This window comes from Heteronotia binoei, chromosome 11 (genome assembly GCF_032191835.1).
Source record: "Heteronotia binoei isolate CCM8104 ecotype False Entrance Well chromosome 11, APGP_CSIRO_Hbin_v1, whole genome shotgun sequence".
In the NCBI taxonomy this organism is placed as follows: Eukaryota; Metazoa; Chordata; class Lepidosauria; order Squamata; family Gekkonidae; genus Heteronotia; species Heteronotia binoei.
Window position 1 is genome coordinate 48,913,906 of NC_083233.1, and position 141,929 is coordinate 49,055,834.

The 141,929-nt window shown below is 45.1% G+C and overlaps 8 protein-coding genes across 10 annotated transcripts in view; 3 read left to right on the top strand and 5 right to left on the bottom strand.

The window, feature by feature from the left end:
* Positions 1 to 6,163, bottom strand: part of LOC132579272 (mitochondrial fission factor-like) — an 11,482-nt gene extending 5,319 nt beyond the window's left edge. The window contains exons 1-3 of one of the 2 annotated variants that reach the window (XM_060249527.1): positions 6,102 to 6,163; positions 2,134 to 2,333; positions 1,065 to 1,231 (exon numbers count right to left, since the gene is read on the bottom strand). In XM_060249527.1, coding sequence (XP_060105510.1) covers positions 1,065 to 1,231; positions 2,134 to 2,323 — 357 coding nt within the window. In that variant the 5' untranslated portion in view covers positions 2,324 to 2,333; positions 6,102 to 6,163. The remainder of the gene's footprint in view (positions 1 to 1,064; positions 1,232 to 2,133; positions 2,334 to 6,101) is intronic. The other variant, XM_060249528.1, reaches the window with a different exon arrangement.
* Positions 6,164 to 17,237: 11,074 nt separating this feature from the next.
* On the bottom strand, positions 17,238 to 25,914 carry PRRG3 (proline rich and Gla domain 3). The gene is made up of 4 exons (XM_060249902.1): positions 25,771 to 25,914; positions 21,848 to 21,892; positions 19,586 to 19,746; positions 17,238 to 17,967 (listed from the first exon to the last, which is right to left on the bottom strand). Exons 2-4 carry the CDS (start codon positions 21,852 to 21,854, stop codon positions 17,434 to 17,436), a joined length of 702 nt encoding a protein of 233 aa, XP_060105885.1. The 5' UTR covers positions 21,855 to 21,892; positions 25,771 to 25,914; the 3' UTR covers positions 17,238 to 17,433.
* A 6,741-nt stretch (positions 25,915 to 32,655) lies between these two features.
* On the bottom strand, positions 32,656 to 36,380 carry RIPPLY1 (ripply transcriptional repressor 1). The gene is made up of 4 exons (XM_060249137.1): positions 36,232 to 36,380; positions 35,090 to 35,252; positions 33,516 to 33,577; positions 32,656 to 33,063 (listed from the first exon to the last, which is right to left on the bottom strand). Exons 1-4 carry the CDS (start codon positions 36,378 to 36,380, stop codon positions 32,856 to 32,858), a joined length of 582 nt encoding a protein of 193 aa, XP_060105120.1. The 3' UTR covers positions 32,656 to 32,855.
* Positions 36,381 to 51,873: 15,493 nt separating this feature from the next.
* CLDN2 (claudin 2) lies at positions 51,874 to 53,513 on the top strand. Its single transcript, XM_060249641.1, has one exon. It carries the CDS (start codon positions 52,079 to 52,081, stop codon positions 52,769 to 52,771), a length of 693 nt encoding a protein of 230 aa, XP_060105624.1. The 5' UTR covers positions 51,874 to 52,078; the 3' UTR covers positions 52,772 to 53,513.
* A 14,124-nt stretch (positions 53,514 to 67,637) lies between these two features.
* Positions 67,638 to 109,261, bottom strand: RBM41 (RNA binding motif protein 41). Its single transcript, XM_060250016.1, has 8 exons — positions 108,898 to 109,261; positions 74,571 to 74,737; positions 73,904 to 74,023; positions 73,499 to 73,691; positions 71,909 to 72,113; positions 69,875 to 70,191; positions 68,565 to 68,712; positions 67,638 to 68,345 (listed from the first exon to the last, which is right to left on the bottom strand). Exons 2-8 carry the CDS (start codon positions 74,576 to 74,578, stop codon positions 68,194 to 68,196), a joined length of 1,143 nt encoding a protein of 380 aa, XP_060105999.1. The 5' UTR covers positions 74,579 to 74,737; positions 108,898 to 109,261; the 3' UTR covers positions 67,638 to 68,193.
* Positions 80,316 to 104,382, top strand: MMP11 (matrix metallopeptidase 11). Its single transcript, XM_060249139.1, has 9 exons — positions 80,316 to 80,400; positions 81,464 to 81,966; positions 94,618 to 94,850; positions 98,454 to 98,597; positions 99,426 to 99,559; positions 100,088 to 100,335; positions 100,890 to 101,103; positions 103,321 to 103,578; positions 104,160 to 104,382. The coding sequence occupies exons 1-9, from the start codon at positions 80,316 to 80,318 to the stop codon at positions 104,291 to 104,293; spliced, it is 1,953 nt and encodes a 650-aa protein (XP_060105122.1). The 3' UTR covers positions 104,294 to 104,382.
* Positions 109,262 to 109,275: 14 nt separating the features above from the next.
* On the top strand, positions 109,276 to 121,559 carry SMARCB1 (SWI/SNF related, matrix associated, actin dependent regulator of chromatin, subfamily b, member 1). Its single transcript, XM_060250015.1, has 10 exons — positions 109,276 to 109,453; positions 111,158 to 111,269; positions 114,666 to 114,695; positions 116,102 to 116,231; positions 117,063 to 117,200; positions 118,128 to 118,255; positions 118,663 to 118,829; positions 119,725 to 119,915; positions 120,161 to 120,292; positions 121,247 to 121,559. The coding sequence occupies exons 1-10, from the start codon at positions 109,361 to 109,363 to the stop codon at positions 121,284 to 121,286; spliced, it is 1,161 nt and encodes a 386-aa protein (XP_060105998.1). The 5' UTR covers positions 109,276 to 109,360; the 3' UTR covers positions 121,287 to 121,559.
* A 2,607-nt stretch (positions 121,560 to 124,166) lies between these two features.
* DERL3 (derlin 3) lies at positions 124,167 to 131,262 on the bottom strand. 2 transcript variants are annotated; one of them, XM_060250018.1, is made up of 7 exons: positions 130,923 to 131,262; positions 130,632 to 130,697; positions 130,249 to 130,322; positions 127,985 to 128,078; positions 126,851 to 127,046; positions 125,704 to 125,794; positions 124,167 to 125,300 (listed from the first exon to the last, which is right to left on the bottom strand). In XM_060250018.1, the coding sequence occupies exons 1-7, from the start codon at positions 131,013 to 131,015 to the stop codon at positions 125,168 to 125,170; spliced, it is 747 nt and encodes a 248-aa protein (XP_060106001.1). In that variant the 5' UTR covers positions 131,016 to 131,262; the 3' UTR covers positions 124,167 to 125,167. The 2 variants fall into 2 exon arrangements, with proteins under 2 accessions (XP_060106001.1, XP_060106002.1); XM_060250019.1 differs by having other exon boundaries at positions 124,167 to 125,296; positions 125,700 to 125,794; positions 130,923 to 131,198.
* Between the last annotated feature and the right edge of the window lie 10,667 nt (positions 131,263 to 141,929).

The window sequence follows — 141,929 nt, forward strand, 5'->3', positions numbered from 1 at the left end:
AATCTCCAACAGCCTCTGCTGTGAGTTCAAGAAACCCTGCAGGCCTTTCTCCAGGAAGATGCGAAGGAGCGTTTGGCTGCAGCACAAGCCTCAAGCAGTGATTTCAAACACACCCAGCGGCACCAGGTCAAGGAGATAGGACACCAAACACAGCAAGGGATGTTTTCCCCCACAATCAGGCCAACCCAGTCCATTCCCATTATGCAGGGCTTTTTTTGTAGAAAAAGCCCAGCAGGAACTCATTTACATACTAGGCCACACCCCTTGACACCAAGCCAGATGGAACTGCGTTCCTGTGCATTCCTGCTCAAAAAAAGCCTTGCCGTTATGTATGGAAGGGAGATTGTGGTTTTTGGACTTAATTAGAGCTAACAAAAGATGCCAAAATTGTGATCTCACTCTCTAGACTGACATTTCCCCAAACCTGCTCTGCTGCAATTAAATCCCAGGGATGGTCTTAGCCAATGGGCAACAGGAGCAGCTGCCCCAGGAACCATGTTTAGGGGAACCCCAACCGCCTACACCCCACCAATGTTCCCTCTAAGCTGTGGAGTCTTGTGAGCAAAAATCCTACTTCATGAGCTACTGGCATTAAAGTTGTGAGCTACTGAATAAATTAGTTTGCTCTGGGGTCATTTTTCCTGAGCTAAGACAAAAGTGTGTGAGCCGGAGGCTAACAAAACCATAAGCCAGCTCACACTAACTCAGCTTAGAAGGAACACTGCACTCCACAGTGCCACGTACACCAGCCACTTGTACCAATCACTTGTACACCAGCTCACTCTAACAGACACCCACCCTATCCCAGGCCCTAACAGTCAGCTTCCAGTGACAGCTCCCACCTGCCTCATATAGGGCAAGAGACACCCCTTACGTGTGGGGGGGTGGCAGTAATTCTGGGAATCATCTGGACTTTTGCCCAGGGCCCCAGAATGAATAAGTCCACCTCTGAAATTCCCCTTTTTCTTGTGCTTCTCTCCAGAGCCCAGGAGAACAGCTGGTCTCCCCCCCCCTTCTATTTTTAACGGTCAACCACCTCCCAAGTCTGCCCTGTACAGAGTTACCAGTCGTTTGCGTTTCTGAGATCCTGGTCTGGAAACGAGGCTCAGAATGGGATGCTCCTCATGAATGGTGGTTGGGCCTGAAGGCTCCAGAAGAGGGTCAGCCACAGCCAGGCAATGTTGCCGTATCTGGTTCACCAAGGCAGGCCTGAAAGGTATGTCCCTGGTTTCTACGGGGAGGAGAGAAAGGAAAGAGTTGAGAAAGGGTCTCCATCAGCCCCACAAGAAAACACTTGTTACTGGAGGGAAGAAAGAGACAGGGAGAGATCCAAGTAACCTTGCCCACATCTCTGGACACATACTGAATATAATGTCTCTGTAGGCATCTAAGTGGACTTTAAAGGTTGATGCAGACATATATACACAGCTAAGATTCGAGGACAGGTCTGGAGGGGTGAGGGCAATGTAGAGAATGCCCCATCTTGGGTCTGCAGATTAGACCTCACCATCTTTTGCAGGGCCATCCTAATTGACTTGGAAGGATGCAATGTTGCTGAAGACTGCACAGTTAGTCAGCTCAGGGATTCTATCCATCCCAGACCACCGTTTTCTCACATTGCCCCCTCACTCTGCAAAGGACAAAAGCCTGTAGCTCACAAATGCAGTATCACCAAATACATGTGGATTAACCAGCACCAGACATCTGGCGGCAGAAGCTTTGCCCCACAGAGCATGGCCAGCAGCAGCCCACCCTTAACACTTTATTTCAAAAGTGCTGGGACCAGGAAGTGGCTCCCTCAGCCCCTGCATCTCCAGGTCACATCAACAATAAATCAAGAGGTTGTGCATATTACACTGTGACCCTCCTCCATCAAATCCACCTGGCATGCAAGGTTTGCAGCTTCTAGACACTAGATGTGCTGACTGCACGCTTCCTCCCCACAACACAGGAAGACAAGGCTGCATCAATCAAGTGGGTCATCTTTGTCTCTCAGCCATCATGCCCCAGGTGCTTTGGCCTTCATTCCTCACTGTTCAGTGACCAAGCCAACAAATACACAAACCAGGATGCCACATGAACAACACATCTCATCCATTCACTCAATGACCCAAAGAAGGCACACTGCTTTACCTGCTGGCAGAAGCCTATCAGGGACGTACATCTGGAAAGGTGAAGGAAAGTCCTCTGAGGGAGCTCTCTTTGGATATTTTAAGCTGGACTCATCCGCCGCTTTCAGCCGGTTGGGAACTCGCATCCTCTTGTTGATGGTTTCTGTAAAGTCCAAATCAGCCCTATTGGGCACACCCCAAATAGGCCACATTCTCTTCTTCCTTGGGGTGGTAAATATGAAACATGCACTTCTTTGTTCTGATTCAAACAATTAAAAGACAAAGACATGGTTTATCTCTTCAAATGCAGTGGATTCTCTTTTCCTGTATGCGTGTGGGGGGAACATTCTGCATTTCTGATTTTCATAGCCTTTCCCTTAAACAAAAGGTCATGTGCTACCTGCAATTCAGAACCTACATTAAAGGACATAAGAGAATGTTCCGGGGTTTCTGCCCAAGATTTGGACATCATGGTCACACACCTGGTGATGAGGAGGCATTAATTTGACCCATGTGCTCTTCTCACTGGCACAGACTCTGATGAGCTGCAGCCTCAGGGGCAGCTGGGGTGGGTGGTTCTTACAAGTGACAGAGATGGCAGGGATGGGTGCATCAACACTGGTCCCGCATTGCCATCCAGGAGCCATCCACAGGGCAGATTTCAACCTTAAGATCTCCAACTAGTTTTAAAACATCTTAGTTATGCGTTGCTTTTAAGTAACCCACAGCCTGAAATAAATAAAACAAATCAAACAAGAACTGAGACCCAGAAATCTGAGGCTGTGTGTGGAGCTGGCAGCAAAAGCTCTTTAGCAAAACCTCTGCTTGGGCTGTCAGGTTGGTTCTCTCTCTCTTTTTTTTAAAGCCTTGTTCTTTTTATAGGTGCATCGAGAAGGATGGAACATCAGACTGCTGAGGGAGCTCCTGGGCATTTTCCATCAGGGGGAATAAAAGGGAAGATGAAAGTGAAAATTCAGGTCGGAAGCAGCCTTCGCCTCCTCGATCGCACAAAAGCTGCCATCGGCTCTGGAGTTCCTCCTGTCTTTCTGCATCCCACGGAGTCTCTCCATGTCCCCATTAGACTGCAGTAGGCATCTGCCCCATCACCTGCAGCCTGCTCTGTTAAGAAGCTGTTTTAAATCTATAAGTTCCTGCAAATCACCTGCTCAGTATCCCTCTCTGCATACCCAAATATGGTTCGGGGCTTCTAGAGTTAAGGGGACAGTAAAAATTGATCTTGGAGATCACACTGCAAGCATTACGAGGGGGCTGCGTGTGAGGGGGCTGAGCTCGACAGCAATGAGCTCAGCTCCTGAGTCTGTCCTTCCAGGGTGCCCTTGAGCCAAGGCCCATGTCCAGCATGGGGTGGGGGAATAAGAGAGCCCCCTGGAAGAAGTGGAAGGAGAAATACATCAAATAATGTCTGATGATAACAGCGCAAAAGAAATCACAGAAGAACCAAAAGTCCCTGGCGCCCTCTGGTGGATCTATGGGGAAACTTGTTTCTTCTAAAGGGCTCAGACTCCGCTTCCACCCACGCAGACCCTTGGGTGCAGGGATTCCCCTGCAAGGCAGCTCTGCTTTGTATTGTAAACCTGAGAAGCAAGCTTCTTGCCTTCCAGGAGACCAAGGGAGAGTGAGCGGCTTAGCCACCAGCCTCCGAATCACTGGGTAGGCTCAGAGACTCACACCTTTGACGAACATTGAAGTGCAGAAGCCGCAGAATAGCAGAGCAGGTTTTAAACAGCCTCATCTTTTTTCACCATCCCGCTGGAGCTTAGTCGCACTGCGAGACAGCAGCCAGTTTTAAACAAGCTAATACATACTAGCAGGCAAGGGTGCTTTCCTTCTACCAAAAACAACGCAACTCAAGATAAACAACACGGTTTTGCTAAAAGTCATTCGTGCTCCCAAACCAGGACTGGTTCTGCTTTGTACGTGGCACTGTAGGGATCAGTGCTGAACGTCAGGTTTTGACGCAGACAAGGCAGGACGGGAAACAACACAGGCTGGAAATACAAAGTGCAGTGCTAGCCTAACCCAGTTTGTTTTCTAAGCTGCAGACGCCCCTGCTTTTGTGGTGTGGTTGATCATCCAGTGATGTAAAATTCAGAACAGAACTGGGTTTTTGCAGGCATGGTCAAGAGAGCCGCACCCTAACAACTTCTTCTGTAGCCTGAGTGCCCAACAGCCTCCTCTACCACAGCCAGCAAAGGGCTTTCAGGGGCTAGCATAGAAACTCTCCCCACCCCACAAGGTTACAACCCATTGAACATGTGAGACAGGCAAAGAACACATGTGGAGCATGGAAAGCAATTTCTCCAGTGCCCAGAAGTTTAAATCTTCCCCCATCATGAGGATCACTGGCCCTTGCTGCTCCTTCAGCAGCTGTATGGTACCTGCAGTTCTAACCCTTGTAACATCCTCTCTCTGTACCCAGCAGTGCATTGTCCTGAGCCCTCTTTAGGTGCATGGTGGTAGAGTACCTGTTCTGCCTGCAGGAAATCTCGGGTTTAATCCCTGGACTCTCCCATAGAACAGACTTGGTAGCTGATGTGCAAGACCTCGCTGCTGTCAGTAAGAGCAGGCAGTACTGACCTGAATAGACCAATGGTCTGCCTCTGTAGAAGGCAGCTTCGTGTTTGCAGGTGAAGCTGACAATCAGATCCAGACTGAACCACGAGACCTCAGCTAATGGACCTGATTGCTTGGCATCAAATTATAAACCCAAAGCAACCGCCCTGTGCGTGTGTGTGTCGTGGAACTCATAACTCATTCTAGAAACTTCTAATCAGTCAAGTTCTCAAAGAAAAATCCTGGTGTGTATTCATCTGCCATAGACTTCACAAAGTGGGACTTTCCCACTCCTCCCTGAAATGTTGTTCCTGGGGGGTCAGGAAACCAGGGGACCTGCAGCAGGAAGCAAGGATTGTTGGAGACTGCATGTCTCTTTGCCACAAATATAAATTCCATTCCACTGGAAGAACAGTGCAGTCGGATGCCAGGGCATTAGCAGACACTTGACACAGTACAGCACTGATTGCACTGGCTTCCAAGCTGTTTCCAGGCCTGCTTGCAAAGTACCCGAAGGGCTGCCTTCACCCAACCTGCTCAGGTCTGACCCCAGGAACCTTCCCTTTCAGAGGTGTGGCAGGGGCTGGGAGCCCTGGGGGGGGGGGCCCCTGCTCAGCTGCTGCCCTTAACTAGGGAACTCCCTTCCCCGCTACCGACAGAGCAGCAGGGGTCTCCATCAATTAAAAAAAACCTGCTCTGTTCCAAAAAGGCACTGGAAGATTCTTGCTCTGCTTTGCCTGCAGTTCTAATGGTGAGAGGAACTAACTAAAGGGGAAGCCTCCTGGCCCGCTTTGCTGGCTACAGAATACCGAACCACAGTTGATTCTTTGGACTGACTACCTTAGCTCTTTATGGGAAGGAATCACAGCAGCAACGGGCTCACTTGACACAGAAGGCGGCAGAACTGGGGAAGCATGAGGGTTGGGTTGCCAACAAACCGGGAGGGGGGAGTCCTGTCTGTTTAACAAAAGCTTCATGTGATGTTATTTACTTCCGTGCCATAAAAAAACACTTCAACAAGTTAACACTCTAATAAAGAGCCAGGCCGTTCTTCTCCAAGCCTGTTGGGAGTGGGATCCTGACTGGGGAGTCTGGACCGTTGCCGGGGGCAACAAATAAAGCCTTTGCCTTCGACGCACTATTGGAACAGACCCACATGCTCTTTCTTTCTTGCCCAGCCAGGGTGGGATGGGCGGCTGAGCGGGGGACGCCGCCGAGCTGCAAAGAGGCATTCCTGCCCTTGAGCAACAGGCGGACTAACCAGTTCCCGGGACTGCCCCGCAATTGTGCGCGACCTTCTCTGAACCAGATGCGCCGCTCCGGACTCGCACCCAGAAACTGACTAATCCGCCTCTGCCCTGCAGCCCCTCCCGCGCGCTCGCTCTCCCCCACTTTCTCGACGGGACTTTTACGCACCTGCAGCTCCGTCAACAGCTCGCCGCCCCTTTCATCAGCCGCCCGTGACGTCAGTCGCTGCCGGGCTGAGGTCCGTGATTGGCTGGAGGCTGCGGCGGCCACCCCGCCCCCGCCCCGGGCTCTGGTCCGCCTGTGCGCGGCGCTGCAGGGAGGGAGAGCAAAGGCTGGAAATAGCTCTGGGATGCAGAAGGGCGGGCAGGGTTACAGCGGCCTGGGACACCGCCAGCTGGCCCGAGAAGCGCCGTCGACTTGACTTGCAGTCCAGGGCGAGAGGCCGAGAAACAGCCAGAGTGCCAGGGGCCAAAAGGCCCTACGTACCAGTTTTGGAAATAAATGGGTCTGCTTTAATACTGAAATGTCACCGAGAGCCTACCAGCCCCTGGCAAATATTCCCCTCAGCCCCCGCCCAGGCGCTCTCTTGTTCTGTACCCTGACCAAGTTGTAGCGGGGCTCTGCCAACCAAACGCAATGGTCTCAGGCCTCCTATCCCTTGTCCCAGCCTCTTTCATGCAGACAAGTAAGGCTGTGCCAGTTCCTTGCTTCAACTCTTTAATCGTTTAAATAAGTAAGTTCAAAATTATTCAGTCAGCTGCATGGTTGTTTCTGTGGACTTCAATGGGAAATACAGTTTTTTGGATGCAGTTTCCCCACCCAACACTGTGTTGGCAACACACAGTTAAGACAAAACTTTTAGGGGGTGTACACTGTGCCCCTTATCCGAGGAATACTCTGCAAAACTGGAAAGCAGGAGAATATGGCTCCATTTTAGAGACAATTAAAATTCTTCCTTCTGGAGTGGGTCAGGAGATTGAGGTGTGGATGAGTTAGTTTTCCTCCTTTTCAGGGTCTATATTTAAACATAAATGAAGCATGCCCACAACAGATGAACTGGAGCCTAAGATGCCCACATCTCTTACATCTTGAGAGCCAATTTGGTGTAGTGGTTAAGTGTGCCAACTCTAATCTGGAGAACCAGTTTGATTCCCCACCTCCTCCACATGCAGCTGCTGGGTGACCTTGGGTCAGTCACTCACAGTTCTCTCAGAACTCTCTCAGCCCCACTACCTCGCAAGCAGTGTTTCCTCTAAGCTGAGTTAGTTGCCCTGGTAGATGACCTTCAATGGCAGGTGTTGGTTGCCCTGGTAGATGACCTTCAACAGCTTCTGGACCAGGGCGACTCAGCGGTGCTGATGTTGTTGGACCTGTCGGCAGCGTTCGACACAGTCAACCATCAGCTACTGACCTGCCACCTCGCCAACGCGGGGATTCAGGGGTTGGCCTTACAATGGCTTTCCTCTTTCCTTGAAGGTCGGGAACAAAGGGTTGCGATTGGGGGTGAACTGTCCCGGAGACACACGCTTGATTGCAGAGTGCCTCAGCGAGTAGTTCTCTCCCCAATGTTATTTAACATCTATATGCGCCCCCTTGCCCAGATTGCTTGAAGGTATGGGCTGGGTTGTCACCAGTACGCTGATGACACCCAGCTCTATCTGCTTATGGAGGGACGGACGGCCTGCGTCCCAGAAAATTTGGACCAGGCGTTACAGGCCGTGGCTAGGTGGCTCGGGCTGAGGCTGAATCCGGCGAAGACAGAGGTCCTTTGCTTGGGTCGTCGTGGTCCAGGAGGGGAATCCCCCTGCCAGTTTTTGACGGTGCGCCGCTGACAGCAGTGCACAAGGTCAAGAGTTTGGGGGTACTATTGGAGCCTTGCTTAACGATGAAGGCTCAGATAGCAGCCACTGCTAAGTCCGCATTTTTTCATCTTAGGCGGGCGAGGCAGTTGGCTCCTTTCCTGGAGCATGACGACCTAGCAATGGTGATCCATGCAATGGTCACCTCGAGGTTGGACTACTGTAATGCCCTCTACATGGGGCTGCCCTTGTGCCAAACCCGGAAGTTGCAGTTAGTGCAGAATGCCGCCGCCCGGTTGTTATTGGGGTTCCCAAGATGGGAGCACATTCGGCCAGGGCTCCGGACTCTGCACTGGCTGCCAATAATATACCGAGTTCGGTACAAGGTGCTGGTTATTACCTTTAAAGCCCTATATGGCCTAGGACCTGCCTACCTTAGGGACCGTCTCTCCCCACATGTTCCCCAGAGAGTACTGAGATCGGGATCTCAAAATCTGCTTGTTATCCCTGGGCCAAAGGAGGCCCGCCTGCAATCCACCAGGGACAGGGCCTTCTCTGTAACGGCTCCTTTCTGGTGGAACCAACTGCCGGAAGAAGTGAGGGCCCTGCAAGACCTTGGCCAGTTCAACAGGGCCTGTAAAACAGCCCTCTTCTGGCTGGCTTATAATTAACTGGCATTGGAAGCTGAGTGTAGTTTGATAGACCGCCGTTATATGTTTTATTATTTTACTGTTTTAACTGTGTAAGATGTTTTAAATTCAAAAATTATGTTAGATTTTTATGTGTTGTGAGCTGCCCTGAGCCACTTCTGTGGGAAGGGCAGGATATAAATTTAAATAAACTTGAGTTAGCATGAGCTAGCTCACAGATTTTTAGCCTCCAGCTCACACATTTTTGTCTTAGCTCTGGAGGGATGACCCAAAAACACAATAATTTATGCAGTAGCTCACAACTTTAATGCCAGTAGCTCACAAAGAAGAATTTTTGATCACAAGACTGCAGCTTAGAGGGAACATTGCTCACAAGGTGTCTGCTTTGGGGAAAGGAAGGGAAGGAGCTTGTAAACTGCTCTGAGACTCTAAGTGAAAGGCAGGATATAAATCCAGTCTCCTTCTCCTCTTCTTCTTCGCCTTCAGCATGTCCTCTCTGCTGATTTTCAGTACCGGTGACTGGTTGGAAGCAAAATGCTAAAAGATCTCCAGAATAAGAAGAAGGATAAGGCCAAGTTTATTTCCTTCGGTCTGTGAAGTTTCTTTACACATGAAAGAGACTTTGCCTCTCTTCTGGGCCCCAAGACAGCTTCTGGGGAAGGTATAGGTGAACTGCCATTGCATGCTTTAATGCTTTCACATGAACTTAAAGTGAGGTTGAAACTGAGATCTGCATAATGTGATCCCATCATGCAGGGGCAGACTCAGGACTGTTTACAGGGATTTCTTTTTGTGGGGTGGGGGAGCTGCCCTGGAGACTCCCAACATGTCTGAATGAGTGTAGTCAGCACCTTTCCCCTTCTCCTCTGTGGACATTCTGCCATGCCTGACCTATCTCATGGGATGCACTGTGGGGCATGCCTCTTTCCCTATCTCCCCCTATCCCACCACCTACTTTCCAGACAAGATAAGTGACATGTGCCCCCCCCAATCTAAAAATTCACATTAGAACACAAATTGCCTTTTCCCAGCCACATCCCAAAGCACTTTGTCCGCTGAAACATGAAATTAGACAAAATCTGCAGAGAAAGACTGCTGGGAGGGAAAGGCCAGAGACAAAAGGGTTAAGCATCCTCATGGATGCTTTTGTTGTCTTCAAAAGTTGGGAGACCTGCAGGTGTCCCCTCTGTGACTCTGCATCCCATCTATATTAGCCCTAGGATATAATCTCATGGGACCCAATCCATTTAAGACTCACAGTGACCCTAAAGTGTCAAGAAACTCCAGTGGGTCCAAAATGTAGCAGCCAAGCTAATGGTCAGGGAACCAGGAGTCAGACCAACCCTATGCTGAAAGATATCCACTAGCTGCCCATCTGTTTCCAGAAAGAATTCAAATCTTGGGAATGGGGACTTGAAGAATTGCCTCCTACTCTGTCATCCAGCCTGCTAATCAAGAAGTAATTCCCAATCCCTGCTCTCTGTGCTTCTGCTACAGAACTGAGTCTGGTGGTGACCAAAGCCAGGGCTTTTTTGTGGTGGGTAGCCACACTGAGTCAAGGGAGCCTCCACATTCAGTCCTTTAAACCCTGATTCTAAGAGGCAGCATCAGGGGATGGCCTCTGTGCCCTCTTTTTCAGCCTTTCAGGGAAACTGGTTGGCCGCGGTATAGAACAGGATGCTGAGACTACATGGACCACTGTTCTGACCCAGCAGGGCTCTCCTTATGTAATGCCCTCTCCCTTGAGACTCACCATGTTCCTACATTATGGTCTTTTAGGCATCAGGCCAAAACATTTCTAGACTTTTAAGTAAGAGTTTCATTTGTAGAGCCCATTGGAAGATCTATGAGGTGGCAGTGTCAGCAGCAAAGAAATTTATTTCTTGGCAGCTATTGCATTAGTTAGTTCATGACCATCCCATTAGTTTAAGGTAGCTTGACATCTGCTGACTTCTAAATGTGAGCTTTTGTTGTCTCAGGAGCAGACAATTAATTAGCTTTGCAACGTTTTTTGCTGATAAAATAACACGAATATACTTTGATCTGAATGTTGGCTGTAATATAAGTGAGGCAGAAGAAATGCCTCACACATCATCTGTTCTGTTTATGGACCAGTTTCATCAAGTTCCCATGATAGATGTTGACAGGATCCTGGGATCCCTGAAGGCCATGATGTGCCCTGGATCCTTGCCCATCCTGGCTGCTAAAATCATGTGAAAACTACGTAAATGAGCCCTTGATGTCTATCATAAATCAGTCACTAACCCATGCCACCTTCCTTTGGCAGTTATCAATTCACTACTTTAAAATAAAAACACTCCTGTAGAAAACAGATGTGGTCCATTATCAACCAGTCTCTAATCTGCACTTCCTGGGCAAAATGATTGAGAGAGCTCTGGCAGATCAACTCCAGGTCTTCTTGGATAATTCATCTGCACTGGACCCTTTTCAGTCTCGTTTCAGACCAGGCTATGCGACAGCAATGGCTCTGGTGGCTTTAGTTGATGACCTCCGTTTGCATGTAGATAAAGGCCATGTTTCTTTGCTACTCCTACTGGATTTATCTGCAGCCTATGATATGCTAGATCATCCCATCCTGAGGTGTTTGGTGGCAGGAGATATCAGAGGATGTGCCTTGGACTGGTTTAAATCACTGCTCACAGATTGGACTCAAAGGGTATCTGTTATCTTCAGAGTGGGAGCTGTCCTGTAGGGGTTGACAGGGTGTAATTTCACACACACACAGCATGTTATTCAATCTCTATGTAAAGCCCTTTGGAGAAATTATTCATAGCTTTGCAATGGATGTCATCAATATACCCATGATGACAATATGCTGATGATGATGGAAGAAGGGCTTTATAACCAAAGATGAATAATAGAATCATCAAGTTGGAAGGGACATCCAGGGTCATCTAATCCAATCCCCTGCTCTCTCTCTCGGCTTGGCTTCGCAAACGAAGATTTAAGAAGGGTGCAATAGTCCACGTTTGCTGCAGGCTCGCTGGTGGCTGACAAGACCAATGCGGGACAGGCAGGTCCGGCCACAGCGGCTGCAGGGAAAAGTCTGATTTAGGGTTGGTCCTGTAGCAGTGCGATTCTTCCTCAATCTCCTTTTGTCCTCAAGACCAGCTATGCGTGCGTTCTCAAAGGAAGAGACAGCCTGGTGGATGGTGTGCCCCCATGCTTCGCGATCTGAGGCTAGGTCAGACCACTGGTGATGGTTGATGTGACAGGTGCTAAGGGATTTCTTCAAGGAGTCCTTGTACCTCTTCTTTGGTGCCCCTCTATTTCGATGGCCGGTGGAGAGTTCGCCATACAGGGCAATCTTGGGAAGGTGGTGGTTTTCCATCCTAGAAATATGACCTGCCCAGCGCAGCTGCGTCTTCAACAGCAGTGCCTCGATGCTGGTAACCTCCGCCCGCTTGAGGACTTCAGTGTTCGTCACAAAGTCACTCCAGTGGATGTTGAGGATGGTGCGAAGGCAGCGCTGATGAAAGCGCTCAAGGAGTCGCAGGTGATGACGGTATAAAACCCACAATTCGGAGCCATAGATGAGGGTTGTCATCACAACCGCTTTGTAAACATTGATCTTTGTGCCTTTTTTCAGATGCTTGTTGCTCCACAATGCAGAAAAATCACAAGTACCTCCCTCAGCCCTCCTTCTTATGACCCGCCTAAGTTCACAGAACCAGCACTAATGCCAAATGGTCATCTACCCTCTGTTTAAAAAACTCCAAAGGAGAGCCCACCACCTCCCAAGGAAGCCTGTTCCACTGAGGAACCACTCTGTCAGAAAGCTCTTCCTAATGTTTAGCCAAAAACTCTTTTGATGTAATTTCAACCTGTTGGTTCTGGCCCGACCTTCTAGGCAACAGAAAACAACTCCACACCATCCTTTGTATGACAGACCTTCAAGTACTTGATGATGATCATATCATCTCAGCCATCTCCTCTCCAGGCTAAATATACTCAGCTCCTTCAACCTTTCCTCAGAGGACTTGGTCTCTTCTTGATCCAAAGCACTCCCCTGTGGCTTTTTAACTTGAATACATCTCAGGATATTTGACTGCCTCTGGACAGCCATTTTCTTCAGGAGAACTGATCTCTGCAATTGTAATTCAAGGAGATCTTCAGGCTTCACCTGGAGGCTGGCAACCTATTGATCACAGAAGGGCTCGCTTGAGAACCAGTGTAGTCCAGTGACAAGAATGCTTTCAAAAGAGATCTCTCTAGTTCAATTCATTGCTCAGCTATGGAGCTCAGAATGTCACTCTGGGCCTGTCCCCCTCTCTCAGTCTAGCCTAAAATGGGAAAGAGAACAGTAGAGTAGACACCACTCAAAGGCAGGGTAAAATCAAAATGCAATGGATACTCCTCAGCTGAGAACTCAAGAGGATTAAAGCCACTACACTGAATGAGTCTGCAAGTGTTTTTTGTTTTGTTTTTTAATAAATTTCTTTTCACAGAAACAGACTGGGGTTTACAGAGTATCAACTGCAGGGTTTGTTACCATGAAAGCTGAAGAGGATGGCCATTCCTCCAGCAAGATTCTCCGGCATGTCATTTACAGTCCTGGCAGCAAAGACTCTGAGGGAGAGAGGGAGCCACACAGACCAACAACAGGGCAGGCTCAGAGCATTGCGGGCCCAGAAGCCTGGATATGAGAAAGGCCACAAACCAGCAGCTCACTGTCATATTTCACAGTGGATGGGGTGAGTGTGGGAGATCTGATGTGGACAAACACGGGGAGTTTTATGTCTGAATGTCCTGGAGGGAATTCTATTTTCCAACTGCCTGACTTCAAGGAACGCTTTAGGGAAAGGTTAAGCATCCAACATTACAACACAACAGCAGTTGTAGGGAGCGCTGCTGCACCTCTTCATCTCAGGAACGGATTCACACCATCGCATGTTGAAAGTCAGCCCACAAGGCTATCTGCATGGAGGTCAACCCTGCAGAAATGCCAGGCCCACCTCACAAGGAGCTGCTGCCATAAATTCAGGATTCTCAGGAGGAGCTGTGGCTAAAATGTTCCAGGCAGAGCTCACCAAAAACTGTGCCTGCAAAGTTGCATGACCCGCAATCTATTTGGATGCGGTTTTTCACGTTTTTATTGAAAAGCCCTGTCAAGTCACCACTTGTGCTCAAAGCTAGGAAGCTTCCAGATCAAACCTCATAGGGTTGCCAGGTTCCCCCTGGCTGCCAGCAGGGGGGGGGGGCGGGATGATCACTAACTCCAGGTTGAGAAGTTCCTGGAAATTTCGTAGTGAGGCCTGGGGAGGATAGGGACCTCTGTGGGGTACAGTGCTATAGAGTCCACCCACCAAAGCATCCATTTTCTCCAGTGGAACTGATTTCTGAAGTTGAGCTGTAATTCCGGGGGATCTCCAGGTCCCACCTGGAGACTGGCATCCCTATCCACCTGCATTATTACTATGATAACAACAGGGCCTCTTTTACAAGGCCACTGTGAGGTTTAACACAGCCAAAGTCTTTAAACTCCTGAAATGTCCAAGATCACTATCATCATCCTGGGTAAGTTGCCTTGAAGGCCTGAAATGGGTCAAAAGGTGATTAGAAATTTAATTATAGAACACGCATGCACCTGTAAAGCCAAGCCACCAGCAGCATCACTTCCACATTTAGCCTGCATGTCATCTGCCATCCATGCCTGAGGAATGGACCATGAAAAAGCGAGCTGCATCACCAAAATGGCTTGCTGGTTTTCTATCATGTTTTGGAAGCAGCTTTTGCTGAGACAGTGAATAAATACTTTTTAGTTCTTCCTGATTTTACAAACCAAAAAAAGAGGGGAGCTAGAGCTTTCTTTGGTTAGTGTTTATGCTGCTGTTCGCAGCATAAAAGCTTAACGGAAGCAAGGGGGAAAGGAGGCATCAGAGAGCCCAAAATATGCTGGGGGAGAGTCAGGCAAGGCTCTGATGCACTCTAAGTTGTAAACAGCGTGAGGGGTGACTAGAAGCCAGTCTTCCTCTCTGGCTTCCACAGACCCTGAGCAGTTGACATCCCCCCTCTCAGGCTAATGGAAGGACCTTCCCCAACAAGATCCTGTTAGCAGTCTTGCCAGTCCATGTACGGTATTGACAAGAACACTTGAGGTGATGCTTGCAGGGGCTTCCTCGCATTCACAAGTTTTTTTGCACTCTCATCCAGCTTTGGGGAAATCCTCACCTAGGGTGGGAAGGAAAAGGAGAGGTTGGCTCTTGGTGGTCTTTTATTTCTTGCTCTGTTCCAATTTATATTCTGCCTCCCCTAAGTCTGCGCTATAGGGCAGGGTGGGAATCCTCCCAACCACAAGTCTGTTTAAAAGTTTGATTTCCATTTGCTGTTGTTTGTGTCAATTCCATGACACAACATTGGCTTTATGCAAATAAATAAATAAATAAATCCATTTCTTGTTACACAATGCACACTTTGCTTTAAACATCTACAAAAGGGGGGTGAAGCAACATATGTGGTAAACACACCACTGGCAATACCTGCCTAAGTTTTAGCACCATTGAGAAGGAAGTGTGTTGGGAGGGGGACACTGAGCACACCTTGAGCCTGAGCCAACCATGCCACATTGCAGAAGGAGACAAGCTCCATTTGTCTATGGCATGAAAGGAAGCATCATATAAGAGGGACCGGAGGCATTACCCCCCTGCCTAGTCCGCTGCTAGGGGACTGTGCCATAGATCCTTACACTTCTGGGCAGCTGCTGTGGAGGCTTTCCTTCACTACCGTACTTTCCCCCTCTTCTGTGTGCCCAGGATCAATCTTTTTCAAGGAGTTACGCACACAGAGGACGTGAGTACCACAGCAGAGGAAAGCCTTCACAGCAGCCAGAGAGAAGCACAAGGGAGATGATGTCATAGGATCCAAAACCATATCTTATTCTGGATTGGTCACTACCTTTTCAGAAAGGTATAGACAAATGTGGGGGGGGGGGGACTGCTAAGAAAGAAACAAGGATGATGGAGTGTACAGTGAATAACAGACAAGGCTGAGCTGAAAGAGCCAATCAGACATGATCTCATACCTGGCTTCTGCTGGCATTCAGATCAGAACTGCAGCATCCAAGTAGAAAGAGATATAGCCCCCCCTGACCTGCATTATTTCTTAGACTTGAAATAACTAGTGGGACCACTTTTAGACTCTCTGGGGGAACTTATAGGTAGTCATCCATATGCTTCCCCAGTAGGTAAACAGCAGCTCCCCAGGCCCCAGGTGCTATTTCCAGCTGAGGAAAGAGCACCAAAAAAAAGGCTAAAGCCCTCTCTTTCAACAGTCCCATCCAAACTGGGCCTGCACACACTTTGGAAAATGAGCCCCACACATAGAACTCTGAGAACATGTCTGTTGACAAGGCCTGTGTAAGTGAGCTCCAGTGGCCAATGCCAAATATCCAAAAGGAGATACGGAACACAGCAAAAGCTAGTGAAGGGAGGCTCAGCTAAAAAGATTTACACTGAAAAAGATTCACTAAAGCAGGTGGCTTCATCCTTTCTTTCTAGTCAGATTAAGGGGAGACTGGATAAAGACCACTCAGGTTTTGCAGGCTGTGGCAAAGTGGAAGAGCCTCTGCTTTGCATGCAGAAGGTCCCAGGTTCAACCCCCAGAATCTCCAGTTAAAAGAACCAAGCAAGAGGTAATGTGAAAAACCTCTACCTGAGACTCTGGAGAGCTGCTGCTAGTCTGAGTAAACAATGCTAATCTTAATGGACCAGTGGGTCTGATTCAGTATAAGGCAGCTTCACATGAGCCTCCCTTTCCCACTATGATCCCTTCCCCTGGGTATATGCAGCACCAGCAGGAAGGACTGGCAGGGGGATTGTTACAAGTGTCCAGTTCCACACATCCTCAAAACATGGAGCAAAAACTCCAGAAGAGCACAGAGGGAGGAACAGACAACACCCCTGCTGAACTTCCAGCAAGGCTCCAAGTTTCCACAAGAACAGGAGGAAGGAAGAAGACATGCATTACGAAGCAACAACAGAGTGGGGAGGAACAGACTTTGGTTCACTCGAGCCAAAAACAAGATGGCTGGTCTCATCCAGCAGCTTGAAAGAGACACACACAGGAAGCCTCCCCCCCACCCCACAGTTTCACAGAACAATTGCTCAGGGACATCAAGACAGTGGTGACCATCAACACAAAGAATATGAGACACACTAATAGGAGCTTCACTTTGGGCTACTCCAACAAGACCCAAAGTTTCTTCTGCCTGCTGGGGCTCAAGACAAGAAAATGCTGGAGTGGTGGGAAGTAAGAGAGGGAGGGGTGGCGAGAGGCAGCCTGCTCCAGCTCTTTTCCCTCCCCAAACCAACTCCCTTTGTTGTGCAAAGCTGTGCTTGGTGGAAGAGGAAATGATACACATGACCACACATCCAGCACATATAAGAAGTGGTCAAACACATCCCGGAACAAGCACGCTTTGGCAGTGAGCGAGTGAAGAAGCAAAGTGCAGCCCAACCGGCTCTCCTCCCAGGACACAAAAAAGGCCCAATCAGAAGCTTAATGAGGCCCAAATGCCCAGACTCTCAAGAGCCATACCCCTCCCAACAGGTGTGCACTCAGCAGGCCCAGGTGAGCTCCGGCAAGAGCAGTGAAGCAGGTACAAATGCAGAGGAATGTCACACTTCTTGCTGGAGACCCTACACAGTGGGGAAAAAAACCCAAGACTGGTACACAGCCAGCCACCTCCTCTTACAGCATGTGAGGGAGCAGGAACACTGCTACCCTCAGCAACCACAGACAGTGACATCCCTAAACCACCCCCCAGGGCAAGCATGTTGTATTCACTCAGGAAGTCCTTCCACATTGGAGCACCAGGAGTGTCAATACCACCTTCGATAACTGCATACCCAGGAGACTAGAGAAGCTGAGCTCACTGGAACTTTGACCATTTCTGCAGCACCCCCTGCTGGAGAAAGGAAGGGCATTCATGGAATCTGCTATCACCGGAGTTTTTGGTGAATGTGAAGGATAAGGCTTCTCCGTGATGGCATCTTCTGGTCAAACATAAATCTGGAGTGCAGCACCAGCCTACTATTTCCCTGGGCCAGGAATGGCAGCCACAATCTCCTCATACTTGGGTGGTGGGTCACTGTAGGACAAGCTGGTCTCCTCACCACTGCTGTTCTCAGGATGCCCGGTCACTTCCTCGTATGAAGGCGGTGGGGTGGCGCTTGACAATCTCATCAGGGCAGAAGCAGAAGGCTCAGGGGGATGAAGGGTGCTCTCCGGATGGCTGGTAGACCCAAGGCCCCATCGGCCATTGCCAGCCCCTCTGCTGCCTGGGTCCCGCTGGCAATGGGCCTCACTTTGGCTGTGCGAAGCCTCTCGGTACACCATCACCCTGGGGAGGCTACGGCCCCCTCGGCTGGCCAAGTAGCGGTTCTGGGCATAAGAAGGACGGTGGCGCGTGGCTTTTTGGAGCTGGCACCTCCATATGATGAACAGGGCAATGACTATAAGCAGAGCAACACCCAATAGGGGCACTACAACGTACATGGCATCTGAGCGGCCCGTGCCTTCTGTGGGATCCTTGACAGAGTAGGCGTAACCTTTCCAGAACTCCATCTGCATGGGGAAATAAAACAAATCCCTGATCAGCAAAAACCATTCTGGCAACTTCCTGGGTATAGGGCAAAGTCAGTGGCCACTTTCAAGAGTAGTGTGAGAACAGAAGCTAAGGGTTCCTTCCTAGCCAGCAACAAGTAACCAGACAGGGAAGCAGTTGTCACTGTTTTATGATGTCAGCCACCTGAAGTTCAGGCCTGCAGCAGCACCTCAACCTCTTCTTCTTACATACACTACCTCAGCCAACCTGGGACACTGAAAGATGGCACAAAGATGAGAGAATTAAATAATCATAATAAACGAAGTCTTTATCCTCACAACCACATTGTTCACAAGGGTGGAATTTGTTCTCTGTGCTGCTTTTGTTTCCTGAATAAAGCCCCTGGGATGACCACAACCACTCAAGTATGCCACAGAACTGGAAATCAGCCTTGCATCTACCAAAGCCCAGACTGAGACCACCAAGTGCACCTCTCTTGCTCACCTGAGAATGTGACACAGGGAGAGCCATTTTGTTGTTGTTATTTTGCTTAAAGGCATGGAGTGGCTACGATTCCGACTAGAGCAATATTATCAGGTAAAGCAGCACAACTCTTTCTCTCATGATTACCATTTTCCTGATCCTATGCAGAGTTACATCTGTGTGATATAATGATCAGAGTGTCAGACTATGATGTAAGAGACTCCACTTTGAATCCCCACTCTGCCATGGAGGCTCAGCATAACATAAGAACATAAGAGAAGCCATGCTGGATCAGGCCAATGGCCCATCCAGTCCAAATAGATAACACACTTTCAGCCTAACCTACAGGACTGCTCAAACTGCCTGTTCAAATTGCTGGCTTAAGCTGCCATGAAACTATTGGGTCATAGTCTTGACAACTTAGGAACCAGCTGATCAGACCATACTCATGAAATATCTGAGCAGACCCAGGGTAATCATGATGCCATCTTAATGATGTTTTACTGGTTTTAATTGATGTAATCTTAGATCTTTAGCTATGGTTTAATGTACTTATATGTAGTTTGTTGTATTAATTTTTATGTTGTAGCCCACCCTGAGCCCACCTCAGTGGGAAGGGCAGGATAGAAACTGGATGATGATGATGAAAAAGAAGAAGAAGAAGAAATAAAGGAAAGAGAAACAATGGAAGGGTGAGGATTCAATGTAAGCCACTTTGGGTTGCTACTGTGAAGAAAGGAAATAAATTAATCCTAAACACATGGCCATAAATGGATGTATCTCAGCTTAGAATGACCATGCATTACCACCTGAAGATGTTATTCACCAAACAGCATAAAAAATACACTTGTGTGATGTCTTTTCTCCCCATTGCAATAGCAAAAGCAGCAGAAGGATGGATTTAGATCAGAGAAAAACTGGAGGCCCCTGCCACTGTTTCATGTAAAAAAATACCACCAGAAGATCAGATCACACATCTTCAGAATGAGAAAGAGAGGCTGAGAAAGAATGTAAGGAAACAGTAATTTCTGTGAATAGAAGGGGAGAAGCTGAGCACAAGCCGCATGGCAAGGAGGGAAGTGACACCTTTCTAACTATCCACTGCAATCCACCACCCCACAGCTCAGCCCTTTTCCTCTCTCTGTAGCCACATACCGTCTTCTCCTTGTTTTCAAACACCTCCTTGACCTCCTCATAGCTGCAGATCTCCTCGACACACTCCCGTTCAATGGTGCCCTGCCGGAATTCCTCCAAGAAGCCATTGGCTCGAGGGAAGCGCTTGAGAACAGAGTGGGCATTCTGGGCTGCCAGAAAGGCTGCAATGCACAAATGAGAAGATGCAAACAGAAGCCCCCTGCTCCTCAGCACAGAGACATGGGCCACCAAGCCAGGCATGAGTCAAGTTTGGCCCAGAGACAGCCAACTGAACCACTGAAGTCCTACATATCCACCTGTCCCAGATGTTCCCAGCTCAAGCTCAGTTTCTTTCTCTCTCTGCACTGTTCTCAGCTGGGGTTGCCAGGTCCCCTCTGCAACTAGGGGGAGACTTACCTTGATGGAGGTGCCTTCATCAACAATGCAATAATGTCACCAACAATGTACTGATATCACTCCCTATACGCCCCATGGTATTTTTCATTCTACTATGAAATTTTGCCCAAGGTACCCACCCCCCATGATGTGCTGACATCACTTCTGGGCACACAGGGAGTTATGTCAGTGCATTGGGATACTATCAACGTATTTCCCAATTCCCCACCATTTCTCCCTCTGCTGGCCAGTTAAGTGGTGGCGAGAAGCACTCGCTAGCAGTGAGGGATCCCCTGCCACAGCGGAGGCTTATTAAGCCTATTCCCAGCTATTACACTAGGAGACCAATCCTAAACAGGTCACTCAGGTGTACTAAATGGGGCTTTCTTCCAGGGAAGTGTTCATAGGGTCACGAGGTAGACTACAATTTGGACAAGGAGGTCCCACCCTGAATAAACTTTTCCTGGTTTTGATAATACAGAACAAAATGCACTCTTATTGTTGTTGCACAGTATGACTGGTTTATTATATCAAATAATCGGTATCAGGGGTCTCCAATAGGTAGCTTGCAAGCACCCTGCAGCTCGCGATCACCTGAAGAAAATCTTGTTTAGCCCCTAGAAGACCCAAGAAAATTATCACGGGACTCTCGAGAGAGAGAATTCCCTTGTGAGACGCAAAGATGTAAGAAGGCTATGTTGCAGAGTTTTATTCCATTTGTGAAGAAAATATTATTTTAAAAACAGGCACATGGAAACTAAGTGATTCAAGGCAAAACATTAAGCACTAAACCACAAGGCTGTATTGAGATGATTGTTCTCTCTAATAATAAATCTCTGACAGGTAATCAGCCATCTGACTGAAAAATGGTCAAAAGTTTATGAAAATACCTTGTGAAAACCTTGTATCCCAGTCAAAAATTACTCAAATGTTATCTCTTGTATGATTTTTACTTAATATCAGTCTAATCTCTATAGAAATAATTAAATAAAAAGAATCAGAATCATACAAAAAAGTTTGTATATGTCAATGAAATTAGAAATTAAAAAACGTACATGTTATCCCTCCATATCCTCTCTACCTTAAATTGAAAAGACAAAATATAATTTCTAAGATTCTTACCAAAGCATTCTCAGAAAAGATAAAATAATCTCACCGCAAACCAAACCTGAGTGATTCAAGAGTATTAGGGTGTGGCTCCCTTATACAGGCCCAGTTAAATGAACCTCACATGACTTTATTAAATCATCTAATTCATTTTCTCCCAAGGCATGATGTATGTCATCTCTGAGTGCAGAATGACACTTTCCCAAGTTTTTTTTTTTTTTCAAATTGTGTTCTGCTCATTCTAAATTTATTCTGGGCACGGAGCCATTTATTCACAAACTATCTTTCTCAAGGTTGGGACAATGAGAACAATGAGCAACACATGCAGATTTAATAACTAAAAATCAAATTCTCAGGCCTACTGTGTTCAAGTCTCTATACCATTAAGGTCAAAATCCATAAGAGCTCAATCAACAGACCTGCCATGTCTCTCTGTACAAAGAGAACTAGAACCAGCCCAGCTTTAATTAGGGGGAGCAAATTTAATATTTATATTAAATTTCTACATCTTATATGTTTTAGTAGCTTGAGGTGTTTTTCATTACCCAGAAGTAGCTCTCACTTTAAATAATTTAGCAGCTCCTGTTCTATATCATTACACACATGTGTTGTATTTAGTTGGCCAATGGAGGACTTGTACATTTTTAATTTTCCAGCATTCTGTCTTGCAGGAACCACTGTCTCAAAAACCCAATCAACCTTACTGTCCTATCCACTGACCCTTCATACCAGGAAGAGGAGAAAGCATAACCCAGTCTCTAAGAGCAGAGGATCACTTACTTGCCATGTTGAATCTTCATTCAGTTACTTGAATGTCTCGGCCATCTGTTGGGAAGAGATCAGATCAGTCACAAGAACCTGAACTGCCAAGCCCAATTACTACCCCCCCCCCCATTCCAGGAAGCATCTCAGAGTCAGGACTCCTGCAGCTACACATCTGCCAGCTCAGCTCCCTGCCCTCCTCAAGAAAATCAAGGCAATATCTAAGAAAATCCCAGAAGTCACTTCCAGTGACAATCCATCCCAATGGTACTGATTATTCATCTTGACCGTTTGGAAAGTTGGGTTGAAACAAAATTAAATTCAACAGAGACAAATTCAAAGTTCTTCAGTTAAGCAAAAAGAACACATATTTACAGGATGGTGGATACCTGGCTTGGCACTAATTCATGAACAAAGGATCACAAAGCAAAGCATATGGCAGTATGGTGGTGCTGCTATAAAGCAGATTACTGCAATTTTATTAATAGGAACATAGTAGCCAAACCATGGCAAAAGAACAGTTTCCCTCTACAACACATTGGGCAGAATTTGGCTGGGGCAACTGTGTCCAGTTCTGGGTGCTTCACTAGAGAAAATGGAACAGGTTCAGAAGACAGCAGTCTGGGGTCAGGGGGGAAAGTAGTATAAGGAAAGGTTGAAGGATCTGGATGTATTTAGCCTGGAGAAGAGAAGATGGAGAGGAGTTATAATCATGTTCTTCAAATATCTGAAGGGCTTTCATGGGGGAAATTTCTTGTTCTCCGCTGCTCCAGAGGCCAAGAATAGTTCCAACGGACTTCAGTTATAGGAAGATAGACTTTTGTTGAATGTCAGGAAAAACTTCCATACAGACCAGTTGAACGATGGAATCTGTTAGCTGAGGGTGAAGCTATTCCTCACCAACAGCAAACAGAGGATGGACAGCCATCTGTCAGAAATGTTGTAGATATTTCCTGCATGGAGCCAGGGGGGTTGGACTAGATGGCCTATGATCCCTTCCAACTAAGAACATAAGAGAAGCCATGTTGGATCAGGCCAATGGCCCATCCAGTCCAACACTCTGTGTCACACAGTGGCCAATATATGTGTGCGTGTGTGTGTGTGTGTATATATATATATATATATATATATATATATATATATATATATATGTACACACACACATACATACATTCATAAACACAACTCTAGATTTCAGTGCCTAACTTAGAAGGTTTTGTATTTGAGATGGCCAAAGAACTATGAGAACAGCCATGAATCTAATACAGCAACCAATTCCATGCAGTGACACACCAGATGTTGTTACGCACCCCCCTACACACACACACATTCTGGGATTCAAGGTTACTGTCCCTGAATATGAAGGTTCAATCCAATCATCATGACTAATAACCATTGGTGGGTCTGTTCTCTATATATTTGTATCATCCCCTGTTAAAACCAACTAAAGTAGTGGCCATATCCTCATTTCACAGCAGTGAATTCTACAAGCCAACCAGAGAAAAAATTCTCTCTATCCACTTTTCACCCTGGGCATAATTGTATATGTTTCTGTTACATCTCACCATTAGTCATTGTCAGACTTGTTCACCTAGCAACTTCTTGTCTATTCAGAAATACTGGTTCAGGCTGAGGCCTTGTAAAACTCATGGGAACTTTTCTCTCTGAGAACCTGAGGTTAAGCTACTGTGGTTTCAAGGGAAGGAAGGTGAGAGGCTGACACAGGTGCCAGTCAGACCATTAAGCCTATGGTTTCCAGGCTGATGAATCTAAGAGGGAGTATGACCTACATATTCCATCTCATACCCATGGTTGGGGAAAGTGCTTGCTTGACTAGGCCCTATGCAGTTGCAGAGTATATGGACTCATTAAGGCAGCTTACCTGATTGGTTTGGTCACCTGGTTAGCAACTGATCGGTCAAGGTACATCATTTGCTATACGTCTGATTGGTCAACTAAAATAAACTTGATCGGTCAACTAGTTTTGCCCTGTGACTGGATTACATCTAACCTTGGGATACCTCTAGATTCTGGGTGGGCCAGAGCCCATACTTTGGACTTGGAAACTCAGTCTTGCCAGGTAACAGCTGAATTTAGAACCAATGCTTGTAAATGTGTTATGTTAGATATTTAGCTTTATTATTTTACCCTCACTGTTCACTGCTCAAATATTGTATATTCCTGCACATTTTTTTAGTAAACCAATTTAATTATATTTTGTGGTGTTCTTAGGTTTTGGGGTTTCAATCTGAATCCATATTGGCTACCAGAATAACATTTTAAAAAAACAACAACTCAGCTTGTCCTCCCTGAAGGGCTAGCCTTTTGCTCTTAGACCCAAGAAGCTAGAGACTCAGTTGCTTGGTCTCTGGCAGGTGGGTTAGTTAAAGGGGCTGGTGATACCCCGAGATTCTGAGTCTTCACACCTCAGCATTTTGTGGTTTTGTCTTTGACCAAACTGTCACTTTTTATAAATCTTTAACCATTATCTATTCTCTAAACTAGAAAGCCCTCCGAACTCCTTAGTGTTTTCTAATAGGAAAGGTGCTCCACCCCCTTTGTCATTTTGGTTGCCTTTTTCTGCACCTTTTCTACCACTGCAATATCGGTTTTGAGATAAAGCAACCAGAACCATGCTCAGAATTGTAAATTCAACCACACTATAAATCTTTATATCATCATCACAATACTGACCACCTTGTTTTCAATCTGTTTCTTAATAAGCCCTAGCACAAAATTTGCTCTTTTCCCTCCTGCCACACACTGAGTCAACAATTTAGGACAAAAAATATGAATGTCATCCTTAATCTTCCACATACATTTCCATTCAAATACACACAAATCTCTCAAAACTACCCTTTAAACTTCAGCAAGCTTTATGTTCCAAGGCATATATTGCTCTGTGTCCCCATTGGTTATATATAGAGAAGTTCTGCCTTTCAGTTTTGCCTAAGTCAATGGCAGAGGCAATTACCCAAAATGTGAAACCTCCAGCTTTTTCAGGCAGCCAAATCAGCACACAGAGGAGGAATGTCTCAGCATGACCGTAAACATGAGTAATATTTCATGCTGTGAACAAAAAAAGGCAACTGACACCCACAAGTGATAGCAACGAAGGATGGAGCGGATTATTGCCAGAGGTACCCTTCACCCAAGACTGTAGATATAACAAGGAAGTACTGATGTCACTAGCATAACCAGGGAGCTCCCAGGCACACAGGCTTTTGCATTCAGAGAGTGGGAAGCAGCACATCACAAAGCAGCCTTCTGAAAGACTGGTGTGAAGGGAGAACCTCGCGGATGTCAATGGGTTAATTCTCAAGGCTTCACAGGGCAAACAAGCTCCAGGAGTCCAACCCCAAATGCCTTCTCCTCCCCCGTGTTAAAGGAGCGTTTTCCTCTATAAATATACCATCCCCATCACTAGAGAGGTTGCCATGGCAACCGCGAGGAGGCGTGAGGGATGCAGCGATGGGGATGCTGCTGACGTCACGAGCTCCACATGCAGGAATGTGGTACCCAGCGGCCGCGGCAGGGCGGGCGGATGGACGGGCGAGCGAGAGATGGAGAGAGCGAGCAAGCAGGCAGGCGGGCGGGAAGCCTTCCTACGAGTCTGGAGCCGGAAAAAGCCCTTCCTTCGTCGCGTGGGATTCCCCACCCGGCTGGCAGCCGGGGTTCCCACACATCCTATCGCATTCGAGCAAGTTTTAGGAGCCTCCAAGCAACGATCGCGGAAGGAAGATTACAAACCCGGGGAGGGATATGCTTTCCCGCTTCCCAGCCGTTGCCTGGGGACAGGGGAGGCCGGGTTCAGAGCCATCCTTTGCTCTGCAGGAAGGCACGTCCCGTCCAGTTTCTTCCAATACTAGTAACACCGCTTCGGTTACCCTGATGGCACAAGCACGTACGCTCGTTCCACCCCTCCCTCCGATGCCCCTCACCCTGGCTTCAGGTTTCCCATCCGCCGTCCACGTCCTCCGTCTCGGAGCTGGCCGCGTGAATCCCTCCTGGTCTGGCTGGATCGGTCAGGATCCGATCCGATCTTTTTCTCGCCTGCCCAGCCCTGTCCAGCCTACCTAGAGCAGTAGCAGCAGCCACCGTCTGCCTAGGGGGGCGGGGCAGAGCCGTGCGTTCTGACCAATCACACCCGCTGAGGGAGGGGGTATAAATCAAGGCGTTCTACCTAAATCCATAACTACCGTAAGAAAACCGCGTCCACCAACTTGAGCTTTCATTCCCTACCCAATCACAACGCTTAATAAGTACTAGAGGTGGGCCTTACGATTGTCCTGCCCAATCGAGTAACGGCAAAGGGGGCGCCTGGCTTTGTGGGGACTGTAGTCTGAAGCTGGCTTCAGCGTGAGTAGCAGGGGATCCTGAGGTGTGGGTAAGGTGCTATATAGGGGCCTAGGAGTGCAGTGCCCTTTAAGGCTTGGGCGGCTACCCTGAAATCAAACGGAGGAGTGCATCCGCGAGTGGTCCCGGGCTTTACTAAAAGTCCTGCACACCCTTGCCTAAATTATCTGCTGCAAATGCCAAGGCGAGAGGAGTGGCGGAGGCAGCCCGCCCTTGCCAACTTCCGTGCACGCAGCAGCTCCCGGCGGGGGGCCACTGGACGTGTTACGCGGAGCAAGTAAAACTCTTTCGTCGGGCGCGCGGGGGGGGGGGAGGGATGGGTTCAGCTGGACAGAGCGCCGCAGAGGGTGAGCGTTTCTGTCGCCTTCCTTCCCCGCGGCTGGTCTAAGGAAGGGAAAGCCGAAGCCCTTCGTAAGAGACAAGGACTGTGGACAAGGAGGGGCTGTCTGTCTGGCAAGCGAAGAGGCGTGTAGTGCTGCGTTGGCATCTGACTGCTTGCTGGAGAACAGATTCCCAAAGGGAGCGGTGGCCGTTTAGTTATATATTTATATTGCCCAGGAGCACTTAGTGGATGTTGAAACTTGTTTTGCACTCAAACTTGTCAGCCAATGAAGGCTGCAAAGCATCCTATATTCTGTCGGAAGGTAGACCCCTCAAATAATGAAGATGGGGCTTCCCTTGCCCCCATCCCCACCCCCACCCCATACCAATGCATTTTTACACTTAGGAGATTGCCTCATACTGAGTCAGCCCATTGGTCTGTCAAAGTCAATATTATCTATTCTGGCCAGCAGCAAGCAGAGGGTTTTTAACAAATATCCTTTTAGCTAGATGTCCTGGAACTTGGACCTGGGGCTTATGAAGTCATGCATCTGACAAGTGAGCTCTGACTCACAGAAGCTTATGCCACAATAAGCAAGTTAGCCTTCATGGTCCATTTGCAATTTAGCCAGATGTGGGGAACTCCAAAGAGTATTTTGGCTGGTTCTAGTTTTTTTAAAAAAATTACACAATACAGTCTCTGGGTCCAGTAGTGCTAGAGGGAGGGAGTTGAAGGAGGGAAATTATGGTCTTTTGTATACGATGGAACAGTGTGATCTTGCAAGAGGGATTAAGTTTAGAAAGGGTTTAAAAAATTTTTTAAAGGTTTTACTACCGTTGCTGTAAATCTCTTGTCCAACATAACTGTGTCCCCTGTTGTTCCCCACAGGCCAACACACCAGCGCAGCCAACAGTCTGATAATGCACCACTTCACTTATTAAATGAAGAGGTGCCATTCATAAAAACTATGTGTAGGATACGGAAAGGGGATAGAATACTTTTGTCTCCTCCTAGAACTTGGGCTCATGCAGTGAAACTGGTTGGCAGGATATTCAAGACAGATGGGGGTAGGGACACATTTGCCTAATTTACATAATTGATTTATGGAATTCACTGCTGCAAAATGTGATGGCCATGGGACTAGAAAACTGAAAGATGGATCTAGTATTAGTGGTTAGCCCTGGTAACTAAGTCTAAGTGGAACCTCCAGGTCTAGTGGCAGTATGCTGCTGAACATCCGTTGCTGGAGGCACTGATGGAGGAAGACTGGCCTTCATTCCCTACTGCCAGTTTCCCAGAAGTACTTGGAAAACAGGAGGCTGGGCAAAGTAGATCTTTAGACATTCAATAGAGCTCTCAATCCTTTTATTAGCTCATTTGACCAAAGGTCTTAAGCCAGAATTTCAACAATTAGCATAAATATTTAGCAAATATACAGCACTAGTTGTCATAGGACTGTAAAGTATCAAAATCAGAAACAACATTCCACCAACACAGCTCTTAATTTTTGACCAGATAGGTACGTGTATATGGTTTGATGACTGGGGAGTGAGTTAGAAACATACACAATGCCCAATATGCAATGGTTCTCAAATGAACAAAATATTTACCTTCTGGTCTGCCCCTTAATCTTCAGGTTCTGCTTTACTAGCAGGCATTTGTCTTTAGTTGGCACTCCTTCAAAATTACCAGGCCACACCTTGTGATTCTTGGGATGCTGGAGACCAGGCTATTCTAACACCTGCACATTGAAAAGCAGAGGCTAGGAGAGCCCTCCAACAAATACTTGGGGAGTTTTAAGCTTTTGTGTATCGGATCCCACTTTATCAGATGCATGCAGTGGATCCTCAAGAGGTAGATATTTATAAATGAGGTTGTGAAGAAAAGAATGTATAAACACCAGGATCAAATGGTTGTGACACTTGGGAAGAACAAGCGGAAATATAATTACATGAAACACATGTAATGAGGGGGGAGTACAGACAATGTCCATCAGCAGCTGCTTACCAATAACTATGGCCCCCCTAATAGAGACACAAACCTTGTGGCCAAACCCAGATGCCAACTCTGTTCCCATATCCACTCAAGCAATATTATTACTGGACCTAATATCATCAGCAATACCATTCTGGGCTCTATACATGATCATCCAGTTTGGTGTAGTGGTTAAGTGTGCCGGTTTGGTGTAGTGGTTAAGTGTGCGGACTCTTATCTGGGAGAACCGGGTTTGATTCCCCACTCCTCCACTTGCACCTGCTAGCATGGCCTTGGGTCAGCCATAGCTCTGGCAGAGGTTGTCCTTGAAAGGTCAGCTGCTGTGAGAGCCCTCTCAGCCCCACCCACCTCACAGGGTGACTGTTGTGGGGGAGGAAGGTAAAGGAGATTGTGAGCCGCTCTGAGACTCTTCAGAGTGGAGGGCGGGATATAAATCCAATATCTTCTTCTTCTCCTATCCCCCCAATGTGATCTATGCCATCATTTGTCAGCAGTGCCCTTCTGCTCTTGACATAGAAGAATAAATTGGCATGCAATTTGCATTCAAAATGGTAACATTCAGAAACTGGTAGAGGAACATTTCAGTCTCCCAGGAACACACTGATCTGAAAGTCACTTGTCTGCAACAAAAGAACTTCAAAGGATGGGATTTCCAGTGTGAAATTGCTGAATTCAGCAAGAAACTTGACACCTTCTCTCCAAGACAAGGATGTGGGATTCCTCAGTCATCAAAGATGTTAACAAGCTTAGCACAACTAATGAAACAGGGCTGTCATCAATTATCACTGTGGTGAATGGTCTCTGTACTTTCCTTCATTGCATTTTGCATTTTACTTGGTTACATCTCACCAGGTGCTTCCTGTTGTGTGGTCTCATTTGGAATACTGTGCACACAGTTCTGGTCACCATATCTCAAAAAGGACATTGCAGAGCTGGGAAAAGTACATAAGGGCAATCAAAATGATTAAGTAGTTGGAGCACCTTCCCCATGAGGAAAGACTGAAGAGTCTGGAACTTTACAGTTTAGAAATGTGACAACTAGGGGCGACATGAAAGAGGTTTACAAAATTATGGATGGGGTAGAGAGTGTTGACAAGGAGACATTTTTCTGTTTCAAAATACTAGAACTCAAGGGCACCCAATGAAGCTGGTGGGCTGTAGATTCAGGATGGTCAAAAGGAAATACTTCTTTATGCAGCAAATGATTAAAACGTGGGATTCACTGCCATAGGAATTTGCTGCCCATAGTGATGGCCAAAGGCAGACAGGGCCAGCCCTGTCACTAGGCAAACTAGGAGATTGCCTAGGGTGCTGGCCTGGGGTGCCAAATTGGGCACCCCTGCATATGACTCAGTGATGTTATCAGTGCAGGGGGGGCAACAGAAGTTCGTCCTGCCTAGGATGCCAGACAGTCTATGGCTGGTTCTGCAGGCAGAGATGGTTTTAAAAGGGTATTAGATTCATGGAGGATAGGTCTATAAATGGGTAATGGTCATGGGCACCTCCATGTTCAGAGGCAGTAAACCTCTGAATACCAGTGTCAGGAGTCAACATCAGGGGAAGGCATTGTCCTGTTGTTGGCCCTTCAGAGGAACTGGTTGGCAACTGTATGAAACAGGAAGCTGGAGTTGATGAGACACTGGTCTGATCCAGCAGGGCTCTTCCTATGGCCTTCTGAACTGCTACAAAGAGCTCCCCCCCCACCATAACCTCATATATAAATGTTTGCTTAATGATGACCCACAACATGCATCTGACAAAGTAAGCTTTAAGGTGAAAAAAAATAATCTGCCAAGAGTCCTCTTATGTTTTGGTGCAACAAACTAATATGGTTATTTTGCTGGAATGGCATGTGTGAGTGAAGCGCTGCCATCCTTTATCTTCCCACCAGGCCACCTCTTTCCCTGCCTCTCCTTTACCACTCCTTCAGAGCTAAAAGAAGGACAAGAGGAAATTTGAGCTTTGTCTCTAATTTCTCTCAGATCCAGACTCGGAACTTCAAGAGAGCTTTTTGAAACAAAAGCATCTTTGCAGTGCATTCCTATATATGTTTACTCAGAAGTAAGTCCTGCTGTATTCCATAGGGCTTATTCCAGAGAAAATGAGCAGCTAAGTCTTCCTATTGTCATTCTCTCACACTAGGTGAAGCCTTGGAAGACATCCATTCTGCATAAAGACTGGGCTGGTGCTGGTATTGGAACTGAAATGGCCTCCTGCCGCTGTCTCTGTGGAGTAGCAGACGGCACTAAAGAGGCAGAGGCTGAATACTGGTGGCGCCCAGAGCACATTAGAAGGCAAAAGAATGCTGGCATTTGGCACAAACACACACACATACACCTCTTAGCTTTATAGCTGCATTTAAGTTATTCCTATTTTTTCTTTTTGTCTGAGAATACGACGATTACATTAAACACTGCCCTGCACTCCTTGGAGGAAGGATGGGATGTCAGTGTAAGAAATGGGAAGGGGGGAATCATATTTTGCCCTAGAGAGAATGTCATGGGTCATCATCTGTGAGGGGGATGCAGTTCTCCTTGTAAATTGGTCCTTTAAATCTCCACACTTGGAAATGTACATGCTTGCAATGACTTCTCAGGCTGTTTTATCCCATGGGATGTCAGCCCACAGCACGGTTAAATTATTTGTTCCAGTTCTTTATTGCATGGTCTCCGCATTCTTGAGTCATAAGATGTATCATGAACAGCATTTCCAGGGTTGGTTCCTTTTGGAAGAGTAAGCACTGGAGACTTGCAGTGTTTTCACAGTACTTGCTTTATTTATAAATATCCAAGCAGCTCACAAGTGAAAGCGAAGAGGCACTCCTACTGGGTATGAAGTCCACTACCACACATCAGATCCAGAGACAGAGAGAGATCAGTCTCAGTGGGCCAGCATACAGCAATCTGTCTGCTTTTCTCCTTCCAAATTTAGCTTTTGTCTGCACACAAACATCATACTTCTGCCTCCACCCTTAGGCAGTGTTTGAACAGAGCTACTGGGAAACTACCAACTAAAAAGGAATCTTGCCCCCCTTGAGAAAACATCCACCATTGTTAAGGGATATTAAACATTAAGGATGTTTGATCACCACAGGCTCTGTCCCATAAACCCACATCACTGATTTTGCATGGGAAATATATAGCACCTTTCTAAGTGGCAGACAATTTAGGGTTAAACTATTTACAGTTATTCTACATGTTGCAATAGAAACAGTCAGTAGCCCAGAGTGTTTACCTTGTATAATAAGTTATTTTTTATGTTTGGAAATGTTGGAGTCAGTGAGGGATCAAACATATCAAGCATTTCTCAATCCCTGGAATCAAGATTTCTCTACTTCCTTCCTCGCTACTTGTTCAATGCAAACAAATGTATTTGTAAATAAAACAAAGGATAATTGTGGCCTGATTAAGTAAGCTTGCAGTGGAACCATCAGGAGCAACAGCATATATTGTGACATGAATTTTCAAAGCCAAGAGCTCACATCATCAGATCCATGAAGCATAACAAATATGCTAAATGTAACAGTCAAACCAGTAGGAAAAGGAAATACTCTAGTGCAAAGTTAGAAGAGAGACAGAGGGACCTCTTCGGACACTGGAAATAACATCATGTAATCGTGCATCAATCTGCCAGCTAAAGTTAACAAAACCCAACCCATCTCCAAGTCTGTAATCAGGCTTTAAGGAGTTCTTACTTTTGGCCACCAGATAGAGCTGTTGCAGTGTTTTTGACACAGCAGCTCCCAGTTTATCTGCCTCTGTTGTAAATTAGATCTGTTGTTGAGCACTTGGAGGAGTATCCATTGTTTACACACACACACACTTTTTGTGTGTGTTGCTACATTTAATAGATGGTTGAAGTACATTTAAAGGTACAGCATACATTCTGTAATGGCAAATTTAAAAATAAATCCCCCAAACAAGAGAAATCTTTGCTGCAGTTCCTGATCAACAACATCCCTCAATCCAGCCACTCATCAGGACTCAGAAAGGAGACACACACACACACACACCCAGCCTTGCTTTTAGTCCCCTCCCAAGAGACATGGTTCCCTGAGAAGGGCAGCCATAAGCACACATACACACCACCCCTCCTGAAGGAATCTGCCCACCCCTCAGCTTACTAGGCAAGCATTTGTTTGTCCTGCAGAGATTTATAAGTGTTTACCCTACTTCCAGCATGCCAGCCAGAGAGTCTCCTTTGAGCATGAGATGCCACAATTGTTCAGCAAAATGGCAACACATGGGAGGTAAACATGACATCAGTGCAGTCAATATTTAGTGCTGCTTCAGTCAGCAACATGGGAAAGGGCTCAGTCACGGTAGGCTTCTAGAGTCAGGTGAGCCCTACTCTCTAGGGAGGGCAGCTAGACTTCTGGAGAAAAGGGGCTGTTCCAGACCTCTGTTCCTTGTCCTCCTCTACTTCATCATCTTCCCTGTCACTGCCTGATTCCTCAGAGTCCTCATAGAAGCTAATGGTCGCCTGGACTGGAAAGTTCTCCAGCAGTTTCTCACCCTCTGCGTACAAATAATCAAAGGATCTTGATTTGGGCCAAAAGAGCCTGTGGGAAGAAGAGAAGAGAACTGAGATATGCAACCTCTTTTGATTCCTGTTGGGAAGGAAAGCCCACGGAGGAAGCCATGTTGAGAGTGATGGAACTAGGGTTACCAAACTGGAATTCTCTTGGAATTACAAGACTAAAGAGATCAGTTCTCATGAAGACAGTGGCAGCTTTGGAGGACAGACTCTATGTCATCATATCCCCACTGAATTTCCTTCCCAACCCAGGCACTCTCCTAAAATCCAGGAATTTCCCAAGTTGCAGTTGGCAACCTTAGTCAGGGAGCAGAAAGAGAACAGACAAGGCATTGATTGGAGATATGATGGGAACACAGGCCTAAAACAGAGAAGGAAGCAGTCCTAAAGCTGCATTTCCTGATGTTAAATGATGGGAACAGGACAAACGAGGGAGCTGATTTGTGGAAGGGGTTTTGTGGTTAGCTGTTTACACACCTGACAGGATGTCGGAATGATGTAAGCTGCTCCTTGCTTATCTTGTAACCTTCACTGTAGGCCTGGAGGACACAAGTAAGATACATTAGGCTACAACCAATGTTTCTATGCTGTAGCAGGACAACCTCTCCATCACTACTACGAGACAAAGAACATGGCCTTAGGGACAGAGGCACCTGACCCAATGCTGTCAAGCAGTTTCCTCACAGCTGAAACACTGAAGAATGCCAGAACCTGCCAGCCAGCACAGGGCCAAGTGTATAGGCAGTTTGAGCGGTGCTTTGGGACAGCAACAGTGCACAAACTGTGCAACCTGCATCTTCCAGGCAGTAGCACAAGAGATCCTGGTTGCGTTCTCAAGTGTGTGCAGTCTGTGCAGCCACTTTAAATGGGTATCTTGAATCATCCCTCAAGCCAACTTGAAGGTAGTCCTTTTAACGGATGGGGAAACAGCAGTCTGTTAGCAAAACGTAGAGAATGGGTTGAGCAGCTCTTGTGAGCAAGGCCTCTTCCATGTGAACAGGGCATATGAATGTGTGAGTTACTAGGGCCAGTTCAGAAACATATTATCAGCCTTTGGTCTGAAGCATTTGCATGTCTTTACAGTCACATCACTTCTCTGCTAAAAAAATTTAAGGCATTTTAATTTTAACAATTCAGTGCATGCTGGCCAGTGGCAGGCAATTGCTGGAAAGGCAGAGAGTTGCAACAAATCCCACTAACTCCCTGAAGAATGTTGGCTTTGCCAAGGAACAAGCCACCCTTTCACTCCAAAAGCCTGCCATGGCAACAAGCATGCTTTGGGTTCTCCTCAAGACCCAGGAGAGGGGCTGAGAGGATAACAAACTTGTTCAAGTCTTGTTAATCCAAACCCTGATGAGCCCTCCTCCTGCTTACTGAGACTCTCACTGTGCCCAGCAGGAACATGGAAGGAGAGCCAGTTTGGTGTAGTGGTTAAGTGTGCGGACTCCTATCTGGGAGAACCGGGTTTGATTCCCCACTCCTCCACTTGCACCTGCTAGCATGGCCTTGGGTCAGCCATGGCTCTGGCAGAGGTTGTCCTTGAAAGGGCAGCTGCTGTGAGAGCCCTCTCCAGCCCCACCCACCTCACAGGGTGTCTGTTGTGGGGGAGGAAGGTAAAGGAGGTTGTGAGCTGCTCTGAGACTCTTCGGAGTGGAGGGCGGGATATAAATCCAATATCATCTTCTTCCTTAGCGGTGGTGCCACCCTGCCCTTGTATGTCATGGTAGTCCCATCATTTCCTTTCTCTGCTTGCCCTCTGGGATATCAACCCCGTCATTCATGACCTTTCACCTTGTATCCCCCTTTCAAGGGAGCAGCTAGGGCTGCCAACCTCCAGGTGGTGGTTGGTGACCTCCTGGGATTACTACTGATTCCCAAGCAACAGAGAACAGTTCACCTGGAGAAAATGGCCACTGTATAAGGTGGACTCTATGGCATCATACCCCACTAAAATCCCTGCCCTCCCTAAACCCCACCCTCCTCAAACTCCACCTCCAAAACCTCCAGGAATTTTCCAACTCCTAGCTGGCAACCCTAGGAGCAGTACTTACTGGGCTCTCCTGTGTCTTAGCTTCTTTGGTGACCTTCTGTGGGTTGGGCAGCCATGGCCTCCATAGTGCAAAGGGCCTGTGGCAAACAGGAAACGAGACACTGAGAGTCAGACGAAATGATTCAGGGACAGCATTTACATCTGATAGCTGCCTGGTCCCCATACTGGTATAACATATGAACATATGAAGCTGCCTTATACTGAATTTTTATTTTATTTATTTATCTGGGACCCTCAGTCCATCAGACCCTCAGTCCATCAAAGTTAGTATTGTCTACTCAGACTGGCAGCGGCTCTCCAGAGTCTCAAGCTGAGGTTTTTCATGCCTACTTGCCTGGACCCTTTTTGGTTAGAGATGCCAGGGATTGAACCTGGGACCTTCTGCTTACCAGATGCTCTACCACTGAACCACTGTACCTCCCCAAAAGGACATTCATAGACACAGACATTCATAGACACAGGTGGAGGTTCAAGGTAGGAGCCCCTCCATACACCTGGGGAGCTCATGTACAGTCTAGCAAAGCCCCTATGTGCCCACCAGTTCCAAAAGACACCATGGCAGACATCTAGCTGGGAAACAGCCCAGAAGATGCTAGCAGTGCACAGGAATGTCACTGGTGTTCAGGTCCCACGTGTGCTCTGATCATAGTGATTGCTGCTGGAACCCAAATTTGCAGCCACCAGAATGCCTTGCAGAGGACTGCCTTCACAGGCCCCAGGAGGAAAGCAGCTTTCCCCCTCCCACACACACACACACAAAAAAAAAAACCACTTCTTAACTATGGTCAGTTGCCAACCTACAGGTGGAGCCTGGAGTTTGCCCAGAATTATAGCTGGTCTCCAGCCTACAGTGATGGGGGAAATGGCAGCTTTAGAGGACAAATTCTATTCTATAGCATAGATCCTAACTGAAATTGTTCTCAATTCCCTTCCACATGCACTCCCCCAAATCACCAGGAATTTCCCAAGCCAGAGTTGGCAATCCAAGGTCACAGTAACTCAATGCACACATGCATGGATACACAGCCTCTCCCCACTGCCCCTGCTCAGGGCAGCAAAACGTTTTGGGCTTGGCTTGACCTCTTCTCCTCCAGGGTACATCCCCATGCGGTTTTGCATGAGCCAAAGTCAGGATCTTCTTACCTTCTACCTTCTCTTGGATCCTGGGCATGGTTCTTGGATTCCAAGAGCTGAAGGGTCCTCCTAACAGAACCAGTGAGTGTCAGGCAGTTCAAAGAATCTTCCATAGCTGAGCCCTTGGTGCCCTCCTCTGACTCCCTGGCTCTCGCCATAGTGACCTTTATAGGCCTTCCATGAGCGCATGCCTTGGGCAGGGGGAGGGGAGCAGTCCAGCCTGTGAAATGTGTCCCAGTTGAATAAACAGTGGGTCAGTATGGGGCTGAGAGAACTTTGTCAGCTCCAGTGACAAAGACAAACACTGGAGAGAAAAGTGAGACACCATTTGTGAGAAATACCCCAGGGGGTAAGGATGGGAAGAGGAGGAGAAGCCTTTCATTTGAGGTAAGCAGCGACCCATTATTGCCCTTAATGTAAAACTGAGAGAGAAGGAGGCAAGGTCAGGTCAAGCCAGCACAGAACTAGGACATTAGCTATCCAAAACTGTGGTGTTATTTCCCCCCTGAAGAATGGGAAAGCTTTAAAACATTGTATGCAGAGTCCGTTCTCAGCATATATTACTTATGCACAGTTTGTTGGTCTTCCAGGACAACTGGTTGACTAATGTGTGACACAGGATGCTAAACTAGATTTGCTGTTTCTGATCCATCAGGGCTCTTCGGTTCTTATCTATTTATTTAGACATTTATAGCACATTCCACCACCACCACCACCCCCAAACATAGACCCAAGCCAGCTTTCAGCTGGTCAGAGATGAGCTTCCAATGGCAGTGAGCTTCCAGGGCAGAGCCAGGATTTGAATCTGGGTCTCCCAGATCCTCCTCCAGCCAACTAGCCAGTGCCAAAAGAAGAATTTCTCCTCAGTTATTTGAGCAATAAGGAAACACCTCTTCCTTTTATTATTTACTGCATCTATATCCTGCACTATAACATATCTGGCTTTCCACACTGTTTAATACCATAAAGCAATAATCAAGAAAGAAACCAAACCAATCAGTGAGATAACACTGGCAGGCAAGGATAAATATTGCAAAGACACCCAGATGTGGAAACCTGAGCAGTACAATCAATGAACATGAAACCAGAGTTTGAAACAAGCCAGGAACAGGATGCTGAATGTTTAATCACTTGGTCCCTCTTGGTGATGGGATTGTGAGGTAAAAAGAAGCAGTCATCTGGCATTTGTGAACCCTCTAAGCCTTTCTGTCCCCAAATATAAACTTCCACCCAATAGTCACATAGGAGCTCATTTCTTGTAGTGGTTTCCCTGGTGTGTCACATTGGACACAGTGAGTTCGGCTGAGTCTTTGTCAGCACCCCAAAGGCAAGTCCATCTAGACTGTGAAAGGAGCTTCAGTGTGATAGGTGCTGTGTGCCGTGAAAGGACAGATGTGGGATTCAGTAGTGCATCTGCAGTGCCAACTCAAACCATGCCAGAATGGCTTAAATGAACCAGAATGATGTGCAGACTGCAGACTGCACCAGCTGTTCTAGGGCTGTTCCTTTACAGTGGGAACTGGGTTATCTGAGGACTGTGGGAGGGAAAGAATCCTTTACCTCTGGTGCTCCCAGTATTTCCATTGCTGCTACTGAGAAGGAGAAAGACATGGTCAGATTTATGTGCACTTTTCCCTTCATCCCTTCTCCCCCCGCCCCTCTTTGGTTATCATCGCAACTGAAATGAGATTGAACTGGAGGACCAGTTGAGGCTAGCAGAGAAGCAGACAGTCAGGTCCTTGGTGTGAGAGAGGGCCTCCCTCCCATTTTGGAAATTAGTAGGGCCTACGCAGCCAGACTGAGATGCGGTGTGTGCTTCTCTCTGCTTGTCTCTTCTTATTAGGGGTTACGTGTCTGGGAACTAGTACTGGTATGAGGAGGCATGGAAGAATGTTGTGGCCATTGGGGGGTTGTTGTTTGCTTGTTTGGTGGTGGAGTTGTTGTGTTTTCATTTCAGATAGGAGTCGTGGAATGGGAACCTTATAGGCTGGATAGTCCAATGCCCTACTCACTGTAAGAAATCCAAAGTTAAGGCCTTTGTTCAAAGACCTCTTGGGGAGGGAGATCCTTTCCACCTTCCAGCCACTGGTTCCCTTGTTGAACTGCTCTTAGCATAAGGAAATTTCTCTTAATGTTTAACCAAACCTACCATCCTGTAAGTTAAGAACATGAAATCTAGTCTTGCCCTTTGGTGGAGGAGCAGAGAAAAAGTCTTTGCCCTCTTCAAAATGTTTGAAGAGCAAAATCACATCTCCCTCTCAGCCCATGCTAAGCATACCTACTTCCTTCAGTCTTCCCTTATATAGGACTTGTTTTCTTTGGAGCCTTTCACTGAACCTGGCCTAGTTTATCCTATATTGCAGCACCCAGAGACATAGTGCTCCAAATGAGGTGTGACTTGCATAGAGCAAGGTGGAAGTATTATTTCTTATGCCCTGGAGACAGCAGCTTCAATCCAAAACCTTGTTGGCATTTGCACCCCTGTTCATCCATTGCAGAGGAGGTTCTCCACTGCGCAGTTGTTAAATACTGGGTTCGTTGCATGAGGAGGCTCTTGCACAGTGATTAGAGCTCTTTATTAGTGATTCAGCATGTTTACTAAGTGACTACAAAACTACTCCTAAGCACCAAAACATGTGGTAATATATACAGTTGGGGTAGGAGAAACCCAGCCTCCAAGAAGCAGAAACCCTCCTGTGATTGTGCCCTTTTTGGATCCTTCATTAGAATATGCATCCTCATTGGCAGATCCTAGGATCCTCTGATACTGCCTCCTGATTGGCCAGTTTGAATTATGAATCGGGATGCAGATCTTTGGATCCTCTCAGTCTATTGTGTTGCGCCTCAAGCTCAAGACACTACACCCAACATGTCCAGGTGTGCCTTCACATACATAACAGCAGTGCTTTCCTCTGGTGCTTTTCCAGTCATTGAAACATGCTTTCAACATGCATCAGCAGAAGCCCCAAAGTGCAGGAGGAACACACTCCACAGAAGAGGACCACTCCTGCAGTGAAGAATCACATGAAGTAGCAAGATTTAGGAACCCAGCCTAAAGTCACACTAGTCTCTTCTGCAGCTGCACCAAACTGCCAACTCCCTTTCAGTTTGTCATTGATCAAAATCCTGAGATTCTTTACACATGGACAGCTGCTAAGCCAAATACTTCTAATCCTGCATTTGATTGCTTTTGTCTAAATGTAGAACTCCACCTTTGTCCCTAAAATTTCACTTTGTTAGTGAAATTAATATCTTTCCAACCTGGCAAGGTCATTTTGAATTTTAGTTCTGTCTTCTAAGATGTTTGCTAACTCTCACATTTTGTGACACCTGATTCAATAAGGACTTCCCTCCCCCTTCCCTTCCATCCACATTATTTATGAAAATGTTGAATCTATGCTCAGGATAGAAACTTAAACACCCCATTTGAAATGACCTGCCTCTAGATATGGCACTGGGAGACAGATGGGCCAAGAAGGGGAAGACAGGCAGATATTCAGTGTCTGTCCCTCTTCTATCTCTCAAGGACACATTTATTTTATTTATTTATATTTAGACTTATATCCCGCCTTCTCACCGAAGTGTCTCAGGGCGGCTTACAACATAATAATTCACATAATTCAATTTAAAACATTTACAAGTACAATTAAAACCATAATTATTAAAAACAAGATAAAATAAAACCAGCGGTCTGTAGTAGCATTTTGTTCCATCTAGAAGGTGTTCTCATTGTCAGTTAGATGTTATAGGCCTGCCGGAAGAGGGCTGTCTTACAGGCCCTGCGGAACTGCCCTAGGTCCCGCAGGGCCCGCACCTCCTCCGGCAGCTGGTTCCACCAATAAGGTGCCGCTATTGAGAAGGCCCGATCCCTGGTGGATTTTAGACGGGCCTCCTTTGGCCCGGGGACTACCAGCAGGTTTTGTGAACCCGAGCGTAGTACTCTCTGGGGAATGTGTGGGGAGAGACGGTCCCTAAGGTAGGCAGGTCCTAGGCCATATAGGGCTTTAAAGGTAATGACCAACACCTTGTACTGGACTCGGAATATTACTGGCAGCCAGTGCAGATCCCGGAGCCCCGGCCAAATGTGCTCCCATCTTGGGAGCCCTAATAGCAGCCGGGCAGCAGCGTTCTGCACTAACTGCAGTTTCCGGGTCCGGCACAAGGGTAGCCCCATGTAGAGGGCATTACAGTAGTCCAACCTCGAGGTGACCGTAGCATGAATCACTGTTGCTAGGTCGTTGCGTTCCAGGAAGGGGGCCAACTGCCTCGCCCGCCTGAGGTGAAAAAAGTGGACTTGGCAGTGGCTGCTATCTGAGCCTCCATCGTCAGAGAAGGCTCCAATAGCACCCCCAGGCTCTTAACCCTGCCCGTCAAAAACTGGCAGGGGGATTTCCCTTCCCGGGCCGCAGCGACCCAAGCAAAGGACCTCTGTCTTGATCATAATTCCCACAATACACCGGTTCTGAGAGCACTGTTACAGAATGCTAGGGTTGCCATGGGAAAATGTCTTCCATGGAAAAACACCGTGATCCTGGCTGAGCAAATTGACCTGGCATGTATCACTGAAACTACCTGGGTGAATCTCATAAATGTGGGTTAATCAGCTCCACCTATGACTGATACTTGCCATAGCACTGGCTTGGACTTGGTGGCCATAAAGGGGAAATTACTGCGATTTACTCAAATTCCACCACCCTTTCCAGATTTTTTGCCAGACAATTTTGACTTCAGATTTTTTGCCAGACAATTTTGACTTCAGATGTATGGCATACAGGACAAAATAAAGTTCCTATTGGCTGTGATCACACACACTAAATAATGCACTTTCAATCCACTTTCAATGCACTTTCCAACTGGGTTATTTATTGTGTGTGACAGCAACCACTGGTTGCCATAAGTGTCTTTCTGCCTGAGCTATGGAAGCTGCTCTTTTATTTGGTATTGACAACTGCAAGATACTTAATCTTCAGAGAGTTCAACATTCATGTCAAGAATGCCTTATTTTGTGTGACTTGGGAGTTCAAGGTTGCCATGGCAACTGTGAAGATGTCCCCAAATATTTTCAGTCCAGCATAAAGTTTATTTGGTTTTCCATGCTGTGCAAATAAATGACGATTTGGGAGGAACAGAGATTTCAACAACATCTTTGTCACAGACAGGCCATTTACCTGGTGAGCTTTAGACTCACAGGAGCACAGCCAACACAATCTAGTGCACTTTTTTGAACCTGCTGTATAGGGATGACAGCAAAGCTCTGTTGCTTGGCCCATACCATTGCAGCTACACAAAGCCTCCTGGTTCTGGAAAGTGTGTGTGTGGGGGGGGGTCTTCTTCACTTTACCCTTCCCCCACAAGAAAAATTCAGAATCCTCAGAAGCATGCTGTAACTTGCCTGCAAGTAATATTGCTCATAATATTGAAGCAGGCACTCAACCAGTAGAGCACTTCTTAAGAAACCCTATCTAGACCCTAACAAATTTAATGACAAATCAGCTGGTCACTAGCAGTGTTCCCTCTAAGCTGTGGAGTCTTGTGAGTAAAAATTCTACTTTGTGAGCTACTGGAATAAAGTTGTGAGATACTGGCAATAAAATTGTGAGCTACTGCATAAATTTGCTCTGGGGTCATTTTTCCTGAGCTAAGACAAAAATGTGTGAGCTGGAGGCTAAAAAACTGTGAGCTAGCTCACACTAACTCAGCTAAGAGGGAACACTGGTCACTAGTATCCTTCCCCCCCCTTTTTTTTTTTGCTGAACTGGACATTTGCTGTATACCTCTTAAGTCCCATTGGATGAAAATTATTTAGTACCATTGAAGTTTGACTAGCTACTAACCTGCTTTTCTGACTGAAATAACCTCATTTGACCATGTTCCCTCTAAGCTGCAGAGTCTTATGAGCAAAAAATCTACTTTGTGATCTACTGGTATTAAAGTTGTGAACTACTGGCATTAAAGTTGTAAGCTACTGCATAAATTGTGCTCTGAGGTCATTCTTCCTGAGCTAAGAAAAAAATGTGTGAGCTGGAGACTAAAAATCTTTGAGCTAGCTCACGCTAATTCAACTTAGAGGGAACACTGAATGTGACCCTGTTGGTTCTCCTGGATCACTCAGACAGTTTTAATGCCATCAGGCAAGGTATCCTCCTGGAAAGGCTTTCTGGGATAGGAATGCCACACCCTGATTGTTGAGATTCAACCTGATGTCAGTTCCAAAGGTGGCCCCTGAGTGGCTTCTGCTCAGCTCAGGAGTTTACAGCTGCTACAAAAAACCACTGCCTTCCCACATGTTGTTTAATATCTACATGAAACCTTTGGGTGAGATCATATGAAGGTGTGGAGTGAGTTGTCATTATTATCAAGGTGACATTAAACTTTACTTTTACTTTCCATCAAATTCAGGTGAGGCTGTGACAACCAGAACAGGCAACTCTATGGAAGTCTCAATGGAGTCTTGATGGAAGGATACTGAATTGAGGCTAAATCCAGAGAAGGCCGAAGTCTGTTGATGACTGAGCTGACCAAGCTCTTAATGTGTATGCACAAATGTATACACCCTATAGGATCATGTAAACAATAGCTGGTTCATCATTTGTGGCCTTTCTAGAAGAACATAAGCTGGCCACAGTCTGTGTTCATATCTAATGTCATAAAGTAGACAGTGTTGACCCAGTTCTGTAGCCCTATTCAGCCCACAAAACTCAATGGACAATTTGGGCCCTCCACTGTTTCTCAGCAAACTAAACTTCAAGGCCAATTGTTTAGAGGATTAGATGAGGGGAGGCATTCCTATCTATGAGCTCATTGGAAGAAGAGCAGAATAATAATGTGATAGATAAAGTTATATTGCTATAATGTTCTCTAGGTTAAGCAAGCTGCCTATCAAGACGGTTATTGCGGCTATCAATTTGTTTCTGAACACAATTCGAAGTGTGAGGACTTGTCTTGGAAGCTTTTGGGCTGTCTGGACCAGATAACTGAAGAACCCTTATAAACCTGCCCATTTGGATCCCACCTTCCAATAGCCAAGGGACAATGCTCCAGTTCCAACAAGCAAAGAGGAGCGGCATTAAGAATATGGCGAGGATGGTATAATAACAGTATGGTGTAGTTTCTAATCCATGTCCCAAAGGGGCTTTAACGTTAAAGAAATGAAAATAGCAAATGCCCCTTTCCCCCAAACATCTCAGTCCAAATGTTCTTCCTCTTGGACAGCAAAATTTGTCACCCCTTCACTTCCTCCATTTGCAGGCTGTGCAGGCCTGTTGCTTCCCTCCGTTTGTTTCTCATTTGGGACAAGAGTCTTAGAATAACAAATCCTGCAGAGGCCTGTGAAGCTGTCAGCCTTCATCCACAAAGAGTACACAGAGACTAGCAGTTTGGAGAATCATTCCCATTGCAACAAGCCCCCTCTGCCAGACCCCGTCTCTGCCAGCTCAGCAGGCCTCTGCTCTGACTGGCACAATGCTGCCAGAGTAGCTAAGAGGTCTGCCTAGAAGTGGCATCCTTGGCCCTCTAGAAACCGTTGCCCTCAGTCATCAGGTGAAAAGAAACCAGTTATTCTTTGTCAATGGAGATGGAGCAGTACTCTGTACAGGGTTAGAGGAACTCAGTTAATACTTTTTTGAAAGAGGTGCTGAGACCTACAACATCCCTTCCGTACCATTTGGCCGAAAAGGACCATCTCCTGTTTCCATACAACATGGCTTTCTGGAGGAACAAAAAAGAAAAAAGATTTTTTAGATAATGTACAATTAAATTGTGGGATCCACTGCCAGTGGGTGTAGTGATGGCCACTAGCACAAATGACCTTAAAAGGAGAGTAAACAGATCCATGGAGGACAGATCTGCCAATGGCTACTAGCCACAATGGTGACTAAAGGGAATTTTTACACAGTAAACCTCTGGATACCAGTGTGAGGAGGGAAAAGCCTTGGCCTGATTGCCTACCACCTCATTGAGGGCTGGTGGACAGGAAAATACCTTAAAAAGCTGAAGCATGACATCAGCACAACATCACTTTGATCAAATACCTGGAAATGATGTCATGTCAACAATGTGATGCCAGGATTATGCTCTAGGATTCAGAACCAGAGTGTAGTCAGAACCCTTGAGCGTTGCATCAATGCCATATCAGTGACATAACATCACTTCCAAGAGATTGCTGGAAACTGCATTCTGCCAATTGCGCAATGTCATTCCCTCCCTCATCCCCCACCACCTCTTATGCACTGGCTGCTAGCTCTACTTTATGCACTGTTTGTTGGTCCTCCAGGGAAATTGTCTGGCCGTATTATTCAAAATGCAGCACTTGATGGACCACCAGCAAGGTATTTGTCATATTCCCTCTGCAGTAAGTTCAGACATCCTGGGTAGGTCTTGAACAATCCTGCATTTTGGTCTGCATGCATGGTGCGGCAAGGCCACAGAATGATGGCAAGTGGGACTGATTGTGTCAAGGTTTATTTTTATTTAATTAATTAATATCTTGCCTTTCACCCAGTGGTAATCCAACACACTTTATAGCATTCTCCTCTCCTACATTTTGTACTTAATCTTGTAAAACAGGATAAACTGAGTGTGTGTGACTAGCCCAAGGTCATCCAGGAAGCTTCCATAGCAGACTGGGGATTTGAACCTGGGCCTCCCACATCCTAGTCCAACACTCTAACTACTACACTGCTGTAGAGATGCTCCTACTGGCCCATTGGCCTTGTGCAGCTATTGGTACTCTCCCATCTTGTGCCAGTATCATATGGAATACGAGTTGATTTCAATTTTGATTTCCCCCTCACACACATACACACACAAATGGTTGAGCTGAGCCTGCCCTTTTTCCAGATGGCACCTTGACCAGCATATTCTGCTTTTTTGTAATGTCACTGAGCCAACTAGCATCTGCACAGCTCTGGCTTGTAGCAAAATATCAGGGGGAAAACTCACAACGTCAGAAAAAGGCCTCTATACCATGGTGCCTTCCCCAATCTAGTTTCTGCTTGAGACTTTTAAATGCTTCAGAATTCTGGTACGGAAATCCAAGGGCCATCTAGTCCAGTGTCTTAATAACAACAGGATTCCCTGGAAGCAGATTTTGCATGGCAGCATTCTCAAGAAATACATAAAATCACTTTTAGAATGTTCCATGGTTGCATAATGGCTTCCCTCAAATCCACAATGAAATGTTAATGTGCTGTGGTCTTAAAAATAGCAGCCCATAACCATTTACAGGTGCAAGACCAGCCTAATGTTCATTTTTTAGATCATACCTGCTTACAAGAAAAGGAAATATATTCCACTGCCCATTTAACGTTAATAACCTCATTTCTAGGGACCATTGTTGAAATAAGAAATGGTGACTCAGAGACTGTCTCGCCCATATTCTTGGGTCTGTGCTTGATGTTTCATTGGAAACAAACAAAAAAGCCTTTCCTTAGCACTGCTTGTGTCAGGTTTACTTGCTTCCCTGAGTCCTTCTGGCATTCCAAGCTGTTAGAGCCCTGTGGCCCACTTAGTTCATCCATGCAGTGGCCAACTCAGGAAGGCCAGCAACGGGGCATGATATTTGCTCATCTCCCCTGAATATGATCCATTGTGTTCCCTTGGCAAAATCTGGATGCCAAAGTTAACCTAGACCTCCGGCTGATAACCAGCCAGCCTGCTCAGCTGTTTCTTCCCAATACTCAGAGGTATACTGTCTTTAATTATACGTTCCATTTATGTATCAAGTGGCAAGAACTTATATGAATTTGTCATATAGCAGGGCTATTTTATAGGAAACGCCCAGCAGGAACTCATTTGCATATTAGGCCACTCCCCCTGACATCATTGTTTCACACAGGGCTTTCAGAAAAGCCCAGCAGGAACTCATTTGCATATCAGGTCACACCCCTTGATGCCAAATCCTACATATACAAATATGACCAGGTTGGAATAATGATTGAGCAAAGGCAAATTAACACAGTGCAATATGTACACTTAACGTCCTTAGACAAATTCACACCCTTTCTTCAATGCCCCCCCACATACTCCATTGGCTAAGTGATAGATGGGGTTGCCAACATTTAGGTTGTGGGTTGTTTCCAGTTTGCAACCTTTAGGTCAAGCCTGATGATCTCCCAGAATTACAACTCATCTCCAGAGATCAGTTCCCCTGGAGAAAACAACTGCTTTGGAAGGTGGACTGCATGGCATTATAGCCCATTGAGGTCCCTCCTCTGTCCAAACCCTGCCATCCCCAAGCTCCACCCCAAACCTCTAGGATTTGGCAACCCTAGATAGCTATGCACTGCTTCCCTGCTTCCAGCTTCTAGCATTGCTGTCAAAGACCTGTCCTACATGGGATCAGGGGTTGTTTGTTCCCCAAAGGGAAGTGAAATGAAACCAGTGGATCCAGATGTTCTGCAGAAGAAAACCCCAGCCATTGCTAGGGCTGAACCTGACCTCAGTCTTGCTCTGGTCCTTTCACAACCAGCTCCCCCTCTTCCAAGTCCTGACCAGCACCCACTCTTCACATCTTCATCTTGCTTCTCCAGCCAGCCTGGCTGACTTCACTGCTGCTAAGAATTGCTTAAAGTGTGTGTGTGGGGGGGGAGCATGGCACCATAGCTCCTCAATCTTTTATAGCCCTTAAAGAGTTTAATTCAGATCTGGAATAAGCCTCTAACTCAAGTGAAGATTTGTAGATGGATTTTGCAAAGCTGCAGCCAACAATCAGAATGGCCTTATCCCTCAGGCCCTAACCCTTTCTTTGCTCCAGGCGGGCACCCTCTCCCACCCATGGCTGGCCGACTCCCGTCCAATGCTCAGCTCATCCAGGAGCCACAACTCTCAGACTCCCACTGTAAGTATTTTCCAAGGTATCACGTGTTTCTCCCAGTTCCTTATTTGCCTCCTTAAACCTCCCTTCCCCCTTCCCCCTTTCCCCTTGTTCCTCAGTCCACTGCTTTGCATTGATCTGTCCCAAATGCCAGGGAAGAACATTACAAGCAGCATCTGATGTTCCCTTTACCTTTTCTTGGCTGCACTTTTAAAGCTTTCTAAGTTGCTCGTGGACAGTTTTATCAGAGTCTTTAGAAGACACTCCATAAATAGCTCTCCCCCCTCCTCCTACTCAGCTTCTGGGCCTCCATCTGGCATTTATGGGAACATGTTGGTGCCAAAAGAAAAATGGGGCCAGTCATTGCCTGGAACTGGAAATGAGAGGAAAACAGTGCTGCATAGTGCTTTCTGCTGGTGGGTTCTTTCAGAATGTTGAGAGAGAGAAAATGGATTCCCTGTTACATTTGAGCCAGAGAAGAGAGAAAGGCCTACATTAGGAAAGTTTATGACAAACTGGAGGGGAGGCACTATCTTATACCACTAACTTTTGTTAAGTAGCAATGGGATGATCATCTGGCCACTGGATGGAAACGCTGCTGAGCTAGGATTGCTAATCTCTAGGTAAGGCCTGGAGTTGATCTCCTCAAATCACAACATCTCCAGACCTAGGGTTGCCAATCCCCAGGTGGGGGCGGGGGATCCCCCAGTTTGGAGGCCCTTCCCCCGTTTCAGCGTTGTCAGAAAGCAGGGGGAGGGGAGGGAAATGTCTGCTGGGAACTCTGTTATTCCCTATAGAGATTTATTCCCATAGAAAATCATGGAGAATTGATCCACGGGTATCTGGGGCTCTGGGGGGGCTGTTTTTGGGGGGTAGAGGCACCAAATTTTCAGTATAGCATCTAGTGCCTCTCCCCAAAATACCCCCCAAGTTTCAAAAAGATTGGACCAGGGGGTCCAATTCTATGAGCCCCAAAAGAAGGTGCTCTTATCCTTCATTATTTCCTATGGAAGGAAGGAATTGAAAAGGTAGCCAGAACTCCCTTTGGAGTTCAATTATGCTTGCCACAGCCTTGATCTTGGCTCCACCCCTAATGTCTCCTGGCTCCACCCCCAAAGTCTCCTGGCTCCACTCCCAAAGTCCCCAGATATTTCTTGAATTGGACTTGGCAACCCTATCCAGACCACAGAGGTCAATTCCTGTGGAGAGACTGGCTGTTTTCTAGGGTGGACTCTGTGGTATTCTGTCTGGCTAAGCTCCCACCCATCCCCAAGTCCGGTCCTTTCCAGACTTTACCCTCAGACCTCCAGTAATTTCCCAATACAGAGTTGGCAATATTTCTGGAGCCATACAGCAAGACTCTTCAAAATTGTCTGGGAGAGCAAGGAAATCAGGTTGAAAAGCCTCTTACATTCATCTGGATGGTGCCTTTTAGGCTTGCCAGCCCCTAGGTGGGGCCTGGAGATCTCCCACTTTTACACCTGATCTCCAGCTGGCAAGAAATCAGATCCCCTAGATAAATGGCTGCTTTAAGGGGGACTCTATGGCATTGTACCATGCTGAGGCCCCTCCCCTCCCCAAACCCCACCTTCTCCCAGCTCCACCCCCAAAGTCTCCAAGTATTTTCCAACACAGATCTGGCAACCCCATAGAGCTTCTGCAGTTAGATGTCTGTTGGAATACAAGTTATTTACATTCCAGCCATTATAGAGTTAACTGTTTGTTTACCTGAAAGAGGAAATGATGTATTGTAACCTACACCCAATTGTGAACTGAGTCTTCTAAGCCTGGGAAAACATGTAAACATAGCATTGGTTAGAAAGGACATTAGGTGTAAAAAAAACTTTGCTCTTGTATGCAAGCTGAATAGCCTGTCTTCCTGTTTCCACATGTTTTTTGGGAAGAAGAAGCTAGACAAAGGGTTATAAATACCGTAGCCATGTAGAGATCAGACATAGTTAAACTAGCTGGTAAGCCAAGTTTTATTTCTTTTTTATCCCAAGTACCCTATCCTGATGTTTTCTAGTAAGCTTTATTTCTTTTGATAAGCTTAAACCTCATCTCCAATTATTGCCACTCCACACCTCTGAATTTTCAGGTATCTCCAACAATGTCTCTAACACCAGCCTACAATAGAAGTTGTTGGGATAGGCCACATTTGTCATTTGTGAGGCTGAGGCCTATTTTTCTCAGAAACCCAGGGAGTAGGGTTACCAATCCCCAGCTGGAGGCAGGGAATCCCTTGGTTTGGAGGCCTTTCCCCCGCTTCAGGGTTATCAGAAAGCAGGGTGGGTGGGGAATATCTTCTGGGTCTCCCAGATCCAAGTCCAAGTTGAAACCAAGAGACAGAGTTCATTTTTACAAGGCAGGGGGAAGCATATAAGGGAGCAATCTGAAGCAGGTCTACTCAGAAAACTGCTCAGGTCCTTTAATGGGACTTGCTCCCAGGAAAGTGTTCTTACGATTTCACTGCAAATTGGTTCTTCATTGCCACAGGTGCCAGTTTGAGCAGCTTTCATTTATTTATTCAGAATATCTCTATATTCGTCCTCTCTCTGTATTTATACTCAAGACAGTTTACAACTAAATGAATACAATTCATATAGAACAAGTTGGAACTCATAAATTACAATTAAATTAACTAAATGTCAACCAGCTGAATAAAGTTAACTATATTTCAACCAGCATTTAAAACAGCAAAGGCGCAAATCAAATGACAACACAGCTACAAACCGTGAGTGAAACAGCAGATAATCAAAATCCCAGATCTGCCAGAGAAAACAATCACACTGGGAAAACCTATTAGTTAATTAAAATTCTAACTAAAAAATATCTTGGCCTGGCACGAGAAAGTAGCCAGGCTCTGTGCCAGACATAAAAGGGAAAGAAGAATATTCTAGAAGGGGGGCAGGTAGCCTTGGACAGCTGAAAAAGACCTGTTTCTCATGGCCATACACCATGCTTCTGAAGGTAGTGGACAGCTTAGATCAAAGCCTGTGAGGGAAGATCCTAGTGATTCTGTAGTTCTGGCCAAAAGTCCAGGATGGGGCAATAGAATCATTGCCACTGCCAACGCCGCCACCACCACCAGCCTGTCCCCTAGGGTCATGCAAGGAGTGGCTGTTGCCCCATGCAAAGTGAACGAGAGCTGCTGCTGCCACCAGGAATCAGCTACCCAAACACCAGCTGCCAGATAAAATCAGAGCATCCATCTGTAGAACCAGGTCCAACAGCACCCCAAAGAGTAAGCCTGCATTTTCAGGAGCAGTACAACCCTGCCTTGTGTGGGCTGTAACCAATTCCTCAATCAACACCAACCAGTCATCTGAATTAAACTGAAGTTAACTGGCCTTTTATCCATTGCAGGCTTACTATAGCAATCACTTGTAGACTAGGGCAAGAAAGGTGGGTAAAATCCAGCCAGGAGAAACCAAGTCCTTTGTAGACTGGAGTCCTTGAGAAGGGTAATGCTGCAGCCTGCCTCAATCATGCACATTTTTTTTTGCCCAAATCTCAGACCTTAAGAGGCAGGTTGGAAGAACTAGAGAAAATGAGGAAGAGGCCAGCTCCTTCTGAAGTGTTAAGATTAGTTACCTCCCACTCACTCAGTCAGTGAGGATCCTGGCCTCAGAAAGTAGCTAATGCTTGGCATTGCCAGGCTGACCCAAAACAGCTTTTGGGGATCAATATTTGCTATCTAGCCCTGTGGCACAGAGTGGTAAAGCTGCAGTACTGCAGTCCTAAGCTCTGCTCACGACCTGAGTTCAATCACCCCAGAGTTGAAAATGACTGGTGCTTGCACTGGGGACTAACTTTACCTTTATTTGCTATCTCCAAGACAATTTATATGTTTGGCACTTGGGTTTTTTGGGCCATGTGTGACACAGAGTATTGGACTGTATGGGCCATGTTATGTTCCTATGTTCCTATGGTGTTAAAAACAGTAGTGTGTATCCAGTGATCCACTTCCACAAACATTAAGACAATTACATCAGTGGCACTTCCATTCTTAATTTGTGGTACTCTATTGCACAAGAAAACTCTCATTGGATCTAATGACCTATTTCCACTCATGCAAGGCATGATGCTCACAAGAGAACATTAGTCGAAATGTATGTTTGTGCAGCGATATCAATTTATAATTGAATAATGCAGTTAATGCATTTTCAAGGTGGGGCATATAAAGTGCTCACAAGTGTGCAAGAATTGTGCCATATATAGCACTACCACTTGTGAAATGACCCATGTGTTAATGGAGATGTTAAGATGAATTCTGCTGATGTTTCATTGGCTACACAACAGCACACTTGTCTCAGTGTGTCATGCAAAGGTAATACTATGTGGAGTCAGAGCATGAAAGCTAGTATTCTGCTGGCCAAAGATGATCTGGCATTGGGTGCACTTGAAAGTAATATTCAAAGACTCAATAAGTGCAGCTCAGTAGTTTGATTCTTCTCCTGCACTGGAAAGAAAGGACCAGGAAAAACAAAGCCAATGTTAATGGCTGGTTTACATCCAACAAGAGCTTCCCCTCCCAGCTGCTGTCAAAGGGCTAAGAACAGATGAGGAAAGTGGATAGCCTTGGGTGTCATCCCGTGTTCCCTTCCCTTGCTCACACCTTGCTTCCTCTGTATCACTTATGATTAAAAGACAAGCAGAAGATTGCCATTCCTTTGCTCCTTTTATTATTATGTGGGTTTTCTGACTTTTTGAAATGTAATTTCTACAGATAACAAGGGATGAAAGGGCGTTCTGCGTTCTTCTGAAGTCACTGGTCAATCATTAATCCATTGTGGCTTTTCCCCCTATCACCCGGATAACCTCTTCTCCCCCTCACTCCCACCCACACTAAGACCAGCGTAGAAGGACCCAGAATCCAGGACAGGGATGGACAGGAGCAGATAGAAAGAAGAGTCTGTCTGCACCCCAGGATCACTCATCACGAGATGGGAAACTAGATGAGTAGAGAGATGAGCAGGAAGGAAAAAACTGGAAACCGTTGATGAGAGACTGGAAGCCAAAAGAGAACGAGAAAGAGTGAAAATGATCTCCGTTGGCCTCCAGCTTGTCGGGTATGTCCTTGGGATCTTGGGCTTGTTGGGTACCTCGATAGCCATGCTCCTGCCCAACTGGAAAACCAGCTCCTACATTGGCTCAAGCATTGTTACAGCAGTTGGCTTCTCCAAGGGACTCTGGATGGAGTGTGCAACCTATAGCACAGGCATCACCCAGTGTGACATCTACAACTCTCTGCTCAGCTTGCCTACTAACATCCAGGTGGCCCAGGCACTGATGATCACCTCCATTGCAGTCTCCGTGCTGGCATCTATCATTTGTGTCGCGGGGATGAGATGCACAATCTTCTCTCAGGGCTCTCCTGCCAAGGACCGGATAGCTGTGTTTGGAGGGGTGGTCTTTGTGATTGGGGGACTGCTCTGCTTCATCCCTGTGGTGTGGAATTTCCATATGATCCTCCGTGACTTCTATAACCCCATTGTCCCTGACAGCATGAAGTTTGAGATTGGCGAAGCTCTCTACCTGGGCATCCTCTCCTCCTTGACCTCCCTCATCGGCGGCTTCATCCTCTGTTCCTCATGCCCTCCTCGGGAATCACACACGGCTCGTTATACTCCTTACCGTGCTAAAACCCTGGGTAGCAGGAACCCATCACCACCTGACATGACTCAAAAGACCAAGAGTGAGTTCAATGCTTATAATCTGACTGGCTACGTGTAACAGCAACTGGACTCAGCAGCCAGAGGGGCCCAAGTATACCTCCACTGCCCTCTCGTCATGTAGGTGAACCAAACAGGTAAGCAACAGCCATGCCTGTTCTTCCTACCCTCTTCTCTACGAGCACGACTTACCACTCAAGCCGCAATTTCTCCCAGACCCTGCCGACAGCACCACATGGTGTGTTGCTTGAACACCACCCTCTGGTTCTTTGAGGACATCAGAGCTAAATTTCCTTTGGGGGAAAACTATTCTTGCATTCTGAGTGGCCAAATGATGGGAATCACATTCAACATCTTCAAGACAACAGGCTGCCAGTGCACAGCATGGAACAGGCACGTCAGGACATCTGCCAAACTCCAGTGGCTGTTGCATCCTTAAAGGACATACAAGGCTGGCCTGTCGCTTACAGAAGATGTCGGAATGGAGAGAGGGTGGGAGAGGAGCAGAAATCTGAACTGCTGGGTGGAATTTGTATTTTTGAAGGAAGTTTTCTGTTTCTCAGTAGAGGGGGAGTGAAAAATGCTGCTTTAAGCTGTAATCCAGGAAGAAATGCAGTCTGCAGAACTGTGCCTGTACGGTGGGTGACTGAGAATGAGATGCCTTCTCACCCTTGGCAGAAGCCCAGCATATTCCCTGTGCAGCCAGACTGCCCTGTGCCCGTTTGCTTGGCAGGGGGTGGTTCCTCAACAAAGCGTTTCAAAGGGGGGCCATGAAGTGCCCATTAGTAAAACATTTTGTCTGATCTTGCTGTGTTCATTTCAGCCTTGGCTTTGAAGAGTTCTGCCTCTTGCGTGTGGGTGGGGGGAACACTCTGACCTTGGCAGATGGAGCAATTCCAAAAATTTAAAAACACACAAACTTTGAAAGACTTTTCTGCCTTGCTATAAAGGTTCTGATCCTGCTATCTCCAGACATGCTGTTCAGGCCAACATTCTTGTCCAATGATTTAATGGGACAAACTTTTAAACTTACTACACTTTTTAGGACCCAATTCTAAATTTACTGTACTTCAGAGAACTCAGAAAGAAACTCCATACTGCTTTGCCTCTCTCCATGCCATCATGCAATGCAGAAATTTCACATCAGTTAACTGGAAGGTTTATATATTATTTTCATGTTTAATATTTGTAACTATATAGTGGTTCTGAGCAACAGGCTACATTCCCCGGTCATTTCATACTGTATGCAGAGGCAAACCAAATTTGCCTCCCAGAGCCTCCTGTCCTACTCAGCCCACCTCATCCTCCTTCATGCTCTTACAACCCACCGGCAAAAGAGTTGCACTCTTCTATTTGATAACCATTGCAAAGAGCAAAAGGAGGACAGAATGCTTCCTGTCAGGGTCCCTGGTGATGACAGGCTTTCTGCTCTCATTCCTGCCTAATTTTGCCAGCAGCAGCATTGCCATAGCATCATTCTGAGGAGATCAGGAGACCTCTGGCTGAAGGAATGGGAAAGGAAAAGTCATACTGGTAGACATCCTAGTAATCTACAAGTAGCTCAAGAGTGGTGAGTTAATGACTTGATCCTACAAACCATTTCTACCAACAGAAGGATTTCTGCCAGTGGAGTGCAGCTTGCACACGCACACACATACATGGAATGCTTCTTATTTTGGTTGGTAGAAATGATTATGTGAACAATCCTGCCCAACAATAGCAAATTGTCTGGGGAATAATGTTATTCCTGAGGGTGTCAGAGAACTGAGACAAAAATGGACTCTGAATCTCACTGTGTTTAATGTCACAAATTGCTATGGGGGACACTGTGTTAGCCTGTCAAGACAAAAAAAGAGAGTCTGGTGGATTAGGTTGTCAGTTCTGGGTTGGGAAATACCTGGAGATTTTGGGGGTGCAGCCTGGGGAGGGCAGGATTTGGGGTGGGGAAGAACCTCAACAGGATATAATGCCATAAAATGCATCCTCCAAAGCAGCCATTTTCTCCAGGGAAACTGATCTTGGTCATCTGGAGATCTGTTGTAATAGCAGGAGATCTCCAGGTGCTACCTAGAGGCTGGCAACCCTACCAGTAGACCATTAAACCTAATTGATTTGTATCAAGATAAGTGTTTGTAGGTCACAGCCCACTTCGGCACACCAAAGGGGCAGGGAGTGAAGAGTGAGTTTAAATAAACACATGAAACACAAAAGGTATATTCAGGTTGGTGGGTAGCCATGCTAGCCTGAAGCAACAGAACAAAGTCTGAGTCCAAATTAACGAAGTTTAATTCTGGGTAAGAGCTTTCTTATGCATGCATACTTCTTCAGAAAGTATGCATGAAAACTTATACCCACAATTAAACTTTGTTGGTCTTAAAGGTGCTGCTGGACTCAAACTTTGTTCCTCAAAAAGTATAGTTTGTGACATTTCTATGTGCAACTCAAACTCATCTGCCAAAGTGACATTTAGCCTTAATAATATGTTGTCCGCATAGAACAAACAGGTCTGTTACTGTGCAAAAGAATAAACAGAGAAAATTGACAGTAAAAAAATGGCCATTTCCAGAAACCTGGGACAGAACATTTCCATCTACCAGGGCATTATGTTGCTGACCTAAAAATCAACGTTGTTCAACAAAAGGGGGCTTCAAAGAAAACATTTCAATGAGAAACTGTTCAACTAAAAAATAGATTCAGGTGGGGAGCCATGTTGTTCTGAATTAGCAGAACAAAATTCAAGTGAGTCCCATGGCACCTTTAAGATCACTAAGACCGATTTCACATTCACCCTATGCCACTCTCAAGGTGGTCTTCTCAGCACAGTGGCCTTCCAATTTCCCACTATCTGCTCCAGGGCTGCAGCAAAGATCGGCATTTAAGTGCAGCAAACAGAAACCGCTAAAAACCAGTTTCTGTTTGCTGCACTTAAACGCTTATGTTTGCTGCAGCCCCAGGGCAGATAGTGGGAAATTGGAAGGATGTTGTGTTTAGAAGACGACCATGAGAGCGGCTTAGGATGAGTGCGAAATTGGTCTAAGTTTTATTCAAGGTATGACCTTTTCTTCAAATACACTACCTAAGAACATAAGAACATCAGAGAAGCCATGTTGGATCAGGCCAATGGCCCATCCAGTCCAACACTCTGTGTCACACAGTAGCCACAAAAAAATGGTGTCTTAGGAGGTCCATCAGTGCGGCCAGGACACTAGAAGCCCTCCCACTGTTGCCCTCCCCCAAGCACCAAGAATACAGAGCATCACTGCCCCAGACAGAGAGTTCCATCAATACCCTGTGGCTAATAGCCATTGATGGACCTCTGCTTCATATGTTTATCCAATCCCCTCTTGAAGTTGGCTATGCTTTTAGCTGCCACCACCTCCTGTGGCAGTGAATTCCATGTGTTAATCACCCTTTGGGTGAAGAAGTATTTCCTTTTATCGGTTCTAACCTAAGCAATTTCACTGAGTGCCCACAAGTTCTTGTATTGTGAGAAAGGGAGAAAAGTACTTCTTTCTCTACCTTCTCTATCCCATGCATAATCTTGTAAACCTCTATCATGTCACCCCTTAGTCGACATTTCCTCAAGCTAAAGAGCCCCAAGCATTTTAAGCTTTCTTCATAGGGAAAGTGTTCCAACCCTTTAATCATTCTAGTTGCCTTTTTCCAATGTTATAATATCTTTTGGGGGGTGACCAGAATTTTACACAGTACTCCAAACGAGGCCGCACCATCGATTTCTACAGGGGCATTATGATACTGGCTGATTTGTTTTCAATTCTCCTAATAATCCCCAGCATAGCATTGGCCTTTTTTCTTGTAGTCACACACTGTCTTGACCTATATGTATAGAGCCCTTGAAGCAGAGCTTTGTAGTTCTCTAGTTATATATCCCCAGCCTCTGTTACTCAAAGGTATACTTCTACATTTAGAAGCTCCAGTAAGGTATGATCAGCCTTCCAGGAAAGCCTGATGCGTTACGGCACATCGTTCAAAAGGCCTGGACAGGAAGAAGATGGCAGACTCCTGCAGCAGCGCTGAGCTTACCTGGAGCCAGCTAATAGGAGTGCTCTCTTAGACAAGCTCTGGCACTGACTGATTGCTGAGAAGTACAGCCAGAGGAGAACTTCTCCACTAAGCTGGTGAAGCCATCCATTATTAATGCATGGTGGTGGATTTGTTGAGATGCCATGCCACAGACAGAAGGTCATGGGCAGAGGTGGCAGGGTAGGCAAGATGGGGCAGCTGGGCCACCACAACCAATTGTAGATGGCATGTTGGCTCCAGGGTGAGGTTGCCCCATCAAACCCTTAGCCTCTAGGCTCCCCTTCCAGCTACTCCTTGCACAAGTTTCGCACAGCATTCAAATGCAAGGGGATTGAACTGGTGTACAGTACAGTTTGAAAAGACTCTCAACCATAAAGTGATTTAGATTAATGCCCAAGAGGGGAATGCCAAGTTCACCACTGTGACGCCAATCATTAACCTTGGCAACCATCACACCTGTTTACTTGGCCCTCTAATACCATAGATAATAGCATGACTAATGTGTTCTTCCCGTTCACACTGAAGAAATATATGGCCTGAGGCGCCTGATCCTCAGTGAGGAGAGAGGTACAGCTGACTTCAAGGTGAGAGATTTCTATCCCACAGTCTGAGATCTGTCGTGCCAGGAACTGGCACTTCGAAGGAAGGTGCAGGTAATTTGTGGCTGCTCTGAACTGATTGACCTGCTGTTCTGCACACCTTTAGGCCAAGCTGCCTTTGACCTCACTGAAGCACCTCAAGTGCAGTTCCAACAAAGTGTGACAGAGGGTGCTACTGCACACTGCGTGCTCAATCTGGCTTGGATGCTAGTGGGGAAAGAGGGCTTTTTCTCCTGCTTCCATAGGGCTTTGCAGTGTTTTCAAGTGTCGCCCCGCTTTCTGCAGCTTTACTATCTCTCCTTAACCTGCTTCACTAAAATCTTTTTGGAAAGATCACAGCAATTCCATAGTGTCTGCTGTGTGGACAGGAAAGTCCAGCTGTCCCCCAGTCCCAACCTCAACAGAACCATGTCACCACCTCAGTACCCCACAGCTGCCATTCCTTTCACTGTGCCACAGAATAGGCAGCTGTTTCAGTTTTAAAAACTGTAAACTGACCCTAGAGGTCCCATCCAACTCTATGAATCTATGATTCCATGAATTTGCTAGAGTTATAATGCTATAGTGATTTGTGAATTACTAATTTTTAAATATATTTATTTGCTTCATTTGTACCCTGTCTTCCTCCTCAACGGGGACCCAAAACAGCATACATTGTTCTCCTCTCCTTCCATTTAATGCTCACAACAACTCTTTGAGGTAGGCTAGGCTGAGAAAGTATGAGCAGCCTAAGATCACCCAGCAAGATCGCAAGTGGAGATCTGAACCCAGGCCTCCTGGATGCTAGTCCAACACTCTTAATCGCTACACCATACTGGCTCTCCCCTGTGGCACAGATGGGAAGAGGAACTGCTGCTCTGGGGGTCTTAGGCAGGGAAGAGGCAGGACACCCCATTCTGTGGAAAGTCTTGTTGCTGTTGTAATGAACCAGCAGTTATGGAGGCTACAAGAACACACCTGAGAATCACTGCCTTGTGGAAAAACGAAGTTTTGAGTCCAGTGGCACCTTTTAATTTTTTATTCAAGGTATATGCTTTCAAATGCATGCACACTGCTTCAAATAGAACGTGGAAGAAAGCGAAGCCCCCCCCCCCCAAAAAAAAACACATGCACAGTACACACAGGAGAAAAAGAGCAGAGCCCTATAAAATATATTTGAAATATTTTTGTAAAACAAAGAGCAGATCCAAGAAGTAGTGACCATTTAGTCAACTGTCTCCTCTCCTTGCAAACATTCCTCTGCTATTAAGGCTCTGACTCTACAGCTCTGGTCCTCTGCTATTAAGGATCTGACTCCACCGCTCCAAGCAGAAGCAGACGGGAACTGCAAACCACCCTTTGGAATCCCTGTTCCCACTCTACTGCATCTGCAGTCCCTGCAGCAACTAGAGTTCCCTATTGTTTATTCATTTACATTTATGCCCTGCTTTTCTCCCCAATGGGGTCTCAATGCAGCTCAACCATTCTTTTCTCTTCCCTTTGATCCTCATGAAAACCCCGTGAGGCTGAGAAAGCATGACTGGCCCAAGGTCCCTCAGCGAGCTTCCCCCTAGCAGATTTGAACCTCTCAGATCCCGGTTCAACACACAAACTACCACACCACACTGGCATTAAGAAAATTCAATGTGTGGGAACCGCTTTCTTCTTCTGCATGTCGTGGCAGTCTTCAGTGGCAGCACTGCCCATTTCAAAGAGTGGCTGAGACTGAGATTCTCCAAGAAGTGAAGGGTCCATACCATACAGGAGGCTACAGATTAAAGTCACTTTGCCTGTACATATAACAGAATGCATATGAACATATGAAGCTGCCTTATACTGAATCAGACCCTTGGTCCATCAAAGTCAGTATTGTCTACTCAGACTGGCAGCGGCTCTCCAGGGTCTCAAGCTGAGGTTTTCCACGCCTACTTGCTTGAACCCTTTTTAGTTGGAGATGCCGGGGATTGAACTTGGGACCTTCTGCTTACCAAGCAGATGCTCTACCACTGAGCCACCGTCCCTCCCCAATGAGATGGTGTGCCTTGGCTTGCTCAGCAAGAATGTGGATGACTTGGTTCTCCCTAAGAATCTCCCTTGATGCAAATTCCAGCTGTTTCTGGACAGCTTGTTCCAACACTTAATTGGTCTGATAGTTAACATTCAGCCGTAATGGAGGTTGCAGCAGCTCCTGCTGTTCAGTTTTCCACTCACTTGCAAGCGGCAGAGAGAATCCTTCCCCATTTCCTTTCTAGGAGCTAGTAAAGGAGTTGTGAATGGCCCACATGACCCCTTCCTCATTTTGCTAGGTCCAGCATACACATCCCCTGAGGAAGATTCCTTCCAGTCTCATTCTGTTTGACACGGAGACATTAATTGCTCCAGGGGCTGAAACTTCCCCCAAAATTGGTGGTCATGTCTTCCAGTCCACATTGATTTGGCTTCCTCATTAGATGGTTGCACAAAACTATCTCAGAGGGGCCCATCGAGCTGAATACTGATTTTCTCCACACTAGGCCAAAATGAATAGGAGGAAGAACTCGGTACAAGATAAATTGTGTCCGTCTGCAGTACCAATTTGGATCACAGCTGGGCAGGGAGAGTTACCTTCCACCCCCCTCTTGGTTTCGCTAATCAAAATGGGGCTTTGTGCATCATTATTAGCAGGGCTTTTTTGTAGAAAAAGCCCAGCAGGAACTCATTTGCATATTAGGCCACATCCCATTATATCAAGCCAGCCGCAACTGCGTTCCTGTGCATTCTTGCTGGGAAAAAGCCCTGATTATAATTATTTTAAAGGGGAAAGCCATGTCTTTTTTTTAATTCCCCTTCTAAAATGTACTTGTATGTTTATTTAAATATGTACACCCCACATTTCTCCCCAGTAGGGACCCAAAGCGGCTTATGTTGTTTTCATTTTCTCCTCACAACCCCCTGTGAAAGGGTTAGGCTGAGAGGGTGGGACTGGCCAAGTGGGTGATGATGTGGAAGTTCAAACCTGGATCTCCCTAGTCTGGCACATAACAGAAGCCCAGCAAGTCCAGTTGCAATTAGTGACTCAGACGGTGGGGGTGGGTGTCAAAGGATTCAATCCCCTCTTTCCTTCCCACACAGCTTTCATCTGAATCATGGCTGCTCATGCACGATTTGCCTTTTACTGACTGACAAAGAACAAAGGGCATGTCAGCTGTGGGCCCTCTGCCACCACAAGCTACTTCACCTTTATGGTCTGGAGGCTTCTCCTGTTTCACAGCGAAACCTCCGTCAGGAAAGGGTGAGATGCGAGTGTGGGACAGAGCCCAGCAACATCCCAAGCAGGCTGCCTCGCCCCCTGGATAGAGGAAAAAGAAGACAGGGAAATCAGGCCGGTCCTTTGATGGCTTATAACTGGCTTGTGTGAGTGACAGGGTGTGGGTCTGACCCAGGCCTCCCCCACCCTGGGGACAATTTTGGTCCTGTGCCCACCCTGTCAGTGACACTGGCCACCTGCCCACATCAGCCCCCAGAGCTTTTCTGCTGGCTATGCAGAAGCTGCAGCCAAGGATCAGTCAAGCCAAAAAGAACAAAATGGAACCATGAGAAAGGCTGTGATCAATGAAGCAAAAGGGCATTAAAGAGGATGCAGGAGGCAAGAGAGCTCCAGGGAGCAGGGCAACAACAGAGGTGGGAAGGAACAGACGAGTATGAATAACTGGCCAAATGATCCAGCAGGTTTTGCCTGTGTCAGCTGCAAAAGGCAGACCCTTTCAAGTAGCTGTTGTTTTCCTCCTCTTCTACTTGTCCCAGGAGCCGAGCCTTGAGGTGACAGCAGCTGGGATGACCATGTCAAAAGGATTCGAGAGCCAGTGTAGCATAGCGATTAGACTGTTGAGACCCAGTTTCAATCCCCACTCTGGTGCAAAAGTCGGCTAGGTGACTTTGGCCCAGTCTCACACTCTCAGCCTAGCCTGCCTCGCAGGGTTGTTGTGAGGATAAGATGGAGGATAGCAACATAACTCATTTTAGGTCCCCACTGGAGACCCAAGGGTAGGGTAAAAATTAGGTAGGGTAAAAATTAGATAAGTAATGTAAACAAAGTGGACAATCTGGGAGAACCCTAAGGGTCCTAAGCTGAAATAAAGGCAGATGATACACCACTTTTTATGCTGTCTCACACACACATGCCAGCCAGGCACAGAGCAAAGGCAGATTTTCCCATTGGGACTGTACAGGTCTGACTGGACAAGCCAGATGACGTCACCCAGCCAGCCGCATTGCTGCAGACCCTCTTGCTGAAACGAAAGTCTAAAGTTGCTCTGCAAGCACATCTCTTGCTGTGAGGGTGAGGTCTCATGGCATTACTGGGTGTGGAGTGGATGAAGCCACCTTGCACCAAGTCGGAGCACTGAGTTAGCAGCTGCACTTATTAGCTGCTTCTCATAAGGTCTCTCATCAAGCAGAGATCTTTCCCAGCCCAGGCATATTGTTACCAGCATTGCTGGGGACTGTCCTTGGGACCCTCTGATGCTCTGAGCTACAGTCCCTCCCACCACAAGCCCCTTCCCAACCTATTCTGAATGCCCTGCCAATTTTAATGCCTTTGTGTTTTTCTGTACATATTCTCTTTTGGTAGAAGAGGATGTGGAAAGCCTCCACCTGAGACCTGGACTTCCAGTCTGAGTAGACCAAACTGACCTTGATGGACCAGTGGTCTGATGCAGTATAAGGCAGCTTCAAATGTTCATGTGTCTTGCGAGTCCCCACTGTGCTTATTTTTTTTTTAAGAATGGAAATTATTTCTTTAGAACAGAAGTAGCCCCATGCTTTCTACTATGTGGGGACAGAGACAATACAGAAGAGGGAACCACCACTAGTAAAGTACTAAAGGAAAACAGAATTTTGCAAACACATTTCCTCTAGAAAGGCACAAAATCTTTGGCAGCCAAAGATTGCCACCTAGTGGAAAGATTTATATATTACTGATGCCGAAAAGCAGGGGGGTAAAGGCATAGATGTTTGGGCCCCTGGCAAAAATCTTCCTTACAGACTCCTGTTTTACTCCTTTCCAATACGTTGCCTTTCTAGCATTGAGAGGTGGTCTATGCACAATCTTTTGAGGTTAGAAGGCCCTATGGAAGTGATTTCAATAACACATTTTCTGCTTCTCTTCACAAAAACTTCGCAGAAATTACCAAGATGCATCTTTAGGGGGCTGGTTGTTTGTGTGTTTATGTTTCGTATACACACCCACATACACAAGGTGGCAGAAGAAATTAGGTCTTTGGGGAGCCCCAGAAAAGATCAATCAAAAGGAAGTTCAAAGGAAGAGAAAAGAGGGTCAAATCCCTTCAGGACGCAGGATAATTGAAGCTCAGAATGTGTACCACAGACACCCCAAGGTTCCACTAAAGAGAAATGTCAGCATGATTCATGAGCAAAGTCAAGGAAATCATAAAAGGCAAGACTGGCTGGCTCCCTTTAAAATGTAGAAGTCGTGCCTAAATGAGCTGAAAAAGAAGATGCATAGGCTCTGTCTAAACAGATGCAACTTTGTGATAAAGTGGGCAAAAAGGAATTTCATTGCTTAAAACATCAAGAAAAAATGATAAGATTTTTTAATTAAACCAGATGCAGGAAACTGGGCAGTTGGACTGTTGGGTGGGGAAAGAGTAAACAGTTTGCTAAGGAAGCCAGGGAGACTGCAGAGAAGCTGAAATGCTTTTCTTCATCTCTTTTTGCTGTGGAAGATGTATGACAGTTACACACCCTGAAACTGCTATTTGCAGAGATGTGTCTGAAGAACCAAATCAAATTAAGGTGACAAGACATAAAGTTCTAAGGCTAATGGACAAATTAAAAATGAACACATTACTGGGTCCAGACAGCATCCACCCAAATGTCTTAAAGACCTCAAATGTGAAATGTTTTTTCTTCCAACAATATTATTCAGCTCATTATTAAAATCAGCCTCACTTTTTAAAAAAAAGGTTGGAAAGTAGCAAACAATCTGCTACTTTTAAAATGGGTTCTGGGAGAAACCTGGAACTTAGAAGCAAGTTGACCTGATGCCTATTCCTGGTAAGTTGATGGAAACCATTTTAAAAGGTAAAGCTGCAGTACTGCAGTCGGAGCCCTCTGCTCACGGCCTGAGTTCGATCCCAGCGGAAGCTGGTTCAGGTAGCCGGCTCCAGGTTGACTCAGCCTTCCATCCTTCCGAGGTCAGTAATGAGTACTCAGCTTGCTGGGGGGAAAGTGTAGATGACTGGGGAAGGCAATGGCAAACCACCCCGTAAAAAGTGTGCCATTAAAACGTTGTGAAAGCAACATCACCCTGGAGTCGAAAACGACTGGTGCTTGCACAGGGGACTACCTTTACCTTTTTATCATTATGCATATAGAGGAATGAGCCTTGCTGAGGAAAAATCATCAGGGCTTCCATTAAGGGAAATTCTGCCTCACCAGCTTTCTGATGTTTCTCAGGTACTTTGAATAGCAATTCGGTAAACACATTTGGACTTTCAAAAGGCCTTCAAAACCTTCAGAGTTCTGAAAAGTTCTCTTGCAGATTAGTATCTGTTTAAACTACAGGAAGCAAGGGGTGGGAATAAATTGACAGTTCTCACAATGGGGGAAAGTAGGAAGTGGAGTCCTACAAGGATTAGATTTGGTATTGGTGCTATTTAATTGGATCATAAATAAACAGGATGGAAGAGTAGTAAAGTGGCCGGGTTCATCCAAAATGGTGAAAACCAAACTGACTGTGAGGAACTCCAAGAAACCTCTGTGCCTCTGCTCCTGGGGCATGTGGTTGACTATTGTGGGGAAACAAGATGTTACATAGCTGGTGTGAGCTAGCAGAGCTATTTTGCTTTTGAGTGGGAGCAAGACAGGCAATATGAGAGAGAGTGGAAAGTACAGCAAAAACAGTCCACTGGAAGATGAGGCTACAGCCACCTCACCTAAGGAGAGCAAGTGCCCAATACCTGCATAGGGAGGTGTCAAGCCTCTGCAACTAGAAATGGAACTGACTCTGATTTCAACAAACTAATCACTGGAGATGGAAAGACTTTTCAATTTGGGGAAAACATACACAAAAAAATAGGGGCTGCAATGCCAAGTGAATAAGACCCAGCGCACTCTGTGTGTGTGTGTGTGTCCTTGATTTCTACACATTTCAGCAAAATAAATCCTGGATAGTTAGTGGCTCTTTTATGTTCCCACTAAGTTTCTTTTCTGAGTCCAGGAGTCAAACTGGTCAAACTCCACACCAAAGCATGTTTTCTGCATTCCGTTGCACAAAGCCTCACCATGGATCCTTGCAGTCTCCTCCTGGACACATTAATGCCATGAAATACTACCTTCTGACTCCCATAGAGAAGGCAATGTTTTTTGTTTTAAATAAGCAGTGTTTTAGAGAATCCTGCACAGAGAAAGATGCGAGTGCAAGCAGGAAATTTTCAAAGATTACTTCCTCCTATCTGCTGCTTTGAGTACTCACTGAAGGTTCAGCAGAGGACACCACAGTCATAGGCAGAAGCCATAATTCAGCCAGACAACCCAGCAGTCCCTTAATCAGAGCTCTTCCTGTCCCAACTCCAAGGCTCAGAAGAAACCATAATGGTTGAAGTTAAAAAAAGAAAAGTGGAGGAAACATCCTCCACATCCTGCTATAATCAGATTTGCTACTAATCTCTTCTCACTGCCTACCAATGCCCCTGAAAAGTTCTGTTGAATGCAGGGGTCTGGGTCTGAAGCACAGCAGGAAAGACCCATTCCTCCCAACCCAGACCATGCTTGTTTGGGGGGAGGTGGAAGATGCTAGAACAGCAATCCCATCAGGCTGTTCTTCAGTGGGACCTGCTGCTCACCCAGCTAGCTCCTCAAGGGACTCCAGGTGTCCTCATCAGAAAATACCTGCAACCATCTTCAGAGATCATGCTTTGAGTGCCCCCACCCTTCTGAGATTAGGCAGGTGGCATCCCAGGAACGCTCCTTTTCAGGCATGGCTCTAGAACTCTCTCTGCAGAGAGACTTGTCTGCTACCATCTGTTTCCAACTGTCGTCAGTGGGTGGAGAGTTCATTTGGGGTTCCCTCACTGATCCCTCCTGCCAGCCCAATGTATTAACTGTTGTTTTCACATATATGTATTTTAACTCTAGTTTTAATTGTTTTCATGATGTGCTGTGTCGGTTTTATTGTTTTTAAAGAAGCAATTTTATTATATCTGCTTTTTATTTGTTAGCCTCCTTGGTGGTCTTTATGAGGACTGAAAGGCAGGGTATGAATTTGGTTTTTAAAAATTAAACACCTGGTCTTCAAAATGATGTCATAACCTCAGACAGCAGTGCTGAAGTCCTTGGCATTAAGCCAGGGACAGCCAAACTTGCTTAATGTAAGAGCCACAAAGAATAAACATCAGAGGTTTGAGAGCTGGAAGACAGGAATGTCAGATGTTTGAGAGCCGGAAGGAAGGAAGGAAGAAAAATAGATGGAGGAAGGGAGTAGAGGTGAAAAGAAAGCAACTTTAACTTGAAATGAATTCTCCAAGCTGCCAGTTGGCTTGGCTTGGAAAAGTGATTTAAAGAGACAAATGCCTTCTCCAAGCCAGCTGATGAGGAGGTGGGGACTTTGAGAGCCACACAATATGTGTGGAAGAGCCAAATGTGGCTTCCGAGCTGTAGTTTGGCTACCCCTGAATTAAGCCGTGGCCCCTCTCTCAGCAGGATGTGCCCCTGGGGCTCTTGTGAAGCGAGGTCCCCTCTGCTAGTCACACACTAAGCTTCATCTTCCCTTAAGGGCAGGCCTCATTTTGGGCAGGTCACAGGAGTGGAGCTCCAGGACCTCTAAATTTTATTGTGCTTTTCTTTCTTACCCCCCCCCCCCCACACACACACACACCAAATACTTGCTTCTGGGCTCCATTGTTCAAACCCCCTGTGAGAATTTTGCTGAACTCTTAAGATTTGACAAACTTTCTAATATTTTTCCCCACCAAAAATTGGGAAAATAACTAAGAAAATTAAAGCAGACAGATGGAAATCTTCATCATGCCACTGTGGCCACATAGGAGAAAGTAATTTTAAAAGTATGATGGGAGTAAGGTTTTATTATGATAATTATAATTCAAGAAGCATTTTAAGGTAGATGCTGAGCTGATATCATTTAGTACACCTCCCAGTGATGTCAGGGGTGTGTGCATATGCAAATGAGTTGTGCTAATGAGCTCTGACACCTTTTTTCCTATGAAAAGCCTCCTACTTAAGGAATAAGCACAGGTTAGTGGGGGGCAGAGGCCAGCCCTGTTTAGGATGATAATCTCAGTGAACTCCAACAATTCCAAATTGTTGCTTAGGGAAATTCCACAATGACTTAAAAGGGCTGCTCACAACAGTTTAGAAACAAGTCAAGTACTAAGGTACTTTAAGAACTCTCATTTAAAAAAAAAAACTATTCTTCAGCACAGAGTGAACCAGAACACTGGGAGAATGACACCTCCCCAGGTAATTTTCACATGCCTATCAGCAAGTGGGCAAATGTACCTGCCAACCTCCTCCTCTCAACTTGTTTTAATGGTCCAGGTGGGAGAAAGTTAATCAGCCAAAATGACTGCACCATAAGGAGTCAACACAGCAAGTTAACATTGATGATTTTACTGTAACAATCAGGAAAGTGTGCCAAAGTTGCTCCCAGATTTGAACATTTTCTTGTGCACTGAGATTAGTACATGCAACAAACCCATGTGTTTACTGAATGTGTGGGGAAGAGGAGTGGGACCAAGCATGCCAGCCTGGTCCCTTGCCTCTGTGAGATCACCTCGTCTTCCACGGGGTACTAATGTGTGGAGGAAGTGGCTGTGAATATACCCCCTCCCCTTGATCAGCGACACTGCTTTCAAGATGTCCCTCATCACAGGGAGGGAGAGGTCACTCAGCCACTTCCTCTGCCTGGATTGGTTGCCCTGCAGGCAGCCAGGCAATCAACACATATTCACTTCCATTCTCCCTCTCCATGTGTTCCAGTGAACATGTGGGGCTGTCATGTCCACAAGGCTACAGTGTCAGGCAATCCATTAAAAGGAGGCACAGTTGTTGCATTCCCCTTAAAAGAAGAAGACTTAATAGGACTATTAGCAAAGGTCATACAAGAGACAGAATGCAGATTGTCTCTAAAAATGGGACGGCAGTGTGTCATGAATGAGGTGTCATCAAAGAGCCTAGCAGAGCAATGGTTCCTTTGCTGTAGAGAGAAAGCAATCAAAGACCCCTGCCCCATCCCTTTCTGTAGGGGCGTGGGCACCTCACTGTACAAAGTATTGATAGAGGCTTTCATGGGGCTGCAGAGAGATGGTTGTATTCATCTTCGTAAAGGAAAGAAATATGTTTTTAAAAATACTGCTCAAAACACTGAAAGAACCCTTCCATTATTTTTCTTCAACAACAAACAAACAGAATAGCAGCCAAGGATGAGTAACTGTGCTTGTTCCCGCAAGCACACGCTCTGCCAGACTCTGCCAGACGCACCTACTACAGCCTGACAGCAGAGGCCAAAAGGACTTATGGGTTCATGCAAGGCTGCCTCCAAGGCTTTGACTGTAAAGGAAAAGAGTCTGTGTCCCATTTTCTAAGATGACAGTCTTCCTTCTTGCTAACAGAAGGTCTACTAAAATGCCGTAAAATAGCTGTTTTTATCACGCAGCTCCACACCAGTGTCAGTCTCTCTTCCTCCCTCCCTCCTTCTGAGAATCTCTTTTTTACTCCCAGAGGAAAAAGGTTCCTTCCTGTTCTCTCCGTCTGGATTCAATGCTGTTGTTCGTTTTGCTCCCAGCTCCAGATTCAAGAAGCATGACCTGGTAAACCAACACAACACCTATGAACTGCTTGCCCTCTACAGCGAGCTGGAGCTGCCAGAACTCAGTGCAGACTCTGCATCAGAAAGAAACTGGCCAGCTTTGTTTCTCCCAAACTCAATCACAAGCGGCTTCCCCAGCAGGCTGAACCCATTCACCAGTTTCAATGCAGCCTGTGCCGTCGAGACACCTGAAACCAGAGAGCAAAACAAACTCAGCACACAGGATTCCACCACAGGTGATGTTCACAGTTCAGGGCAAAAAGGGCAAAGATTAAGGGGGGGCAGTTGTGGGGGGTCTTCCCAGCCCACTCAGCACAACAGGGGACTGGGGAACCTCCTGGGTTTTGCCAACAGCTAAGTGTGTTTTGCAAAAGGATGCTGGAGGATCCTGCAGGTTGGGTACTCACGAGGAAATGTGAGAAAGGCCTGTCCTCTCATGCGCCCGCTCAGCATTCGGAAATGAATCTCTGGGCCATCCTTTTCCTGGAACCTTGCAAACAATGACACCAGGTGCTTCACTGTCACATAAGGGCTGAGGTTCTTCAGATACAATACCTAGTCCACAGCCAAGAACATAGACTATTGTCAGTGGCCTTCAACAGTACACAGCTCATAGCCACATGGTTGCATAACCCACATTGGAAGCAAGTTCACAAGTACCAAAAGAACTAAGTTTGAATTTCAAAGAACTAAGTTTGAGTCCAACGGCATCTTTATGACAAAGTTTTATTCTAGGTATGTGCTCATACCTAGAATAAAACTTCTTTGGTCTTAAAGATGCCATTGGACTCATACTTTGTTCTGCTGTTTCAGACTAACATGGCTACACACCTGAATCGAATTTCAAAGAACAGAGTATGATTACCTGAGATGAAGAGTTGCAATACCTTGCTCAGTTACTGGGAAGCAAGATAACTGGACAGAAGAAGGCCCAGAGCTCTGAGGTAGAGTAGAAATAGCAAGATAGGGAAAAGACCTCACTGTCTGTGTCATGGACAGCTGTTTTGGGGCTGAGTAGACAGGCTACACCCTAACCTGGATGGCCCAGACTAGCCTGAACTTGTCAGATCTTGGAAGCTAAGTAGGGTTGGCTGGTTAGTATTTGGAGATCACCAAGGAATTCCAAGGTCACTAAGCAGAGGAAGGCAATGGGAAACCACCTCTGAACATCTTTTGCCTTGAAAACCCTTACAGAGTTGTCATATCAGTTGCAACTTGCTGGCATTTTACACACACACATACAAGACAGGCTGCTGAGATAGGTGGGTAAATGATCTGTCCCAGTATAAGGCAGACTTCATCTCGCCAAATATAGGATGAGACTTCAGGGGAAATTCTCTTGCACAAGGACTACTGAAATAAGAAAAATAGCATGCTTCTGCACTGGTCCCAAGTATTTCAATAGGGCTAGCCTTGCAAAATTCCCACTCAGTTGTGCCCATAAGTTCATCATTAAATATCTGCCCAAGCTTCAGACCATCATCAACGTCCTTCACTGCTACTATCAAAGAACAATCAGGACATAAGTCTACCAATCCCCTGCATCCCCAATCACTAAGCATTAAATTAGCTCTTTTCCATACTGGTTACCAGAGCCAAAAGGAAATGCCACATGGGAGGCAGGAAGAAATAATAACTACCAAAGGGGTATTTTTGAGCATTGGAAGCACTCACATAACTGTACTATGGCCCAGCCAAGGGAAAGGAAGGGAGTTACCTTGTTCGGCTCACCAGGGCTATAGGAGGAAAACCTGGGGATCTTGCGGATTTCTTCCTCTGAGAGATTATTCTTTAGGATCTCCTCTTCTGGGACAAACTCTACTACCTCTGTCACCTTCACAGGCCCTGAAGCAGATTGTGGGGTCAAGTCCTGCCTCACTGGAGAGGTGCTAGTAGTCTTGGAGCATGAGGGGCTCATATCACTTGTGGAAGGCTGGGCCAATTCAGGATGCCCTTGGCATAGTATTTCTTGATAAACGGTCTCCAGGTGAGCCATTGGGTCCTTCTCATATTTGGCTTTCTGCTTAACTTCATCTGAGACATAAAGATAACAAAAAGCTCCATAGAAGAAATTGCTTCCACTAAAGCATTTCCAGAAGGGGCAATAAGCTCAAGTTATCCTCCCAAGTGGAGAGGTATTGGCACAGAACTACTATCAAGTGGCTGTGTCAAAGATTTTATTATTTTTTGTTGCTTCCCCAATGGTGTCTTCCCAGTGCAATCTTAAACAGAGTTATGCTTGTCTCAGCCCATTGACTTTAATAGATTTAGGAGAATGTAACTCTGTTTAGGATTGCACTACAGATGTCATCAATTTACCTAATTCTTAGTGTTTTATCTATGGATAGATCTGGAGTTTTGACTACCAAGAGACAAGACAGATCTTTCTACAAACCTGAGAAAAGCCCCAGATTACAAACAAATCTGAAATTGGAAAAATTACATTGGAAGGTTTTAAAAACCCAACTGATAAAAGCAGCACCTGTAGCTTTAAGAAATTAATGTCCACAATGGCTGTTGCTAGGCAACCACAACACTATTGACAGCCTTCAAGCCTTGGTTTCTGTCATGAAAAGGCAGGGGGAGGATCCATAGCCTTTTTCTTGGCTCTTTCAAGGAGTTTTTATTGGGGACAGACTCAGCAGCAGCCACTGAGTGACTTGCTATCATGCAATCTGCATGACTCACCCAGGCCTGGCTGCTTCTTACTGTTTGACAGAAGGCACCTCCATGAAAGCCAGTGTGATGTCATGGTTAAAAGTTTCAGATTAGGATCTGAGAGACCCAGGCTCAAATCCCCACTCTGCAGTGGAAGCTCACTGGCTGATAGGCCAGTCACACATTCTCAGCCTAACCCACCTAACACACCTCACACCTAACCCACACAGTTGTGTGAGGATAAAATGGAGGACAGAACAGCAATGTAAGCTGCTTTGGATTCCTATTGTGGAGAAAGGCAGAATATAAATAAAGTAAATAAATAATAAACATAACTGAAGTTAGGGAAGCAAATAAAAGGCAAATTGGTTGGAAAGGAGAGAGGGAAGGAGGAAAGATTAGGATAAGGGGGCATCCAGGAGGAGAGAAAGAGGCAATAGTATGGGGGGGGATATAGGAGAAAGTGAGATATCTTCCACAAGTACCTGCAGATTCCCCACACTCTCAACTGGGCCCTGCTCAGCTGACTCCACCAACTTGGCTAGAGTCTGGGGAAAAGACTGCCAGGTGAGGGGGGGAGGAGGAAAAGCTGAAAAAGGAAACAGATAAAGATACTTTGGCTGTTGAGTGGGAAGGAAAGAAGGAAGCAGGAAAGGGAGGATACTATGGGACTGCCAGAAAAAGGAAAGATGAAATAGTGAGGGAGGGAAAATGTGATGCCTCCTACACATTCTTTTGAGTCGGCTGTTTGTAATGGACTATTTGCTATCAGATGAATATGAATTGTATTCTTGACAATTACAGCAAGAAAATCTACGCCAATTGTTTGCAAACACAGTAGAGATTTATAATGATTTTAAATTCTTTTAAAGAAAAAAATCCCATTTTGGATTGGGGATTATATTTATTGATTATTTTATCAGAAGTTTGCATGTGAAACCTAAGAGCATCCATTCATGATTAGTTCTTTGTATTTTATGAATGGCTTTTATTCTTCTTTGCCTTTGCCTATGGCAATAGCATTTTGTCTTTGAGTTTTCCAAAGTGCTGTTCCAGGGATGTGACAGCACTGGGGCAGCGGGGAATAACATACCTTGGTGATAGAGCATCCTCAGGAAGGAGTGGCGGTCAGTGCCCTGGAAGAGAGCATTCTCTATTTCCATCTCACGCCTGCTCAGCTCTTTGCTGCCTGCAAATCTCTGTGGCAAAGAGAGAATGCGCTGGCGCTCTGCGATTTTCTCCTGGATAGCCTGTATCCTATCCTGCATTGCTTCAGGGGCTGCCCCAAGTCCAGAGCTCTGGCAAGACAATAACAGCAACAGATTGCATCTGTCTGAAAATGATAATAAACTTAATACCCAACTCTTATATCCACCTTTCTTTTCCTGAGTTGTAAAATATGGTTTGATCGCTCTGGATCAGGGGTGGCCAGACTTGCTTAATGTAAGAGCCACACAGAATAAATGTCAGATGTTCAAGGAAGGGAGGGAGGAAAATAGATGGGGGAGGGAGAGGTGGAAAGAAAGCAACTTTAAATGCATTCTCCAAGCTGCCAGCTGGTTTGACTTGGAGAAGTGATTTAAAGAGAGAAATGTCTTCTCCAAGTCAGCTGAGGGGCAGCGGGGGCTTCAGGAGCCACACAATATGTGTGAAAGAGCCACATGTGGCTCCCAAGCCACAGTTTGGCCACCCCTGCTCCAGATTATCCAGCAAACAATTATGCCACCTGAAACTGAAAGCCTTCCTATTTTGCATCCCTTAGAATATCCATTCAATCAACTTCATCCCTCACAGCAGTAACACTTCTGGGGTTGAAAATGCAAACCTGAATTCTATTTAGTATCCTTCTTCTGCCTGAAGTCAGCTGGATCACACCTGAGTAACTGGACCCAAGACTGTACACAACTATTGGAGGTTTGCACAGGCTGAGATCAGCCATCACCTTTGCATCAGAACAGGATGTCCATACCACTAGAACCAACCATGCCCTACAACTAATTCGTTTTGACTGATTATTGTAAAGATCATATCAGGGTTTGAGTGCCTAAACCCGAAAGTGCTGGATGTCAGTCTTCTTTCCCAACATGGTCTTCCACTTGGTCATTTTAAGGATGCTCAGATCCGATTCTACATGAGCTGTGTATTTAACTATGCATACATTTCACATTTCTGATCCTAAGAACCTCCCATTCCAGGCCTCCTTATTACGGCAGTATCGGTGCTATATCAAACCAAAGATCTATCTAGTCAGCACCCCATGCCCAGAAGACCTACAAATGGTGCATGGAAGCCAGAGGTAAATAGAAGCATCTGCCAAAGTCTAAGGAAGGGGTGGCCAATGGTAGCTCTCCAGATGTTTTTTGCCTACAACTCCCACCAGCCCCAGCGAGCATGGCCAATGGCTGGGGCTGATGAGAGTTGTAGGCAGAAAACATCTGGAGAGCTACCGTTGGCCACCCCTGGTCTAAGGCCATCCTTGGAAACAGTATCTCCTTTCAAAAACACAAACACCACTATGTGCTCCATATCTCCTCTCCAGGTTTCCAAAAGTGTTAACTCTTAAATAAGCCTATGATATTAAACTAACATATGCAAATGAGCTGCTCTGCATGGGATAATCGAGTAACAACAAAAACAGTTAGGCTGAAACCCAGCGTTGAGTGCTAGATTTCCTCTGCACTACCTTGCCTGCTGATGCATGGTTCTTCCAGAGGTGGATCTCAGACTCTGAGAGGCCAAGCTCCCTGAGAGAGGCAATCTCCTTGTTGCTCTCCTGTAGAGCCTGGAACTGGAGTAAGCTATGAGTCCCTGCAACTTCTTCACCAAAGGGCTTGTACACAGCTGCAGGTGCAAAGCGCCGGCGCTTGGACACACACCTGCAATGCAAAAGAGCATCAGCAGCTCTGCAAGGTCAGAAATTAATGCTCAGACAAGCACTTGGGTACACAGCTGTCATCAGAATCACTGCTGGGGTGCATATCAGAAGACTCAAAGCATGCACGTATTTTTACTACATGGAGCCTGCCTTTAGCACCACCACCCCGCTCCCATCCTGCTGCACTGCTTTGCTTAAAGGGTCAGTCCTCACTCTTCAATAGAAGCAGATGTATCTAGCTGATGATGCAGAAGGCTCTTGAGCTGCCTCTCTCCTTCCGTCTCCAAATCTTCCAAGAGCAGATCCTCCCCACTGAGGCTGCTGCTGTTGACTCTGCAAAATGCAAGCACAAGGGAGGGGAGGAAGATATGAGCATCCGAGTGGCCACCAGCCCTTTGGTTCTGCTCCAGCAAGACAAGGCTCCTGCTCCCCTGATGTCAGGGTGAATTTGAATGTGTCATCCAAATTCTAATAGGGTTAAAATGCCCTGTTTAACTCGTGCCAGGAAATGCTTTTCACGCATACTGCCTTGTCGGCAGTGCGCAATCCAAACAGCCCAGTACAAGGGCACACTCTCTACACTCATGGCATGCGCCGAGGTTAATAAGAAGCCCAAGCTGAGTTGCATACACGTACACGACCTCTTCTGACGTGAGATGGGACAGACAAGGTTATCAAACACATGTAGGGTAGGATCAACAGAGGTTCTCGAGGTGTAAAACCTCCAAGGGTTGCGGAAGGAGTGGGGAGGGGGCTACGGCTGCCAAAGGTTCCTACAGGCAGCCCTCTTTGAAGCCACCGCTATTCTTGATGCTGCGAATTAAGCTGCCCGTTTAGACAGAGCAACCCCTAACTGCAGTCGATTGCCTGCTTGGCTCACCTCTTCATAATAGCGGTGAGCGGCTGTTGTTGCCGCCGCGTCGGACCTCAATTCCCAGAATGCATCGCGCGGCGGAGGCTGGGCAAAGGCAAAGTCGCAAGGGCTTCGGGGAATTGTAGTGCGGTGGGTAAGAGCGACTGGCGGACGCAGCGGACAATAACGAAAGACTGAAAGAGAAGCGGAAGTGCTCGTGAGTGAGAAGACTAGCACGCGAAGAATCGCGTGAGTATTGCATTGCAGGCGCAGCGGGAGGAGTCGTGGCTTCAAGCGGATACAAACTTTGCACGCAACAACATGTTGTGAGAACCCAAGAAGAGCCCTGCGTAAAAAGGCCAGGTTGGGTCATAGTCCAGCATCCTGCTATTCATTGAAGCCAAAAAGATGTCCTGGAAAGGCCACAAGCTAAGGCCTGTCCCTGTTGTCGCCCCTCTCCCACCGCCCCCGCCTCAACAACTGGCATTCAGAAGCAACATGGAAGTTCCGTTTAGTCTTCATGCCTGGCCAAATACACATATCCTGCATGGTGTTCTCTAAAGTTCTTTTGAAGCCACTTAAGCTACTTTAGTTAATCAGTCAAAACCTTTATTGGCATAGACTCCGCAGATCGTGTATCGATGGAAAGCTGGTATTTTTCACAACTGCAAGAGTTATTGTATGCTTACACACTGAGCCTCATCTGCTGCACTGTAACACTCACTCCTCTTGGAGCTCCTTACAATCTTCTTCAGTTTTTACCATCCGAACAATTTGAAACCTTGGCCACTGGGGACTTTGCTCCCCCCTCCCCAATTCCTGATAAGATATGAAAAAAACTTAAATAGAACCAGCCTGCTAACACAGACCTCTGGGGAACCCCGCTGATTACTTTCCTCTGCTGGGACCATTATCCATTGACTTCTGTCCACAGTTTCCTATTTTGACAGGTTGCTAAAAGGTTATCTGCTCTCATATTTCACTGGAATGGAGTAATGGTGCTGTGCAGACAGAATACAATAGAAAGTATACAATAATTTCTTTGGAGCTTGAGCAAGCCAATTTTCCTTCCCTTCTCCATTTTCTTCTCTCCCCCTCCCACTACCTTTAACAGACCCTCAACTGCCCTCAGAGCTGCATTTAAAATGATACTTGGGTTTAATAAAACACATCAAAGTCTAGATACACAGGATTCAATCTTGCAGAGAGCCAGCCCAAAGAAAAAGAGTACAACTTCCTCTGCACCAGCAAAGCACCACTGCATGTAATATGCCACTGTCATACACTTTGCAATTACAGCAGCACATCTGTTGGGGAAGGCAAATACAGCAGGAATCCAGGGGCACTTTACAGACTAACAAAACTTATTCCAGCATACACTTTTGGGAGTCAGAGCAAACTTCACCAGATTCATGAAGTGTACATCCATAAAGACCATGGAAACATATAAAAGGCTGCAAACAACAGAAAGGAGGGAGGCAGAGTTGTTAGAAAAAGTGTGTGCATGTGTTAAGTGCCGTTGATGGGTTTCCAAACAAAGTTTGAGTCCAGTGGCACCATTAAGACCAACTACGTTTTATTCAAGGTATAAGCTTTTAGATACAATGAAATGAAAATAACTAGTCCATACATATAATAGAGGGTGGGCAGTAAATTAGCATAATGAAGATGTTCAACATATTCAAGGACCAAACAGGAATACTAAACTCTGTTTATATGGTTACCATGTTTTTGGGTTTAATTGCAGGGGAGGGGGGAGGGGACATAGTGAAGGAAATATGTCAAAATTAGAGATTGGTGGGGAGATGAATCCTTTTGCGAAATGCTAAGACTAATTAACAGAGACCCTACCATAATGCTCCATCTCCTCTCAAGAATAGAGGCAATTTTACAGCATTCCCAGATTAGACAGGGGAGATAATTACATAGCCAATCACCCCACTTAGAAGAAGATGATGTTTTAAGGTTGCCTCCATGCTTGAAGGCTTGAGTGGAGACTGGAGTGTAATGTCACTACTGTATCTGAAACAACAAGAAGATACTGGATTTATACCCCAGCCTTCACTCTGAATCTCAGAGTGGCTCACAATCTCCTTTACCTTCCTCCCCCACAACAGACAGCCTGTGAAGTAGGTAGGGCTGAGAGAGCTCTCCCAGAAGCTGCCCTTTCAAGGACAACTCCTACAAGAGCTATGGCTGACCCAAGGCCATTCCAGCAGCTGCAAGTGGAAGAGTGGGGAATCAAACCTGGTTCTCCCAGATAAAAGTCTGCACACTTAACCACTACACCAAACTGGCTCTCCAGTTATGAACTGCAACTGTTATCTTAGTTTTAAACAAAGAGTTGTGACTTACTATCTTGCTCATCTTCAGCTATTTATAGATTTGTGAATCAGAATTTGTTACTATTTTAGGACTTTCTCCCTGATGCAGTGAAATATATGAATGTTTGTTATCTTACAATAAGCTACTTACATTGTTAAATTGTATCATTAGTGTGAATACCCTGCAGCCACATACTCTATATTTTGTTTATATATCTATCGCCAAGATTGTTTTGCATAGCTGCCTTCAGATAAGATTAATCTGAGGGCTGGTTCTCACACAGATAAACAAATCCACATCATTCCAGCAGCCAGGACTTTTCTGTAGGTTTTACAAATTCAGACAAACCCTCAGGCTTGCAAGAAAAAAAGGACTTTGGTTTATTTTTTAAAAATCTATGACACAAGGAAACCAGACAGGTCCAGAGGGCTGAGAACCAGAGCTATTAGCAAAGAGGAGGGGGAAATGCTGGTGTCCCCCAGGTCTTCTATTGTTTTCACAGTCAAACTTTTCTAACCCGTAACTGTAGCTCTACTGGCATCCTGTGGCCAACTGAGAAATGACAAGACTCAGCTGCCAGTCTGTTCATTTTGAAAGCACTTAATGGAGTGAGATGTAGGTTCTGTTGCATCTATTGGGGATAGTGATCACAGTGTTATTTAGTTAATTATTTATGTGAATGTCCCTTCAGGATGTTTGGTAAATCCACAACAAAGGAAGCTCAGACAGAGTGCACATCATAGATTAAGAAGTATACCAGCATGTCTAAGAGGATGCCAGTGTGGTTAATGAGCAAAGCCACAGAAGTCTTCCTTTAATACTAGAACTTTTGCCCAAACAAAGGGAATAAGAATGGCACAGGTTCTGGAAAAATGAATATCAGGCAGGCAAAAAGAGACTTTGAGGAGCGTATTACTAATACCTTTAAACAATAAGGATTTCTTTAAATAAATCAGAAGCATGAAACTGGCGAGGGAGTCAGTGAAGGAAAATTGGGAGTTTGCAAAGAAACTCAATTAATTGATGTTGGTTTTCACCATGGAAATGTGGGACAATTGTACTCATCGGAGTAGCTGTTTTCATGAAGGGTAATCAAAATAGACTCAAAATAGAGGTGATGAAAGATGACATTTTATGGCTGATGGACAAATAAAAGGCTAACAATCACATCTGTACACCCAATTTCGTAAATTGGAACCATTGTTCAAAGCCCCTAACAAGACATACGGAATAGAATAGTGGATGAGTGTGTTATTGCAGCATATAGACCAGATTGTATGGCTTCTGCAAAGGAAGCCCTATACTTCTGGAGTTCTTCAAGAGTGTTAACAGTGCAGTTTATATTAGGATCAGTGCTCTTTAACGTATTAATGATCTGGAATCAAGTAAGCAGCTAGGTGGGTGAAGTTTTGCTAAATACAAATTCAGCCTTCCAAAATATTGTACTCCCTGAATTCCAATCCCTGGAGGGGCAGCATCAAGTTTTGGCCTCTATGGCCAGTTTGTAGGGATTCCTGAGGCATCTGGTTGGCTATTGGGAGAAACATGTTAGACTAGGGTGCCTGCTTGTCTGATTCAGCAGAGTTTTTCTTATGTTCTTAAATTATTTTTTGGTACAGTTTCAGTACCCCAGAATCTGTAAAACCTTTAAGATAAAAGAGATGAGAAGGCCTTTTTCTAATTAAAAACCTGCTATTTTTGTTGATTTATATATATTGATTGATGAAGGCCAACTGTGAACATATTTTATTTTTAAATAAACAGTGCAAATACAGAAGATAACAGGAAATTAGTAACATCAGTGCAAAGTTAGCTAAATATCTGTGATATATAGATTTTTAATAATGATGTCTTTAATGAACATATGAAGCTGCCTTCTACTGAATCAGACCCTTGGTCCATCAAAGTCAGTATTGTCTTCTCAGACTGGCAGCGGCTCTCCAGGGTCTCAAGCTGAGGTTTTTCACACCTATTTGCCTGGACCCTTTTTTGGAGATGCCAGGGATTGAACCTGGGACCTTCTGCTTCCCAAGCAGATGCTCTACCACTGACCAACTGTCCCTCCCCCATGATTATGTTATTGATTTGGGTCTAGAAAGAAATACCTTTTCCATATAGAGAAATGTATGAAAGATTATTTGTTTAAACACGGATAGATTTTAGTGAATAATAATAAAGGATACAACTTTTCTATTAAGTTGGATTTTTTTTTCTGAAATTGGTGTCAGCTTTAATAGGTCTCGGTTTGGCTAACCAGATTTTTGATAGACCATAATTTCATTTTGTCACTTGCACACACCTCTAATCAGTGAAGCAGAAATAATCTCAATTCTAATTAAGGGGATCTGAGTACATACATGCCATTTAGAAGAAGGATTTAGGGTTTAGTGAAGTATAACATGAGATTCTCCCCCCCCCAATATAATAGGAACCTTAATTATTATTTTTTTTAGAGCATGTCTACCAGACTCCAGTAAATGCTTATTTTTTGTTCCTGAACACAATTTTAGCTTATTTGGGAAAAGGTGCTTTCTGTGTCATGTTTTGAATGCATTTTCCCTAAGACTGAGATAGCTAGAGTTTTGCTTTCCAGATCTCATCCCAGATTTTGCCTTTGTCTCATTTCCTTTTCTCTCAAAGACTTTAATAATCTGGTATCATTTTCCAGTGAAGAAGAGCAGAAGAAGAGTTTTGATTTATATCCTGCCCTTCACTCAGAGTGGCTTACAATATCCTTCCCTTACTCTCCTCACAACAGACACCCTGTGAGGCAGGTGGGACTGAGAGAGCTCTGAGAGAACTGCTTTTGAGAGAGCAGCTCTGAGAAAACTGTGACTGGTCCAAGGTCACCCAACTGGCTGCATGTGGAGGAGTGGGCGATCAAGCCCAGTTCTCCAGATGAGAGTCCTCCACTCTTAACCACTACACCAAACTGGGTCTAATAACTCACAAAGATGTAGGAGAGCACTTGTGATGTACGTAACAGTGCAAACCTAAGCAGAATTACACCACTGATTGCCATGGAATTAGAAGGGTGTGCCTCTGTATTGGATTGCACTGTGAATCAGTTTTATCAACTTTCAGAATCTGTTGCTTCTGGAAATGACTCGTGAGCTCTGGCTGGAATCTTGCTAGTAAGTGTTATTTATAGCACTGAATAATGAGCTGCTGTTCATACCAGCATGGAGTCTGTTTTGCGGGAAAGTCATGGCCCAATCCTTGCTTCACAAGGGAATTTGCAGACGCAACACTGAAAAAACAGGCATAGTTTAAAATGATTTTGCATCACCTCTGTTCAACCATGGAACATTTATTGTGCTTTGTTAAGATACATTATCTGAAACTGATGGATTACTAAATCCACTTCCTTTCTGGATATGGCAACCCCCTAAATATTTCAGTAGAGATGTTAACCCTTTCTAGGGGAAATGCTTTAGCGGATACTCTATGATAGAAGTAAAGATATTGGAAGATATAATTTTGGATTTGCATTCAGAGACTCCTCTGCTCTTCTTGTTAGCGCCTTCTGGAGGTAATAAATTGAGGGTATTGGAGAAGGGGTGACCAGGCTGTCCTGTGCCCTGGAACACTGGTTCATGATCACCATTGCACTGACATAGCTTGGGTGTGGGTATGCTCTGTGCCTGATATGAGACCAGAAAGATATAACCCTGTGCCAGTTTATATTGTATGGAATACTGGCATACTGGTTGGTTGCAGCTCTAAATCAGGGCCTTGTGCACCTGAAAACTAAGTTCCCATCAGAGAACTTGCAGTTCACGTCTGATGGAAAGTCTCTGTGGCAGAACCTGGACAAGACCAAGCACTTTGTAATGTATAGACTTTGTAACATGTAGCTGCAAAGTGTACTGAGCTGGAAACAAACCCCGCCCCCCTTCTATATCAGCTTTTGGCTCTACACTTGTTGTGGTGGTGACAAAACATTGCAGAATTTGAGGCTGCACATCACTTTGTCTGTTTGGGCTGGATCTGGAAGCCTTGGGTTCAAATCCTCACACTGGCATGAAGCTTGCTGGGCTGTCTTTGGCCATTCACTTTTCTCGCAGGGTTCGCAGGGTTGCTGTGATGATATTAGGTGGAAGAACTGTTTGCACCACTGCAGCGGCTCCTCTGAGAAAAGGTGGGGTAGATATTGTGCTGTGGTTGGTTGCACTAGGGCTGTCATTCATTGCTGGAGTTTCCTGTACCGACAAGCCGGACCCATTTGTAATGGCTTAGGCAATGTCCAGCTGTATATAGCTTGAATCAGGATCCAGCACTGCATTAAGTGGCCTGTGGACCTCCAGCTCTGACAACAGAGCGATGGCACAGGGATGGTGAAAAGTTCTGGTATCCACACTGACTCCGAAGTTTCAAGAGAACAGGGGAAGGCAACAGATGGGAGAACGGCCCTCTGGGATGTGCACAAGGGCCAATTCGAACTGGTGTGCTGTGCACCTAACTTTAGACTTTGCTCTGGCCAGGGGGAGGGTCTGTGCACCAGGAGCGGGACACCCTCCCCTCCAGCCAAACCTCAATGGGAGAGGGCCACAGGTCCCATGCAGGGTTTTTCTCTCCACTCCCCCCCCCCCCAGACCCTCTCCCCGCCATTCCCCTGCAGCCTTTCGGAGCTCCTTCCCCCCACCCGCAGCCCCTTCCATGCAAGCGCTGGCGCCAGGCTCGGCGATTGGGATCGAGGGCTGCCGTCGCTCGCGGAGAAACCCGATCTGCCCCCACCCTCGCCCCCCTGGGCCTTGGCTCAGCTTCCTCCCGTACCTGCTCGGCAACAGTTAAACTTAAAGACCCGCTGACTGGGGGGCGGAGGGCGGCGGCGGGCGCTTCCAGCCCCGAGGGGTCTCCTCCCCCCGCCCCCCCCCGCGCTGCCGCCGCCGCCACATGTGATGCGGGGGGAGATCCGGCTGCTTCTCTCGCGGCAGCCCCGTCGAAGGAGGAGAACAAAGGCGCGGCGGTTCAAAGGATGGCTCCTGCGGCCGCTCTGCTGATGCCCTGCCTCCTGCTGCTGCTGCTGCTGCCGCCGCCGCCGCTGGAGACCTCGGCTCTGCCGGCCGCCCGGCGTCCCCCCAGGCACCAGGGGCTGGTGAGTCCGGCGTGAGTGGGAGGGGAGTCACGCCGCCAGCTCTGCACGCGAGGGGGGCTGCTGCGGGTGTGTGAAACGCAGGACACGTGTCTCCTGGTGGCCGGGGGGGGGGGCGCCCAGGCTGGGTCTCCGCCCCCATCCCCTTCCAGATCCAGGCTGATCTCCCCCGCCCAACTTTCCCCCCAACTTTGCCGAGGCGATTTGGGGCATCCTGCCTGCCCCCTGCGCCAATCCCGGGAGGGCCCAGTCGCATCTCGCGGCTGTATTGAGCCAGGCGGCGGCGGAGCCTTCGAAGAACTCTTCCTCGCCAGCCAGGGCACGCGGCGGGGGGGCTTTTCCTGCACCCAGCCGAGCAGCGAACCAAACCGGCCTCCCTCTGACTTCTCTCGCGTTCCGCTGAGCTTTGTGCGCTTCCCTTTGTTTCTCGGCCCTGTCAATCAGCCGCAGGAGACAAGACGGGATCGACGGGGGGGGGGGGGCGTTTCTACGCCGTCGACTCCTTCTTAGTCTAAACATCACGCCTGCCTAGAGGCAATGGAAACTCCCCCCCCCCCCGCTCCTCCTCAAGGCTACCGTTCCCTTTGGGCCCCCTTCACACCAACCAGACCCCCAGTCAAGCAGCGCCAGAAGAAAGCGAACCGGATCGTGGGCCCCTGGAGTGACCCGAGCGCCTGGAATCTTCTCCCCCAGGCCGCTGCCCCCCTTCGGCAGCCCTGCTAAAAATAACTTCGTGCAGCTCTCCTAGGAAGAAAAAAATAATGAGCGGCTCTTCAGTTTCCCTTCCCCTCCCCTCTCCGGCAGCTACACATTCTCTCTTCCCCCCCCCCCCCCCCAATTCCTGCTTCGGAGTGAGACGGAGTTCAGGCACCGGCAGCTGCCTTGGGTTTTTGCTGCCGGGCAGGAGGGAGGCTTCGGGTGCTGGTTTTAAAAATGGGATCCCTCCATCTGATGACAGGAGAAGAGGGAGTGTCCCCATCTGAGAACTACCCTCTGCTTGTTTTCCATTTTTAAAATAGACTCCCAATCAAACGTGCTAACCTGTCTTGTTGGCAATGCTTTTAACTGAACTGACTTTTAGGTAATTGACTTTTAGGAAACCAGTTTTGTGTGGAGGCACGAGGCGAGTTCTAGCCCTGCAGACTTTCTGAAGCATGAAGGTTTGGAAGGATCATTAGGTTTCAGCTTTGTGACTTTGCCTAGGAGGGGCCAAAGAGTGCTTCCCTAAGGGAAGAAATCCTATCAGAATGGCTGGTTGGTTTGTTAATACAAAGATGCCTTTTTCACCCTAGGCTGCTTCCACATCACAAGCATTCTCCATAGTGCTTTAAGCACTTCTGCAAATGCAGATGCATGAACAGTGGCAATGGAGCTTCCACAGGTGGAGTTTACTGCACACTTTTTTCCCTTGGTAATTTCCCCTTTTCCTTTCCACATATGATCTGCATTGACTCTTGGGGCATGGCTGCCCTAACAACAAACCACGCCTGTTAAAAAAAGATATTTCTCTAAATTCTCCCCAGAGATAAAATGGATGGCAATTTTCAGTGGTGACACCTTGCCTTTGGAATACTCCCCTGCCCACTTCTACAAAACCCTTTTCACACCAACCCTAGGTATTTCCTTTTATCTAAGCTTTTAACTGAGCAGCTTCATCTTTTAAAGCTATTTTTACCATCTGCTTCTAGCCGGTGACTGTTTTGTGAATATCATGTTAGACTGAATAATGCCAAATGCAGTTTTTATGCCCAGACTTGTTTTTATGGCATGGTTTATCAGTGATCATTCTTGTTGTATTTTTTCTTTCTCAGCTACCGTGAGCAAGTCTCCAGAGTTCACCTGAGGAGTATCTAAATTAAAAAAAGATAAACCAAATTAGGGGGGGGGGGGAACCACTCCTGCAGCAAAATAGCTGCAAAAAAACATTTACACCAATGAAAGCCTTGGCAAATAATACATTCTTACAGTATTTTCTAAAATCCCGAGGTAAGGAGGGGCCCCTCCTCCCCTCTTCCAGGAGCCATTTCCCAAGGTGGGAGATACCACTGAAAAGGCTGGGAAAGTTGCAGTAGCCAGAAGCTTGCAAGCTTTTCTGGCAGCTCACAGGACATTCCAAGGCACAATGGCTACACTGGGCCTTGTCTGCACATGCTGCTAAGGCTATAGAATAAACTGTACCCTTCAGGATACAGTAATGATTCCCTGGTAATAATTATCTGGTAGTAGAAAGCTCCCCTAACCTGGATTGCCCAGGCTAGCCTGATCTCGTCAGACCTCTGAAACTAAGCCGGCTTAGTTCTGGCTAGTATCTGTGATGGGAGACCTCCAAGGAATACCATGGGCATGATACAAAGGCAATGCAAACCACCTCTGAACATGTCTTATCTTGAAAACCCTACTGGGTCACCATGTCAATTGTGACTTGATAGCACACACACACACAAAAATAGAAAGTTAGCCCAGCAAGGGTTAAGCTAAAACAGTGTTCCTGAAACTGGGATCAATGATGGTCCTCCAGGAGTTTTGCAGGCACCTTTCATTTAGGGCACTGCTCAGTACCATAGACAGCAACTGGGCCAGAAATGCCCAGGATTTCGGCTCAGAAAAGACAATGAGTGGGGGAACCCCTCTCCTTTAGGGTGCTGCCCACCAGTAGTTCCTCTGAAGCTGCAGGAAGCAGGTGCACCAATCAGATTGTCTGCCTTGGTTGTGTGGTAATTTGTGCTAATACAAACTAGCCATCTATAATTGTCACAATCGTCTATCGCCCAGTGTAGAGTCAGAGCTTGCAACTCCAGCTTTCTTCCTTGAACTATTTCATTCTGACAAAGCAAAAGTCTTCACATGATTTTTAAAAATAACAATAATAAAGGGAGCCCTTGGCCAGTATTTTGTGCAGTAAGGCCACATTTCTAAGATGGCTGGCAGCCAAACCTCTAAATGAGTGGGTGCAACTTTTTCTGCCATGGGGCAAGTTCTGCTTCCTTGGCTGCTCTGTTGACGAGTGCAGCATCCAGACCCATTTTTTTCCAGAACATCCAGCACTTAGGGTTTATTCCCTGAGCATCATAAATATCTATTTGCTGAAATGCTTATGCTATGCTTTCAAAAATGTTTATTTTTTTTACATTTAGTTTCATAATTGATGCAAGGGCTGACCAAGTGACAGTTGTACAAATCCAGAAAAACTGGTTTCCACTGAGCCAAAGGAGAAGTAATTTTTAATTTAGTGTACTCCATTTATACCCCGCCTTTCTACTCAGTTGGGGTCCAAAGCAGCTTACATCATTCTCCACTCTTCCATTTTATCTTTACAACAACCCTGTGAAATAGGTTAGGCTGGGAATGTGTGACATGCCCAGCAGTCACTTCTATGGGACACAGATGACCATGGTAAATGGTCCTGTAGAAATCTCACCAGATGAACATCTGTATCAGTTTCTGGGCGTAGATTTCCCTCGATGGATTAGGGTGATTGTCAATTGCTTTTATTTTTTAAAAAATATGCATTATACATGAGTATCAGCTTTGATTTTTTTTTCCCAACAGTAAAGTAGATGTAATACCTGGCATGAAACCTGACTTGGGGGGATGAGTGAGCTGAACTTCTGATAAGCTTCATGTTTCAGTGCTCATACACACAGCTCTTCAAGAGTTACTCATGCTTATAACGGTCATCTAATCTAAATTCATGAGATATGAACAGAAGAAGCTGAATACTATTAAGTCAGATTAGGTACCTTAGGTTCTGTACCTAAGCCGAGGCAGCCTGGGAAGAGAGATCCCTTTACCGACTTTCGATGGGGCGCCTTTAGCACCAGCTTCGAGAGTCAAGAGTTTAGGGGTTCTCCTGGAGTCTTCATTAACTATGGAGGCCCAGGTGGCAGCCACTGCCAAATCTACATTTTATCATCTTAGGCAGATAACAGTTGGCTCCGTACCTGGAATGTAGCGACTTGGCTACAGTAATCCATGCAGTAATCCTCGAGAATAGACTACTGTAACGCCCTCTACATGGGGCTGCCCTTGACTTGGTCCCGGAAGCTGCAACTGGTGCAGAATGCTGCAGTCAGGTTGGTATTGGAGCTGCCTTTACGGGTGCACATCCAACCTGCACTGGAGACGCTGCACTGGTTGCCTGTAGTGTTCCAAGCCTGGTTCAAAGTGCTGGTTATGACCTTTAAAGCCCTATATGGCTTGGGACCTGCCTATCTTCAGGACCGCCTTTCCCCACATGAGCCCCAGAGAGCACTACGATCAAGCTCGTTAAATCTGCTAAAGATCCCCGGGCTAAAGGATGCCCGTCTGAGCCTTCTCCATGGCTGCCCCTGCCCTCTGGAATGCCCTCCTGGAGGAGACTAGGGCCCTGCAGGACTTGTCACAATTCTGCAGGGCCTGTAAGACATATTTGTTCAGGCAGGCTTTTATGAACTAAAAGGAGGTACTTTTAACAATTATGGGGGTGTGTACCATCTGCCCCACAGTATCATGACAAATTAATTCAAACAGAAGCCATCTGGATTATATTTTGAGCAGTATTTAAATTGTTTTAATATTTGAATGTTTTAATAATGTTTTATTGTCGTAATGTGAATTGTCATCAAATTGTGACTGTTGTTAGCCGCCCTAAGCCCATTTGGGGAGGGTGGGATATAACAGCAATAAAAAAATAGGGTGGCCCAGTATTATCTGAGGGGTAATAGCCAGTCTTTCATAAACCTGATGCCTGAGATCCTTAAATGATCTCCATTTTAGAAGCAGGATAAAATGTGTACACGGCCCCTATGAAAATTTCATTCATTTATTCTGGATAGTTGGTCTGAATCCTTATGTTGCTAGTGCCTCCAACAGCTGGTTAATGATGTCCCAAGGAGTACCTGTACTTCATTGGGTTCACTGTTTATTTATACACTGTGTTTCCCATGGCCAAGGAAAAATCGTTGTAAATACTCAAGGAAAAATGCATCAAAGATACAACAGAGCTTTGAAATTAAGACACAAAACAATATTATCCTATTCTTCCAGCAACAAACATCAACTAGCTATATTTAGCTGGATTTCAGCTAATCCCTTAATATTATTTTAGCTAAATCCCTCTCTCTCATCAATAATATTCTGCTCAGTTTAAAATTTAAGTTTATTAAACTAATGGTAAACATATAGTTCTTCTGAACGTAACTGAACAGTTCTTCCTCTTCTTTCTTCAAGTCCAGATCCCTATGCATCCAATTTCTTTCCCCACCCCCCAACCCCAGTGATTATGCTGCAGAGGAACACTTGATGTACCAAACAAGAAATGAGCCAAACTCCGCAAAACTAATGACGCCTATTAACCATTATTTCATATGGTTTGCCATTGTTTATCTTAATTAACAAACATGATTTTCTCTGACAGGATCAGAACCTGAGGGTTTTGTTTTCACAGATTTCTTTGCTTCAATTGTAAGAGCTAACAAAAAGGAAGCAGTGCTGGAATCAAAAGAGAAGAACTCAGTGAAGGGTCAATTAAACTATATTTTGATTAATACCTATGGCATTTATGAGCAAACATTTTCGTGCTCATCTAGAACAAATAAGGAAAAGTTAAAATCTGGGCCTCTGAGGGTTTTTCTTGATATGGCTATTTTGCACTGCAGTGCTAAATCAGAAGTGTAGGGGAAAGTCTTCCAAGAGAGATACTGAATAGCATGGGACTCATTGCCATTTAGGATGTGCCATTCATGCTGACTCAGTTACTTTCCAATCTGCAATTGAGACCAGCAGGATTCAGCATCAAGACTGATATAATCCCCATGTGGTTTGTGAGTTTCACAACTGTAGGATTTCCTAAGAAAATCAGACAAAGCATTTATGAGCAAACATTTTCATGTTCATCTAGAACAAATAAGGAAAAGTTAAAATCTGGGCCTCTGAGGGTTTCTCTTGATATGGCTATTTAGCACTGCAGTGCTAAATCAGAAGCGTAGGGGAAAGTCTTCCAAGTGAGAACTAGTTCTCGTCTCACCTCATAAATATGATTCTGAGTCAGAGTCATGCTTTGTAAACTGAGACCAAAACTAATTCAGATTCCTGGTGATTACTAGAATGCTGTATCAACATCTTCCATGTTGCTGTGTCAGCATATCTGCTCCATCACACAACCGGATGCTTCCTGTGTTCACATCAGAGTAGCTTGCTGATACATCGACTAGAACAACTGTTGATACAATCTCAGGGAGCAAACTGAAGAGAAAGAATGCATCTTCACCTTGGATTATCTGAAGTGAATGTTCTTGTCTAGTTGCATCTTTAGTGTTAAGTATCGTTGGGCTGATTCACACATGTTTTTAGTGGAGCCAGGTGTACATGGAGGTTGCAACCACAGGGAAGCAATTGTTTCACTGCTTTCTGGAGGTATGTGGAGGGAAACCTGGTAAATTTAGGCATACATTTCTAAATCAAAGTATCAAGTTCAAGCTGCAAACAGCAGAATTCTACTTCTCTGTAAAGGAGGCAAAGGCCATTTAGCATGCTCTAGGTTAGATTTATCTCAGATGGTAAAGTTGGAGACTTTTTACTCATGTCAGGCTAACTTTTCAGAGATGTTCCTGTTATGTACTTCCTGTGTACCTCAGCAATTATGGGGAAACCTGGTTTTCTCAGCATCATTTAGGACCCCATAAGAGTATACTGACATGAGTCTATAGACCTATCGAGGACATGGTGCACCAACACAGACAACTGGCTGGCAGTAGTGCAGTAAGCACCAAGAGATTCATACACTTCCCTAGAAGGTGCATGGATGGCCCTATTACATGGAAAACAAGAGGATCACATTTGGGGATGGAAATGGGAGTTACTCTCTTTAGGAAATGAGCCAGCATCAGAAAATGGATGGGGATCTAGAGGGCTCAGTTTGGATGGTGTTGGAGAGGTGGTATAGGACTAAAGGTAATTGCAATTACTCACTTCTTTCTTAGAGCAAAGCTGTTTGAGTGCTGTATAGACCCCTTGCTCTAGCACAGGGTTGGCCATGCTGGCTGGGGCTGATGGGAGTTGTAGGCAAAAAACATCTGGAGAGCTACCATTGGCCACTGCTGCTCTAGCAGACTCTCTTTACTGCCAACTTATTAGGTGGGTGGCAGCACTGACAATTATAGAATGCCTTACTCATAAGGTATGGCTGGTACCCTCTTTTGAAGCCTTTCAAAAGACAATGTTGCACTTAGCTTCCAGTCTGCAGACAGTCTTCCTTCTGGTGACTCACTTAAACTGTGGGCTGCCCCTTTTGCTCCTCTGTCAGCATTTTCTCTTCCCAGAAATTTTTCAGCCTGTTTCCTGAGGCTATTTGTCTAGCTTTTCATCCCTATCTTTGCTGTCAGACTCCAGGATTGACAAAGCCAGTCGTTTGTCATTACAAAGAGCCATGCTATAACATTTATTTATAAATTATGTTATCCTGGATCCAGCATTACTGCTGGCGAAGCAACACAGCTACAAAAGAGGCTTTTTTTCCAACTCTGTCTCAGCCAATCTGGTCACCAGGATTCATGCCACAGTAACACTGAGATGAGACTACTATACATACATCTCCCCGCAAAGTCAACATGGAGACTCATTGGTGCATAATGCTGCAGCTGAGTTAATATCAGGAGCTAGCCAGAACATGCAATATTACTCCCATTCTGCAGTCACTCCATTGGCTGTCCATCAGTTACTGAGTTTAATCTGCGGTATTTGTTACCACATACAAAACTCTTCATGGCCTTGGACCCTCGTATCTGCAGGACTGCTGCTCCTGTTGTGCTCTGCCACAACAGCTTCACTCATCTGGGCAGTGCTTTCTTCAGCTGCCACCCTGCAAATGGGTAACTTCCAACAACTTCTCATACACGTGCATTCTCTGCTGTTCCTACATCAACAACAATTTTACTCTCCTGGCATTCTGCAAACTATGCAAAACTGAATTATTCTGCAGAGGTGTTTTTACATAGGTAATGCTATACTGGAACATAAAGGTTCAGAAAGATGCTACGGTAAAGGGACAGGGACTGTGGGTTCTACTGCATATAGTACTATTGTCTATTGCTGTACATATATAATTTCTGCATCGTATAATGTATCATGTTAATGCTTCTGCTTTTTTTCAGCTGTGTCTTGAATTTCTGCTTGATTTCAGATGTCTGCAGTTCACATCCTGTTTCATTGTTTATTGATTGTCATCGTAGTAGTAGTTATTACAGTCTTTAGACCAGCAGACAGTTCAATCAGGCATAAAATACAATAGTGATCCAACAGTAAAAATTCAATTTTAAGAACTTTTAAAGTGCAGTTCCCATAACTTGAGAATTCACAAAATTTAGCAACTTCATATGTGATCTTAGAATTATTATCAGATAAAAATCAGCAAAGCATTGCTTTGTGTAGCCAGGAATTGTATGCAATAATGGGGTGAAAATTCCATGAACCTCCCTGTAGAGTGGACAGCTAAAGAACATGTGTTCTACAGACTCAGCCAACAAGACAAGAGCATAACTTTTCCGAATTTCCCATCCTGTTAACTGTATTGACTCAGTCTGTATAAGCCACTTGGAGTCTCAGTGACATAACTAATGTAAGTAAATACATAAATAATGCCCTGCTTTCCTCCCCACTAGAGACCCAACTGGCTTTCAACATCGTTCTCCCCTCCTCATTCTCCTCACATCAACTACCCTGTGAGGTAGGTTAGGCTTAGAGAAGCCCCGTTCACAATTACAGTGAATGCACATCCATTCAGTGTACACTTGATTTTTCTTCATATGCGCACTGAGTAGTTCTCAGGTTATGTTTTCAATACATGGACAGCAGAATGTTATTGAAATCTAATGTTCATCCAGGTACTGGTTCCAGGTTTGATTTGTAAAGTGAATTCATGCTGTCTCTTCCTAATGAGCAGATTACACACATACTGGTAGGATATATGTGCATTCATTGTGAACAAGGTTAGAGAGTGACTGGCCCCAAGACACCTACCAGGCTTCACAGCAGACTGGGGATTTGAACCCGAGTCTCCCAGATCCTGCTCCAGCACCTTAACTCCTACATGGTTAAAACATTGGGGAGACCCAGGTTCAGATCCCTATGAAGCTTGCTGGGTGACTTTGGGCCAGTTACTCTTATTCAGTCAGCCTAACCTACCTCACAAGAGTATTGCAAGAGTAAAGTGGAGAGTAACAGACCAATATATGCTTCCCTGATCTCCATGGTGGAAGGGCAGGATAAAGTGTATTAAACGAACAATTCTTAGAATTTACAATTTATAGTTTCCAGAAGTAAAGCAAGAGCAGCTAAACTTGTATTGCTAGAGTTTACATTCATAGTGGAATCATGCGTCATGCTGCCAGTCTCTCTCTTCCCTTCTCCCTGCCTATCCTCTTTAACAAAGATGTCATGGCACCTCTTGCATGACATACTAATTGTAGACTAATGATTCCAAAGGCCTCTGGAGATTAGCATCCTTTTCCATCCCCTAGAGAGTTGCACAATTGTAATATACCTAGCAGAGGCACAGAAGCTATAGTTGTGTTGGGAGCTGTAATTTTGGTGGGCTCCCCATCAACAGGAAATGCTTTTGCAAGTTGAAGTCTTCAGCAAGAGCAGCTGAGCATGCCCAAAGGCAAATCCCAGCTTCCTCCCCTGTCTTTTTCTGAATGAGTTGCTTTTTGCTACTTTTCCCCCTGAAAAGCCTCCATTGACATTTCACTTGTTTAACCAGTTTCCCCTTGAGCTGGGGGGTGGGTGGTTGAGAGACCATTTCTACTCCCTAATGATAGACGACAGGGCATCCCATGGATACTTTTTTATCAGATTAAAGAACTGGGCCATTTTCACAGGGCAGATTGTTTATTTCTATAGTTTTGAAAGGGGGAGTAGTCTTGAATTTTGTATATTGCAAGGAGCGCTGCTAACTGTTAACATGAGATCATAACTGGAAAAGAAGGCTGGATCATCTCACAGAGAAAGGCACAGTTCCTTTCCCCTATTACTTTCACCACTGTTGCATTAATTTATCTAATGTAGTCCTTTCTTAAAACCTCAGATAACAATCATCACCAAATTTGTGCAATGGAATTCACAGATTAATTCTGTATTGTGTGAGGAGAAGTGATAAACCAGACAATCTGTCTCAATTAAAAAAACTCCTAACTCATTGCAATGAAAGCATTTTTGTACCAAAATACTCAGGAAGATGTGCTTTGTCACATATTTCCCCCACAAAAAACCCCTCCCATATTCTTTCCCTAGAAAAATCTTTCTCACTCCCTTTTTATGTGAGAAATATTTACTATTTTTAAGACTTAATATTTAACTTCATCAACAAAACACATTCAGCAAAAAGAGTTGAAAAGAATAACAGAAAATAGCAGTTAGGAAGATGCTTTTTTAAAAAAAGAACACCTAAAAGTTGACTCTAGTACATGAACTGTAAAATCATATTCAATCTGAATTAAGTGAAAACTGGTATCTGTACTTTCATTTATACCCTCTTCTCCACAGCTGGTCATTTGCTCCTTGCTAAATCAGCTCAAGTTCTCTTTCAACAAAAGACTGAACTAAAAGAAACGAATCCACAGTTATGATGATTAATGTGGGGTTAGCTGGTTCTCTGGCTTTGTAATAAAAAAGATGGTGATTAGCAGTCTGAAGGCAAACAGAGGCTTGATTTGTGACTGAGGCAAAACCAACATAAAGGTCTGACTCATGAAAGAGGCAATAGCAAAATTCAATGGATTATATTGGATTTAATCTATACAAAATGCAATCCAGAATAAAGATGCAATCCTTAAAATGGTAAACTGCCTAGGAAAGCAACTAAACCCCATTCTGACAAAAATGAAAGGTGGTCGTACCTAGAGGCATGCAGGCATAGTGTGACCCCTATGCTGTACCGTGGGTATGGCAGGAGGCAATTGCTTTTTACTCTCAATAAACTGAATGGGAATGTTTATATATCTACAACCCTGGAAATACCAAATTTAGCCCTCCAGAGTTTGATAAGCGTCTCTAGCTGCCAACCAGAGAGCTCACATACAGCTGCTTTCTCTGTGCAGTAGGCAGGAATAAAATAAGACTGCTAGAGGCAGATAGGGAAGGAATTAGAACAGTGTTAGTGCTTCAGGGCTCTGAGGGACCTGTCTCTGTGCTATGGCCAGGTAGAAGGACAAAGCCAGGACCCAAAAACTACCCCGAGTGGGATTTCTGAGCACCTCTCCCAGCTGGGAAGGTGTTTGGTGGTCTCAGGGCTCTGAGCCATGTTCTGTCTCTGCTACATCCAGGCAGAAGGTGACCACCTCCCAGGCCAAAGGGGAAGGACTGGCCACCCCCAGAATTCATCTTCACAACTGAGTGACCACTTCCCAAGCAAAAGGGGGAGTGTGGCAGGCCACTCCTCCCAAACCCTAATTACCAGAGGGAGGGAGGTGATCACCTCCCAGGCCAAAGGAGAAGGGTCATTAGGGAGCTGTGATTTCCCCAGAGAGTACTTTTCTGGAGGCACCTGCTTTGGGGGGCTGTAACTCAGCCCCCCTACATTCAGTGTTCACCAAACTTGGAGGGCAAGTAGAAGAGAGTCTGCTTGTGAGTTGCTGGTGAGTTTGGCGTCTCTAGCCTGGGGGGGGGGGCAGTTCTACGGCATCCACAAACCTAACAAACCAGTTTGATAAACTTAAAAGTTCATGAAAATTCATCGTTCGTGGGGTCTGAACAACCACAAACAACCACTTTTCTGGTTCATGCCCATTCCTACTTTCACTAATATGAAGCAGAAAGACCACTGATTGGCATAGGTTCTTGGACAGGCTATTCATAACCTCTGCCACTTGCATACTATTGACTGGTTTTTGTCCAAAAAGGACGTTTCTGGGGGGGTTCAGAAATGAGGTAAGCCTTTTAATCTGCCACTCTTTTTCTGTTCAGCCTCAGATAAACTATTGGGCTGGAACAAAATCTTCTACAGAAATTTTACTTTTTATCTCTTTCCCACTCCCACCAAATCTATTAATATTTGATGTTAAGGTACCCAAAATGGCAATCTCCACAAATGTTGCTTTTCCCGTGCACTTCTGGAAAGATGTTCTTCAGCACATGTGGTTAGCTAGATAGTATGGCAATATATCATGCCTAGTGAGAAACAGGTAAGAGAAATGTATAAAACTGATTAGAAGTCACCTGCATATCTACAGTTACAAGAGCACCTCCTGGAGGTAGCTACTGCCGATGTGGCTATATTCTCAAAATCCAGTCAATCTTAAAACATGAAGAGCAATCACCTTGACTTTTTACATCCCTCTTTTCTCCTCAGTGGGGATCCAAAGCCTTATGACATCATTCATCCCCTTCCACTTTATCCTCCTATCAACAGCCTTATGGGGCTGAGAGAGAATGACTGGCCCAAGGTCACCCAGTGAGCTTCTACTGCAGAGTGGGGATTTGAACTTCAGCCTCCCAGATGAGGTTGTCTTGCTAACCTTGAAAGTTGTGTTTTATGTGCCTCCTCCCATTCCTTTTTCTACTTCAAAGAAGTTTCAGGATTTGAGGAGGGGGGCACCTAGATAAGGCTTTATCCAATATGACTGAGCAATGAGTTATTTGCATATTTGACCTATACCCCTTGGGGGTTTTGTGTGTTTTTAGGGTGGGTCTTTGAAACACAGCCCCTGGAAAGAACAAGATGAAAAGGGCTCCTCCATCTCCTCTCCTGTCAAAGGCTTCTCTAGAACTCCCAATGGCCAGGCAGCACAGTGGAATCCACCCCGCTGCGGAGTTCCAGATCTACCCACCCTACCTGGGAGCCGCAATACTCGGAACCGCCAGAAAAGATTTCTACTGTCTGGAGGACGTTGGGAGAAGACGGAGTTCACTTACAAGTAAGGCAAGTCTGAGCTCAAAATCAGTTGCCGTAGAGTGACTCTCTGTCTCTGCTGTTCTCTCCACAAGGCCAGAGAAGGTGTATGTAGAGACATAAAAGGTGTATGTATCGCTCCCCCTTCACACATCTACCTTCAGGGATTCACTGGTTGGAAAACTGCTGAACATCTACAGTAACCCAGTGAAGGCTGCAGACATGAGTGTATCTGTGTCTCCCTGAAGAGTTGCCAGCTATAAGTTAATATACTTGAGTAAGAATGATGGGGGAGGGGAGACCCCTGCCAGCATTAATCAGGAAACAGGTAACAAAGGTATGATAGGAACGTGGGCTTCTTATGGGCTAAGCCTTGTGAAATCCAAAGTTTAGGGACAAATTATCAGAAAGCACACAAAAACTTTGTATCATCTAAACAAAGTTACACCTTCCTAAAGCCAATGAATTCAATAGGAGGGCCATTCTTGCAAACACAGAAACCGTAAATCTCATTAAGATGCTGCTGCTACCAACATTTTCACATAATCGCAATTTTTATTCTCTTATGCTGTATCAAGAATGGCAAATCCTGATAAATTGTGAATACCAATGGGGGGGGGGGGGAATCCCCTAAAGCAGAAACACACTTTATAGGAAGTTAAAGAGAAAAATGATGCAATACACTTAGGTCCCCATTGGAGACAAAGTAAATGAAGTAAGAAAATAAACAGGAATAGCAAACATAACGGCATGGCAATTTGGAGCTTCTCTTATTCTGCATTTCACTCAATACAGCATTCACTTGACACAGCTGCTGAATATAAAAGAAATTCCCTAGATTTTACTGGAACTGGATATCAAATTCTTGCTTTGAGAACCATCCCTTTCTTCTGTCACAGTTGCTCTAAGAGACCAATCTTTCCAATTGCTTTGAGAGTTTAGAATTTGAATTGAGAAGTTCATTCCATCAGTTTCTTTCTTAATTGGTTTTAAAACCATCCAGGTTTTTAAAATATATATATATATATAGCAATTAGATGTGACTCGTTTTTTTCTTGCCAAGACAAAAGAACAAAATTCCTTCACAACTCATTTCCTATTAATCTTCAACATCAATATCCAGTGTCCTGGTTTCCTTCAGATACCTAATGCTAAATCCACATGGTTACTAGCTAGCTATATTAGTCTGTAGCAGCAAAGTAGAAACAGGAGTCTGGTGACACATTAAAGGCTAACAACATTTATTCCAGCATAAACTTTCATGAATCACAGCTCACTTCTTTAGATGCATCAAAATGTACATTCATTAGGTTGATACTTTTAAATTCACAACCTGTCTTGTATGGATATAAAAACATTGACCTAATGGATGTACAGTCAATCCCTCTGACAGTGAGTTCTGACTCATAAATATACTGAAATGAATTTTGTTAGTTTTAAAGTGTCACTAGATACATGTTCCAAGCTTATCACCTTCTCACAGACTTTGAACAAAATTTGAACAGCTGTTATTTTTCTGTTTACAAGAAAGTTTAGATTTCTCACATTTATAAATATTCTAATAAAATTTCCTCTGAAGAAAATGGGAGCTTGTGTAGACTGGGGTACTGATATGGTTGCTCAACATAAGGTAAGTGGTTCTGCTAAATGGAATCACCACTTAAGAAAGGCTCTGCTAGGATCAAAGAGATAGCTCAAAAAGTATTCCTCAGTCTCAGACAGCCCTTTGTGCCCCTAAACTCAGCTATAAAAATCAGCTTTGTCAATCAAATGTTGGCGAGTAGTATCAAAGGGCACCCTTTTCCTTGCATAGAGGCAGTGGAATAAAGCTCACACTAATTGGCTGCAATTTTCTGCAAATAAGCACGGTCATGGAACAGGATATCAATCCACACCGCCTGGCTTAAATATTCTCAAGCCTTGAAAACAAAGTTTTATTCTTCAGCCTGAAGAATACACTTCAGCCTGAAAACAGCTAGAACACACCTGGCTAGACATTTGAAATCATGCTATTTTTAGAGTTCGGAAGAAACAACAGTAGAGAATGTGACCCTATGGGTGCACCTAGCTAAGGAAATGCAAACCCTCACACTTTCTTAGCTAAATGGAAATAGATGCTGTTGAAAAAGAATCTGATGGTGTGTAACCACCTGTCAGCTATTCTCTGTTTCTCTGTTCATTTTTTTTATTGTATATATAACTAAACTCAGTGGATTATAACTTTGTTTATTTGTGCACTGTTAGAATGGTTAATAGGTTGTGTGTTATTTATTACCCCTTCCTCTGACTATTGTACCTGCTCAATATGAAGCATACCCACTTGCTTAAGGTAGCTGTCCTGGCTTCAATCAGAACCCATGCTTTTCCATCCACAATCTCATTCCTATGTAATGTGCTCCTTGAAGCGGTGGGCAGGGGGCACTGAAAGGCTATTTTATTTGCCAGGGTTTTTTAATGAAGTGTAGAATGCAGGCATTTGGAGGGGATGTAACAGAGTTTTATTGTACTTGGTTTCAGATCTGGATATGTAAGCCATCTTGAGTGAAAAAGGAATGCTGTGGTATAAATACATATTTTAATCAGTAAATAAATGGTTATGCTTTTTAAAGGTTTAATAAATAATAAAATTTTTATAAAGAAATAGTAAATGTTCACCAAATAATAAAACATGCTAACTGTAAGCTAGCCCTGTATCAAGCAACAAAGAAACCCAAGGAAATGAAACTTTACTGTTAAAAGGAAAATACACCGAGTCAGGGCTTTTTTTGTAGAAAAAGCCCAGCATGATCTCATTTGTATATTACAGTATTTTAGCACCCATTTTATACATTTTATCTATTCTAAATAATTTATTATGCAATTGATATATTTAAAATTGTTTACATTGTTTTATATGAATCATGGGATCTCCATGTCTGTTAGCCGCCCTGAGCCCGCCTCGGCGGGGGAGGGCGGGATATAAAAATAAAGTTATTATTATTATTATTATTAAGCCACACCTCCTGATGCCACCATTGTTTCACACAGGGCTTTTTATGTAGAAAAAGCTCAGCAGGAACTCATTTGCCTATTAGGCCACACCCCCAATGCCAAGACAGCTGGAACTGTGTTCCTGTGCATTCCTGCTCAAAAAAAGCCCTGCACTGAGTAATTAACATCTGCATTCTGAAAACTGCTAGCCATGTAGTGTATTTTACAGCAGCTGTAACAATGGTGGTGTGTGAACCATAGCTGAACTAGATTGTATAGAGATCAGAGTGGCTCTGCAAATTCACTGCTTTCCCTGACTTTCCCAGGCAGTGCTTCTCCTGAATTCCCAAACTGTCAGTCTTTAATATTTGTTAATGGCTCTAAAGCAATATTTATTCCAACTGGGAGCAGAAGGAAAGTGAGGGAGGCAGGAGGTGAGTGGAGAAAGGAAGCACAGGTTGTCTTTTGCAGTTCAGGAGACCTTCAAGGAGCTTCTAGCAAATTCATCCTGCTCCAGTGAGCAACTAAGTTCTGACAAGAACAATACCGAGGAACAGAGATTAAAGTTTGTCCTTCCGCTGACTGGTCTCCTCCAAAATTTGTGCTAGTTTAGTTTGTCAACCTCCACCACCCTTTGCTCTTCTGCTCTCTGTTGTAGAATCGTAAGGTTCCCTTGGCAGTTAGTGAAAGCTAAAGTGAGACAAGCCATTGCTGCAGCCTTGAAAGTCTGGAGTGATGTAACACCCTTGACCTTCATGGAAGTGCACCGGGGACGAGCAGACATCATGATTGATTTCACACGGTAAGTGATACAATTTACAACTCATAGCGCATGCACCCTTTATGGGATTTGGAGAAAAGCTTCAGTACAGGAGGACCTAGATGAAGCTGGCAAAATCATTAGCAGAAGTTTGAGGACCACTTGAAGGGGTTTAGCACTATTCATGTGATTTAAAATAACAGAAGCACCCTGTGATTTCCATTGAACCATCCAGAAATTGCTGAGGGCCATAAGATGCTGCATCTGAATTTACATGTTCTGGCCTTCATTAGGATATGGAGCAGCAATTAGTTCCAAAGATGTCCCAAGCTGTTTGGAAACCTCCAAAGTCAATTTGAACCACTCCAGCTGTCCAGCCCTAACAATGTGTCTTCTTTCTTCTGCTCTCCTTTATCGCTTTGTGCTACACAAGTTGCTTTACTCAGCCTCATTTCTTCTCTATCAGGCAACTTCTTCCTCCTCCTGATCCATTTTGTCTGCAAGGCACACAGCCTCCCTTTGACCTGCACCTTCTTTCCCAACTTCAGCCATCTGCATGTTGCTATACCTTCTCTCCCTCTTTTTCTGTGATCCCAACTCCATTCTACTAGCAGTTTGTCTAATATCCCTGTAATGCCCTTGCAACATCCTGATTTGACATGATATCATTTGACTGAAATACTCCCCTTCCCAAGCCAAATAGCACAGCAAATCCTTGGTCTGGACGCACCAGGAATGAAAGGGCCTGTGTTACTTCTCTAAATTCAATACAGTGTCAATCACATACTCAATACTTTTAAAAGTCAGTGATTATAGAAATGTATAATTTGCCACAGTCACCATGTGAACGGGCATATGCTTCTCCTCCAGGTACTGGCATGGGGACAACCTGCCTTTTGATGGCCCTGGGGGAATCCTGGCACATGCCTTCTTCCCAAAAACCCACCGGGAGGGAGATGTCCATTTTGACTATGATGAAACGTGGAGCATTGGGAATAACTTGGGTATGTTGTACACTGTAACCGATGATCTAAAAGGAGCCTCTATAAATGCAACCAGAACCCAAGAAACATGGTCAAATATCAGGAAAAGACAGTGGTTGGTGCACCAATTGAAACTGGGCAAAGGCACCATATGTCACATAAGAAACCTAGGCCTCCATATGTAGATTGGTCTAAAGGCACCCTTTAAGCTACAAACATACTCTTTGAGAAGGTCTGCAAACCCATCCAGAACAGTCTGATATCTTAATCTGTAATTAACTTTGTAACTGATCAACTTTGTCTGGATTAAGCTTCTGTTTATTGGCCCTCATCTAGTCCATTACTGCCTCTAAGACACTAAGGAAGATGTTCCTTGACCCATCTGATTATGATGAGGGAAATAGAGCTGAATGCAAACAGCATATCAACAGCACCTTATTCCAAACCTTAGACTTCTCCTAGAAGATTCATGAACAGCATGAACTATATGACTACATAGTACAAATGTTATAGAGTTAAATAATGCCTTCCTTTTTCTTCACCTTATAGGGACTGACCTTCTCCAAGTGGCTGCTCATGAATTTGGCCATGTTCTGGGTTTGCAGCACACAGCAGTGTCCAAGTCACTCATGTCTCCTTTCTACTTCTTCCGATACCCGCTGAAGCTAAGTGAGGATGACAAACAAGGCATCCAGTATCTCTATGGGAAGCCAAAATCTGAAATGAATATTGACCAAGATCAAGAGGAGAAGCCTTACCAGCCAGATATCGAAACCAATGAGATCATCAATGTTCAGGTAGGCATCTTTGGCATATTGCTTCCAGGGGGGTATTTCCTGATTATGCAGACCTTAAGAAGAATATTAGCCACAGCACAAAGAATACTGCTGCCACTTATAATTCAGGTATAGAGTGTCTCAGCCTCTTTCCTCTTTGAGGTTCACCACAGCATCATAACAATGCTTAAGAGACTGAGGTCTGGGCTGAAGTCAGGGCTTCAAGAATTAGGCTGGGTAAGGGTTACTTTACTAGAAGTATTTTTATTTCAATTTTCAAAAGATTTCGATCTGCTTTTGGATAAGTTACACCCAACCAGCGCTCTCAGAATAGAGTGGAATAGCAACAGAAATTAAATGAATGCATGAGAGCAATCTGGGGTCAGGAAGCAATTCTTCTCCAGGCCAGTTTGGCCAGAGATCCTGGAGGATTTTTTGCCATTTCTGGGCATGAAATAGGGGTCACTAGGGATGGGGGGAGGTATCTGTGAAGTTCCTGCATTGTGCAGGAGGTTGGACTATATGACCCTGGAGGTCCCTTCCAACTCTATGATTCTATTCTATGATTCTCTCAGTCTACACAGCCTGATGCTTGTGATACAGATTTTGATGCGGTCTCCATGATCCGTGGGGAGCTGTTTTTTTTCAAGTCACACTACGTTTGGAGGCTCCGGAACGGCAAGCTCCAAGCTGGCTACCCAGCCCTAGCATCTCGACACTGGCAGGGAATCCCATCTTCTGTAGATGCAGCCTTTGAAGATTCTCTTGGTAACATCTGGTTCTTCCAAGGTAAAGAAAAGACAGAAGGCATAGGACAATCCATCTGCTCCAAGAAATCCTGGAGCTCCTTTCTCTCTCTATCTTTGTTTTAATCAAAATAGATTTAATCAACTTTGTCTGGATTACACTTCTGTTTATTAGCCCTCATCTAGCCCATTACTGCCTCTAAGACACTCAGGAAGATGTCCCCTAACCCACCTGATTTTGAGGTTACTGACTGGCACCATTTGTGGCCAGTCTCACAGTTCTCTGTACATGTGCTTCTTCTCACATAGACACAGAATTCCACCTTCCCCCTGCCTCTACATAACCACTAAAAAAGCTGCTTGCTGAACCTACAAGGAAATTACAAATTTTAGCTGGGTTCAAAGAGGTCCAAATCACTACTAAGAACTGGAGTAGAAATTCCTTTCTTTGACCATGATCAAGGAAAGCATCTGTTCCTAAGAAAGTTCAAAATGCTGACACTCTTACATTGTTCACCTTTTTTGCATCCCAAGAAAGCAGTAACATACAATGCATGCCTGATCAGAGAGCCAGAGTGGTATAGTGGTTAAGAGCTGTGGACTCTAATCTGGAGTTCTGGGTTTGATTCCCCATTCTTCCCAGCTAAGTGACTTTGGATTAATCACAGTTCTTTCAGAGCTCTCTCAGCCCCACCTACCTCACAGGTTGTATGTTGCAGAGAGAGGAAGGGAAGGCGATTGTAAGCCACTCAGACTTCTTTGGGTAGTGAAGAGTGGGGTATAAAAAGCAACTATGCCATTTTTCCATCATCCTTTAGTAATCCTTTTACCCCTTAGACATCCAAGGGCTCCACTGCCTCCCAGGCTAGTTTTCTGCTTCTAATGTATTTGACGAAATTTTTGTTTGTCTTTGTTTTTTGTAATATGTTCCTCATAGTCCCTTTTTGACTTGCATTTTATTTGCTGAAGCCTGTGCGCCTTCTTATTTACCTCACTCAGACCAGGCTTCCACCACTTAAAGTAATCCTTATCTTTTACTGCTTCCATTACTTTGTTAACCAAGCAAAGTCCTTTTCATACCTATCTGTACCTTTCCTAACCTGGCGGATACACTGTATCTGAGTTTTCAGAACTGTAGTTTTAAACAGTCTCCAAGCTTCCCTTTCCTTTCAGCATCTTCTTCAAAAGCCCTCACATTGGAAAGAAGTACCCCTTCCAAAGTTCAAATGTGGTTGTGTTGGGTTTTTGGGAAAATTCACTATTTACATAAATGCTAAACTTAATAGCATTATGGTCAACTGTTTCCCACAGGTGCTATCATGTTTACATTTCTCACTCGGTTCTGAGAATTACTTAGGACCAAGTCTTGAATCACCTCCCCCTGGTAGCTTCTGTGCCCATCTGCTCCATGGCACAGTCATTGAGAGAATCTACAAACCCAGTCTCTTTCTCCTGACATGAATGCATATTGACCTTCTCTCTCACACACAGTATGTTGTTGTTGTTAAGCTTATATCCTGCTCTAAACCACAAGTGGCCTCAGGGCAGCTCACAACATAGTAAGATCACAATAAAACCAATAAACTCCAACAATCAAACGGTTAAGTAATTTAAAATAAGATGGCACTAAAATACTAATAACCCCAATCTCCTTCAGCATTTTACAGGTGATGGTAAGTAGCCTGCATCGTAATAGTTTTGAAGGAGAGGAGATAGTACCCTGTTGTACAGCAATGCCCCATAAATAGTAAGCAGTATCTGAGCACTAAGTCCATGCCTATTGATTCGGTCATGGAGCAACTAGTTGTGCACTTGGTTTGGGTGGAGATGTGATCAATGGCTGTGAGCCAGAAAGAGAAAGGGCAAGCTGCTGTGTGCCAAGCCAAGGCTGGGCATTGGTGTGACAGAAGTGTCTGCTCTGAAAGCTGCACATGGACTACCTCCCCTCCTCCCTCAAGGCAAGGTCAAAAACTGCACAGATGCAAGCTTGCAGCATGTGACCTGCCAGCCCCCAGAACATGGCAATATGTGCTGCACCTCCTTCACAGCACATTGCTAAAATGCCAATGCCAGGTGTTCCCATTCATGGTGGGGCAGAGGGACAACTGCTGGAGGAGTCCAAAAGAATGAAGAGAACCAGGTCTCCATGGGCCAGCAACCTATAGCCACAGGCCTAGTTCAACCATAGGTAATCTTTTCAAACTGGTGATCTACTGCTCATCAGCTAACAAACTTATTTCAACCACCTTTTTCTTGCCAGGTGCTCACTACTGGATTTATGATGGTGAGAGGCTCGTTTCTGGCCCTTTGCCTATCACAGAACTGGGCCTTTCTTCTTCTCCTGTCCAGGCAGCCTTACTCTGGGGGGCAGAAAAGAACAAGATTTATTTTTTCAAGGGAGGCAGCTATTGGCGATTCAGTCCTAGCACTAATCAAGTGGACAACATTTCCCCACGCAGAATGACTGACTGGCGGGGAGTTCCTCAGGAGATTGATGCCGCTTTTCAGGATGAGTTTGGTGAGTACAGATAGGAGCACAGCGTGCTTTAGAAGGGAATTAATGGGCATTAAGGAATCACCAAATCAGAACCAACAGGTCCCCTTATCCAATCACTTAATTTCTCAAATACAATCATCAGGTCTTCTGATGCTATCACTTACTGTATCTGCCTTGGCATTTGCTACTCTGAATCTAACAAGGAGAAGAATACAGTCAAGATAGCCATTGTGAGTACCTTGCCCCCCCCTAGCTCTTCCTAGTACTTTTTCTTGTCCCATATGACAGAATATCATGGTCACATGGCATAGGCCAGAGGTAAGAATGGCAGGGATGAACCCTATTGTAAAATCTTCTAATTGACTTATTTGGAGTTGAATATCAATGATGAGTCGTGGACTTCTTATAGCTGTTTTAGGCCCAACAATCAGTTGTGCTGATAACTATGATCATGGCCACTTAATTTACTAGCAAAAATGCAATATGTGAAACAACTTTAAGCCCACCAAGAGTTGTAACAGCAAAAATGAGAAGGTTCAAGGTTGCTGCCCATGCCCCTTTTTTCCTAACACTTTTTTTCCTTTTTGCTGTCACATCCGCAGGATTTGCCTACTTCCTGAAAGGTCGACAGTACTGGAAGTTTGACCCCGTTCATGTGAAAGTGCTTGAAGGCTACCCACGAATTATCAGCCATGATTTTTTCAGCTGTGTATCTTCCCCTAACTCTTTCAGATAGAGTGACAGGGACAAGCCTTCCTCTTCAGCCAAGATCATCTTTTCTGACTGGGGGAAAAGCTGTGCTTTTAAGCCACTACATTGACACAAGTCAGAATGATCTGCAATAGCCATTTACCAAAGTCCACACCTTGTCAAATCCAACAGAGTTCCGAGTATGGGAAAGGAGTTTGTTTTGTTTTTGCATTATAATCTAAAAGATGACCACAGCCTTCATGTTTACTGTGTAATGCCAGTCAAATCCACAAAGTAAAAATGGGTGCCTTCTGTCACCTCTCCACTGTTATCTACAGTCGCAGAGTGCCACAGCTTGAGAACTTTTGTTTGTTTAGTATTCCTCCACAGAGAGTTATGTTTGTGAGAACTTATTTTACTGCCTATCCTCTCCTTGGTATCTGTCAGGGAATTCTTGACCACTTATTACTTGCTGAAAAACTTGGACTCCCAAACAGACCCCATAAGCATTAATGGGGAAAGGGGAGGAATAAGATGCGTTTCAGTATCATGTTTCAAGTGTACTCTTACTTTTCTCTTTGCATTGTATTTTACTAGGAAACATTACATTTTTTAAAAAAAAATGTAGCTCTCTGAACTTATTGTATTTGTGTATATTTTTTAAACTAAAGTACTAGGGTTTATTTAGTAGTAGATTTATATTCCACCCTTTCCCATGACAGGCTCAGGGTAGATTACAGGTTCTGTGATCCAATCTGCCCTGTATTGGTAAATCTAAGATGGCAAAAACATAATAACTGGCTGATCAAACTACTAGTTAACTAGTATTTCAGCATAGTAAGAAATTAATCCAAAGCAGACATGCACCCTTTTAAGCCCACTAAGTTCAACTATCTTAAAAGCATGTAATTCTGTTTTGGACCACAATGACGGCCGACAAATCAACAAATGTAAAACCTTCCTCATCCAATGTACCCTGGGGGTTTTTTTGTCCTGCCATCAATCACTTCCCATATTAAGAAAGCAACTGTCCTGTATGAGAATCTGCTTAGTACCTACAAGGATTTAAGGAACAGATCCTTGCTGCCCAGACCAGGATGGCCTTTGTCCCCAATGGAGACCTAAAGTGGCTTACAACATTATTTCTTACTCCATTTTATCCTCAAAACAATCCCCCCTTTTTGTATTTTTTTTTATATTTTTATGTGCATGTGTGCACCTGGAAATCATAGCGGCCTCTGGTGACTGACCCTTACTGGGGGCCTGGAGGATATTCAGAGAAGTAGCTGAATAAAACCTGCCCCCTGCCTCGAGGCTCTGATATTCCAAGGAGATCTCTCATCCAAGTACTTGCAAGAGTTGTCCCTGCTTAGCTTTCAAGATCAGGCTTGCCTAACCTACCTCAAAGCAACTCTTTGAGGTAGGTTAGGCTGAGACTATGTGTGAATGTGCAAGTGGCCCAATTTCACCCAACAAGCTTCCATGTCAGCTTCCATATCCTAGTCCAGCACTCTAACCATTATCACATACTGGCTCTCACACCATGTTTGCAGGGTTTCTGCATCACTTCTGCATAAAGCCCAATTGGGAGGGGGTGTTTTTTTTTTTGGGGGGGGGGTGGGGTTTTTTTTGGGGGGGGGCTTGCATGAAGCTGTTCCTGCATGATGCCCTGCAACATTTTTCAAAAGGACCAAACACTGGGGGGAAAGCTGAGCTACTTATATTTGTTTACCTAAAATATTTCTGTGCTGCCTTTCTACCCACATAGGGTACCCAAGGCAGTGAACATCAAACCATTAAAATGTTTAAACATTAAAATAACATTTAAAGTACATATAAAATAATTTAATAAAAACATATAAACACACATATATCCAAAACCAAGGAGGGCCAATAATAGTTATTGTGGGAATGCCAAAAAACCCAAATAAGTCTTCATCTATTGCCATAAGACAACAATAGCAGGGACGGACAAATCTTCCTGGGGAGAGAGTTCCAAAGTTTTGGTAACACAATTGAGAAGTCCCTTCCTCAGGTTACGTAGCCTCAGATGGTAGGAGCACCCAAAACAAGACCTCCAAAAATGAGTGGAGTGGACATGTAGGGAGAAGCCAGTCCTTAAACTATACTGGCCACAAGCTGTACAGGGCTTTAAAGGTCAATTCTGCAGGTCAGTATAGGCAACTGGAGGAATCTGAAGCAGACACAAATCTCCAATATTGAAGAAATTGACAGATATTTGTGACAAGCACAAACCACAGGGAAGGAAAAATGATATTGAAAAATTTACAAGTTGTCTGCATCAGATGGAAGAAAATATCATAGACAAGGTGCCTGCATTAGGAAAGCAGCAAATAATAGCAATGAAAACAGTGCTAGAGGTTTACATAAGGGTAAATAAAAGACTTGAATGTCAATGCAAATACAGAAGGTCTTTGAAGAATACAAAACAAAAACTGTTGATAGCAATGTAAGCAATTTAGACAAGAAACAGCAGCTTAGAAACACAGCATACATTGAAAGAAAGACTTTTAAATTAAAATTGGAAGAAATGGCTACACAATCACAAAAATACAAGGAAAAATTAACAGCCAATCAGAGCTCACCAGCAGCAAGATATAAATCCTTAACATTCATAGCTCATATGACACCACCAAGCTACATGGGATACTGGTCTCTCTGTTTCTGGTCTTGTGTTGCATATGCAAAAGATCAAAGCACAACTGGTCCACTTTCTGATTTGAGCCCAAATGCAGTAAAATAGTGCAGTAGTTAAAATGCTGGAGTAGGATCTGGAAGTCTCAGTTCAAATCCCCAATGTATCACAAAACTCATGGGATAACCCTGGGCCAACTACTCTCAGCCTAACCTTCCTCAGGGTTGCTATGAAGGTAAAGTTTGAGAAACCAGTATATGCTACCCTGAACTTCTAAAAGAAAGGATAAGATAACAATGTACTAAATAAGACTTTCCTTCCAGCACCTCTCACAGTTTTAAACTCAGTTTTAAAGAAGACAGTGGCCTACACAACAGTACTATGGATTTGGAGTTTTTTTGTTTAACTTTAAATGGTGAAACACTTTTGGCAAGCTTGTAAGAAACACTAAGATTTGGATAAAATGAAACCAGAAATAAAGTTTAAGGGAAACGCTACAAATATTTGGACTAAAGATGCCAAAGAAAGATGCAGCATCCAATGTCTACTAAAAAAAACCCAACCAAGTCACTCTAAGCACCCCACATTCTGCAAGTCACTCCACTTGAGAAGGAGCACTAGGCCTAAAAGGTAAAGCAAGCAACAAATCAAGGACACTAGCTACTTAAAAGTTCAAGCTTCAATCCAGATATTTAGATGTAATCCAATAGGTAAAATTCCAGTTTTCTCAAAGTAGATTGGGGCAAAAGCAGCCACAGGTGGCTTGGAGCCAGGCAAAATCCAGGAGTACACAATTTAGTGATGAATTCTATCCCTTTTTAAAGGATAAGCAGCTGGGTTCAAAAACAAAATATTATATTTCCAGACTTAGAAACAGGGGAGCAGGACAGATAGGGGATCAGATTTGTTACCAGATTGGATAAGGGGGTGGTTCAGGATCCTAAGAACACATATAATCAGAATGGGAAGGTATCTAAATGGGCAGAGGTGTATATTTGCAGACCATCATAGCCTGAGCAGAAAAGCATAATTTGTCAGGCAATTCACACTACCTCAAATTGAGTCACTGAACTTAATCCAAGAAATAACATGGGTCAAAGTTCCTTCTTCAATGACCACTAATGAGGAAGGTTCTTGTTTGTGCCTTAAGGAACATGGATTAATAACTGGGGCCCTTGATTAAAAATCTAAGTGCCAGCAGAGATGAGACTCCTCTGTGAGAGAGCTATTCTACTCTAGTTAGCATGAACAGCAGGGTTGCCAACTCCAGGTAGGCAAAGTTCTGGAAATCTGGGAGTGAAGCCTTTGGATGGCACAGTTTAGCAGTTAGCCAGGCTTTTAGCTAAGGCCACGGACACTTAATAAATCAGCCCCTCCTGCCAAAATTAGCTCAGATTTGCCTTTTAACTGCTCATGAACGATGCACATTGAACTGAATATCGATGAGCAGACTAAGGAGCTATCACCATCTCTGTTGTTCTATGTTATTATGTACACTGTTCTACATTAAGACATTTCTATCTTCTATATTCGTATGTTTTATCGATATACTGTATGCTGTATCCTAAGCCTGCTTTGGCAGGATGGGGGGGGGATAGAAATCCCATAAATAAATATAATAAATAAGTTTAGGGAGAGGAGGCAGTTCTGCAGAGATACTATGCCATTAACTACATCACCCGAAACAGTCATTTTCTCCAGGGGAATTAATGTCTGTAGGGTGGAGGAGAACAAAAAGGATTTCCGGAGAATTCCAGGCCCCACCTGGGGGTCGGCAACCTTAATGTTGGCGTCAGATGGGAAGCTATGCCGGTACACCTTCTCCAGAAATTTTCCAATATCCCAGCAAGAAAATAACCAGCTGGGCATGGGCTATCGCAGAGACTGACGAGCTTTCAACGAACCCGTGGTAGGGCTATGCAAACGGCCTGGCAACGGCGCGTGAGCCTTTCCCTGCAACAAAGTACCACGGTGCCATAGCAACCGGAGCTCACCCGAGAGCGCCTTCTGCGGCTCTACCCGGAAACCGTCTAAGAAAGGCCCATTACGAAGACTCCCGAGTTCCACCTCCCTCACAGACACGGCGAGGACAAAACGACTTTCTTTCTCCTTCCACACAGCGGAATTTCAGACCTGCCCACGGTCAGCAGATCTTGGACAGTACTTCGAACGCCTCACCGGCAGGAGCGCATGCGCACAAGGCGGATACAGAGCCGTCTAAAGCGAGCGCATGCGTCGCAGCTCTAGAAGGAGGCTTTTTGTTAGCCTTGCGCGTGCGCAGCCTCTCTCTCTCCCGTGGGTGTGACCATCGCCCATCAGGGATTCCTCCTACTCGTCCGGCGCTCGCCATCGAGAAGAGCGAGTTTCCCGGGGGCGCATGCGCGGTATTCGTGCCGCTTAGGCCGCGGCTTCTCGCCTTCGCGTGTCCGGCCCGGCTTGGGTGCTGCTGCTTTCGCCATGATGATGATGGCGTTGAGTAAAACCTTTGGGCAGAAGCCCGTCAAGTTCCAACTGGAGGAGGACGGCGAGTTCTTCATGATCGGCTCCGAGGTGAGCGCCTCTCCCGCCCCCGCTGTTGGGTTCGGAACGGGCTGGGGTGGGGTGGGAGGGAGGGAGGTGTGTGGAGGAGGAGAAGTGGCTCCTCCTTTTTTGGAGAAGAGCCGGTGCGCGCTCGGACCTCCGGGAGCATCTCTCAGCTCGGCGGCGGAGAGGCGCCTCGAAGGAGCTCCGCCTTCGTGTACCTTGGGAAGTCGGGTCGCAGTCCGGGGCTCTGTTTCCAGCAAGGCGAAAGGCACTTGCAAAGCTCTAAAGACTCTCTCTTGTTTGAGAGGGGTTATTTGTTGCTGACTACGGGGGCTGCATTTTGGCTCAACTGGCCCCTCCTTGTCTGACACGTTTGACAGCCATCCAAGCTGCTTTTCGTAGCAGTGGATCCTAAAAGTCTGCTTGGAGAAGGCCTATGTAGTTGTTTTTCTGAGGCTTTAAAGTCCCCGGCGTGAGAAACTTTGCTGTGGGAGAACAAAGAGATCCGCTGTCTTCTTTAGTGCCCTAGCATTTGTGGATGATGGACTCTGAAACTGGCGCTCTAAGAGCTCCGAGAGATACTGTTGCAAAAAGCATTCATAGGAGCTGAGAGCCTTTGTTGGAATCCCAGGTTTTTGGACACTCCGCAAGGTTGGGATGGGAGCCTTGTTCTCATATGCAGGGGAATGAAATGGTTAAACACAGAGATGGTAGAATGGATAGTGCCACTTCAGAATGCAGGAGAATTTTGGAATACTTCTGTATGTGGAAATGTTTCCTTGTGAGTTAAAAAAAAACCTGCCACAAGCAAAGAGATAAAATCTTTTCTCTGTGCTGTGTTGGTTTTTGTGTACACAACTGTAATAATGCAAAAGAGTAATGAAAAATGGAATCCAGCCCCTACACTCCATTCTCCCACCTCATTACTCTCCTATTTGTGGGAACAAGGCCTCACTTGCTCTTCCCGATATCGTGCTTCTTTAGGAAGTCCACAGCGCATGAAAAGTGTATGTGGGGGAGAACAGAGTCACCCCTGCACAATTACCCCAACATGGTTATGAGCCTAAACACTTATTGTGCATGGACTCATTGCCAGTGATGCAACATACATGAAAGAACAGAGCTAGCAGGAACATTGACCAATGCTCTTTCTATATACATTACCTGTATACTATTACCTAATGTATATGCTTGTATAATATTGAAAGCAGGTGGGGCAGAAATGGTCACACACCATCTCCAAAAGAGCCAGTTTGGTGTAGTGGTGAAGGGTGTGGACTCTTATCTGGGAGAACCAGGTTTGATTCCCCACTCCTCCACTTGCAACTGCTGGAATAGCTTTGGGTTAGCCATAGCTATCACAGGAGTTGTCCTTGAAAAGGCAGCTGCTGTAAGAACCCTCTCAGCCCCACCCACCTCACAGGTTGTCTTTTGTAGGGGGAGAAGATGTAGGAGATTGTGAGCCGCTCTGAGTCTCTGATTCAGAGAGGATGGGCAGGGTATAAATCTGCAGTCGTCATCTTCTCATTTACACACACACTTGTAAAATAACTGTTACGTATTCTGCTAGATCTCTGTCTGCCATTCACAGTACACATTAAGCCATTTTCACAGTAGACATGTACTCCAGTCTTTTAGTAGGCAGTGTGATATAACTTGAATTGAGAGGTTATATGCAGGATACAAAGACTGGCACCTGTAGTTGCAGCAGGATTTCTCTTTACCTTGCAGGTGGGCAATTATCTGCGTATGTTTCGTGGTTCCTTGTATAAGAGGTACCCCTCGCTCTGGAGACGACTGGCCACAGTGGAGGAGAGGAAGAAAATTGTTGCCTCTTCCCATGGTAAAGAATTCTGACAAGATCACTAGTAGTCCCATTCTGCATTTGAAAACTCACTTTGTTACTTGTTCAGACAATCAGGGTGACAGGCAGCCCAATCCAGACATAAGTGCCAGCCAGCCGTGGCGTAGCTGCCGCAACGCTAGTAGACTTCCTGAGGACTTCGGCACACTGGAGCTTGAGGAGGGGAGAGGCGTAGCTTGCCGTGAGGGAGACGGTTGCCATGGCAACGCTGCTGGTGTAGGCACGCAAGGGAGGCGGAGGCAGCCGGAGGGGAGCACCAGCCCACACACCCCCATTGGCCAGTTCTGGCGCATGCACCGCAGCTCATGACAGTCAGGGATGGGGAGAGGCAGTCCCAGAGAGGCTGATAGCCATCCCCAACCCGCCCCCAAACAGAGAACGGAGCCAATGATGGGCAGACCATCAAAGGCAAAGGAGAGACGTCCCACCAACATGGGGAGAGAACAGGAATGAGGCTGGGCATGCGCGCACAAGAAGCCTGGCTTGGTGGCGAGGCGGGTGTGGGGCCGAGACAGGCCCGCACGGGTCCATGGAGAAGCCGTCAATCCCCTCACACCATCTCGCTGTCAGAGACTCTGCCAATGGCAGGCAGACAAGCAGGAAGTGCCAAGTGCAGGAGTTCGCTGTCATAGTCAGCGGGTGGAATGTGTGTCTGGGAGTGAGCAGCCCAGCAGCAGACACCCTCCCACCCAGAGACCCCCTGTGTTGCCCTGACGCCCCCTGCCATGTGCACAGAACACCTCCCCCGGGGACTACAGAACTCAGAGTGCGAGTGCATCAGCCGCAGAACTCTGAGTCCATTTCATCAGCCCCCCCCCCTTAGTGCCATGCGCACAACAGCCCTGTGGGGTCGGGTAGGCTGTCAGCCTGGGCAGGCTGAGGGGCGGCACTCCCCTCTCCTGTCCGGCCGCGCGGGGGGCAGCGTGGCAGCTCATAGACCATTCCCCCCCCAAAAAAACCAAGTCTGCCCACCCTCCCAGGCATTTCCTCAGAGAGGCCACTGACAGTGGGGTGGGTTGCCCAGGGAATGTGCAGCAGATGCCAAGCAGGAGAGACAGCAGAGGGCACAGCTGAGACTTTATTTTTCTGGAACAGAGTGCAGCAGTCTCCCTGGCACGCGCTGGGCAGTCTCGCCGTGGGCAGGGCTCCATTCCGAGTGGCGGGCAGAAACAGCTGAGGGAGTGGGGGGGCAGTGGAGCGACACACGCGGAAGCCTCTGTGTTGGAGTCCCACCTGCAAAATGGAGATAGAAATCAAGAGCACCTGCAGGGACGGTGGCTGGAAGAGCAGGCTGCATTTCAGCCAGGCACTCTCTTAAAGGGACAGTCTCTGACCCACCTCCCTGCAACGGGGCAGCTGCCACACACACACACACACACACTACGTGCCCTGCCAGGGATTAGGAATGTGACAGAGCAGACCAAGGGAAGGGAGCAGGCGGCAGCACAGTGGAGCGGGGTCAGCAAATGCCCCCTGCCCACTACCTGGTTCTAGTGCCAGAGATGATCGCACATCAAGCGGTCAAGAGCGAGGGGAGAGGGAGGCAGTGGAGGGGGGGACAGTGGAACTTACCCAGCCATGGGCGACAGTCCTTGCATTCAGAGCCTCCGGGAGCCTGGAACCTGTGGAGACCTGGAAACGAGCAGTTAGCCACAGGGGAGAGACCTCTGTTTCCCCCTCGCAAGTCAAAGATACTGTCAAAGTGACCGCGCAGTACAAAACCTGTCACCAACGTGCCTGCCTGTCCCTCACTCTAAGTCTGTATGGCCAGGAGCTCGCCAGCAGAGCTTCCTGCCACGCGGTTCTCTCCCTAACAACTGAGTTGTGCAAGGCCAGAGCAGAAGTATTTCTAGGAGGGGGGAGACCGCAATTGGGTGCTGGGGAGAGGGCTCGTCAGCCAGAGGCGCGACGGGATTGGTGAGGCAATCACACCGCTCCCTAAGGAGTTTGCGAGCTTCTGCAGCGGCGGAGGCGACCTTTGTTTTTGGTTTCAACGAGTGCCTATGGGACACGCTGCTATTTTTGCCGGCTTAACGTTGCACTTCTCGGAGGGGCGTGTCATGGGCCAAACTGCTCAGGAAGCTGCCTAAGCCTGGCCGCGCCCCCAACTCCACCCCCTCCTCCGCCTGAACACTGCGCTCTGCCTCACTTCTGCCCACGCTCGGGCGCAGCCCTCAGGTGCCGCTGCCCTCGGGCGGAACAGCGCTCGGGCGGCCCCCCGTCCACATAACTCCCCTCCACTGTGGCGGCACCAGTCATACATGGATGCAAACCCTTCCTGCACCCACATAGCGGCTCATCTGCTCCCAAAAGACTTTCCGCCCCCCCTCTCTGGATTGTGCTGCAAGTTTCCTTTGAAGAAAAATGGATATAAGATTGTCTCCCACTACTGTTTTTTCTCAGACAGAGCTTGGCAGGGTTTGGCAAGCCTGACAGTAAATAAATTTAAAGGCAAACAGAAAAGCATAATTATACCAAGTATCACTTATGCCCACAGCTGCTCTTCATGCCACAGTAGCACTCCAAAGAGTCTGCGCTGGCATTGTGCTGATGTGCTAACAATATACTGCATGCATACACAAGTGGTGGCCCAATTTTAGCTAGATAAAAAGTCACAATGGTAAATCAGGCTATACAGGGTATACAGGAATGGATGAGCTTTTCATTTAAGTGGCTTGATCTTTGTTAAAATGAATATATCTGATTGCCATGAAAACAAAAACATGGGAAAGATTGTAAAATTTTGTGCAAGTGGTAAGAAATTTTGATCTTGAAGCCTGGCAGGTTTTCAAGAGGGTAGCAGTAAATAGTTAAAATGCATGTGTTTTCTTAACTATAATTAATATCTTCGTTTATGTTGTACACTTATATTCTGCCTTTTAAAGAAGATCCATTAAGATATTTTGTATAGAAATGCAGTTTGTAATTAAAAAATAAATTAAAACCAATTTTAGCTGGTTTGTAGTTCACAAAGTAAAGTTTGTGGGAGGTTGGCCAGCACAAACTTCCCATGAACTTTCAGACTGTTCATGGAGATTCATGCTGGTTTGTGAGCAGAAACATTTCTATACAGTCTCTGCTCAATCAAAATAAATTAAGGATGTATGGTCCCAAGATACCCCACTGTAGCTACAGCCTGTGATTCATGGTTCATGAACAGGACACGCCATGAGCCACTTTTCTTACAGTTTGTTCCCATCCCTATTTTTTGAAAACGTTATTCTATGCAACAGAATCACTGCAACCCTGCCTGGCTGTAACAGTTTACCTCCTGCTGCTGTAGAGTTCCCTGGTAGGGTGTGAGTAGTAGCATGTTTATGGGCATAACTCCTGTTTGGTCTCTGAATTTCTTCTTTTTATTTTCTTCTCTCAAAGAATCTCAGCGGAGCCACAGTCCCAGAAGATGTAAGTCAAACAGTGCGTGTCTGTCTGTATTTCCTTCTCGTTGTAATTTTTACTCTTCATATACAAATTCATGGGTGGAGGGGGAAATATGCATTTCTGTATTGTGATGTGACCAATTTTGACTGTTTCATGGTTCACAAAGTCAAGTTTGTGGCAGGGCAGCCGGCACAAACTTTCCATGAACTTTCAAACTGTTGAGATCCTTCTTGGTGCTGTTGAAGCCCCCATATCTGTTTGGCAGACTCTGAATAGTATTTTTGTTTTTTGACAGTCCAGCTAGGATCACTTTGAATACCTTGACTTCGGTTACGCCATTGTTATGAGACTTTGAGTTTTGATGTTGGTCAGTAAAGTCCAAGCATTAGCTACCAATTGTGGTTGTTGCTAGCTCTGACTGCTGCTTCTTAAATATGTGGTGCAGAACCCAGCAAGCACACACCTCTCTGACAGTCAGAGAGGCACACGGGGATAAGGTCATCTTCCTGCTTCCAAGCAGGGGTGGCCAACGGTAGCTCTCCAGATTTTTTTTGCCTACAACTCCCATCAGCCCTACCCATTGGCCATGCTGGCTGGAGCTGATGGGAGTTGTAGGCAAGAAAAATCTGGAGAGCTACCGTTAGCCACCCCTGATTAGACCAGCAAAATACTCTGTGGGCCTTTCCCAGTTGAATCAGTGGAAACTTAAAGGGCAGCAAGAGGTTCAGTAGGCTACATACAGCTTGCATATGTTGCTAGATCCAAGTGGGCAGCTGTGTTGGTCTGAAGCAGTAGAACAAAGTAGGCGGTAGAACAAAGTAGGAGTCAAGTTTCAACTTGACTCCTACTTTGTTCAGCTTGCATATGTTGTTAGCCCTGCAGGTTATTTTCATGAGTATTTGTAGAGAAAATGCAGGTATCTTCCTTCCAGTCCAGGTTGCTGCATGAATTCCATGGCTGTTGATATTTGTTTAATCTCTCAGCTATTTTAATTTATTTATAGTATTATTTATAGTCCACCTTTCTCACAGGGACTCAAGGTAGATTATACATAGTGAGTCAGTACAGGCAACAAGATGGGATATTCAGTAATTAATGCATTAGGATTTTAGAGATCTGGACTAATCAGAAATTATTATAGGATAAATAATCACATGACACATTAAATGGTACAGAAATTACATTAAGAGGATCCTACTTACAATAAGTTATACACAGCAGTATACTCCACAGTCCCATATCATTTATCCAGGCAAGTGAGTAAAACCATTTGGTACAGTACAAACCCTGTTACCTGCACATAAAAGCCTTGGTGAAGAGTTCAGTTTTGCAAAGCTGTAGGCATAGATATAGCTATACAAACCTCAGGAGGGCTGTCGGGAAGTTGATAATCTAGAAATCCACACCTCTCCTCTCTTTTCTAATTCTAGATCATGGTTATACAACACTAGCCACAAGTGTGACTCTCTTGAAAGCGTCTGAGGTAGAAGAGATCTTGGATGGAAATGATGAGAAATACAAGGCAGTATCAATCAGCACTGAGCCTCCCACCTACCTCAGGTATTAAATGGGTGCATCTCCTGCTACCTGAGAAAACCCAGAGCCATAGTAGTCTGCATTTGGAAGGCTTGTTGACATGGTATAAGCAGGGGGGTAGCCAGAAATAGTGGGTGGTGGGGCACTGGGGAATCTTGTGGGGCAGGGGAGCCAGGAGAGAGAGAGAGAGAGAAATAAGAGAGGTGGAAGCTGCTGACAGAACAGCTTCCCTGCCCACAGCCAGGGGAAGAGAACTCAGTTTCAAGGAGGTGGAAGCCTGCCACCCACTACTTCCCCCCTCCCCAGCAACTCTCTTGACTCTACTGGCTTTCTTGTCTACATGGGGGGGCAGAATCTCTGACACTCTTTTGCATTTTGCTATTTTATTTTATTTTGCGTTATTAAAAACCTATTTTTTTTGGCCTGGGGAAAAAGAAACCAAGACTGAAGCTTCCCTGTCTGTGCCCAGGTTCATTTTGGAAAACCCACATGTGTCTGTCTTACATTTTAAAAAATTGTTGATTTTGAAAAAAAAAACCCTTTTAAAATATTTTTCCTGTGGGTGCAACACTCAGCTGTGAGGGGAATTGCCCCAAATGCCCTCTATGGCTACAGGCCTGGGTCTAAGGGTGGCAGTTCAGTGTGGTTACCATAAGTTGATACTATTTTATTTTGCTGATAGGAACTGTAGTTAACCCTCTTGGGTCGCTACATTTTTTATAGCAAAAAATTACTCTGGTTTTGAGAGAAAAGCATATTTAGACTTTCGCTCAAGCTTTTTTTGTACTCTTGAAATAATCAGATATAAGAGCCATGATGCTTGTTTTCCATTCAGCAAGTGATCTCCTCTTTTAGAGAACAGAAGGCAAAAAGGAACAGCCAGTGGGTTCCAACCCTCCCAAACAGTTCCCACCATCTTGATGCTGTACCATGCTCCACTACTATTAACAGGAACCGGATGGGTAGGGACAAGAAGAGAACATTTCCACTCTGGTGAGTGTATGCTGCTAGCTTTTGAAGACTGTTGGTAGTTTATCAGAGGCAAATAAGTGTTGATTGACTGAATATGGACCTGGAAAGCACGAGTTCAGATTTGAATGGTCAGGTTTAAGGACGCCAGCATCCATTTTCTGTGTGCAAAAGGATACAGTGATGATAAACAAGGTAAGTAGCAGAGGCATACGTCTGGCACCAGGGCCTAGTAAGGCCTCTAGGCTGACATAAATGCATACTCTAAAGACTCTGTGATCCCAGGAAGATGACAAAAGTGTTTCATTTTGAAAACTTGATGGGGCTTGTGTTAGGGATCCTGTTCTGTCTTGGGAATCCCCACATACATACCATCTTTGATATTTGTAGATTAGGAGTCCGCAACCTTTTTGGCCCTGTGGGCATCTTTGGAATTCTGACACAGCGTGGGGGCACAGGCACAGCGTGGGGGCACAGGCACAAAATGGCTGCCATAGGAGATAGAGCCAGGTACAAAATGGCTACTACAGCTTACATTCAGTCACACAATGAAAATCTCTTGTGCCATGGTAGCAGTTGCTGCCAAAGCAACTTTAAAAAAAAAAACACCACATAGCCAATCTTCAGTGGCCAATCAGAAGCCTTGCTGAGCAAAAACCATACCTGTAACCTGACCCCATCCACTTTCTTGAAACACTTGGTGGGTGCAATGGAGCCATCAGTACCACGATGGGAACCCCTGGTGTAGATGGATGGCTGTCTTTTAATGGTGAGGAGCAAGTGTTCAAAGACATACTTGTCTTTATTAGTACCAGGGATTAATACTGTAAGAGGTACTGTGGCTGTAAGAAGTACCACATCAAATGAAGGTCTTTTATTCCCTCTTCCCCTTCTTGCTTGCAGGGGTGACTTTCATGCCTGTTCATTCACTGCCACACTTTTGTATTTCAGCTTTGATGACCATGACCCAGCTGTAATCCATGAGAACGCCTCTCAGCCAGAGGTGCTTGTTCCAATTCGACTGGACATGGAGATAGATGGGCAGAAACTGAGGGATGCGTTTACATGGAACATGAATGGTGTGTAAGAGTCAGAAGAGTGCAGGGGGATTGGAACAGGATTATTGATTCATCCTAAAATATCATGCAGTGTAAATTGAGAGCCATTCTCTGAATGGTAAATTTTCTCAAAATATTTTGAGTATTCTGTTTAATTTTGAGAAGATACTTCTAATTAGTGAAGAAAGGCAGCCAAGAATGAGTGAATTCCTATGTTGAAAGGTGGAGTGTATAGTCTTCTGATATTGGGAAGCAAAGTGTGCTCCCCCTCCCTGGAGGCGGGTCATAATTTCATCATTTTAACATGACAGCATTGTTGCGGCCCTGGAAGTTGTGCAGTTCATGGAATATCTGCTTCTCTTAAACTAGAGATTCTCTAAATGTTTCTGATTAGTAATAAAAACAAGAACTTTCTTTACCTCCATCAGAGAAACTAATGACTCCAGAAATGTTCTCGGAGATTCTCTGCGATGACCTGGATTTGAATCCCCTGACCTTTGTTCCCGCTATTGCATCAGCAATCCGACAACAGATTGAATCTTATCCTACAGACAGTATCCTAGAGGACCAGTCAGATCAGCGCGTCATTATTAAGGTAAAGAGAGGTGACCAACAATCGCCCCGGTTCTGCTTGTGGCTGTCTGATAAAGGGGATGCTTGAGCTAATCATGGTAGGTTTACAGGGAAGTGCAGAGTGCCAGTGTAGCCAGAGAGGCTGCTGAAAATAGATGCATTCACATCCAGTTCTGTTGTAGCTGATCCTCTGCTGGCCTGCTTGCAAGATGTCCCCTGGCTTGAGCTGGCTATTCTATGATCCTTTGCTGTGAATGAAAGTGTAGGAAGGATGGGTGACTTGACAAGGGTGCTGGCCAACCTTTCGGTATAGAGGAAGACTGAAATTTACATTTTAGATGTGAGCTCTAAACGATTTTAATTCTCTGAGAAGTGCTTTTACTCCCAACGATATCCAGAGTTGCCTGCCTTTGTCTTTACACTTCAGAGATAAATATAGCCCTTTGTAAATGTGTCTTTCCAGCCTATGCTTGTGGGAAAAGCTTTGTGCTTAATACCTGGTATTTGAGAAGCATACTGGTCTTAGGTTTTCAGAGGCAAAGTGGCAGTCCAGTTCCAGCTTTGGGGAGGGGCTGTGGCTCAGTGGGAGAGCATCTGCTTGGCATGCAGGAGGTTCCAGATTCAATTTCCTATCTCTCCAGTTTAAAAGAACAGGTAGAAAGATCTCCAAAGACTTTGGGGAACCAGTGGGACTAGGCAGTATTGACTTTCACAGACCAGTGGTCTGACTGAGTACAAGGCAGCTTTATGTGCACTTTAAACCAGTCAGCAGAAAGTTGTAGCAAGGTATGGAAGAGAATGAGAAATCAATTTTCCTTTTCTTCCTCTTTCAGCACACAGGGGGTGGGAGTGGGGAGAGTACCTGACTAAGGTTATTTGTAATACCAGCCGTATAATTCTGTCGCATTTTCATCTAGCTCAACATACATGTGGGGAATATCTCCCTGGTGGACCAATTTGAGTGGGATATGTCAGAGAAAGAGAATTCACCAGAGAAGTTTGCACTGAAGCTGTGCTCAGAGCTTGGACTGGGTGGCGAATTTGTCACCACTATTGCTTATAGCATCCGGGGGCAGCTGAGCTGGCATCAGAAGACATACGCATTCAGGTAAGGGGCTTGTTTGAAATGTAGGTCTTGTGTGACTCCGGCAGTTGTGCTATAGAGGCTATAGAATATGTTTTCTAGGATATGAGGCATGACTGTTTACTTCGTGTATGCATCAGAGTTCAGACTTTGCTGAAAGTTGTGTGTTTGTGTTGAATTTTTTTTAAAAAAAAAAAACCTTCTGAAACCAGTGCTCTGTTTCAGCTGCATTTCTCATCTCTTTTTGTCCTGTGTCTTGGTCTTTTTAGTGAGAACCCTCTGCCAACAGTGGAGATTGCCATTCGTAACACTGGAGATGCTGACCAATGGTGCCCACTACTTGAAACCCTGACAGATGCAGAAATGGAGAAGAAAATCCGTGACCAGGACAGAAACACAAGGTGCTACTGCCTGTTCATGTGGCTTTCATTGTGGCTAGTTGGTAAAACACAACTGAAATCCTTTTTATTCCTCCCCCCGCCCCCCAGTGCCCCATTTGTTAGCAGGATTTCAAAATTGCTCATGGCCAGGAGGTGGGGTATCGATTTTGTGTTATGAGATATTAACATTGGTAGAAGCATCATCACACATTCAGTGTCATTCGTTTTTTGCAGATCTCTAGCCCTAATGGAGCAGCATTTTATTAGGCAGGAACTGTTTTTGAAATGGAGCTGTCAGGATTCAGATATCCTGACTTAATGTCCTTTTGTTCATCCAATTTCATATGAAAAGAGCACCAATACTCTGTCAGGTACTCTCTTACACATAACTACACAGCATGCCTTGAAATCCAGTGGCATGCTTCAAAACCTGAGTCAGCTATCAAGAAGTAGATACAAAATTTGATAAATAGTAAGTCCTACATTTATGACAAAGTTTACAGCCTTTGTCACACTTCAGCTGTTTTTAAAATAAATCCTTAGAATGTACACACAGTAGGGGCAGTTTGGTCTGACCATGTTTCAGGAGGGCTACAATCTTTGCAAGAGGCTGGCTATTGGAATTTAAAATCTCAGAACTGCTAGCATACCATTCTTCTCCCCAGCTTGCAAAGGACTGGTGCAGGGAGGACCTGGGTGCCCAAAGATTTAAAACATATAGTGCAGAAGTTATAGCTGGTGCCTTAACGTTATTATTTAGCTACGGCAAGTTCATATGGCTAGAAATTGCATTTTTTAGGTTGTTTGAAGGAGTGCTTCCTTTTCAGACTGCTTGTAAACATCACTGGGTGTTTTGACACTGGAACATTTTGACATTGGGAATGCCTTTCGTATTCATGTTCCTTTGTATCCTCCCTCTCCAGTTGTATAAATCTGTAAACTGCTGCTTATGCCAGTCTCTCATCTCCCTTGCAGGCGTATGAGACGTCTGGCTAATACTGCTCCTGCCTGGTAATTGGCCTGAAAGGACGAGAGTTCAACCTCCAGACTGTTTCCCTGAAGGACCGAGCCTTTGGCCTCTGTCTTGCTGTAATTGTCCATCCTGGGACTGACAGCACGTGCATTCTGCTGGCCCAGCAGGTCAGAAGACTGGGGGCTTCATGGCTACGTGTTGAACAAGGGTCCAAGTAGAGACCTGAGGTGGCTGTCTGAGCCTTTATCTCTTTCTTCCCTCCCTCACCTAGTGTGAACAACTTTTTAAATAAAAGAAGTAATATTTGGGTTTCAATTGTGTGTGCTTCCCCTTTCTTGCAAACGATTTTTTTCCCTGGTTGCTATACAGTATAGCTGTGGCTTGTCCCTTCTGCATGCAGACTGTTGGTATCTCAGTCTTCCATGCAGGGGAGGGGAATTCTGAAAACACTTTTGCCAACTGCATGATATTTGCATTTCCCTATCCTGTTATAAGGTATTTAAGCTTGGTTGTAACCAGAGGCACAGGCCTTTCCTGCACTGTTCACCTATGGCCTGGATTCCCCAGTGTGGAGAAAAGTAGAATAGAAATATTTATGTAAATTACTTGGAGGGAGTTATAAGGCTAATAGCAGATGCTGTTCCTAACAGGGAAGCAGTTGTTGTGTCTTCCAACATGAAGGGATCTCAATTTTAGGTCTTATTTTACAGTGGGAGCTCTTGAAGCAAATCCCTCTAAGAGCTGGCTGGTAAACATAGCAATGTTAGGAGGACTGTTCTTACAAAAGATTACAACATTCTCTTTTGGCTGTTAGTCTTACCCAGCTGGAGGAACGAGCCTAATGGAAGTTTGTTTCTGCTGAATTTATATCTTTCAAGGAACAGCAGGGATGGTCTGAGTCAGAACCTAGCCTATGGCTACAAGGGTCACAGTCACTGCTTCAGCCTGATCTCACAATTCTTTGCACAAATTAAACTTCTTTATCTGGCAGGAAAGATGCTGGAACACTGCATTTGATTTGATTTCATCTCCTCTTGAAAGAAAAAGGCGGCAGTGGGTGTTGACTAGCTTCAGTTTTCCTGGGTGGTTTCCCTCTTGGCTTTAACTGCTGAAAGGAGTGCACAGCCCCCTGCAGACAACCTGTGGTCATGGTGCTTGGACACAGAGTTCACTTAATCCATCAGATTTGTTCTTGTATTTCATGTGGTGTGGGTACCATAGTAGCCTGTACTTGCTGATGAACAGGCTTGCAGGCAGTTTTAGGAGAACAGTAGCCCATGGTGAGAACATTGCAATATTGCACGGGCAGAAAAATGGAGACTTGGGAAGATTTCAGGAAGACCCACTGCAGTAGCTCTTGGGTTAGAACTCAGAAGCTGTTTTCACTTTGGTTATCAAAATAGGTGCCTGCTGGTGCTTGTGTCCATCTTGTATTCCTGGCTGGCAGGGACTTTTAGCATTTGACACTTGTTCACACCCATAACATTTTCCCCAATTCTGCAACCAGAATCATTTTCATTTCATTTTATTTGATTTATATCCCACCCTACCCCACCAAAGCGGGCTCAGAATCATAGGTCTATGCAAGCAGCCTCAGCACTGTGTTTAAAGGTGGAAAACTGCCCAGCCCTATTTCTATTTATTTCTGTTTAGAACATTTTTATGCTGCCTTTCCACCCAATCAGGCTCTACAAGTTGGTGAACATTAAAACAATGAAACAATTACAATTCAGTTAAACACAAACAATACTAGAGTGAAGGCCAAAAACTGTTACTAGCCATACGCCAGATGAAACAAAAGAGTCTTCACCTGTTGGTGAAAGACACTGATGGAGGGAGACAATACCCCTGGGGAAGGAATTCCAAAGTTTTGGTGCTATAATGGAGAATGCCCTTTTGGGGATTACTACCCTTCTAGTCTCAGATGCTGAGGGCAACCAAAGCAAGCCTTCAAAGATGACCTGAGTAAGTGGGTAGGTTCATGTGGAAGAAAGCAATCCTTAAGATATATATGCTGGTCCCAGTTATACAGGACTTTAAAGCTACCAGCACCTTGAACAGAGTCCAGAAGCAAACTGGAAGACTGTAGGTAGAACACGATGATACAATCCCTACAACACTTCAGCCAGTACTCTGGCAACAGCATTCTCTAACTACTGTAGCTTCCAGACAGTCTTCAAGGGCAGCTCCACGTACAGCACATTGCAGTAATCTAATCTAGATGTTATCAGAGCATATACTACAATGGGAAGATCTTTTCTGTCCAGGAAGGGCCACAGCTGGCTCATTAGCTAAAGCTGCTAAAAGGCACCACTGCCACCTGTTTATTCAACATGAAATCTGAGTCCAAAAGCACCCCAAAATTACAAACCTGCTCCTTTAAGAAGACTGCAACCCCATCCAGAATGGGACAACCCATTTCCCAGGTCAGACCTCTCTGCCACCACCAAGAGCACCTCAGTTTTGTCAGGATTAAGTTTCAGCTTGTTACTCCTCATCCATTTCAAAATTGCCTTAAAGCACTTGTTCATGGTTTCCTTAGCCTCCCTGGGATCCACTGGTATCTCAAGACAGAGCTGAGAGCAATCTGCATATTGGTGTCAGCTCAGCCCAGATCTACTAGGAAACCCTCAGGTAACTTAAGGAAACTGCCACCTCTCAGAGCCAAGTTGCACCAAAAGTTGCATTTCCCTATTTTTTATTTTTTTGTAACAAATGTGGTATAGTGGTTAGGATAGGAGCCCCAGGTCAAAATTAATACTCTGCCGTAAAGCCCACTAGGTGACTTTGGACTAAGAATTCTCTCTGCATGATCTATCTAGCAAAGGTTTGACACTCAGGCTGTGTGTAGCATGTCCTAAACAAAGGTCTTTCTTGCGGCACAAGACAAGAAGAATAAATGCAAATTAAGCATGCCCACTGTTCATAATTCCAATTGCATTTATTGGGTCTGTAAGCAGTTCAGATGATTGTGGAAGAAGGAGAAGCAGAAAGAAGGGTTGCACTTACTGGCCAAATGTCTTCCAACATGTTTTGCATCCACTTCATTTCACATTTAGATTACATAGCAAGGAATTAGGGATCTTCTTAGTCAGCATTTGCTGGATAGAGTCAAGGTTACAGGTCTGTTACATTAACTCCTACCAAATGTTAGTGGTATAGGCCACAAAGAGAAGCAGAGATGTAACTGAGCCACAGGCAGTGGGGGTTCCTCTCTTGACCTGGTCAATTTGATTTAAAATTTGTTCTAGTTATCTTGATGCCTGTTGCCATATTCTGCAAATTAGGAAGAGTGGCCCATTAACCAGACTGGGAGGTTCTACCTGCTGAAATCATGAAGGAATATAAAACACACTTTGCTATCCATTAAAAAAACAGCCTGGGGGTAAGCAAGTGATATAGGAAAACAGGGAGCCGGGCCTGGATTGAGGATTTCAGTAGCTTCTGCCTGTGCAAAATGTCTTAGCCACCTGAGGCCTAGAAAGCTGGAGAAAGAAGAAAGCTAAAACTGAATTCTGTGACAGACCCTCATTCCATGCGTCTTAGCACATGGAAAGCACAGTGACAACTGAAAAGGCAGCAGCTCTCTTTACAACGTTTTTAAAAGCCACCATATAAGGGTGAAATTTGTGGTTTAACATGGAAGTTGAGGGCACTCAAGATGCTGAACCACCTGATTCCAGATGCTCAGTCTGTAGAGTCTTCTGCCTGTAACTTCCCAGGGAGTTCAGCAAATGCATCTTCCAGTCCTTTGCAACATTCAACACTTCTATTGAGTTCTCCTTCCATCTCCTGAGCTGCAGCACAGCTTGCCAGTTGAAGGGAGGAGAGTGGCACGAGAATACAAATCAGCACTGCTGAGATGGCAATCTGTATCTGGTCCATCATCGTATAAGGCAAGAGATATTACTGTGCCTTAACTGCTATGGTAGCTGTGGTTGGTTTTGGTCTTGAGCAGGTGCAGGAGCCTCCTCAGGGGGAGGGTTAAAGTTAGGATTCTCCTCAGGGAGGGGATTGTAGTTAGGATCCTCCTCTGGAGGGTCGAACACAAGCTTCCTGTGACAGAAGAGGCCCACCCCAATACAAAATAAATGCAACTGTGAAAACTAGAAGGGTGTTCCCCCCCAACCAACTTCTGCCACCAAATGTATGTCCATCCACTACATATGCATTTAGAAGTGTAATTTGTGTACCAGCCTTGATTTTTTTGCCCTCTTCAGATATTACACTCCCACTTTTCCTCTCCTGACTCTAATGGATCACTTCCAACCCAGTTCTTTGCCCCATCAATGCACCCCAGAGAAGTCATATTTGTCTAAGCCATAGTACTGACTTTTTTGGAACATGCTTGTCCTTTCATGGGGCAGTCACTCTTCATCCAGGCTGGATACAGCTCGAGTGTTAATCCTCAAGGGCTGCCCACATGAAGTTCATTGCTCTGGACCAAACAAGGACTTACAGGAATCCTGGTGTAAGTAGTAATTTCTTTCCTCCAGGCTGGTTGGGGAAGACATCTTCAAGGAAGTAATAGACATGGCCCACAGCAATTCCTGTAGAAACAAGAAAGCCCCATGGATGCCACTCTGTTCAAAGCATTTTTGCTAAATTAGTCAGTTTAACAAGAGCAATCTTGTTCTATCCCAGGGGTGGCCAAACTGTGGTGGATCTTCCCTCACTGCCCCATCAGCCTGCTTGGAGAAGGTATTTAAAAATCACTTCTCCAAGTCAGCCAGCAACTTGGAGAATGCATTTAAAGTTGCTTTCTTTCCACTTCTACTTCCTTCCCCCCATCTATTTTCCTTCCTCCCTTTTTGCCCGCCTGCCTTGTGGTTCTCAAAAATCTGATGTTTATTCTGTATGGCTCTTACATTAAGCAAAATTGGCCACCCCTGTTCTATCCCCCACAAAGCACCCCAGCCAAACACCACAATTCTCACTTGGCATGCTACACACAGTGGAGGCAGGGACTTCCTTCACCACCGCTACTCTTGTTGCTTACTGAACATCCAGCCTAAGAAAAACTTCTGAAGTGCTCAATTACTTTTGTATTTAATATTTTTCTGTAGACCTGGCATGGCTATTTCAAATCTCTTAGTTTTGTAGCATTGCTTATATAGGTGTCTGAACCATTCTGCCCAAGAAAAAAGGTCAGTGCTTCCATCTTTTTACCTGAATCTGCAGCCAAGCAGCTTCCCGCAGCGACAAACAGGAGCCACAGTTTACTCTGCTCCCTCCCACATGCTTGCAGAGGGTCACTGCCAGTGTTCCCTCTAAGCTGAGTTACTGTGAGCAAGCTCACAGTTTTTTAGCCTCCAGCTCACACATTTTTGTTTTAGCTCAGGAAAAAATAGCCCCAGAGCAAACTAATTTATGCAGTAGTTCACAACTTTAATGCCACTAGCTCACGAAGTAGAACTTTTGCTCACAAGACTCCGCAGTTTAGAGAGAGTATTGGCGCTGCTGCAGATTGAAACTTGCTCAGTAAATCTTTCTCTCACTCCTGTGTTTAAATGGGTAGGTAAATCTGCATGTCCACAGGTATTTTATATGTCTGTGCCAAAGGAATGATTTAACTACCCTTGACTTCGTAGCATGGTCCCTCTTACCTAGAAGGTCAATGAGAATGGAGTTGCCCAGCAGTAGTGAGAAGCCCATCAAGACCCATGGCAGGAATGGGGCCTGGAAGTTCAACAGACCAAAGAAGTTCATCCGGATGTAAGGGTTCCTTCGGCTCCATACATACACCAGCATGATGGTGAATGCCTGGCCTAGGAAGAAGAGGCCAGCAAAGAGACCAAAAAGCTGTGAGCTACAGAGTGAAGGGAAAACCTTATATCTGCTTTACAAAAGCCTGAAGTGGCTCCAAGCTTTCTTGAAGGGTCATATATATTGCCTTAAGGAACATCATCATAGGTTTAAGTTTATTCGATTTATATCCCGCCCTCCCTGCCACAGCAGGATCAAGGAAGCTTCGCTACCTTGAAAAGAATAAAATGAACTGGTGGCCCCAATAGGAAGCCACAAAAGGCAGGGAGGGATGTTTAGTTAAAAGTAGTGCAGCATGTTTTTAGGCACAATTTGAATACACTGCAGAGTGTATTTGCTCAAGTTCTATTTCAGAAAGCGAATAGAGACAAGATTACAGACATCTGTTGGAGAAAGGCTGAATTCCAAGGCTGAGGAAACACTGGTTCGTTTACCTTAACAGAACTGCATAAATGATGACAGCAAGAGGGTAATTCATTAAGGTAGTCAAATGTCATAGCACATGTTTTAGTGCTGCTATTTTAAAAGCTATTTTTACTTTAGAGAAAATGTTATCCTTATAGCTGCATTAAAACCAATTGAACAAGTCACAGACTGCAGTGCAAAGACTACTTGTTTGTAAAGTGATCCTCTGAAGAATCCTCTTAGCAAATTAAAAATTGTCAAGAATTTGTAGGCATCCTGCTGTTAGGGAAGTGAATAATAACAATTGGATTTTACACTTTGGTCAGCTTGACAAGGTCCATACCTAGTGCCTTCTAATATATTGTTTCAGTCGATAAGAAATTTCATATGTCACTTGATTTAGCATTCAGTTCCCACCCCCTATTATGCTAAGAGTGTGAATGTTGGAAGTGCTTCAGGGAATGCCTTCCTTTCCGCCAACCATGAAAGCAGAGCAGAGAGGCTTAGGTGACAGCAATTCTACTTTTCTCCATGCGAAGCATACACAATAGCTCAACCAGAAAGGATACTGTCATAAGAAATCCTCCAAAAAGGAACATGAAGATGAAGTCTGCTGTCCTTCCACGGAAAGAGCCTTCTTCTAGCATGCGGCAGTATCTGTACCTGTGAATAGGGAGCAAGGGAGGAGGAGGCAGTAAAGGAAGCTAAAAGATGGATGATTTAATGGACAGGATAGCAGAACAGCTCCATTGAACACAAAAAACTTTACTGCAGAAAACAGCATGATGGGTAGCTGAACTAAGCCTACTCAGCAAAGTCTTGCTTTGAGAGCCTGTTGCAACTGTGAAGAAGTAGTGGGGCTGCAAGGTGAAGCTTCTAGTGACTGACAAGTTCCACATGGTGGGAGTGGTAAGGAAGATGGCTCAGAATGGGTTTTTTTAAAGTCCCATGTAACTGAGAATTGGCTGACAAGTCCATGTTTCCTTTAGCAGCTGGAGAGCACTCATCCTTGGAATAAATGCTCTGCAACTTCCTTACTTGGCTTAAATGGAAAACATCAGGTTGCTTCCCAGGCACTGAGTATTTATATTCTACTATACTTGTTTTGCAATTATCAGGGCATTTTTTTTTGTAGCAGAAACTCCTTTGCATCTTAGGCCACACACCCCTGATAAAGCCAATCCTCCTGGAACTTACAGTAGGCCCTGTATTAAGAGCCCTGTAAGCTCTTGGAGGATTGGCTACATCAAGGGGTGTGTCCTAATATGCAAAGAAGTTCCTGCTACCAAAAAAGCCCTAGCAATTATAAGCAATCTACAGGCATTTTACAGCTGGGTCTATACTGGATGCTTTACAAAACACCACAGACTATCATACTGCAGTTTGTATGAAGAGATCTGCATTTTTCTTTGGCCACATACACTTTATTTACAAAATCTGTATTCTGCCTTTCTGCCCTCACAAGGGCACCTGAGGCACCAAACAATTTGAATTATAGGGGAGGGACAGTGGCTCAGTGGCAGAGCATCTGCTTGGGAAGCAGAAAGTCCCAGGTTCAATCCCTGGCATCTCCACTAAAAAAAGGGTCCAGGCAAATAGGTGTGAAAAACCTCAGCTTGAGACCCTGGAGAGCCGCTGCCAGTCTCCCCATATATTCCCCAGAGAGCACTAAGATCCAGCTCCCAAAACCTCCTACAAATCCCTGGGCCAAGAGAGGCCAGACTGAAGATAACTCGGGAGCAAGCCTTTTCACTAATGGCCCCTCGTTGGTGGAACCAACTCCCAGAGATGGTGCGAGCCCTGCGGGACTTGAACCAGTTCCGCAGGGCTTGCAAAACCTCTCTTTTTCAGCTCGCATTTAAAACAGGACCAGACCAAACTGATTAATTATTGTAATTTTAGCCATCTCATGTGTAATTGGAACTGATGTATGATAATGCGTAAATTGTGACCGATAGAAGTATAGCACCTATTTCTATCTATTTTTCTATTTTATATTTTTAAACTTTAATTAATTTATAACTGTACCATTTAAATCATTGTGTATCTGTTTTAACTAAATCATGGCTTGCCATGTCTGTGAGCCGCCCTGAGCCCGCCTTTTGGCGGGGGAGGGCGGGATATAAGAATAAAATTTGATTTGATTTGATTTGAGTAGACAATACTGACTTTGATGGACTGAGGGTCTGATTCAGTATAAGGCAGCTTCATATGTTCGTATGTTCATACATAATTAAGCTCTGGTTTGCTGTCTCTTATCTGTGCTACATTGAACCTTCTGCTCCATCTGTTTCTCTACCCCTTCATTCTTCTCCATTTATCAATGTATGCCAAAATAGTTTAGTTTCCATAAAATATCAAACACTACTTTGAGTTCAGTTTTCTTCATACAGCAACCATGGCTGTAACAGTGTTTGATCTGGTATGCTCAAAAGTGAAGCATTTGTGTATCTCCAAACACATGGATGTGTTGACAAGCAGCTATGCAGTTCCTTAATCTGTGCCCCTCTAAGTCTTGACTTTCTGGTAGTTAATCACAAGTTTCATGTCTGTGCCAGCTGTTAAACCAAAGGAAAATCCTGTGACACCTTAAAGGCTAACATCTTTACTGTGGCTTAAACTCAAGCCTATCTGCAATGATTGGTGGTTTGCTGCAATGAACTAAACAACTGATGCAGTTATTGCACCTGCTAGTTCTTCTATTTAGTGGCTTGACTTTGTGACATGCAAAGATGAAAGGCAGCCAAGCACTCAACTCAAGACTAGGTGGATGAATCAGGAGACAAATCTTTGTGGAACAGGGGAAATGAGAGCAGCCAAGCACAAAGGATACAGGAATATCATGTTGAAGAAGAAGCTGAATCCCAAGGGTCCGAAAAACAGGAAGTTGGTGAGGAGTCTCCAGATCTGCAAAGAAACAGAAGGCCATGCACAGCAGTCCCTGCCCATCCAGCTCATGCCACTCCCTCCAGAGTTCACTTTGCCTGTGTGTTGTGTCCTGTTGAGTTCCTTCCAATTAATAGATCATGGTCACCCTATCACTAACATCCTCAGCACTCAGATCGTGCAAACTGAAGGTCATGGTTTCCTTTACTGAATCAACCCATCTCATACTGGTCTCCTCTTCCATTGCCTGCAACTTTCCCTAGACAAAGAAGAAGTGTAAACTGCCTGGGACAGCTGTCAGCAAGGCATGAAAAGTGTGGAAGGTCTCACCTGCAACTTTCTGAAAATTAGATCCGGATTGAAGTACAGCTGGAAAGGCGTGAGGAGATCCAGTTGCTGCAGGCAACGAGAGATGGAAAGGGAAATTTAGATGGTCACAGGGCACTGCCCTCCTTGCACCTGAGGTCGCCCCCCAAAGCTACGCCCAGCGACCCCCTCACCCAAGGCAACAAAAACCTCGACACGGAATAGCGGCAGCTGCAGTCCCGCCACCTCAAGCGCCGCGGGGAAGGAAACGGCACGCCCTCCCCCCAACCTCGTTTCCATCAATCTCCCCGTTACCACGGCAGCGGTGGTGATGACGCAGGCGGTGGTGTATGCGCGCGTCACGGCGGGGATCCCCAAATATTCTGCAGTGAAACCCTGATAGGCCATGGTGGTGAGATAGTGAGGCAGACGAGCAAAGGCTGGGGGCCCCTTTAAGAGCACCCCACGATTTTCTCCCCCCCACCCCGGTTTCAGGCCAATCACAAGGCGAGGAGCAACATCAACAGGAAAGCCCAACCAAGCAGCGCCAAACCCCAGAGCCGAGCTTCTGCCTTGCCCCACACCGGCATCAACCCGGAAAAGCCTTGCTAGGAAACGACTCGAGCCATTGGTCTGATCTCTGACAACGGGGCGATCGAAGGACAGGAGCGACAGCCATTTCGACCAATAAAATCGCGTCGATCCTGCGTGCGGTTCATGTTGTGTCGAGAGAAGAAAGGCCCACGTGTACGCTGACAACAGGCAAGTGGCCAATGAGCAGAGGTCGCAAAGGGCTATCGGAAAAGGTGTGGCAGTTGCCATGGAAAGCAGCTTGCGCAGTTACTGTGCGCGGGTTACTACAGAAGCGGCAAAATGTCTGTACAGAGAACAGACGGTGGAAGGAAAGTGCCTGACCTCACCCGGTTTCACTTTTTCGGGTATTCGCCATCTCCACTTCCCCCCACCGTCCAGGGGGCCCTTGACCCCCTTGGTCTTAGTTTCCTCCCTGCCTGGACCATACGCTTCTCATCTTCCTTGTAGCTGTTGTGCCCCAGTTGGGTGTATTGGCGGCGCTCTTGGTCTAAGAGAGACCAAGCATGCTTCTGTCATGTTCATCTTTAATGCAGACGAAAGCGATGACCTGGGCTTGACTAGCTACTTTTCCCTTGAGGGATTTTCGGGTGCGCATGCATTAGAGATCCCAACCAAAGGGGAAGAGATGTGTTCATAAGCGTCAGCTGGCACCATTCCCCTTCCCCGTAAACTCTCACATCTATTGCAGTTACGTTTATTTTATTTGCCTTCTTAATGGTTCACCTTTCTCACTTGAACTCAAGGCGGTTTGCACAGCATAAGTCAATACAGTCCACAAGATGGGACATTCAGTAAACAATTCAATAGGATTAGGTTTGCAGAACTAACCAGAAGTTTAAAAAGAGAAGTGGAGTAAAGCATAATCGTTAGCATCACACATTAAATGGTACAATATTCCATAGCAAGATCCTAGTTTAAGCAACCTATATATTAGTAAACCGAGGTGGGCAGCCGTGTTGGTCTGAAGCAGTAGAACAAAGCAGTAGTCAAGTAGCTCCTTTAAGACCAAAAAACTTTTATTCAGAATGTAACCTTTTGTGTGCATGCACACTTCTTCAGACGAATGAGGTACAGTAAGCAGAGCTACATATAACTGGTGGGGTTTAGAATGCAAAGTGGCATAAAGTTAAAATCCAATAGCAAAATAGTAAAATTAACCAATTCAGAAAACCTTTGATCTGGGTTGTATTAGCATGGGAAACCAATAAAACAGTAATATGTCAGAATGTGAGAATGTTAATTATTCTATTGAATCAAATGCTCCCTTTAAGTCTAAAAAGGCTACATACAATTTCATCTTTTTCCTAATAGTGTATTTGGAAATTAGATGAGACAAGATATTACAATGATCAAGAGGAGTTTTGCCTTTACAAAATCCCAGTTGTTCCGGACCAAGAATTTTTTCTCGTGACATCCATAGTTCAAGTTTACTCAACAAATGTTTAGAATATAGTTTGCCAATGGTAGATAGGAGACTAATCGGCCTGTAATTATTTGGGATGGCAGGATCTCCTTTTTTATAAATTGGCACCACTATTGAGTTGAGCCAGGCTTTAGGAATTATGCCTGTTCTGTCAATACTTGTAAAGAGGGATGCAAGCGGAGTAGCCCACCAATCTGAATCTAACTTTAGGATTTCAGAAGGAATAGCATCAGGGCTAAACTTGAACAAACAAGTATTTATAAAAGACTTCTCATGCTTATTAAAAAATTATATATTTCTAACTTTTGTCATGTCAAATGCTCTTCATCAGGCAATCTTACGTCAAAAATCCCATTAAACAAAGGGGTTAAACAAGGCTGTGTGTTGGCCCCTTTTCTGTTTAGCCTCTTTCTTAATGACCTTGCTCCCTTTTTGTCAGATATCGATCATCATAGTCCTAAACTTGGTGCCAGACATGTTCCCTTACTTTTATATGTGGGCAATACAGTTTTACTTTCTTGTTCCAGAACTGGATTAAAACGCTTGCTTGGCCGTTGTATCATTTTGCTTAACTACAATAAGCTCCTTTTGAACTATGACAAATCTAAATTTATTGTATTTTCCAAATCTTGGAAGCCAACTAAATGGTCAATAGGTGGCAAAGAGATGGAACAAGTAAAATACTATAAATACTTAGGAATTCATTTCCAATATAACACACTTAGGACTAATCAGTGTAACTGTATAATTAAGTCAGTCAATGTTAACGTTGCAGCTATTCAGCGCTTCTTTTATAGTAGAGGCAATCCGTTTGTCCTAGCTGCGCTAAAAATCTTTAAGGCTAAAGTGATACCACACCTCTTATATGGGGTCCTAGTTTGGATCACAGCCTTGGACAGCAACATTGAAGGTGTCCAATCAAAATTTCTACGGAAAATCCTGGGATTCCCAAAGTGCGAACCATATGCAGTTCTATGTTTAGAAACAGGGATGAAGCTTGTGGAAACACAAGCATGGCTAATGTTATTTAAATATTGGTTACGGCTACATTTCTACTCTGATTCGGAGAGCCTTCTATATCAACTGCTCTCAGAATCCAATATGTAAAATTGGTTAGTATTTATTGAGAGGAAAATTAAGTCTATGGGCATTGATATAGATTCACTTTTTATGCTATCCCTAAAAGATGCATTCTTGAAACTTAAGCTTAGAATCTTGGATATTGAAATGCAAACATTATATAGCCTGGCCAACAAAACTTGCTCCCTGCTGAATTTTGAACTTCCTCTTTCTGTAGGGAAATTGCGTCATATTTCTCCTCTCTGCAAGCACCACAACAACGGCGTGCTTTCTCGTTAACGAGATGCAATGCATTACCATCTGCTATTTTATTTGGCAGATTTAACAGGATTGATTACTGTGCCAGACATTGTCTTTGTAATCCCAAATGTCTCGAAACTATCTCCCATGTATTATTGAATTGTCCCCTTTATGATGATATTCGTCGTATATATTTGAAAGATATTTTAACAGATATGTTGAGCTGTACTGATTCAGGCAAAGTCTACAGACTTATAAATGACACCTGCTCTGAGTTAACTTTAACGGTTGCCAAATTTCTTCAACAGGCCATGGAAATCCGACAGAGACTCGCTCTGGAATGACCATATCTTATTCATTTAATTTTGTTAAACTTGAAATTACATATATTTTACTAATTTTATGTACATTAGCTCCCCTGTGTACTCTATTCTCCAGGATTTTATATTACTTACATTGTTACTTGTACTGCTAAATCTGTTTTATGCCAATAAAGGCTTGTTGTTGTTGTAATTATTCTATTGCTAATAAGTCTGGGTCAAAATGAGGGAATTTCTTTCCCAGAAGTTTAGCAGGGGAAATCATTAGCGTGGGAAACGCACAGCTGTTTATCTCATTACATATACTGAACCCATCTTCCACTATATTTTAATGTATTTTTTTCTTATGGAAAACTAGAATTATGTATATATTTATGTTACATGTTAAAAGGTTAATTAGTTGGACAGGAAAAAGCTTATGGGAAAGAAATGCCCTCATTTTGACCCAGGCTTATTAGCAATAGAATAATTAACAGACATTCTCACATTCTGACATATTACTGTTTTATTGGTTTCCCATGCTAATGCAATCCAGATCAAAGGCTTTCTGAATTTGTTAGTTTTACTATTCTGCTATTGGATTTTAACTTTGTACCACTATGCATTCTAAATCACACCAGCTATATGTAGCTCTGCTTACTGTACCTCATTCTTCGTCTGAAGAAGTGTGCATGCACACGAAAGCTTACATTCTGAAAAAAAGTTTGCTGGTCTTAAAGGTGATACTTGACTAGTAGTATGCAAAGCTTTTTTTCTGGGAAAAGTGCCAGAACTCTCAAGAGGGAAATGAAGGAGAAACACATGGGTGCCCCTCATGAACTTTTAAGCATTTTTAAAAGAATTTTGTTTCCACAAAGAGGTTCCAGAACTCCGTTCCATCGCATTCTTCCAGAAAAAAAGCCCTGGTAGTATGGACCACAATCCCTATTAATTTTTCCAGGTAACTTTGTGAATCATTTGGTACAATTAATATCCAGGAATAGCCATACCTCACCAATTCTCTCCACTGCATCAGAATTCTGATTGTCATTATTAATGTCCTCATTTAGCCCCAAGCACTCTACCTTCACCATCCCTGGTTTCGAGGCTTCTAGTATGAGCATATAAGGACCTGTCTTTGTATCCTTCTAAAAAATCCCTTTGTTTGTTTTGTTTTCCAATTATCCTACAACCTTTTTAAATGCCTGTCAGATCTTTCTATATGTTTATTACTATGTACTACCCTATCCCCATTTAAATGACCTGGACATCAGGAATGAACCATTGTGAGCTGACTGCTTCTCATTTCTGGCTGCTCTCCCTTTAGCTTGTGATTTATTTAAATTGCTATACAGATTGCATTTCACAACCTCTTGTTTCATTGCTTGCAGTGGTTTTCTTCATAAATCTGCTGAAGGGGACTCTGGCCTGCAGCAGTTACTGGCACAATAAATCTGTTGGGGATCAAAGAACCACAAGACGTCATTTTGTTTTTAGCACTGATGCAGCTTGATCAGTTCAGGGTTATAACATTAGTCATTTCAGTTAACTTTCTTTGAAAGAATTTGAATCTCAACTGTCTTTCCCAGCATTATTGTTTTGACCTTAATAGTCACTTCCAAACTTTCTCCCATAATTAGAGTGAATATTTCTTACAAATCCATCATCTGTAAGCACAGTGGCTTAGTACTGAAATGTCAGGGCATGAAGAACAATGCAGATTAGCTCATTTAGCTCATTCCTGTTAAGGAGGAGGAGGGGAAGGTGAGATTTCAGTAGTTTTCAGCGAAAATTCCCTTTCGTTAGGAAGCTTGCAGTGATGTGCATGGTTCTTCCCTTGTTCATTTTGTCCCATGGGATAGGCTAGGCTGAGAGAGCAAGTGGTTCGAAGTTATCCAGAGCTTTACACCCAAATGAGTACTGTCTTGAACCCAGATCTCTTTTGTCCTAGCCTGGCCCTCTGACCATTACACTACCTGGGCTGTTCACAACATTACTCTTTTCCAAGATTTTCTGTTCTGAGCAACTTCCCTGAAGAAGGTTAATAAGAAACTCCTGTGTCTTCACTTGTCTTTGTTTTCTTTGGCAGGAACCCATTGTACCCAGTTATGGGAAAACAGGAGTTTCACTTGCCTATCTATTACATAGGAGGTGCTGCAAACATTTATGTAGCCTTTAAAATTACCCATAGTCCAAAGGTGGACTTAGCAAGGCACACCACATCTTTTCATCTATTATCTGAGAGCAGTGAGAATAACAGAGTCAAGTTTGGAAGACCTGAGTTTGTTTGTTTGTTTGTTTTCTTTATACTCTGCTTTTCTCACTGAGACTCAAGGTAGATTACCTGTTGTAAAACAAAGTAATAAAATAATATGAGAGCTCTAATAAACAAATTAGAAACAGTGCAAAAAAGCTTTGGGTTTGATACATCAAGCAGTGCAGAAAATGCAGTTTCAAAATTAGAAAACAATACAGTAAAAGAAGGATAATATAACAAATAGATAATGTGTAGCATACATAGTGGCACAAACCACAGTCCTGTTCTCTTTCTAAAAGTGTTTTCCTGTATCATTATACTATTGTCTTGTTATCTTATATTGTCCTCCTGAATAACTCTGTTTTGCATAGTTTGCAGAATGACAAAAGTGTGGGAGCCTTCCTGACCTCAGGCAGGCCATTTCCCAAAATGAGGGCCATAACAGAGAATGCACATGTATAGGCAGCTATCAGTCTTAACTATTTTGCAGGGTGGCACCTTCAGATGTGTGAAATTGTCATGGTGGAGCGTAACAGAAGTGGTGATCCTGCAGGTATGAGGGTCCAAGTCTGTGTAGAGCTTTGTATGTGATAACCAGTACTTGAACTGAACCTGGTAGGCAGACAATGAAGTAACTGCAGAATGGGTGCATGCTCCACCTGGCTCACAATATAACCAAGCTGTGACATTCTGTATCAACTAGAGTTTCTCAGTTGACTTCAAGGGTAGACCCACAAAGAGTACATTACAGTAGTCTAGTCGCAATGTTACCATAGCATGGATCCATGTGGTCAGATCAGTTTAGTCAAAGTAGGGAATCATCTACCAAGCTAAATGAAGATGCAAGAAAGCATTTTTTAAAAAGCTCATCTGTTTAAGTCCCATCCGTGTGGTGGCCAACATAGGGCAAGCCCAAAAGTACTGCCTAAGTACCAGATACTAGTAACAAGTTTGCATGTGCATTTCTGCTCTGGTCAACGTAGAACAATAGTTTACCACCCCACACCTCACAAGAATGTCACCCCAGGATACAGAGAGGGAATCAGCCAAATTGCTAGTTGTATTCTCTTCCTCTGGATGGAAAGAAGTTCAGAAAGATGTGGGGTGGGGTGAACTCTTCCAAGGGAATATGATAAATTATCTGGACACATAAAAGAAGTCATATTAGTCTTCCATCTGGAGCAGCTCTTTGGCAAGACTCAGACCAAAAATTACTAATTTTTTACATAGAGACTCCATCTTGCCTACATGGCAAAGGACAACGGGGAAAAGTCTCAGCCTAGAGAACTAAGATAATGATGGTCTTTAAAGTACTACAGATTTAAGTAATACTAGCCTGTCCTATTTAAATATTGGTTATGATAAGTACCAAATGTAAGGAAAGAGTGTCACATGCTTTCACCTTTCCTTTGTACCCTTGCTGTATTCCCTTTAGTAGAGAAGCAACTGTGCTAGCACAGCTTGGTAGGTAGCATACCATCTACATCAGAATTGAATGTGTAGGATGTTTTCAGTTTCTGCTAATGGAGCCTGTGGGCTTAAACTTATTGCTCAGTTTTACAGTAATTTCTATTGGAACCATCAACAAAACCAGCACTTTTGTTGAGGTTCTTGTACTTATAATGTCAATAGACTTATATTATCCCATGGCCTCTGTTTCTATATTTACAGTCTCAGAATGTCAAACCACTTTATGAATTGAATTAAGGTGTGGCAATTCAAACTATACCAGAGACACTGTGATGATTCCATAAATCTCTTTAAAAATGAAGAGGGATGATAGTATTGTTGTGGTGCAGGTACACTAGAGGTCAAAGCATTAAATAAAATAGCCACCAATAAGCATTACTGATAAGCTGAAATTGTAAATATCATAAATAGTATAATAAAAAACAAAGACTTTATTTCAGGGGTCTGCAGTTAAACTTGATTATTCAGAAAATTCCTACCAATGGCCAGCCAGCATGGGACACTAGGAGAAACACAGGGATGGGTTGGTGAGTTTGTTGCTAAGCAAGCACTGGGTGTGGCTTTTGCTCCCTGTCCCCATCTCAGAGTGGGCAGATAGAACTCTGCAATATGGGCATTGATGGGCAAGAAAAGAAAAGGCAATGAAATTCAAGAAAGAAAAGAATGGAGGGGAAAGGACACCACTCAGTCTGGCAAGAGTGGGGTCAGAGCCAGTATGGTATGATGGATAGACTGTTGGATTAGGACCTGGTTCTGGACCCAGATCCAAATCTTACCTACATGGCAGTGGACAATGGGGGAAAGTCCCAACACCATGAAGCACACTGGGTGACCATGAGCTGATCATACTTTTTCAGCCTAACCTATCTCACAGGATTATCATTTTGGTTATGGCAAAACAAGAAATTTCCCCCCATCTATAGTCTATGCCTTCCTCTTCCAAAGTTTCCAAAGGCGACCAATCTAGATATTCGTTTTAACCACTTTGCCTGCCACTTTCTCCAGACCATTAATGTACTTTTCCTTGGTCCTGTATCCAATTTAAAATCTTTAGTCCATTTATCTGTAAAAATACCAAATTTCCCTACCCCTTTGCAGTACTGCAGTCCTAAGCTCTGCTCACAACCTGAGTTCGATCCCCGGCAGTAGCTGGTTTTGACTCAGCCTTCCATCCTTCCGAGGTCAGTAAAATGAATACCCAGCTTGCTGGGGGAAAAGGGTAGATGACTGGGGAAGGCAATGGCAAACCACCCCGTAAAAGGTCTGCCCTGAAAACGTTGTGAAAGCAACGTCACCCCAGAGTCGGAAAAAACTGGTGCTTGCACAGGTGACCTTTCTTTTTCCAGCATAAATTATATCTAATCTTGGTTACTGAAGAAAATGTGCAAAGTCATGGCCATGATTTGAATTGTGTGTAGTATTCACAGTGGCATTTTTTAATTAAATGAAATACTTTGGAGTGCCCAGCACCATCCACACTGTGTGATTCATGGACCATTTCTTTGGACAGCAAAGTGACTGTCATTCATTGTCCCAGATGAGTCACAGTAATCTCTGACCTGCAGAGCAATGATCCTGTATCAAGCAGACCCATGTTCTGGAGAATGATGAAGGTGCTGTTGAGGGCACAATCAGTTAAAATTACCTGAACCCAGACTCTTCCTTGTCTTTTGCATCTGTACATATGTTACTTGCAAAGTTTTGAATGCTTAGAGTAATCTTCAGATGGTAGACTGGTGGGTGTTGATTTGTACTTTGAACAGACTACAATCTTGAGAACACTTTCCATGAATAAAATAGCACTGACTTCTGCTTAGATTGCTCCCATAGTCTTCTACTGGGAAGTGTCAGGCTCTGTTCAATAATACTACTGTTCAATAATACCATATTGATCAATACCTAGATAGGCTCACTAACACAGGGGCCGGGGTAGTGAAGAGGGAGGGGGGAAAGTAGAGAGTAGCTTCCCAGGAATATCAAAGGTTGCCAAGGTCTCTTTGAAGTAGAAAGTATGTGCCAGATTCTCACCTCCTCCCTAGAGGCAGCAAGGACATTGCCTCCGGGAAAATGTAACCACCAACTGAAAAGATAAGGGGGAACGTTGAGAAAACTCTCACATGCAAAAGCAGCCTTTTGTTTTGGGAACTGAGGGGTAGAGACAATTGCTTTGATGTAGAATGTTAAATACCAATTATTTAAACTGATCTCTATCAGTTCCAATGCCTACCAAGCTGGAGTAACTCTGAAGTATCCAATAAATGCAACTTTGTTTCAAATACCAAGTCTGCTTACTTGTGAGCTTCAATGAACCCACGCCTGACAGGAAGGGTTATTGTGTAGTGTTGAGCTGGCAATATCCAGAGTACAAGGAGAGGCACAGGGTTTCCCAGAGAACTTGGAACATGATGAGACGACACTACTAGGAGGGGAGGCTTATGCACTCATCTTGACAGGTTCTTTCTTTAGAGGGGTTCCACTGAGTCCGGGTTTGGAAATTCTGCAACTGTCAGGGTCAAATCAGGGCTGGCCCAAGGGTTTTGGATGCCCTTGGCTAGAGTGGGGAAGCTGCCTCTCATTCTCCTTGCCCCCTCCCACTCATGGAAGTGGGAGACTTCTGCCCTTGTCACCCCACCCCCAGTGTTACATACCCTCCTTGTCCCACACTGCACTGGAGCGGGGAGGGAAGATGGAAAGAGGGGGGCGGGGAGAGCAGGCTCCACTGGGGCAGGTGGAGCAACAACAGGGCTGGTTGGCAACCATCTGGTTATGGTGCCCTAGGCAATTATGTATATCCTAGGGTTGCCAAGTCCAATTCAAGAAATATCTGGGGACTTTGGGGGTGGAGCCAGGAGACTTTGGGGGTGAAGCCAGGAGACATTAGGGGTGGAGCCAAGATCAACACTGACAAGCATAATTGAACTCCAAAGGGAGTTCTGGCCATCGCATTTAAAGGGACGGCACACCTTTTCAATTCCTTCCTTCCATAGAAAATAATGAAGGATAGGGGCACCTTCTTTTGGGGCTCACAGAATTGGACCCCCTGGTCCAATCCTTTAGAAACTTGGGGGGTATTTTGGGGAGAGGCACTAGATGCTATACTGAAAATTTGGTGCCTCTATCCAAAAACACAGTCCCCCCAGATACCCGTGGATCAATTCTCCATGATTTTCTATGGGAATAAATCTCCATAGGGAATAATAGAGTTCCCAGCAGACATTTCCCTCCCCTCCCCCCCCCCCGCTTTCTGATGACCCTAAAGCGGGGGGAGGGCCTCCAAACCGGGGAATCCCCTGCCCCCACCTGGGGATTGGCAACCCTAGTATATCCATTTAGTAGACAGGCAGCCCTGGGCGAAATCATTGCTTTGTGGTTGCAGCTGTTCCTCTTTATGGAAATGCTCTTTGGAGCCACTCAGTTCCAGTGCTTGGATCCAGAGACAGACAGGAAGCACGTCCTGCATTTTTTAAAATAGCAATTACTATGCACACATGCTCCCTCCACCCAGCAATACAGTCCTCAGGTCACACAGTGTGGGTTTAATGGTTTATTACCTACAAGAGAGGAAGGTGGTGGACAAAATTCACATATAAGTATGCAATAAAGCTGACAAAAATATTCCTAATAAGAAATTCAAATTGTAGCTCCTAGCTTCTCAATGTAGTGTACAATTACCAAACCCAAACCTCCAAAATTAGACGGAAAAAGAACCAAATGAGCAAATACTCTGGCTACTGCTTCTGATATGGAGAAAACCCAAATTTTCAGCAGTAATTGTGAAACCCAGTCATGCAGACTTTAAAAGAGACCTCAAAACCCAGCCAGTGTGTTTCCTAAACTTTCCCATAATTATGCATGGCCTGTTTATGTGTCAATAAATTGTCACTTTCAGGTACCCCACCTGCCAAGTCAAGTGTTTGCAACAGCGTATAATGGTTGACTAAATAGATACATTCCTGCCC

Coding starts and splice junctions, on each gene's coding strand:
- PRRG3 (XM_060249902.1), bottom strand. Junction 17,968..19,585: donor TTGAAAACAAGGAGAAGACG/GTATGTGGCTAC, acceptor TTCCCCATGCAG/ATGGAGTTCTGGAAAGGTTA.
- RIPPLY1 (XM_060249137.1), bottom strand. CDS start 36,380: ATGGCGAGAGCCAGGGAGTCAGAGGAGGGCACCAAGGGCTCAGCTATG. Junction 35,253..36,231: donor GATCCAAGAGAAGGTAGAAG/GTAAGAAGATCC, acceptor ATGTTATACCAG/TATGGGGACCAGGCAGCTAT. Junction 33,064..33,515: donor TCATTCCGACATCCTGTCAG/GTGTGTAAACAG, acceptor TTCTTCCCACAG/GCTCTTTTGGCCCAAATCAA.
- CLDN2 (XM_060249641.1), top strand. CDS start 52,079: ATGATCTCCGTTGGCCTCCAGCTTGTCGGGTATGTCCTTGGGATCTTG.
- RBM41 (XM_060250016.1), bottom strand. Junction 73,692..73,903: donor ACATCTGCTTCTATTGAAGA/GTGAGGACTGAC, acceptor TTTGCATTGCAG/GTGTGTGTCCAAGCGCCGGC. Junction 72,114..73,498: donor ACCATGCATCAGCAGGCAAG/GTAGTGCAGAGG, acceptor TTGTCTTGCCAG/AGCTCTGGACTTGGGGCAGC.
- MMP11 (XM_060249139.1), top strand. CDS start 80,316: ATGATAGAAGTAAAGATATTGGAAGATATAATTTTGGATTTGCATTCA. Junction 100,336..100,889: donor ATGAGATCATCAATGTTCAG/GTAGGCATCTTT, acceptor TGATTCTCTCAG/TCTACACAGCCTGATGCTTG. Junction 103,579..104,159: donor CGCTTTTCAGGATGAGTTTG/GTGAGTACAGAT, acceptor TCACATCCGCAG/GATTTGCCTACTTCCTGAAA.
- SMARCB1 (XM_060250015.1), top strand. CDS start 109,361: ATGATGATGATGGCGTTGAGTAAAACCTTTGGGCAGAAGCCCGTCAAG. Junction 109,454..111,157: donor TCTTCATGATCGGCTCCGAG/GTGAGCGCCTCT, acceptor TTTACCTTGCAG/GTGGGCAATTATCTGCGTAT. Junction 119,916..120,160: donor CAGAAGACATACGCATTCAG/GTAAGGGGCTTG, acceptor TGGTCTTTTTAG/TGAGAACCCTCTGCCAACAG.
- DERL3 (XM_060250018.1), bottom strand. CDS start 131,015: ATGGCCTATCAGGGTTTCACTGCAGAATATTTGGGGATCCCCGCCGTG. Junction 130,323..130,631: donor TAATTTTCAGAAAGTTGCAG/GTGAGACCTTCC, acceptor GTTTCTTTGCAG/ATCTGGAGACTCCTCACCAA. Junction 125,301..125,703: donor CTACTTACACCAGGATTCCT/GTAAGTCCTTGT, acceptor CTTCTGTCACAG/GAAGCTTGTGTTCGACCCTC.